This window comes from Babylonia areolata, chromosome 4 (assembly GCF_041734735.1).
Source record: "Babylonia areolata isolate BAREFJ2019XMU chromosome 4, ASM4173473v1, whole genome shotgun sequence".
NCBI classification, from domain to species: Eukaryota; Metazoa; Mollusca; class Gastropoda; order Neogastropoda; family Buccinidae; genus Babylonia; species Babylonia areolata.
The window spans coordinates 31,484,259-31,628,437 of record NC_134879.1 but is presented as its reverse complement, the minus strand read 5'-3'; the positions used below and the strand labels follow the sequence as shown (position 1 = coordinate 31,628,437).

Genomic DNA, 144,179 nt, shown 5'->3' with positions numbered 1-144,179 from the left:
ACATTGGTTGGGGAAGGTTATATAAATGGCTGTAGGAGCCCTTCCTATGCAGAGTCCTAGGCACAGTGGATAAGAATTCATCAACCCAGTGGCCATAAAAGGCTGTGATTGTATGAGACTTTTTAAAGTCTTTTTTTAAGTAGTGATATAGATGATGGACTGTGGGAAACAAGGAATCACAATACTTATAATAATGTGTAATAGGTAGATGCTGACAGTTTGTGCAGCCTTCATACTATTTCACAGTAGGCAGTAGAAGGAAACAGAGAAATTATCAGTTTCAGTTTGTTAAAGCATCCTTTGCTTTTGTTTGTGTTCTTAAAACCTTCAGCATACTGCAGGTGCATCAGTGCATTGTGCCAATAATCACATATGCCATTGCAGGCACATAGGCATCTGCTTGGCAGATGTGGTGTAGCGTATATGGATTTGACCGAACGCAGTGACGCCTCCTTGAGCTACTGATATTGATACTATTGTTCCATACCTAGGGTGCTTACTTGCACTCTGCCAGTGATTAGCTGCTCAGGGAAATAAATGAATGACCTTCAACTTGATTCAGAATGAAGCAAGCTTTGCCCTTCCATTCACCATTTGCAATTCTGAGCTTCACAACAATTCTTTTTATAGCATTGATTTGATTTTCAGCACTTACCTTGAGCCAGTATGGCTGACGGTTTTGGCGGAGCATTGTTACAAGATACATTCTTTACTTCTGACTCAAATGAGGACTTTTTAGGTTCCATCCAGCCAACATTGAAGATGAACTGATTGAAGGAGGGGTGGGTGATGGATACAAACTTCGATGATGATAGCAAAAGTGACATTTCAGGCATTGACACAGATTTGGTGACTGGTTGAAGAAGATTGTTGAAGCTTACAGGTTGTTCTAGTTCATATTTCAGAGGAGGGGTTTGTTCAGGCTCTTCATCACTTTTGTGCAGTGTAGTGTTTTCAGATGACTTGAAGTGCTTTACAGGAACACGTCAGTCAGACACAAAGCACACCAGAACACACACACACACACACACACAAACACACACACACGGCACACTTTTTTTTTATACTCATTTTTACTTGCTGAAGGGAGAGGAGGCCCCTCGATGTATTCTCTGTGATGAGCCTCTCACCATGAAACATGTGCTCCTTGACTGTTGGGATCTGCATGACGTTAGACACAGACATTACATGGCAGATTCACTGAAGACTTCGTTTCGTGATGTCCCTCCGTGGACGCTGATGGACTTATTGAAAGAAGTGAACATTTTTTATCAGATTTGAAGGTTTTAAAACTCAGGAAGGTTTTTAAACTTTGAGTGGAAAGCTTGATGTGGTGACTAGTTTTCATTGTTTTGGTTTTTTTACCCTTGACTTGAAGCAGGTGCTAACGTGGTGATAGCCTTGAGATGGCCTTAGTGGTCGGCGAGGCTCTAAGCACCATGATTTGACTTGATAATTTGATTTTACTCTTGACTTGAAGTAGATGCTAACGTGGCGATAGCCTTGAGATGGCCTTAGTGGTCAGTGAGGCTATCAGCACCATGATTTGATTTGATTTGATGTCTCACACACACACACACACACACACACACACACACACACACACACACACACACACACACACACACACACACACACACACACACACACACACACACACACACGCATGCATGCACACACACACACATTGTTACTACAACAATACAGACCTCTTCGACTTTATATTCAGAGCCAGCAGCAGTGTAGCACTAGTGCTGCCTTGCCAGCGTTGAAAACCATCAGCCTGTGGTGTGGTGTATGTTGCAGATGACCCGCATATTCTGCTACACGCCGCTGTTCCGCGCAGTGTGCTCCAAGAACAAGGAGGTGGTGTCACTGCTGCTGGGACAGGAGGACGTGGATGTGAACCTGAGGTCCAAGGCGGAGCAGCACACACCGCTCCTGGAAGCCATCTTCAACCGCCACTACCCCATCATCAACCTGCTGCTGGCCGCATCCACCACCAACCTCAACGTCCGCAACTTCCGCAATGAGACACCCATCATTGCTGCTGCAAGGTGGGTAGCTTCCGTTGTTTCCTTTTTTGTGTGTGTTGGCTGTTTGGTTTCTTATCCAAAGTCCTATGTTGGGTGTTTGTTTGGTCATTTGATTTATTTGTACTAAAAGTGAATATATCTTGCAAAGTTCAAGGTTAACAAAGCGGAGACTTGACGCTGACAGCCATTTTGATAAAAGCGTAGGTTGTCTGTCTGCTACTTGTTGGCATTTTGGTTTTTTGTGTTTCTTTTTTTGGAATCAAGGGTCCATGGCTTGGAGTCATATGTGAACCAGGATTTTTTTTACTCCCCTTTCACAAGACCTGGAGTGGTGGTCTAGGGTGCTTGTCTTTTGGATGAGATGATATACCAAGGTTGCATGTAAAAGAACCCACAGCAACAAATGGGTTGTCTCTGGTGAAATACTGTATGAAAAAAAAATCCACTTTGATGGTGAAAAAAACACAAGTCACAGGCAGAAAAAAATGGAGAAAAAAGGGGAGAGCAGCCCAAATTTCATACAGAGAAATCTATTATGGCAGAAAGTATTTGTATCTCTTTTTTTGTCACAACAGATTTCTCTGTGTGAAATTCAGGCTGCTCTCCCCAGAGAGAGCGCATTGCTACACTGAGAGCGCCACCCATTTTTTTTTGTATTATTTTACAATTGAATGCGGACAAAACTGAAGCAATGATCATAGGAACTAAACAAAAACTCTCTTCCATCACAACTGGCACAATCAAACTTGGCAGTACATCCATCCCTCTTTCCAGTTCAGTCAGGAACCTCGGCGTTTTCCTTGACAACACACTGTCCATGCAAACATTTATCAGTCAGACATGTCAATCCTGCTACTGACAATTGTGGCACATCAGTTCCATCTGGAAATATCTGTCCACTGACACAACATCTAGACTTGTCGTTTCTCTCATTCTCTCTCGCCTTGACTACTGTAACTCTCTATTGTCTGGTTTGCCTGCTTCATCCATTCAGTCCCTTCAGCGCATACAAAACTCTACTGCCCGACTCGTCCTCAGAAAGAAAAGATCTGAGCACATCACTCCTCTTTTGCAACATCTCCACTGGCTCCCTGCCTCACACAGAATAAAGTACAAGATCAGCACTCTATGTTATAAATGTATTCACAAATCTGCCCCTTCCTATCTCTGTGGCTGCCTTCACCTCTACACTCCATCTCGCTCTCTGCAATCAGCTTCGGATCCACTCTGTTTACGCGTACCCAAATTCAAACACTCGACCTTTGGCTGCCATTCTTTCTCTGTCTCTGGACCTTGCAATTGGAATGAACTTCCTTTTTCGCTTCGTCAGGTCTCCGCACTCAGCTCTTTCAAGTCTGGCCTTAAAACCCACCTCTTCCCAAAATAGCCTCTCTTCCCTGCCTCTTCCTTGTTTTCAGTTTCTTCACTTTTAGAGTTATGCATGCATGTGAACGACTGGTGCGAAAGTGCTTTGATTTGTCTCTGCACAAGATTCAGCACTTTATAAATATCATTATTATTATCATTTATTATTATTTTTTCCTGTGTGCAGTTATATTTGTTTTTCCTATCGAAGTGGATTTTTCAATTGAATTTTGTCTGGGACAACCCTTCTGTTGCCATGGGTTCTTTTACGTGCGCTAAGTGCATGCTGCACACGGGACCTCAGTTTATCATCTGAGCCGAATGACTAGCATCCAGACCACCACTCAAGGTCTAGTGGAGGGGAAGAAAATATTTGCGACTGAGCTGTGATTTGAACCAGCGTGCTTAGATTCTCTTGCTTCCTAGGTGGATGCGTTACTGCTAGGCAGTACAGTACAATACAATATAATACAATAGATAACTGTGTGGCTATGTTTGAACCCAGAATTGGAGAGCAGGTGGTGCTGAATACAGTACATAACTGTGTGGCGATGTTTGAACCCAGAATAGAGCTGGTGGTGCTGGATCAGCACAGCACAACACAACACAACACAATGTAAAACAATGTAATAGAACACAACTTGATATATAAGAACAAAATGCAATGCACCAGAACACAATGCAATACAGTGCAATAGAATATCATACAAGTTATACAACACAGTACTATACAATACATTACAGTACAATACAATACAACCCAAATGGATTACAACACAGTACAACACATTGTCAAGTGTGCTGATGTCTGATTATCAGAATGGGAGAGATTATTGTGCTGGATCAATACAATAAAATATAAAACAATACACCTAAATACAATACTGTACAACATAACAGATATCATAGCAGTTAGTATAGTAGAATACAATACTGTACAATGCAATACAAAACAGTACAGTATTAAGTGATGTGATGCTGTGCAATGCAATACAATGCAATACCATTTTTTATATTTGATACTCTACTATGCATCATTATAAAGTGTATGGTGATGTTTGAACCAAGGATGGGAGAGTTGGTCATGTTCGAGCAATACAGCACAATATCGTACAGCACAGTACAGTACTATACAACACAACAAAACGCCATGCAACACAATGCAAAACATCATTATGAAGTGTGTGGTGATGTTTGAGCCCAGAATGGGAGAACGGGTCATGTACGATCAGTACAGCACAACACAATACAATGCCAGTTACTATACAGTGTAGATACAGTACTATATGACACAATGAAACAAAACAAATCACAACACAAAGCATCACTATGAAGTGTATGATGATGTTTGAACCCATGATGGGAGAGCAGGTCATGTACAAGCAATACAACACAATACGATGCTGATTACCGTATACTGTTGATACAGTACTAAACAACACAACACAACACTACAAAACAAATCACAACACAAAGCATCACTTAGAAGTGTGCGATGATGTTTGAGCTCAGGATGGGAGAGCTGGTCGTTTAGGAGCAATTCAACACAACACAATGCAATATTAATCGCTGCAGAGTATAGACACAGTGCTGTTCAGCACAGCACCAACAAGACAACAAAAAACCCACACAACACAGCACAAAACATCACAATAAAGCGTGCGGGTGGATGTTTGAACCCAGGATGGGAGAGCTGGCGGTGCTGGAGCAGCTGCTGAAGATGGGTGCGGACCCTGACTCGCGGGATCACCGAGGCATGACGGCCCTCATGTTTTCTGTGATGTACGGCATGAAGAAGGTGACCCGCCTGCTGCTGAGCTACGGCGCCAACCTCAACCTGCGCAGCACCATGGGGGAAACACCCCTCCTCATGGCCATCAGCAGTGGTACGTACTGCAGTCGTTGTGCTGTTGGTTTCAAGCTGGGGGGGGGCGGGGGGGACTTTGTTTCTTTTCTTTTTCGTTTGTTTGTTTGCTTTCCCCTATCTCAGATGGTTATATTTCCTTGTTGAAAGGAAACATGCACATTTAATTTTTGCACCATCTTCTTTCTTTGCTTTTTCCCACCTCTCAGATGGTTAAATTTCCTTGAAAGGAAGCATACACACATTTGATTTTTACACAGTTGAATTTTTGGGTGGGTTGGTTGGTTGGTTTTGTTTTTCCATATTTCAGTTATATTTCTTTTAAAGTTAAACAAATTTGATTTATAGAAAGTTGAAACATGTGTAAAGCAGACAACATGAGACATAACTGCTACTACTTATTAAGCCCAAGCACAATAGCGATAACATAAATATTAATACTAATACCACATTTATACTAAATACTACTACTTCTGCTACTACTTATAGTGGTAACAATATTATTAGAAGAAAAAGAGGAGCAAAATAAAATTTTCTTTCACCACACAATGACAGCATTGAAGTATTGGAGTTTGGGGGTGTATTGCTTGTTTAGATTGTTTGGGGTGTACTTTTTTCATTCAAGCATTAGAGTTGTCAGGCACAAACATTTGACAACTAGTTCTGTGAAGATCTTGTTCTGGGACTCTCCCCAGCCCCCTTCTCTACCCCACTTCCCTGGGATACTCATTTTCAGTTCCTGAAGGAAATCAAGTGGAGTGATGGCCTAGAGATAACGCGTCCGCATAGGAAGCGAGAGAATCTGAGTGTGCTGGTTCGAATCACGGCTCAGCTGCCGATATTTTCTCCCCATCCACCAGACCTTGAGTGGTGGTCTGGACACTAGTCATTCAGATGAGATGATAAACCGAGGTCCCGTGTGCAGCGTGCTCTTAGCGCATGTAAAAGAACCCATGGCAACATAAGGGTTGTTCCTGGCAAAATTCTGTAGAAAGATCCACTTTGATAGGAAAAACAAATAAAACTGCACGCAGGAAAAAATACAAAAAAATGGGTGGCGCTGTAGTGTAGTGATGCACTCTCACTGGGGAGAGCAGCCCGAATTTCACACAGAGAAATCTGTTGTGATAAAAAGAAATACAAATACAAATATTTGAATTTTACATGAACTGAAACAAGATGTGGGGGAACTGGCCTTTTTATGTTGTTTTCCATGTTTTAAACTTCATTAAAATTTTATGTGGACTGAGAGAGTCATGGATGAATGTGTCTATTTTAACGTGGTTTTAATTGACCGCTTAACATTGTTTGGGTTCTTTTCATCTGGTTTTAAAAACTGACAGGTGTTCACCCCTCTGCAGTTGGCTGGGCTTTAAGCGACATGATTTGATTTCAAATTGAAGTGAATTGGAGTTTGGGGCAAGGCATTAAACCTGCATGTGTGACATCATGATATTATCTCAGAAAGATATCGTTGACACATTTGCTGATAAAAAGGCAACCTATGATTAAAGAAATAAAAAAGAAAACAAGGTCACTTCATCCACAGAATCTGATACATTTATTGCCCAGTGATCCAATTTGAACAACTTTTTTTTGGTTTGTTTTTTAAATGTATTATGTGCTGAAATGAAGGATTGAAGAAATGTCTGAACCACAGAGCAGTCAATAGACAATAATCCAATGAGAAGAATGGACAGCTTCTATAGAGAAGATCGCTGTACTTCTTGTTGTACAGTATGAAGTGGACAACATCTGGGCCCCACAGAAGATCACTGTATTTTCTGTTGTTCTACAGAAGTTGGTCCCCAGAGAAGATCACTGTATTTTCTGTTGTTCTCCAGACAGAAACAGAAGTCGACAATATCTGGTCCCCAGAGAAGATCACTGTATTTTCTGTTGTTCTGCAGACAGAAATGACAACATGTGGTCCCCAGAGGAGATCACTGTACTTCCTGTTGTTCTACAGAAGTGACAATATGTGGTCCCCAGAGATCACTGTACTTCCTGTTGTTCTACAGAAGTGACAATATGTGGTCCCCAGAGATCACTGTACTTCCTGTTGTTCTACAGAAGTGACAATATGTGGTCCCCAGAGATCACTGTACTTCCTGTTGTTCTACAGAAGTGACAATATGTGGTCCCCAGAGATCACTGTACTTCCTGTTGTTCTACAGAAGTGGACAACATGTGGTCCCCAGAGAAGATCACTGTATTTTCTGTTGTTCTGCAGACAGCCTAGAGGTGGCCAAAATCCTGCTGGAGGCAGGAGCCAACGTGAACGACGTGTCTGACGACGGCTACCCGGCCCTGATGGTGGCCGCCTACTCCAACTTCACCAACATCGTGCGCCTGCTGCTCTCCTACGGCGTGGACGTGCACATGTCCAACCCCATGGGCTACCAGGCCATGCACATTGCCGCCTGGAATGGCTATCTCACCATCGTCCACCTACTTCTGGAGGCAGGGGCGGTGCCCGATGTGCGCACTGACGACCTGAACACACCGTTGTCGCTGGCAGCACACGGCAACTTCTCGCAACTGGTGGAGGTGCTGCTGAGCCAGGGCTGCAACGTGAACAATGCGGACAAGGACCTGGACACCCCCCTGCACTACGCCACCTTCAACGGCAACCTGGCCTGCATGGAGAAGCTGCTGGAACATGGGGCCAACCCCCACGCCCGCAACCGCCTGGATGTGACACCCCTGTGGAACTGTGTGTACCGTGGCCACCTGCCCGCCGTCAAGCTGCTGCTGAAGAAGAACGTTGCCCTCAGCGTGGCCTCCAGAGGCATCCAGCAGCACTCGCAGTCTGATGAGGTGGAGATGGTGTTTGACGATCCCCACACGCCCCTGTGGCTGGCCTGCAACCTGGGGCATGTGGACATCACCATGCTGCTCATCTTCGCCGGCTGCGACCTGGTGCGGGAGACGTGGATCGCGCGCAGCGAGTTCCCCGGGAAGTGCGAGGAGAGTGAGGAGTTGAAGGAGGTGTTGCGTTTCTACCACAGCACGCCCCGCGCCCTGCTCAGTCAGTGCCGCATTGTCCTGCGACGCATGGCTGGCTCCGATGTGCGCAGGTTCGTGCGACACCTGCCTGTGCCTCAGAGGCTGAAGAACTTCATCCTGCTTAGTGAGGCCAGTGACTGACAAGGACCCTGTGGGGGGGTGTCAGTGTGTAGTGTGAGCAGATAGTGTGATGTGTGCGCAAACAGACAGCTGGGAGCCATCCCTTCTTTTGTCACTGTGATCAACCGTCGGTGACAGGCCTGCCATTTGACATGCCTATCATCCCCATTTGTTCTGGAAATCCAACAAAAATGTTTCCTCATTTGTAAAATATATGGTTCAGTAGATTTCTTCAGTCACAGTGGCAGCTTAGAACTTCTAGAAGCACATGTGCCAGCATTCTGTCAGAAGCAGAAATGTAGAAATGCCTCAGAATGAATGGGCAGATTAACGTGGTGATGAAGAGGACTGCCTGTGAGAACTACACTGAAAAGAATCAAGCAGTGACAGAAGAGAATGCGTGCAGAACACTGCCTATGGCAAAATTAACACAAGTGTTTGCAGCTTTGTGATGAGCTCAGAGCTTTTTTGGTGGCAGGGTGAGGGGGCGGTCTGTATATGTGCTGTTCAACTTGACTGCGTGCAAATGTTCTGTGGAGTTACTGATCATTTGGTTTGTTCCTGATTTTTTTAGTCTAGCGCAGATCGTCAGATTGTGGGACAGGCATGTCTGGACCCTGCAGTGTGTGTCTGTGTGGTGTTCAAACATGAACACATCACTGTGATCATTCACCACTTTTTGTGTGTGTGTGGTTGATGTTGTTTTCTTGTGCTTTTGTGATTTCAGGACAAGACTGGTGTTCACTGTGTGTGACATTAGTGTTGATATTATTATTATTATTATTATTGTTGTTGTTGTTGTTATCTTTTTATTTCAGGACAAGACTGGTGTTGACTATGTGTGCCATTAGTGTTGATATATTATCATTATTATCTTTTTATTTCAGGACAAGACTGGTGTTCACTATGTGTGACACATTAGTGGTGATATATTATCATTATTATCTATTTATTTTAGGACAATACTGGTGTTCACTATGTGTGACATTAGTGTTGTTTTTTTTTTTTTTTTTTTTTTTTCAGAACAAGACTGGTGTTCACTGTGTGTGACATTAGTGGTGATTTATTATTATTATTATCTTTTTCAGTTAATATAACGTTTCAATGTATCACACAGGTCTGAGAAATGCTGTGTCTTGTTTTTTAAGTAAAGGAAGGCTGAGAGGTTATTACTGATATTAGGGAAAAGGAAGATGCTTGAATTGGATTATCTTCTGTCTATACCAGTAATCTTCACTTCCATTTTTCTCCTTTTTTCTTCTTCTTTTTATCTCAGTAGTAGGTAAGTCATTATTTGCTTCTGGCAACAAAAAGAGGGACTAGCTGGCTCAAAAAATCAATATGATGGTATGGATGTTTAGATACACAATTTGAGTGCTTAAGGGAAAGCAAAATCAGTTGTAAGAGAAAAGAAATTGACTGCTTCATTTGTTTTACTGACATGTGTCTTGAAAGATCACATGTGCTTGCAATGTAACCAATGCTACAGTGTGACACCAACAAATAAGGAATGGCCTGAATTTTGATGAAATGGAAATGATATTGCCATATTATTAGATTGCATTTTGAGAAAGACCAAGGCAAGTATACATTAGCATATTTTACCCAGTCATTGCTGTGTTTGTGTGTTTAGGAACCCCCTGATTCATGTGACTCCATAACACAGTTACATTCTTTCAGAACATTTTCTTGCTAGTGGTTGTGGGATGAAAAATTTATCATTAACACTATCATTAACACCACAAGAGATATGTATAAGATCAAATAGATAAAGCTACTGAACTTCCAAAAACAATCAGTCAGTTACCTATGCTACACATGATACAAATTGGTATTGGTCACAGCTGTCCCGATTTGATTCACTTTCAGTTACCTTTTTTTTAAAATATGGACAAGTCTACAATATTTCATGTTAAGGAAGTAAAGGTTAATGATCAAGAAACTTTTTTTTTTTTATTTTTTTTTTTTACTTATGCTAAGTGCTGATGTTTGCCGTGAACTGATTAAATATGTGGATTTTATGAGAGAGTCAGCATTAGAGGATTTTATGAGAGAGTCAGCATTGGAACTTTGAAGGAAAATCACGTTTTGTTTACACGGGAAGTGTGACACAACATTGTATTTTGAGCTTTCCTTTCCTGTTGGAAATTTCCGCGTGAATCATCAACAGTTTATGCAGTTTGGTAGCTAAATGTTGTCAGTATTCCCCACAGTTGACTTCAGTGAAATAATGTTGATTTTTTTCTTTTCAAATTTGACACCACATTTATGAAACATTTAGCCATTTTTAGACAAATTCGTGCTCTTATGTTCATTATTCTGGTGGACTACATACTTTAATCACACCATCTTGAGCTGATTGAATTTACAAGCCGTGCAGACTATCACTGTCAAGAGTTTTGGGCAAGATTTTGTGACACGACACACCGGAAATGGCTTCGATTTTGTGTCCAACAATAAACATTAAAAAGCTAGATATGATGCACTTGTGCAGGATAATGTTTAAAAATGTTTTCTTCTGGTAAATGATAAGAAATATTGTTTAAACTGAACTCAAGTTTTGTAGCAAGCTGGTGGAGACCACATTTGCCATTCCTGTTTTCAGTCACCTTTTTTTTTTCTTTTTTTTTTTTTAAACTGATTTTTCTCATTTGAGCAGAATTGCTTAAAATCTAGGCGACCATGCATTTCTTTAATGTAATTAGAAATGTTTTACCTTTATTTCTTTTTCAAAAGCCTTCATTTTAAGAGAAAACATATGAAGTGGTGGTACCCCCAACAGTGACCAATAGCAAATAATGACTTGGGTTGAATTTTGTAACATGATGCGTAAAATCTACTGATTTGACTAAGTGTTTGCAGTATAACACTGGTCCTAAGATGTTTATTTTGAAATAAATAGCAAACTTCCATTGGTGCAGCCACTGCATCAGTTTTTGAACAGCCCACATGATGAAGGAACGCTTGATGTTTTCAGTCAGTCATTGTTGATGGTTAAGGTGAAAGTGCACTGCTGTCATAACTTGCATCTGTTGATGGTGATAGTGTCATGAAGAAAATCAGGGTGAAGAAATCAAGGACTGCAACAGGCTTCACACTTGATGTTTTACTTAAAAAAAAATTTTTTAACCTGTCTGCTTGATGTATGTGCATACATTTGGATGCACATTTACACACACATGGATATGCTCAGTCATACACACAACACACACACATACATGCACAAAAGCATGTGCGCGTGCACACACACGCACACACACGCGCGCGCGCGCACACACACACACACACACACACACACACGCATGCATGTGGTAGTGTTTTGAGACCTGTACAAGACCACACAAAACCTACACATCAGTAATATAATGACACACAGTAGTGCAATGAATACTTTAATCATGTACATCAGACAGAGCAAGAGCAAGTTGTAACCTCATCTTATTCAGTGCTCGGACAAAGCAAATGGGGTACCAAATTATGACAAATTTTCAAGCCCCCTTTCGTATGATAAAAGATGAATATCTGGACATTCAAGACCAGCATGTTTCACAAAGGTGAGTTTTTGAACTTTGTCCTTTGATGATTCAGCAGTCTGGTGGAGAGTAACTTGGATCGGGATTATGACCTTGGTTGCAGTGTGTTATTTATATGGTCCAAGAAGATAAGTTGGCAAAATGTAATTTTTTTAGCTGTCAATTTTTTTGCAGACTCAGTGAGTGAACGGGGTGAAAACAAAAAGCCTGCAGCCTGGTTTTAGTCCAATGGAACTTTTCTTGGAGGGGGGGGGGGGGGGGTGATAATCAACTGTGGTGCTCATAGACTCAGTGAGTTAACAAGGTGAAACGCCTCCAGTCTGCTTTTGTCCAGTGGGTCTTTTCCTGTAGAGCTGATTTGTGGTTTTGCTCCCTTCAAAAAGCCATGGAATCAGGGCTTCTTGTTACTCCTTATCCAAAAGTTTGATGATAGTGTAGGGTTTTTCAGGAAGAGAAGAGATGACAAACCTGAGCATGTAAGATGTTTTCTGGTTTTATCTGTTCTGACTGTGCTGTGTTGTCAACAGCTGGTGAACGTTATTTGTGTTTCTGGAGAGCTCTGTTGTGGGAAGTGGATTTTTTTCCTGCCTTTCCCTTGCCTTTATTTTGGAAATTTTTTGTAGTATATTTTAATTGTAAATTTGTATTGTGATGTTGTGGGGTTTTTTTTAAATGCATCCTTATAAGTTACATTGTTGTTGTTTTTTCCTTCTTTTTTTTTCTTTTTTTTTTCCTACAATATAGATTTTTATGGTATCAGTAAGTTGTCTCTTTTTTGCTTATGTCGATGCAGATTTTTTTTATTGTATCCTTATTTTGTATTCAGACTTTTTGATGGTATCCCCAATGTATCTGTTCTTTCCTGAAACAGTTGCAGATTTTTATTTTTATCTTTATGTTGTTTTATATTTTTCATGATATATTATGTTCAAATACAGCATTATTTGTGGTATCCTTCCCCATGTGGGGATGCTGGGGGTCTTTCAGTGTCAATAGAATCTCCACCTTCTGGAAATTCTGTGCTAGAAATTTCCTCTTTTCTGTTGCTCTCTTTATTTCTGCCTTTTTCCCCCCTTCACTGTTGTATGCCTTCCCAGTATATTCCCCTTTCTTTTTTCAGGCAAGCCATGACCCTTTTTTCTCTTGTCCTCAGTCTGTGATGTTCTGTCTGTGCTGTTTTACTCTTGCTATTACAGTATTAGGTTGTGAAATTGTAAACACTTGGATGGGCACTAATTGTCCATTCTGCAGTGTTATTTGCCTATATGGTCTTTTTTATGTTGTTTTTTTTGTTTTTTTGTTGTTATTGTTGTTTTGTTTGCTTTGAAGAATTGTTTTTTCCCCCCTTTTTTTTTAATTTTTAATTTTATTTTTTTTTATTTTTTTTTTTTTTACGATTTTACAGTTTCTCTGTTGAGCATTAGTTTGGTTTTGTAATGGATTTTTTTTTTTTTTTCAGCATGAATATGTGGGCCTGTGATATATTCACCTGGCATTCCATTCGAACCACAAAGTAAAACACGTGAATTTCAATTTTTGTAGAACAAAACCCTCACTTTTGCTGCTTATATTGACTGATGATATTCCCACACAATCTATCTATACTTCATGATGTTAATAAACTCATAATCAAAGTTCGAAAAGGAATCACTCAGTCTTAAAAAAGAAATGTTCGTTTGTTTGTTTTTTTGCAAACTATTTCAAAAAAAAGAATATATTCAGAACACTCAAAATAACCAATAAGAAACTTTGCAAAGAACCAGCACACACTATGATGAAGGCTGCTCACATCCTTGGAGCTGGCACCCCACCAACAGTCAACAAACACAGGGCACCATACCAGTGGGTGGTCTGCCCTTTAATTCAGTCTTGGGCATGGCTGAACGAGTTCTGTTCAGTGTTCTTTGTTTGATGAGCTATGTTGTAGGCCAGTTCTAAGTTCCTTGTTCTCTGTCTGACATTGTCACTGACTTACCATTCCTGAAAACAGATTACCCAGATGTACATAATTTACAGTGTTGAAGACAAGTACTTTGGTAATTTTCTTCCTGCCACCTTGTAGTAGGTAGGGCAACCTGCACTCTACACATGGCACAGTCAGTGTGGAGACTGTCCCAGTTTTGACCTATCTTTCTCACTCACTTACCAAAACCTATCTGCAAACTTGAACAGTAAAACAGATGAAAAGAAATTTCAGTTTATAGATCGGCCCGATTTTGACTGACTTTTCTTTCTCACTCACAAGAACCTGTATGCAAACTGAACAGTATTAACTATTATTTACTGTATTCCAAAAGAAAGTTTATTGTCTAGATTGACGGTGTTTTGACCTATTTTTCTCACTCACCCAGAACTGCCTGCAAAGTGAACAGTAAACAGTATATATAATATGAAATAGAAAGATCAAACTGTTCTCTGATGTGTGGACTGACTGGAGTTCCCAGGCTCAAGTCACAGGGCAGCAAGGCAGCTGTCACCATGATCCACCCTAGATTGTTGAAATCATCAAATGTTCAAACTCCGTTTTTTGTGTGTCTTTTTTTTTCTTTTCTTTTTTTCTCAGGAAAATGCATATATGGTGATTTTGCTTCAATTTATAAAAGCTGGAAAAGCATGATGGAGAGCAGTAAAGTTTGAAACTTCAATAGACCTATATTATGATCGTAAAAACAGTGAAATGTTGCATTAACTGTATGGAAGTTTGGATTTTAGCACACTACTTTCAGTTTGACAAACTCTAGTTTCAGATGATAAGCATAAATATGATTTGGATCGATACGCCTTTGATTTGTTATTAAGTACTGATACGCCCCTCCCCTCTTCCCCTCATCACTTGCGTTTTAGGTTTTGGTTCTGGTAGTTTTTAAATCAGCAGGGATTACACAGGAGCTATGAAGGCTTCCCCTCATATTATAACTTTAGTAGAATCTTTTCAAGGATGTATTGTTATTTTTCTGAGTTTGAGTCATGTGACTACTTACTTTCAAACTAAGATTTAACACTGTAATTTCCCAGCTGTGTTTGTTTCATTTCTATTAAAATCTGAAAAAAGTAGTGATTAGGTTGTTCAGTTGACTCAGTAGATGTATTAATACAGGTCACTTATAACTTTGTTTTGCTTTGTGAAGCATTGATACGCTGAACACATCAGCAGTTAACAAGTGCATGAACCGTCAAACAGCACATTGCTGTTATCAGTTAGGAAAAGAGAACCATGTTGTGGGGTTGTGTAACAACTTCCAGTGGCCTTACAAAAACAATTCTCCTAGGAACTATTGAGGGAAGGAGACAGGGGGAAAGATGATGGACTGTCAACATTGCAGAATGGACAAGAAAACCTATTTGTAGAGACTTTGGCTTTGACACACAACCGACTGACCTGAAAGAATCTGCTGAACGGTTCTGTGTGGCACCCCAGTGACTCTTCTTCACAGACCAAAGGGAGAAGAAGAAGAAAAAAGCATTAAATTCAAAATGGGTCATCCTTTACTATAACTTTAGGAAACATTTGGTGGTCTTAAGTGTGTATTATTGTGTATAAGCTCTCTATGTTACAACATGGAATATGATTAGAAACATTTGTATAATTTGAATTGTGCTCATGGAGGTTGTGTAGGGTTATATTTACACATACGAGTTTTACAACTGACCATGTCAACATGATGAAAGTTTGCGAATTCAGATTTAATATATTGTATTACAGAACCTATCTCAAATGACTTGATTTTAGTCAAGAAAATGATAATTATTCTATCATGTTCGTAAAGAAAATGATACTCATGTTCTAATACTACACCACTTGTTGTGCATAATCATATGCATTATCAATACCTGTATATAAGTGCTTCTATGGAGATTATGTGCATTTGCATGAAGTTTGCACATACAGATGCTTGGCATTGTGTTCCAATGACAAGCTCAAGTCTATTATTCTGCAGCAATAAATTGTTGAATGCTAGCTTAGCACTTTGTACCCCATCAGTGCAGCTGCACTACAGTTTCTGTAGACCAGCCCTACAACTGAGTGCACTGTTGAAGCCACACTTCATGCACAAAATGCACACATCATAGAAAATATGCTCAGTCCCTTTGCAAATACTGGTGAACAATGTGGAGGATAAAGTCAACAACTGAACAAACTAAAACTGTAAAAGCACAGAGTGAGAATACTGCTGATTGAAAAGGTGAAACTGAATGCACCTGCTTCAGTTCAGAAACACCTGTACTTAGTCCAAGGGAAACAACCATGTGTTGAGGATTACTGATTAAATCAATTCATGGGGTACAAAGTGTTAAGATTTATTTTGTTCATTTTTGTGTTTTCTTCACACATGTTTGTAGTGTCTGTACTGACACTGATGTTTTCGTGCAGACTTGAATCTGTCAGCATATAGTGGACAGTGGCTTAGCTGTGGATACATGATCATAACCAAGTGAGGAAAGAATGTGATTAATGTGATAATGGCACTGTTGTTTGTTTTGTTTTTCACTTATGTCATTATAATACTGTTATAAAAATAAAATAAAAAAGTTGTCATCTGATGCAATTACCTGTACCTTAAATGAGATAATTTTGCAGATTATTTTATGCTTGCAGGGTATCAGCCTAATTCACCTGGTATTGGGAAGGTTCATTGCTTTACAGTGCACACACAGGTGTCTTTTACAAAATCAGGCCTTGTCTTATTTGTCTGAAGGAGCTTAATGGTTAAGGTAATATGCCATGAACTGTGTTGTTTTTCATACTTTTTGTTGTTGTTTTTTTTAGGGGAGTTGGGGCAGATCCCCCCCCCCCCCCCCCACCCCCCCCCCCCCCCCCCGGATGTGACAGGGTTTGTGGTCGGGCAGTCCTGATAAGAGCCTGTGTGGTAAGTTAGTAAAGTCAGCAACAACATGAAATGTCACATTACAAAATCCATGTCAGTGTCTGAAGATATTGATGAGATAATGTCATTGTGAACCATTTTTCCAAAAGGCAATCAAGTAAATTAGGAGTTCAGTGTTGTCAGTCTTTTTGTTTTACGGTACAGGGAAAGCACGACTCCGCTTAGTGTGGCAAATATAGAAGTTACGAAAAAGTCAGACATTTTCAGGGTGTGTGTGAAAGAAAGGGATATTTCAATTCTGCATGTTCAGTTGTCTACATACTAGGTTCTTGCTTTCTTTCAGTGATCATAGGCTGTGACTCCCATGTTCACTTCTTTATCTATGAGTGTGTTTTTTTGTGGGTTTTTTAGTGTAGTCTCCTCATGCATTTATTTTAGCCTGCCACATAAACAGCCATACTCTGTTTTTAGGGGTGTGCAAGCTGGGTATTTTCCTGTTTTCATAACCCACCAAACACTGACATGGATTATGTGGATCTTAAACATGCATGGCAGTATTTTGTATGTGTGTACACATGAGGGGATTAAACTAAAGGCTCAAACAGGTATGTACATACGTTGGCTTCGGGAAAATCTCTGTTCTTAATCCTCCTGGTGCTGAAAGCAGGATTGATCCCGAGACCCTCAGATTGAAAGTCCAGCACCTTAACTACTAGGCTACTGCGCCTGCCTGCCTACGTGTTTTTCTTTCTTTTCTTTTTTGTTTGTTTGTTGTTGTTTGTTTTTGTTAATATAAGATTTTATGATAATGATGTTCCTGAAGTTTGATGTATGTATGCAACATATCTGAATCATATTTGTAAAGAAACATGAATACCCCTTTGTCTTTTTCATATTTTGTGCAGAAATCATTCTTGAACATAAATATATGACTTCAGTTTTGTGTGGAAATTTGTGTTTGTGTGGTTGTGTGTGTTTCTTCTTTTTTCTCCTTTTAAAATTTTTGTTGTTGTTAATTTTTAAGAAAGTGTGTGTCATTGTGTGTGTGTTTGTGTGTGTGTGTGTCACTGTCTGTGTGCAAAACTTTCATGCTACTATTTTGATCCCATTCTCTGTTTACAAAGACAACTTTTATTTTCATGACTTGGTTAACAATGCATTTAAACCCTAAATCCAGGACATCTTTATCATTCTGTTCCATGACAACCCACAACTCCACTTTTTTCTTACAACTTTTTTTTATTCTGTGTTTGTGTGTCTTTTTCTTTCTTTCTTTCTTTCTGATTTTTTTTTTTTTTTTTTTTTGTTGTTGTTGTTTTAGGGAGGAGGGGGTGTGGGGGGAGTGCATATGACATGTATTGGCATCCTTGATTTTGAAGACATTTATTACACAGTTTTTCCAGGTCTGTTTCCATCTTTGTCATACTTTACTAGATTTTGTCTTTTTTAAAATCTTTTTTTAAGATTTTCATCTGCAGTTCTCAGTCATTCTTGAAACTAACTTTGCACACACGCACGCATGCACACACACACACACGTTTTTGTATACAACATGTGCATAATTTGCTATGCACACGTGTGCACATGCACACACATTTTCACAAGTGCACGCACGCGACACACGCATGCACACCTGTTGATCAGAGTTTCAGATTCAAGGAGGCAGCAAAGCATGCAGACTGATCCATGTTGTTATATGTTACACCACATCTGCAAGCAGCTGACTGACCCACACACAGACCCACTGCAGTGTTCAGGCCTTACTTCAGCTCCTTGGTGTGAGCTGCCTGAAAACACTCTGAGATGGGAGTTCCAGTTTTTAGGTGATGTCAAAGCATGCGGACTGAGCCATATATACAATTCATTTGTGTTTAAGAAAAAAACAAAAAAAAAACCAGACTCCTGACCTACACAAAAGCCCGGCGCACTGGTCAGGCCTCAAGAGCCTCCTATAGGTTTGTGAAAAACATTAACCCCTTCAACGCTGGGGAGTTCACACCTTCTGCAGGCTTCCCTGACATATTGATTTGGTAAAACACAGAAGATATTCTGAAATTGACTGTTTTACATCTCCACTTGACACGTGTGGACACAGCCGGAAATACATACTTGTTGCTTGGGGTTGAAGCATATATGTTGGCACATGGAAACTGTTTTAATGTAATGAATTTCCACACCCTAGCAATGCTTGGGCACAGGGTTCAATGAGTTAACAGAAATTAGTCAGATATTTAGGTAAAGTAAAAGATAAGTAAATAACATTAACATAATCATGTTAAAATGAAAGAGATTCAGAAGGCAGATGATGGAAATAGAACAAGAATAAAAATTGGCCATGTTTAGCAAACTTGTTCATTTGACTTTTTACATTCATTATTGATTGTTTCTTTTGTTTAAACTGACTTCTTTTTTGTGAAGCCTGTTAAGTAATTTTCTTTGATTGTTCCCATGTTTATTTCAAATACTCATTTTTGACTCCACCCTCCATCTGTGCTCTTTCCCCGAACTCACCATAGAACTCTCCTCCTCGCCTATTTATTATTAAAAAAAATATAATTTTCAATGACAGCATTCAGTTGTGCAAAATGATACTTTAACTACATGTCTACAATCACCTGTATGTGTGGTGGGACATTTGACGAAATTCGTCCATGGTTATTCACCAAGCTAAGAAGATAACGGCCCTGTATGCTAGGGTACTAGTATGGGATTCAGAAACAGACAGCTGTAAGTATGTGGATGCGAGTTCCATTAGTGGCCTAGATGTCTGTGCACTTTTCTTGGAACCACAAAAGGTGGTGTTCAGAGTGTCAGCAAGTTGTGGATTCAGTTGAGGAATGTGGGTCCAAGAAGCCAACAAGGTTCATAGGGTCCTTTCAAGTCCTGACTTTTTGAAATTCCCAAGTACAGCCTTACAAGTGCTTACATTTACATCAAGGTCCTTACATGTCACAAGTGCTTACATTTACACCAAGGTCCTTACAAGTCCCGATCTTTTGAAATTCCCAAGTTCAGCGCAAGTGCTTACATTTACACCAAGGTCCTTACAAGTCCTGATATTTTGAAATTCCCATGTACAGCCTTACAAGTGCTTACATTTGCACCAAGGTCCTTACAAGTCTTTACACCAGCAAAAAAAAAAAAAAAGAAAGATAATTAATGGTGAAACTCTATTAAAAAAAAATCACAGAAACAGTGTTCAGCCCATCTTCCTCACCATTCCCAAACTTCAGCTTGGAAATATTTCTTTTTCTTAAAATAATGTGGTTACTGTGACCACCATTGCTAGTGCTTGTTCAAGTCAGCTCATGTCATTCGAAATGCAGGCAAGTGTGGGTTTAGGATGTTAGGCTTGAGAGGGGAAATATAGGGACTTGCTGATCAAAAGGTTCAAATGTTATGGATTAGTTATGCACAAATTGCAGTTTGTGAGATGTCACTCCAATTGTCTTTGATGGGCAAAGGTCCTTACAAAATAAGGATATGGTCCTTGTAAGTCTTTACAAGGTGGCATAACCTGAAGTCTCTGGGAACCTGGCCAGGTTCTGCTGATTCCAATGTTTGTTTGAGAGTGACGCTTAACATTATCAAACCAACATTGTCAGTAGTAGACAGTTTCCTTACTCAGAACCAAAAGTTTGAATTTACTTATACATTTTTGTGGTTTCACACCACCTTCCACAGAAATAGGATGACCTAGTGTGAAACCATTGAAATACACATGTAAGTTCAAACTTTTGATTCTGAGGGAGGAAACCTTCATCTGTATATATTCAGATCCAGAGGGCCAAAACAAACAGAACTGTCAGCCACCATTGTGTGTGTGTGTGAGTTAAACATGTAGGCCCAGTTGATGCCAAGATACGTTCAACAGAGAAAATATGAAGTACAGTTTCAACATGCTATATCCAAATGAATGAATCTGCACAGGAGCACAACCATCATTCTAATATTCATGGACCCTCACGGCGGCTGGGCTTTAAACAACATGATTTTGTTTGATTCCGTTTCCATCTATAGCCATATGTTTCAGGGGGAAAACAGGGATTCTACGGGCCATGTTCAGCTCTCATAGTGTTCTGTTCACTTAACCTTGTCATAACAGATTTCTCTGTGTGAAATTCTGATTGCTGTCCCCAGAGAGAGTGCATTGCTACAGTGCAGTCAACACCTTTTTTCTTCTTCTTTCATTCTTTCTCTTTTCCTGTCAGCAAGTATATTTTTGTTATCGAAGTGGGTTTTTCCTCAGAATTTTGTTTGGGACTTTCCTTTTTTGTTGCTCATGTTTGTTTGTTTTTTTGTTTTTGTTTTTTCATGCATTAAGTGTATGCTGTACTCAGGACCTTCATCTATCATCTCTTCCAAATGACTAGCATCTAGACCAATACTCAAGGTCCAGAGTTGAAACGATATACACACACTTCCTGGTTGGGTGCATCACCACTTGGCCACAGACGTCCTTTCTGTGTCTGTATTCTTGGTGAGTGGCCACACATCCTGCTGTTGGTCTATGCTTGGTTGCTGAACTGAAGTGCAGCGAACACTCAGGAAAGTCATGAAAGTGTCTGTGGCTGAGAGAGGGTGGGATGGGGACTGTCGTTGAAGAGATGAAACAATTTCCTCTTCTGCTGTAAGCTCACCTTGGCTTCTTGACTGAACGGTTAATGGTGTCAGCAACCCCCAGACTGCTGATGAGTGTGCTCTTCAGTGAAGGGATGGTGTCTAATGGAGGTAAGACAGTTACAGGTCAGGTTGACAGTCACCATTTCTTTATTTGGACCTGCTCTTGGGACTGTTTCACTTTTGTCTGTTGGAACCAATCAGTCCACTGTAAAGTACACAAGAAGTGGTTCTTGCACTTCACGCTGGTTTTATTTAACCGGGGTTCAGCAGCCAAGGAATTATTCCTGGAAATGTTAAATCAGAACAAACACCAAAGTGACTCAGCATCATTTGCAGGGTCTCTTCTGGTGGTTGGCCCGATGGCAGCCTGACAATGACGGCTCCATATGGACTGTAGGAACTTGACTGTGAACAGGTGTGGGTGTGGCTTTGACTTGGGAAGGATGTAATAGAGTGTAGCACAGGACCAGTGCAAGTTAGAGATGACGAAATGTTGAAAGAGGATGGAAGAGTTGTTACTGCTGGTCCTTCTTAGAGGTATTGATGTTGACCTGTTGATGAAATGTCCTCAGGATGTCAGTGTGAAGAAGATAGAAGCCACCTCTACTAAGTGTTGCATTATTGTGTGGATACAGTGCCAGTACTTAGTAGAGGTGAAAAACGTAAGCTGCTTTCTAGAGAAAATGTTTGAACAAAAGCACATCTTTCATGCAGAAAGAGAAAAAAAGCTATTCTCGATTTCATTTTTCTTAATGAAATCGTTTTACTTGTTTTGAACGAAAACCCATTTGCATTCAGAGAAAGATGAGAAATTTTTTCCAGTTCCATTATTCTTGGTGGAAAGCTTTTACTTGAAAATACGTGAAAGGGCAAGCATGAAAGGACAAATGTTAATGAAAAACATCATAGCTCCAGTTGTACTATTCTGTTGGGAAAATGCCACACACAATGCTTACGATAATGAAATAGTGCTTGGTTATAATCGAAGTTCTGGATATCGTTTTTGTTTTAAAGTGTCTTTGATTCAATGGAATCATCCAGAATTGCATGAGGCCTTTTTATTTGAAGTGGAAATGTAACCAAAACTTAACTGTAAAGATCAAGCAAGTTTTGTAATGAAAAAATTCACAGAAGATAGCTGTGAATAACTGGCAGTAAAATTCAGATAAAAAAATATAATAATAAAATCAGTTACCTGGGCAGCTGATCTTTATTGACTTCGAGGAAGCTCTTGATTCTATCATCAACTGTACTTGCATGATTTTCGTCTTTCACACCTTTGGGTTTCAGAGAGGTTTGCAAAGATCGGTATCCTCTGAAATACATAGGCAAAGTATTTTACTTATGTAACGGTGAATGGGAAAGTATATCGATGCATTTATGTATAGGTAGAGGATGTCCGCATATTCGATTCCTTCATTCGTAGAAACATTACTAAGCAAAGTGCTCTGGAGACCTGAGATGGACGTATTGATCATGTTGCTTTTTGCACAAACTGAACACAGGACCATCTCAAGGCACAGAGATCAAGTGCCCTAAATCTTCAAGATGGCGCTGGTCTACAGAGAAACGTAACTAATCATCTGTAGCTCGGCGTGAACCCATCAGATATCCACAATTTTTTTTCCATTCATTCATACCCGAACCCCACCCCACACCCAGCCCCATACTTCATGCTGAAACCTTACACGGTTTTAAGACGTCTGTATGATCTGTAAACACGTTTACTTTTTACGTATTTCACAGATACAGTGTTTGTTTGTTTTTGTCTTGTTTTGTCTTTTTCGTCTGTTTTCTTTTTTTCCGCGTTGCACATCACTCATGGTTACAAATGTTAAAGGTCCCATGGCCATTTATGGCCCTACGGGCAGAGTGAAAATGAATATTCACTGTGTCCAGCGCTCGGCACAGGAAGGAAGGGCCCAGTCCTCTCCTTCCGCTATCATCTTCACACCCAGGATCTGAGTCCATTGTCAAGCTCTCTCCACTGACCCCCTTCCCTGTGGGCTTCCCTTTTCTGAAACCAACCAAGTTTCCTCCTGTTTGTTTTGTTGCTGACCTGAACAGAATCTCTATGGGGTTCGGCCCCTCTGTCCAGATGAATCGAGATCAGATTTGACATACAAGCTGAACTGCATTCATCGTGTTCTTCCCTTCAGTCACTTAATTGCCATGGTGGTCACCGCTTCGGGGCAGACGCTCATGCTGTGTAGATCCGCGACAACATGAGCATTGTCTTCAGCAGGGCTTAATTAGCCTATATAACAAGTGCTGTCCTGCGTAAGACAGATCTACCCCCACCCCCATATACTGCCGCACCCGGGCACTGTCTGTCACAGTCCGAACATCGGCAGTCTACAGGAGCTGTCACTGATCGGTCGCCATGAAGCCACTGACAAGAGGAGACCCTGTCCTGTTCTGCTGCTGAGTCACTTCGGTGGTGTTCAGCAGCGCTTGTTCTGATCCATTTTATGCAGGACACCACCTGAGGTGCTCAGAGCTCAGAAGTATGGAACTGCAAGATGCATACCAGGTTGTTGGGTCTCTCCTTCTTTATTAAAAAAAAAAAATATATATATATATATAAATTAAATTTCGCCGTGTTTGGGAACGGGAGTGTAAGCGTCAAACGCTACGACTGGAAGGTTACTGACCTTCCGCCCCCCCCCCCCCCCCCCCCCCCTTTTTTTTTTTTTTTTTTTTTTTTTTAATTCTGTTTGACAAATTACCGAGAACTCATCACGGCACATTAAACGAAGATTTTTTTTTTAATATACTTTTTGGGGAGGAGCGGAGGGAGGGGGGGGGGGGGGGGCAGTAATTTTGCTTTCAACTTTGTTAACATGGGTTCCATTTATCACATATTTTGTCAGTTGAAGATCTCTGTGAAGATTCTTTAATATGGCATACTCAGTGTTGCATTGGAAATCAAATGTTACATTCAAACACATTAATGTGAAACAAACAGATTTGTATGAAAATCTCTGTCTCTCCCTCCCTCCCCGCCCCCTCTCTCGGTCTGTCTGTCTCTCTCTTTAGGATATCTCCGATATCCAGTACGGGCTGTGCAGCAAAGTTTACACTAAAGCACAACTTTCCCAGTTCGCAAAAGTTTCCCAGGAAAGTAAACGAGTTCCATATGATATAGTAATACGCCTTCACAATTTAACTCAAGTCGGATCACTAACTCATAGGGAACCTATTGCGGCTGCTGCCACGGCAGGAAAAGATAGAGAGGAGGGGGGGGGGAGAGAAAGAGAGAGAGAGAGACGTGACAAAAACAAAAATATTGGCCATGTGTTATTTACTGTGATTTCCACAAAGTAGCAGTATTTTTTCTTGGTAACTTTCATGTATGTTGGTTTTTACTCATGATCATCATAAAACAGTATTTTCACTTATTTTTCCAGTTATACAAGCGCGTTTTTATCCCGATTTTAATGTGAACCCATATCATTCTTAAATCAAATGTCGCGTCTTTGGTTTATACTTTGTCAACACTGAATTTGGTTTACAGACTTAACAAATTAAGTTATTTCCATGCACTGGCACACACACACACACACACACACACACACACACACACACACACACACACACACACATGAGCAGATGCAATCGCCATACCGTACTTTGTATTGGCATGAACGTTGAGCACAAGTTAGATTACTCAGTAATTACATATACCAGTCTAAACAAACCTGAGGACGCTGAGTTATTACACACCAGCTGTACGAGTGAGGTGGTAGATACGGGCAAAGACCCTACATATAGCCTACATGTTTTAAGTGGTACGGATGAGGGTGGTTTACATGTTGCGTGTAACCCTCAGTTATACGCAGTGTGCTTGCACGTGCACGCTGGAACAAAACTGACGCGCGCCCGTATACGGGGACACATATGCGTATATGATTGCTCGCGCGCGCTCGCACACACACACACACACACACACACACACACATGTATGGCGTACGCACACACACACACACACACACATACAGAGACACATACACATACACACATGCCTGAGTACGTCAAAGTAATTTTGTCAAAGAGAGAGAGAGAGGAAGAATACTGTATGGAGTCACTGCAGGCAACTTTTTAAGGATCTAATTACATCGGTTTTCGATCCCCCCATAAATTCATTTGTATTAATAACTGGGATTTGTTTTCAAGATGCGGAAATGTTTTTCGTGCACGAGTAATGATTTATGTGTTGGTGTAAGATTTACGATCCTGGCTGAAACTCCTCGGAGTGCATCATCGTGTGTGTGTGTGTGTGCCTGCATGCGTGTGTGTGTGTGCTTGTGTGTACTCTGTTCGTGCGAGTGAACGTGACGTGCATTTTCATGCGCCCGTGTATGTGTTCTTGCGTACGCTCGGTCTCTTTGCTGAGTGTGTTTATGCATTCGTGTCCTGAATCGCCTATATATGTTGTATTTTGACCATTTCCCCGATGTTTGTGCGTTAGCGAATGCGTGTATGTGGGCATATTTCTGTCTCTGTGTTATCATGTGCTGGCACTGAGATGCACTGAGATGTAACTGGGTCTGTCTGATGAAGAAAGTTTTGAATCTATCGCTATAGACAAAACTGGCACACTGCATGGTATGGATTGAAATAATAAATAAACATTGTGACCGGTTCTTGTTATTTTAGAGTGTATTGTATATTATGAAATATATGATAATTGTCACACATATAAATGGCATAAATACACCTTAGATTCGGAACTGGAACCCTTGCGTGTGTTTGTGTGTGTGTGTGTGTGTGTGAAGATGCAACTAAAACTCTCCTCTGTGTCTTTGTGCTGTCCCGCCTGGATTATTGTAATTCCATACTTGTCAGTTCACCCAGCTACCTCATTGCTAGGCTTCAGAAAGTTTAGAACCATGCTGCTCATCTTGTCTTTCGTTCCTCTAAATTTGATCACGTCTCTCCTCTCCTTCAGGCTTTACACTGGCTTCCAGTACAAGAAGGAATTATTTACAAAGTCGTATCTCTGGGTTTCAAGTCCATTGAGGCTACTGGTTCACAGTATCTTTCTGATCTCATTCATCCTTACGTACCCTCACGCCAATTCCGCTCTTCTGACACCCGCATGCTTAGGATCCACACTGCTCGAACCAAAACGTATGGCCAACGCAGTTTTTAATACCAAATCTTCTTTGGAATCAACTTCCTCAGCATCTCCGTCACTCATCTTCGATGCAATCTTTCAAATCCAGGCTGAAGACCCACCTTTTCGCCTCCTGAATAATTCTCAACAGCTCATCCCTTTCCAGTGTGAACTAAAATGACTATTAGTGAGTGAGTGAGTTTGATAGTTTCAGAATTTGTTGGTTGTATCTTTTATTGTGTATTATTTATGATTGTGTGCTAAGAATTAATTGTGTGTGTGTGTGTGCGCGTGTGCTGTGGATGTATATGTGTAGGGGGTGAGGGGGGAATATTTTTAACTAATGTTTGGTATCTTGTGTTCAATATTTCCTCTTTGATGTTTACGTGTGTATTCTATTTATAAACGTCCAGGGTTTATTTTCTAGATTAGGCGTAAATGCTCATTATAATAATGATGATAAAAGCTTGTTTGAGTAACCAACGATAAACGAGCTACGAACGATAAACGAGCAACCACCGATAAACGATGTTCGAAGTATGTAGGGACAACAGATTTGATAACAATACATCCCCCCCCTCCTCCCCCCCACCCCCCCACCCCCCCGGCCCCCCGTCGTCTGCATCGGTTTCAGTGGCATTATTCCCTGACGCCTAGCTCCCGGCGTTGTCAGTCCACAGGGAACCATCGATGTCCGGTCGCCAGGAGGCCAATCACCAGGGGAGACCCGGCAGTGCTGCCGAGTCACTTATGTGGTGTTCAGTAGTGTCTGTTCTGATTTAACGTCGTTAGGATAGCACCTACTAATTTAGCCCCCTACTGACGACAGCGATTGCTTGGTCACGGATCCAGACGACACATTTTGTTTTTGATTGTCCAACATATGCGGACATTCGCAGAGGATACAAACTGTTTAGTGAACCAGCTGCCCAAAGACTGAAGAGATCTCAAAACAATGTCAACTGAACATGATGAAATATGTCTGTTGTCTTTCGTTAAAATTACCGAAGCAGGCGATTTTTTTAAAAAAGAATACCAGTATTTACTTTTTCTATTGGAAAACCAGTGTTTTTGTTGTTGTTGTTGTTGTTTGTTTGTTTGGGTTTTTGTTTGTTTGTTTGTTTGTTTGTTTATTGTTGTTGTTTTTAAGAAGTTATTTTTGTTCGTTGCTTGATGATCACCCGAAAAGTTTCAATTAACTGAGCTATATGAATTTTTTTACTCTGTTGGTTTCCGCTTGGGATGTCGGTTCGAATATGTTTCGTCCATCTCCTAATTTCTCTGATGAAGAAGATGTAGATGTTCCTATTTATTACGTCATGTCATATCGATTACGTCATGTCATTAGTGAATACGTCATTATCTAATGCCCGCCGCCCACAACTGGCATATAACTGTCACGGATGATGGCTGAAAGTTGTTGATTTGGGGGGTCGGGGGAGGGGGAAGGGTTGAACTCTTTCGTCCGCGCTTTCCTTTTCCTAAGTTTGGCAAAGGCAGGATGGTCGCTGATTTTTGGAGGTGGGGTGCATGGGTTTCTACTAATCTTAGTCGCTTTTCGTCGTGCATCTCCTTCTTGATGCTCAGGGTCAAAATGTTGACCGTTGTCAGCATTAGCGGTGGCCGCGGCCGATTGAAAATAAAATGTGGGGGTAATGGGATAGGTGGGTCTGTTAGGGGGCAGTGGGTCAGCAAAATGACACCTTCTGATCGAATGTCAATGGTTGGGGCATCAACAGTTTCCTGGGCAGGACATTACAGTCGCGTATTGTCCGTGGGAAGAAGGCGTTCAGCCTGATGTCCGCCCGACAGGGGATCATGTCGAAGGTTTGCGTGTGGGCTCCTCTTCTTGGCTCTAGCACGTTGTTGTTGGTGGTGGAGGTGTGGACACCTTACTTTTGCAGGTCACCTGCCGATCTGAAGAAAGAAAAAAACATGGACAATTTGGCCCTCACCTTACGGCGTTCCACGCTTTCCAGCTGCAGTGTTTGCTTGCAGTAGCTCTATTGCGTTGGTTGTCATCTGATATTTATGGACGACAAATCGCGCTACTCTCCGTTGGACTGCTTCTATCTTCTCCACTTCTTTCTTTGTGGTGGGGCCCCATGCAGTGCTCGCGTACTCGAGGATAGGGCGTATAAAGGACTTGTAGCCAAGTGTCTTGATTTTAACTGTTGCCTTCCTCACTGAGGTTTCTCAGAAGGAAGCCAAGCGTCCAGTTTGTTTTAGTCACTATACTGTCGATATGTTTGGTCTAGCGAAGATTTGACTTAAGTGTGACTTAAAGGTATTTGGCGGACGTCACAGATTCCAGCAGATGACATGCATGTGGTACTGATGAGTGGTGATGTTTTTTCCTCGTGGTGCACATCAGGACACTGCACTTTTCCCGGCCTCGAGTCCCTTGAGGTCAGTTTGCAGGGTGTCATGGTCGCTGAGGGCAGTGAAGGGTATCTAAAAGACCGTGTTTTTTGCAGAGGCGGGCAGGAGATGTCATCCGAGATGCTAGGTCACAGATGTAGACCAGGAGCAGGCACGGGCCTAGTACTGAACTCTGTGGTACCCCTGATCTGGCTTGTGTGTACCTAGACCTCTTTCTGTCGATGACCATGGACTGCCTTCTAGTTCTACCGTCGAGGAAGCTCTCAGTCCATGCATTGGTGGCATTTCTGATGCCATAGTGATGGAGCTTGTCCAGTAGGAGGAAGTGGTTCACCTTGTCAACCGCTTTGGCGAAGTCCGTCAGTTTGGCATCTCCCCTCTTCATGGTGGTTGAGCATTGAGGCATGGACAGAAGTCTTGTATTATGTATCTTCCTTTTTTTAGATTGATTTTATTGATGTTTTGTTTATTGATTTCTGTTCTGTCGATGTTTTCTTGGACAGCCTTCATACCTTCATTGAAAAGCAAGCAGGGCCAGGGGTTTGTATCCTGTGTTCAGCTGCAAGGTGCTGGGGTCTGCTGCCAGTCAGGCTTCGACCGTGCATCTTTCAAGGTAGGCGCTAGTTATTGACTTTGTCTTGTGTTTTATTTGTCGGGTGTCGTGATTTGTTAGTGGGTTGGTATTGTCTGTCATATGTTTAGATGCGTTTATTATTGTTGTACCGTAGTAATTTCGTCAGTACGCTTTGTTGTGTGTATGTTTGAGAAAATAATGAGCGTTGGCATGGAAGAAGCAATTTTTGTTCTCCTGTTTTATTCTGCACTTTCGAAGATTTCAGGAGCTAGTTTTACTGACTGATGAAACGTGTATTTGTGTGGGCTTGTGAGTGTTTGTGTGTGAGTGCGTGTGAATATTGGTGTGCCTTGGTTTATAGTTTAGCTCTTGGAGAAGTTTCAGTTTCAGCCAATTTTGGCCCATGTGTATCCCCTTGCCAAAACGGTATGTTTGCAAATGGCAATGAAATTTCTTTTTCTCTGTCTCCCACTGTGTCTCTGTATTTTTGTCTGTCTATCTGTCTCTGTCTCTCTGTCTTTCTCTCTCTCCCTGCATGTAAGTGAATATGTGTGTGTGTATACACGCGCACATATTGTGTGTGTGCGTGTGTGTGTGTGTGTGTGATCTTTGACTCTTTATATCCCAGCTCGTTGGCTGTTGCCGAACGCTATTGATCAGATGGACGTCACAACCGTCATGTTACATCGAAGTACAGTAAGTAATGAAGTGCTAGAATGTAGTCAATGTTCGTCCTTCGGATTTGAAAATGACCATGACTTCAAGAGTCAGATGGAAGATCATGGCTGTGGGTTCGGAGGTGACTGGTGAGGCCAGTTCGGGCCCTGAAGGCTCGCCCACACGTGGGATACAAGTGAGTGGGTGCTGTCGTGGCAGTGAATGCTGTTCGGGGTTTGCGCACTGCACGCTTTCGTTTCGCATTGGTGATGCACCTCGCTTCAGCTGCACGGGCTCCTGTGGTGATCTTGCTGCGCCAAGCTGGACAGTCCAGAGCAAGCGTCTCCCACGTGTTGATGTCAACGCCCAGATCTTTGAGGGACGCTTTGAGGCAGTCTTTCTCGAGTTTCTTCTGCCCTCCAACTGAATACATGCCTTGATATATTTTTTCCGTACAGCAGCTGCTTAGGCAGTCGGCTGTCAGGCATTCTGACCATAATCATGTCCAGCCCACCTGGCTTGGGCTTTCTGCAGGAGGGTGTAGATGCTGCAGAGGCCAGCTCGTTCCAGGACTTCCGTGACGGGGATTTTGTCCTGCCACCTGATATTGGGGAGTCTGTGGAGACCACTCAGGTGGAAGCAGTTGAGCTTTTTGGCGTGTCTGCTGTAGACAGTCCATGTCTCGCTGGCGCAAGGAGGGAGGTAAGGACCACCACAGTAGACCTTCAGCTTCGTGGTAGAGCTGAGTCGTCTCCGCTCCCAGACGTTTTCATGGAGTCTCCCAAAGGCGGCGATGGCTTTGGCGATCCTGTTGTTGACCTCAGCGTCTATGTTCACTGCAGGAGAGAGCGTGCTGCTCTGGTAGGTGAAGTTGTCGACTGTCAAGAGGTTCTGCCCCTTCACGTGATGCGCGTCTCCTGGTATGGCTTTCTTTGGGCAAGCAGATATATAAATTCGGTCTTTGGGGGGCTGGTGGTGAGACCGAATTTGTTGCAGGCTTGCAAGAAGCAGTCCTTTTCACACTGTATCTTCTGCTCTGTGCTGGCGTTTAGTGCACGATCAGCAAACAACAAGTCTCTGATGATAGTCTCCTTCACCCTTGTAACAGCCTGCTAGCACCTTAGGTTGGACAATCAGCCGTCAGTCGACTAGTCCTGTACCTGACGGTCACGGAAGTCACGGAAGGCAACTGTCAGCATGGCAGAGAATACCATACTGAACAGAGTCAGGGGCGATAACACAGCCTTGTTTGACGCCGTTTGTCACTGAGAAGGCCTCTGACTCGTCTCCGTCATCCAGAACTTTCGCCATCAGAGAGAGAGGCTGAATAGGCGAAACTGGAGCTGTGGCGGGTAATCAAAACATGACAAAGAGTCAAACTCTCAAGAGGCCATTGACTTAGGTGGTGGCATGATCAAGGAATATGTGAAAAGAATAGGCGAATTGGAACTGTTCCCCTGCACTGGGTTGCATGAACGATCTTTGCAGCTCTAAGTTTGCTTAGCGTTAAGAACGTTCCTAGCTCAATGCTAATTCCATAGAGAATCTTAACGTCAAACTTTGCAGTGCAAAGATCGCTCATACAACCCAAACCTTGTCCCCTCTGTCCTACAGTGTTGTCTGTTCATCCTTGGTAAACAGTACTGAACACTAACACCAACTTTCCAGGCCTGGCTCCGTCAGAACACTGTCCATGACGCCGGACTGAGAGATACACAATGCTGTGTTCACTTGTATCCCGCCGCCTCTTGACAGCCATGATTCTCCTTCACAACATGAACACAGCAAGTTTGGACCCCCGTTTCCAGACTGGCTCATCAACTGACAATCAGTTGGAACAAACTGCGAACAACAGAGACAACGCAGTGACTCCAGGGAGCCAAGGAGAAACACAAGAGGAGGTGTTTCTGACCACAAGTCCTGATCCCAACACAACGTTCCGCACACATGTTGTGATGGAACCCCACTCCATGCACCGGTGTTTCAACGATGGGGAGACAGTTCAGTACGAGGCTCTGCACGTGGAGCTCATCGTACACTATGACTCAAAATGGGACCTGGTTCCTGCAGCGGGGATGATCCGCCGTCATTGTTATGTTGACCTGATCGTTCCTGAAGACATGGTGGTCAAGGTGCAGGTGGTCAACTTCACCTCCAAGTGTGACGGCAAGAGAAAACTGCACGTGGCAGAGAGTCAGAGTCTGATCAGCGTGGTGGATGTGTGTGAGTCGACAACGATAGCCGGAGAGTTCAGCCTGACCAACCGGGTGTCGGTCAAGGTCAGTGTGGACACCCCTGACTTGAACTCGGTGTTTAGCCTGTTCTTTCTGCACCTTAATCTGACGGCCGTGCCGCCAGGCAGTGAGCTGGAGGTGCACTACCTTACTGACCTGAAAGGTAAGTGCCACTTAAAAAAAAAAAAAAGAAAAAAAAAAGGTGAAAGTCCCATAGCCTTTTAAGTCCATCAGGGCAGTAAATTCTTCTCCACTGTGTGCTGGGCTCGGAAAAGGAAGTTGGAGACAAATCTTCTCCCTCTGCCGTTTTTACCTTTCTTAATTGGTCAGCTCACAGCCAGCTGGAGTTAGAAAATTAAGAGTAAAGTGTCTATCCCAAGGATACAACACCATCCCTAAACTGGACCTCGAACCCTGATCACTGGTAAAGACTGGATCAGAAGTCCATGCCTACATGATTCGGTCATGGCTCCTTCGATAAGTGACACTTGTAGAAAAAGATGTTAATATCATACGAAGCAGCAACTCGCTGAACACAGATTCTGGATGTTATTATCTCATAGTGGGTGGTTCTTTTGAACCTGCTCAGCTTTGTGTGTGTGTGTGTGTGTGTGTGTGTGGTTTTTTGTTGTTGTTGTTGCTTTCTCTCTAAAACTCATAATTTCCCTGACTTATACCAACATATCTACCTTTTATATCCCTACTGACACTAACAGAATTATGTGTTCGGCAAAGCTAGTCAAGTGACGAAACTGTATGAATCTGTTGAACTAAAAATGTGTAGTTCGACCTGCAACACTGTATTGCCACTGAAACATGGTTCAACAGAAGTGATTTAAATATACAGAAATTCTCTCACACAAAATCATATTTTTTCGTTGTGTTTTCAATTGTTTGATAAATCACTGTAATTACTGTTTACTGGGGTGCACATACTAGCCAGTACTGAACAAGGAGAAGCACGCCTCCTCACACACACACACACACACACACACACACACACACACACACACACACATACCTATTATTTGTCACCTCAAACGAACGTTCCCGAAGGTTTTTTATGCATATATACCTAGACTTAGATGCCCCCGTGTCGTTGGACGCATGAGACAGTCAAGGCTGCAGTTTGCTGGTTTCACCCCATGGTCTGTCGACATGTTTCACGTCTCTCTCCACTCTTTGCTGTCGGTTTGTCTCTAACCGTTCCCTCTTTCTCCGACATACAGGTGTCCAAATCACGGATTGGCATGCAATTCTTGCCCACTGTATAGTTTGATGATAAAGTCTTTCTTCGTGGGTTATTCCTGTGTAACAGAGTGACAGTATCCTGTGTGGATGTTTGGTGTGTGTTGTGTGCAGGGTTTGTACAGACCCCCAGATGGGACGGACAGGTGAACTACCCACGGAACATGAACAGTGAGATTTCCGTTCGTGTCCCGGACTTCCATGATATAATGTTCAGCTCCTACAACGTGCAGTTAGGACCTTATACGGAATGTGTGGATGATCGACTAAGAGTCTCCTTCACGACTGCTACGCATGTATGCAAGAATGTTCGCGCACGCGTTCGCTAGCACACACACGCACGCACATACACACACACACGCGTACGAGCATGGACGCACACACACACACTGAAAATCATGCCCATACACACACAAACAGTTGAGCACAAACACACACACACAAACACACAACAGATAAATACATGTATAAATGAATAAATAAATTAATAAAAGATTCAGAAAAACGTTTCCGTTCTTTAATCCTCACAGCTGATTGATCTACTGTTGCACTCTTGGAATCTTTACCATAGTCACTGTTCCATCTCAAAAGCATTTGTTTGCTTTCTGAACTGAATCTTTTTGACAATCCATCCACTTTCCATTTTTCTCCTAAGATTTCACTTTTTTCACAGTCATTGCTTGAAAAAAAAATCCACATCTTTCTTTTTGGCACACGTGTGTGTTCACATGTTCTGATGAGTGTGTGTTTAACAAATTAATTTTCTCAGGAAATGCTTAGTCTGTTGACATCAAATTTGTCTTAAGAACAGGGGGAAATATGTTATTTCGCCATATTCTAATCATAGTGACACTTTAGGAAGGGCACCAAAGATTTTTTTAAAAGCCAAAATATTTCAACGGTCAGTTAACTGTTTTGTTTTCTTTTGAATAGCATGGAAGTTACATTGACGCACACATCTCCAAAGAGCAACGAAATTCTACTTACTAATGGGGCGTTAACCTCGCCAGTAAATGTATTATGGGATTTTTTTTTCTTAGAGCGGATCCTACCCATTTCAGACATAAAAATTTAAAAAAATTATATGACACTAAACATAGAAAGGATTTTTTGTTATACACTTAGTATGGTGGTGTTAAACTAGCTACATTTACCCAAGTGGTCATTTTTCGGAATAGACTTTAGCGCTGACCTATTTATGAATATTCATTCGTAGGCATGTGTAATTGTTCACGATAACATTTTATCGAAAAAGCCGCTAAATTTTATTCAAAGAACTCTGCATAGGCGTCATAAATTACTCCATAATGTCCACCAATAACTGTCAAACTCATCGGATGTTCTTGCATTTAGCCTCTTCGTTGCTTGCATGGGGGAGACGGTTACACTCAGCTCGTACTTCGCATGTGCATTTGGAAAGCTTTTTCCAGTGTCAGTTTCCGTTTGGGAAAAACTGCAATCATTTGTGTTTTCCAACAATGAGTTATTCATTCATTTATCTGTTCGTTCATTCATCTATTTATTTATTTATTCATTTACTCTTGGAGAGATTCGAACAGACGTTATACAGATACCACAGTCAGTGACTCCAGCATGGTACACACCTGACTTCACCCAAACTTGAGACGTGAACATTATTTGTTGAAAGAAAAGGACTTCCCCACAGTTATCATGTTTATTACGCCCGAAGATGCGCTTGGCGATTTATATATATATATATATATATATATAAATTTTAACGAAAAGTCTAAGTCATAATATCATTATGTAGACGGGGAACATTTTGAACTTTTACAGATTCTGTTATAAATAAATGAAATTCCGGTCAATGTCGGTTGCTTTTATAAAACGGAATTAGTGTTTCCATCAAGTTTTAGTTCAATAATCATTCGTTTCTGCTGGTGTACTCTAGCGTTAACCTGAATTTTTGTTGTTATGCAGAAACCATATATAAGCCGTGAAGGCTTTACCTCTTGTTATGTTTGTGTGTTTGATTGTTTCTTTGTGAGTGCTTGTTTGTGGAAGTTATTTGTAATTTGTTAATGTACAAACAAAAAAAAAGCACATTCACCTCTCAGATTTTAATATCCAAAGGTTACCAACGACACATTCGCAAAACCTCTATCCACATTGTCACTATGCGGGGGCGACGCTCCTCCACCCCCAAAAGTCTACAGAGCAGTAGCCATCACGGTTTTTTTCACGAGCGGCGGAACAAATCAGCACCCCGGTTTCCGAGCCCTGTTCTCGTTCCACAACGTGTCCTCCACACCCCAGCAGACCGCAGGAGGCCAGTGGAACTGCACGGTGCCTCACTGGCCCCAGTTCAGCCAGCACTTCCCCTGCAACCTGGAGTCCAACTGCATCAACAGTGAGGACGAGGTTGAATGTGATTACATCACCGCTGGCTGCGGCCAGGGAGTGATCACGGCAGGGGATGGGTGCTACGTGTTTTGGAATCTGGGTCAGGACAAACAGACCTACGGGATGAGGAAGGAGTGGTGTGAGGCCCGGGGTGGCTCCTTGGCCAGTCTGAACACTGTGCAGGAATGGGAGGACGTGTATCACGTGCTGCGTCAGGGACAGTGGGAACAGATCATGGTGGGACTGCAGCGTGCTCCTGATGACTGGCATTCTATGTGCGTCTGTGTCTGTGTTTGTTTCTGTGTGCATGTGCACACTTGTGTGGTGTGTGCGTGTTGGACTGTGACATGAGTGAGTGTATTTCTGTACATGTGTGTTTGCATGCTTGTGTGCAACCATCCCTCTCTCACGATTTGTCTCTGTCTGTCTTCCTCTCTCTCTCTTTCTCTCTCTCTCTCCATCTATCCCCATATGTGTTGTTTGAAACATTCCTTTCATTTATTACTTGAGCTTGTTTAGTATATAATTTACATTGTATCGTTCATCACAAACTGCATCATCGTTATTTTCAACGGCATCTTTGCATCAAAGATTATTGATCATGAGAAAAGGACTGTTACAAAACTTTGTACTCTTCCCCGGTTGTTGTTGTTTTCTATGTATAAAAGCATTATTATTCGATAAATATTTACGTCTAAGGCCTGTATTCTCTTTTCCTTACTTGTTTTCTGCAGATAAACGGGTTGTTTTAAGATTCATTAAAACTTGCAAATTTCCGTGGGGCACTTTCAAGTACGTAAAGGGCTCATAGCACTTTTTTAAAAACTTAGACGCAAACGAACTGATGAATATAGTTGTGGTTTGCGATATGTTGGTTTCTGAAATGCTTCATGACTTAACAGAAGTAGTGGGAAGTTAACATCTTGAATTGATATCCTAAAAAATCTCTTGAAATGGAACAAAGAGGTTCATGCTCGACAGACACACTTCTTGTCATAATCGATCTATTCATTTCCTGTGCAGGTACCGTGAGTCCTTTCACTGGGCGGACGGATCCGTCGCTTATTACATCGTTGTGTTCGGCATACGCAAAAGAGACACATGCTTCTTCTTTATGGGTGTGTGTGTCCACTGTAAATACTTTGTCTCCAGAACTCAGTAATAAATGTATTAAATGTAGAATGACTAATTTGAGAAATATTAACATTGCAGACTGAAACATTTTTATGAGTATCTTCAGAACAATAGCTTGGTTTCCCATGAAGAATTGATGATGGGATAGATGAGTGCAAGCATGCAGTGCACATCATCAGTCTCTGTGTGTGTTTCTGTGCATGTGTGTGTGTGTGTGTGTGTGTTTGTTCCTGTTGCAAACTGAAATAGAAAGATTTAAACAAAATTATAAATAAGATTTGTATTTGTCATTTTTAGTACTATACGATATATATTTCCCAAATATACTATCCATTACAAAAAACAAGAAGAGAGGCAAGGCCTTCAAGACTCACTTGTGATGTATTGTCCATTGAATATAGGATTGAACGGGCAGGTCAACAAAACATTAAAAAACACGTCTTTCACCAACAGAAAATTGGCAGACACCAGACTTAGTAGGCAGACTATGCTATGATGATACCAGACCGAATGTCATCTTGTGTGAGCTGGACCCACCACAGACCCCAACCACTGCCTTACCACTCCCACAACTCACAAGACACACAGTCCAAGGGAGACAAGTACGCTGCCCTTTCGGTCACGTGACACACAACTTCTTGTCCTGTGACGTTGATAGTCAGTGCTGGGCTGATCCCACGTCGACTCCCGCTTCCTGCCAGCTCCCTATGGAGTCACTTCCCCCTGTCTTTGCCTGTTCAGACGGGACAGTTGACGTGCCGTACACACTGGTCTGTAACCATCGCCACGACTGTTCTGACGGCAGTGATGAGGTGTTCTGCTTCTTCCCTCCTTGTGCCACTGAGGGGGACTTCCGGTGTGACAATGGACAGGTAAACACTGGCAAGAATTACTGTTGGCACTGTTGCGCTGACAAAAGCATGTCGAAAACGAAGTATCCAGCTAACATCAACTGAATATGCATACATGTTTTTTTGTTCTGAGTGATATAAGTTGTATGTGTCTGAGTCTTGAGTTACTAATAAAAGCATGAAGTAAAAAAAGCAAGTGATTTGCATAGAGGTCTACATACGTCATGAGCTGTCTGTTCTTGTAAAGTAAGTTTGGTGTCTGTGATATGATGCTCAGATTCTGTTTATTATATGCAATGCAGATTACGTTTGTGATTGTTACAGTGCATACCAGCAGAAAGGTTATGTGATGGACAAATCCACTGCTTTGACAAATCACACATACAAAGGTGTGTCATGAAGCACGAGAGATTTAGAGAATCTGAACCTCCTCCACTCATAGTAGACATGGACCAGCATGGTCAGTTACAAGTGACCGAAGTCTCTCCTGCCAGATTGCCAAATGGTTCCATTTCCTGTCCAGAAACCCATTTCCAGTGTGCCATGGACAACTACTACTGTCTGCCAATCTATCTGCGATGCAATGACGTCTATGACTGCCCCAGGCATGAGGATGAAATGAACTGTTTCAATTATACATGTTCTGGGTTTTACAGATGCCGTTCATCTCCAATCTGCGTCCATCCTAGTCATCTCTGTGATCATCTGTACCAGTGCCCACAATACGATGATGAGCTGACCTGTGACATCTACTGTCCTCAGAACTGTACGTGCTATGGTCTCGCTTTCACGTGCACCGCTCTGTTTAATGTTAGCGATGCTCCAGAATTGAGGTTCCTTGATGCCCGAGGCACTCTCATGACATTTTCCCATTTAAAGAACAACATGATGCTGATTTATCTGAGTTTAGCCCAGTGCAGTCTGATCAGTTTTCAACGTGTACCATTTCCAAACTTACATCACTTAGATCTTAGTGATAATCTGATTCGTGTGTTACATAGCAGCCGTCTGGTAGACCTACCACATCTGAAGAAGTTATTTCTTTCTGGCAATCCCCTTTCGCTCATCTTTCGCAGCATCTCTGCCATCTCTTCCTTTAAACTAGAGATTTTGGACTTGTCCTACACTCGTTTACTGTACTTGAATACTTCGAACTTGACATTATTCAGCAAACTTTCCTTCCTCAATTTGTCGGGAAGTGGTGTGGAGCAGGTCAGTGACAAGGGTTTCCAGCCGTTACCCCAGCTTCAGGTGATGGACATACGTGGCTGTTCCCTAACAGAGTTTCCAAGAGGTCTCATGGAGAATATGAAGAAGCTGCGTTTAGTGTTTGCTGACAACTACAAGCTGTGCTGTCCAGCTGTTCTGCCGGCAGGTTTCCCCCAAGCAGATTGCCATGCCCCGTCCGATGAGATTTCTTCCTGTGACACTTTACTGCGTTCAGATTTATTCCGACTGTTTCTCTACGTCTTTGCCGTGTTGGGACTCATTGGTAATGCTGGCAGTTTCCTGTACCGCATGGTCATCAACAAAGCAGAATGTAAGCAAGGCTTTAGTGTTTTTGTGGCACATCTTTGTGCATCCGATTTCTTGATGGGTTTATACTTGACAGCCATTGCCATAGCAGACAAACGGTATCAAGGTTCCTATCTCTGGGAAGACGTGACTTGGAGAAACAGTGTGGTGTGCAAAGCAGCAGGGTTCCTTTCTTTCGTTTCTTGTGAAGTGTCCACCTTCATCATTTGTCTGATCACTGTGGATCGTTTTCTGGTTTTACGTTTCCCATTCAGTCAGTGTCACTTCAGAAAGAATTCAGCACAAACAGCGTGCCTGTTGTCCTGGTTGATAGGAATTGTGCTGGCTCTTCTGCCACTCTTACAAATGACGTCCCACTGGGAGTTCTACAAGCAAAGCAGCATCTGTCTTCCCCTGCCTGTCACCCGTCAGTACTTCAAGGGCCAGGCTTATTCCTTCAGTGTCATGGTCGTCCTAAACTTCATCTTGTTCCTTCTGATCGCTGTGGGCCAGGCCTTCATTTACCATGCCATCAGAACGAACAGCATGTCCATGGTAGACACTTCGAAATCATCGTCCAAGGAACTGACCATCGCCAGACGTCTCATCACCGTGGCCATGTCAGACTTTCTGTGCTGGTTCCCCATTGGTTTCCTGGGCCTGTTGGCCTCTCAGAACATGGCCATCCCCGGAGAGGTGAGGGTGGGTCTGGCCATCTTTGTGCTGCCCCTCAACTCGGCCCTCAACCCGTTCCTCTACACACTGAACGTAATCCGGGAGAAAAGAAAACAGGCCTACTTCAAGAAACTGCAGGGGCTGTTTCAGAGTCAGCAGCAGATCAAAACCACGGACGTGTCTGTCAACAGACACCAGTAGGTTGTTGTCTCCACTGTGTGATACACAATTATGTTTTGACCCACGCGAATTTAACACGATGTTTATCATTTATGTATTGACCAACGCCATTCACATATGTATTGACTGACACCAGTTCATGATAATTTCAGAAGGGAGAAAGCCAAAGACTTTTATTTTTATGTTCATTTCAGCGAAGTTGTCATTAATTCTAGTTCAAAACACTTCATAAAACTGAACCAACATTATGTAACAGCATCCACAGCAGCACTGATCTTGTTCACTCACCACCATCGTCGAAGAATACATGGTTCTCATTGAAATACCGGAATGATATAGTAATTCACCATCATTGTCTCCATGTGCTGTTTTAGGCTGAGTGTAAGACTATTTGGAATGATTTTAGTTTATTCTGTTTTTTCGACCCTTCTTCCCCTTTTTTCCCCAATCGTGCATTCATTTAATGCATTAAAAAAAAAATCTTATCTGCAAGTGATTTTGATTTCTGAGGGTGGGGTTGGTGGTGTAAGGAGGGGGTGGGGTGGCAGTGGTACACTTCTAGGTGGTAAAGTGTTGGACCATCTTTGATTATCGTCTCAGTGGTGTCTTCAACAGCCAAGTTGGAACAACGTCTGTCCCATCCCAGTATATAATCAGTCAGTATGTAATGCCAGATATTGCGCCTCTCTCCCTGCCCTCCCCACCATCCCGCGTCTTTTCATTCTTTCACCAGTTAGGTCCACTGAGATTCTGATTCAGATCTTTAAATATATTCTTTAGCAACTCTTTTATATTGACAAGAGAGATTCCATGTGTGCAGTTGCTGCCTAAATGCAAAACATATCAAAACCCTACACGTAGGGAAAGCTTATCACATGTCAACATAAAATACTTCAAACTCATCTTTTGCTCCCTAGTTGACTTCATATGCTGTGTGCGCCGTTTAGGGAAAAAAGTAAACATATGGCGAGTATAAAGGTGAGTTAAATAGTCCAGAAATTACACGATTATTAATTGTACATTTAAGCTTACTTTATCATGTTGTGTTTACGGTAGTGTGAAGCGCCAAATGTGTTGGTGAAGTGTCTGTGTGCTTATCACCTCTCGCTTACAGCCTTCACCACTGGCTAGCACTGCTGTGTAAATGTAATGTGAAAAGAGAGCCAGGTGTGTAATTCTCTCCTGCCAGTACATAGCCTCGCCACTACAAGCCCTATGTAATGCCTCCACGTGGCAACACATGTCCACTGGATACCTTGTGGCCCCAGGCCAAACTACAGGGGACTTAGAGGAGGTTTGGCCCCTAAACATGCAACGTGCAGGCCCACCAGCAGGTGGACATGCCCTGGAGTTTGTAAACCAAACCCCCAGCTATGGGCAAAAAGAATCCCCTATGTTGGTCAGGCAAGCGGGTACGGGGGTAAACCCAAAGGCAACCTATACCAGCTACTTCCAAGTCCTGTGGCGATGGAGTAGTGACGTGGACAAGTTAAGGATGTTGCCGGAGGTCCCTAGCTACAACTCTGCAGGTAGGCGACTGTAGGCTGAAGGTCGTTCGTCGTTCAGGGTTAGCACTGCTCTCTACACATGGGGAGGGGGAGATAAAAGGATCCCTAAACAAAGCCTTCCCTTCACGGTACCTGAAGGTGACCGTGCCTGCCTGGTCATCCAATAAGTGGTCAAAGGACAAAGAAGAAAATGCATATGCCACAGACATTTGTGGGATGGAATGTCTGAACCTTACTAGACAGAGACAACAGACCAGAGTGTCGCACTGCTCTGATTGCCAAGATGCTAGGCCGTTATCAGACAGATATAGCGGCCCTGAGTGAAACAAGACTTGTGGGCAACACACAGCTTGAAAATTTTTTACTGCATTGGGAAGCCTGAAGATAACCCAAGAACTTCTGGTTTTTGGATTTGCAATTCGCACAAAGCTTGCTCGCAACGTGGACAGTCTGCTGCGTGGCAATAATGATCGCCAAATAATATTGTGGCTTAGGATTACAAAGGACCTCTTTGCCACCATGATCAGCATCTGCGGTTCAACAATGACGAACCCAGATGACATCAAAGAAGCATTCTATAAGGAACTGAACCGTATCATCACTGAGGTCAACCACACGGACAGACTTATCATCCTCAGGGACTTTAACGTTCGTGTGGGAAGGGACCACTCCACTTGGCTCAGCGTTCTTAGACGCCATGGCACTTGAAACTGCAACTCCAGTGGTCATCTGCTGTTGTCACTGTGTCGACAACATGAACTTTCCATCACCAACATCATCTTCCAGCAGGCAGACAAAGTGGATGCACCCCCATTCCAAACAATGGCACATGCTTGACTGTGCTATTGTTCACCATTGTTACGCTGCTGGTCAGGCATCTGCTTGGCAGATGTGGTGTAGCGTATATGTGTCCGAACGCAGTGACGCCTCCTTGAGCTACTGAAACCGAAACTGAAACTCACCAGAGGGACAGATGTGATGTACCCATTACACGCTGCATGAGGGGATCTGACTGCTGGTCCAATCACCGCCTGATCAGGAGCAAGATGAACATCCAGCTTGCCTCAAAGGACAAATCAGCGCTAGAGACAAGCCCCCGAGAAGGCTGAACATTGCTCGCCTATGCACCAATAGAGACATTCTGGAAGAAAGGATCCAGGAATGTCTGTTGAACATCGACCTCATTGGAAAAGACCCTGGCGAGGTATGGAAAGCCTTCAAAGAATCCCTGTCTCAGATGGCTCTGTACAATGCTGCAGCTGACACCCTGGGCTATGTTGAATGCAAACATAGAGACTGGTTTGATGAAAAAGCTCACATACCTGTTCCACAAGACCCACAAAGATCACCTCAGCAACAAGACCTGCGAAAAGAAAGAACAGAAGTACCTGCAAGCCAAGCAGCTCATCCAACAGAAGCTTTGACAGATGAAGAATGATTGGTGGAAAAGAAGTAGAAAGCCTGCAAGCTGCGGCTGACATCAACGACATGAAGACGTTTCACGAAGGCCTTCACACCATCTATGGACCAAAGACAACTGGGTCAACACCAATTCGTGTTTCTGACCAGACCACAATGCTGACAGATAAAACTAGCATCCTTGCTTGCTGGGCTGAGCATTTCAGTGCTGTCTTGAATAGAGACTCGTCAGTATCTGAAGAAGCAATTGCTCCCCCAACTGCCAGTGAAAGAATCTCTGGCAGACCCATCCTCCAGTGCAGAGACTGCCAAGGCTCTGAAGCAGACAACGTTCGGGAAAGCACCAGGAGCAGATGGAATTCCAGCTGACATCTACAAGAATGGAGGCGAGGTACTCCTGGAAAAGCTGACCACCCTCTTCCAGTCCATATGGGACAAGAACCCCAAGACTTCAGAGACGCCTCCATTGTCCACATCTACAAGAGAAAGGGTGATAAAGCGTCCTGTGACAATCATCGTGGGATTTCCCTTTTGTGCATTGCAGGAAAGATTCTTGCAAGGACATTCTTGAACAGACTCATCACCCACACAACAGACTCCATCGTCCAGGAGAAGTGTCGCGAGCAGAATCAGGAGCTCCACATGTTGGTTTTTTTTGTTGTTGTTGTTGTTGTTTTTTAATCTCACCAAGGCCTTCGACACCGTTAATCAGACTGGCTTGTGGAAGAACCTTTACAAGTTTGATTGCTCATCTCAGTGATTGCTACTTGGTTCTGCTACTTGGGCAGCACTGTAAGCAGCAATGGATCTCTGGATGCAGAAGTGACGTTGCGCATCTCAAAGTCCAGCTCTGCCTTTGGTAGACTCCCAAAGAGATTGTGGCAAGGCCATGGCATCAAATTGTGCACAAAGGTCGCCGTGTACAACGCTGTGGTTCTGAACGCTCTCCTCTACTGTTGTGAGACTTGGACCACGTACCACCGACACATCCAACAACTCGAACAATTCCATCAACGATGCTTGCGCAGGATCTGCAGCATCAAATGGCAAGACAGAGTGTCCAACTTACAGCTCATGAAGAAATGTGGCCTACCCACCATTGAGTGTATACTCATCAAAAGCCAGCTCCAACGGACAGGACACATAGTCCGTATGGAGGACAGCAGAATTCCTAGAAAAGGCGCTGCTGTATGGACAACTGAAGGAAGGACAACGTAACCAAGGAAGGCTTCTCGAAACGCTGCTTCCTGGGAAGATGTCACCCTTGTAAGAACACAGTAGAAGCAACGGTGTACCCAACGCACAAAGACATTCGAGCGCAACAAAGAAGCCGCCATCCAGGAAAAGAGGAACAGGAGAAAACGGGGCCCATCCTAGCAGGACTCCATTCCATGCAGTGTCTGTGGACGACATTGTGCCTCAAGAATTGATCTTCATTTCCACATGAGGACACGACGGGAGAATCAAGAACATTTATGTTTTTCTCTCTTCCCTTCTCCACTTCATCCCTCTGCCTCTGTCGCTCCCGACTTCTCCCTAGCTCTCTCTGCCAACGATGCCCATCCCTGTTCCAGTATCCACCGTGGAAAACGGTTATACAAAGTGTATTTTCATAGCCGTGTAGGCAAGCAACCGTCCATCCATTTCAACTCCCCTCACACGCACACAAACGCGCGCGCGCGCGCGCGCGCACACACACACACACACACATTTTTTTATGTCCTAGGTACACATTTACCCTCCACATTTTCTCTTTTCCCCCCTCTTTTTGAAATTGCTTTGACTTCATTGAAAAATAGATATATTGTAACATTGTGTGATTCATATTGGTCAGAACACTCGAGCGCAAACATGAAGAAAAAGAAGAAGAAGAAGAAAACTATACCACTATCTTTCTATAATGGCCTTATTATGTCATCTCCACCAAGGGGCTTTGTGGAATCCAGTTGGTTTTTTGTGGGTTTTTTCTCATATCAGTGTTCTTCTTCTCCTTCTGCGTTCGAGGGCTACAACTCCCACGTTCACTCGTATGTACACGAGTGGGCTTTTACGTGTATGACCGTTTTTACCCGGCCATGTAGGCAGCCATACTCCGTTTTCGGGGGTATATCAGTGTTCAATCTTAAGACTTATATTGACAGCAGATCTGCAGGCCAATTTTTTCCATTTCATATATCTGCTGGAGAGTTTTCATGAATATTGTGATATTTGCGGCTGTGTTTTACATTTTTCTTCCATAAATGTGAAACTCAGCCAATAATGTTAATAAGCCCATTACACTAACTGTTGAGTTTCTTACCGGTGGCATGACGAGCACTTCCGAAAAAGTAAAAGGGAAACGTTCACATTTTCCCAGACGTAATGACGCCAAAACGGCATTCCTGTCAAAGTTCCAAACTTCTCAGCTTCAAAACATGCACAATATACAGATTCCTCCTCATTCATTCGAAAAGAACAAAACGAGCAATCAGAAAGGCGCTTTCAGAGATGTAAAAAATTCTTTCTTGGAACAAGGTTGTGCAAAAATTATGATCCGAAACCACCTAAACTGACAATCCGGCTGGGAAGGATATGAAATGTTTCAGAAATATTTTCCCCCAAGACAGTACAGACATAAAGGTCACACACACACACACACACACACACACACACACACTTTTAAACCGTTGTTTTGTGTTGAACGAAAAACCTCGACGGGAAGATATTTCAAATTGTTAATAATAAGATAAAAAGAAAGAAAGTAATGGTAAAAAAAAAACACCCCTTCCACAATCCATCTGCATATGACTGGTGTTCAGAAACAGCACATGGTGTTTTGTGTGTCATAGTCTTCTTTAGAAAGAACCACACACAGAGATGTTGCAGGTTAGGGCGTATGGGGGTGGGGGGGCATATCACAAAATGTGACATTTTTGTATGTTTCTCACCACCAATGTTGTCCACGTCGTTAATTAAAACTGTGCAGACAGACACTGACGCCAAAATTAGAGCAAATGAAAAAGTTCAAATCAAAATATATGGGTTGATTTTGATTCTGTCGGGAAAGAACGACTTGAAACGAAACTGCACGAACTGTAGCATTGCACGTGACCTAATCGTTCGTGACGTCGGTGCACCGAGGAAGGTGTGAAAGTGTTCACAAAATGCGTTTCAGTTCGTGTGCTTTGAGGGTGGGAGCGACACAAGCAAGACAGTAGCCTGCAGAAGAAGAGATCGTCCGAAGACACCGGAGAAGGGTTGGCCACAAGCCTGCATCCAGTGTCCCAACTGAAGGCAAACCCTCGCCTGGTACCCACAGGGGAAAAGGTAGAGAGGTCGTTTAAGAAATGCATGGTGCCATGACCTGAGGCAGACATGAAGAGGACAGGCTGCACATGGGGACAGCCACAGCGATTGGCACAGGACCAGAAGGTTGGGAGCGCTTGGTGGCCAATATACCAGGTAAACATGTAAGGTGAGGTGCTGAAAACATTAGTTTTGGAAAGTTGTGTTGGTTGGTAAGTTTTATTTTAAACGAAAGGAAAAATAAAACAAAAAAACGATTTTTTCATCAATAGATGAGAGAAAAGCTTGGCACTTGTGAAATTCATTATTTTTTATTTGTATACAAATGCATTGAAGCTACAACTGTTAGAATGCGAAGTACCACCAAGTTCTGCGTTGCCTTCGAAAGAGTCATATGTTGCCACTGTTAGACGTTCAAGAGGACAGCACCAACCATTTACATTTTAGCCGTCTAATTTCAAAACTTAAGCAAGCAAATGTGTTTCCCTTTTGGAAAAAAAAAAATCAACCGCGGAATTCACAAAAGTTAAAAAAGAACCAAAGAACAGGAAAGAAGTCGGAAATGCATTTATCGATATGACACAGTAGGATGCGTTGATTTATAGCCCCCAAACGAGCTAAAGAAAGATGAGTTTTATGAAGTTCATCGCCTGGAAGCAAAAAGTAATACCTGACACAAGCCAATGAAATAAATCAAAGATGCGACTTCCCCATTGAAACCAAGAAGCTGTCACCACTGCAGCCACAAAGAACTCAGTTGTCTTCTTGCTTATCATTGTACATGTTTTGCTTGTGGAAGATCACAGGAATAAATATTTAGCTGTTTTGTCATTTTGTGTTGTGCCTTTTTTTCTTTTTTGAAATTTTTTATACTTTATTGTTGTACACATTACTTAAAACATTCCAGCATAAGTTCCTCTCAGCTACAATGAAATTATAAAGCTTCATCACAAGATCTATTTTTTTTAAACTTTTAATACAGAAAAGTACAGTTGTTTTTTTTAACAGAAATCCCTACCACATGAACATAATTTGTTTTCCATATTTTGCTGGGAATATATTGACATTACAATGTTCCCCTTCACCTGTACAGTGTATCTTTTTTTATTTCTATTTTTTAATATTTCCATCAGTTCCATTCCTGACACAAGTTTTCTTTGTGTGGTCTGCCCTGCCCAGGAACTATGATCCCAGAACAATCTGGCTTTCCATGTGGTCTCCTTTGCCAAAACCCCGAAAAAAGGAAAGTTCTGTTTAACTCTCAGTACGGTCAGTCCTCTCTTCTCCTCTACACAGACCCCTTGGATGTCCAGTGGGTGTCTGAGTGACCCAACCTTTAGCTTCTGTCATGAGAATTGTGGTATTCTTTGTCAACATTCACCTCTTCAGTATAAGAGCCTTCCGCTTGCAATATTTTGATGGTGGTAATTGGGGTGAAACACTGTTAACGTCGTCTCTTTCGCCATTCGCATGGAGAGAGTGCCAGGCACACTGATTATTGTCGACTTGTTCAAGTACTATTTTTTTTTACATCTTAATATCAGATAAATGTTTCAAGACACTTTAAAAGAATTTTTTTTTCCTACCATAATTCGGTCAGTTATAAGAAATAATCAGTAGTTATGATATAACATATATTATTTTGATGAATCGGGCTTAATCTTTGTTCCCTGTGACATGTGAAACTTGTCACCTGAGAACTCCACTGCCTGTTCACCAGCTAGTTCCCCCCCCCCGGTTATTGCCCTTTAGTTCTTTATCAACTGTTATGTGCCATGTCTCCCTTGGTTTTGCATACACTATTTTTCCACCTGGTGTTTTAATGAATCTGTCCAATTTCTGTTGATGGTCTGCAGGATTTGGCTAAGCTATAGATAGGTCTGGCCAATCTGAAGTTCAGAGATTGGCTAGCCAATCTATAGAATGGCTTAATCTGCTGCATCTTTGAACCTTGCTCCACAGATGAGCTGATTTGCAGGATGACAGGCCAGTCTTTGGCACACAGGTTGTGTATTTCACAGGATATAATCCATGACAGCTCTATACACTAGTAAGGATGGCACAACAGACCAGAAAAAAGTTGGCCACCAGTGCATGTAAACAGTCTACTTCAGAAACAAGCACAGAGGATGGAACTCTAAAACACTGAACAAATTCATTTGAAAAGAAAAATGCTATGGAGATCTTGCTTTTGAAAATACACATACAGGTTTCACGAAAAATTGGACCATCTATTAAAGGTGTATTTTTGTAAACTGGTGAAAAATAAAGATATGGTTAAATTATGAAGTCTGCCACAGGCCACTCATTGAATACATGCATCTTTCAGGCACATGCACACCATAAACAGTGTGAAAAATGCATTTTTGAAATTGGTGTTTTAGCCCTCAAAATTATTCACTGGTTTATAAACAATAGCTGTGATTTTTCATTGTAAAAATTGTAAGAAAGTACCCCTGGTTATGAGTGGTGTTCATTACATTGGCTGCATACACCTCCATTTGCAAAAATTCATTATTTTACTATGCCCCAAGAAGAAAACTGCAACAAATTCCCAAGTTGTCCTTGATTTTTTGTGAACCCTGTGTAACAGATTGTGCATGTCAGAATTGAACTGTCATAAAGTACATAATTTAGAACACACAAGCGCGCCCATTGTCCACAAACATGTACACATCCATGCAGACATAATGTGTGTACTGTGCAGAGAATCAGCTGGGGCACGCCCTGTATGATGACAATGACAGACCAACAATTCTTTTACCCTGGAGTTTCCACCTGGGGTATGATTCTGATCCTGCCTGTTACACCACCCAATGCCAGCCTAAGATGTAAGGTGACTCCATTGAAGTAATGTTCGCTCTGAGACCGCATTGTCGCTGGATACTTTCTCAGTTCCTGAAGGAAATTAGTATTATAACTTATTTGAATATTGGTTTTTATATGGACTAAAAAGGATTTGGGTGAATTTCTTTTTCAATATTAATTTGATTCAAAGTTTACATGGACAAAGCAGGATGTGTGTGAATTGGTATAACATTTGACCTTCAAATGATTTGTGTTCTCTCCCACTGGTTCTGAGAACTGACGGAAATGGATCCATTGCAGTCAGCTAGGCAAAAAAAAGCATTTCATTTGCTTTGCTGCTGGAGTGTAGCAATAGATCACTGCTAAGTGTCCCAATCTATTAGTGTACAGTGCTTGTTACCAGGCATCTGTATTAATTGAAAATATTTCATTTTTACATGGGGAATGTTCCTGATGTATACTATATTTATCTGTACACATCTTCCAACCATTTACTTAAGCTTTTCATCTCATTTGAACAGCATTGAAGATGGATTCTGTTGCTCAAGTTATAATTTTGAGCCTATAGATACAGACAACTTCAGTGATAAAGACATATTCAAAAGGTTACTTGGCAAGCATTTGCACACAGTGAACATTTTTAGTTTGTGAAAAGTATGCCAAAGCAATTATCTTTTGCCCATACTGTTGGCGCGAACCAGCTTGTGCTGGATTCAGCGAATCAGAAAGAATAGTGTGATAATGATTCAGGAAACTTTGTCTAGTAATTCTGTCAGAAACTGATGAAGTGACAGAGTGCAATAACTGTTTTTCGCTGATCCACAGAGTGACAAGGTGTTTTGGACCAAGTAGGAGTGGCGTGGCATCAGAACAGTCATTTACTTTGTTCCTTATCTATTTCTGTTAGACAGTATGGATTTTCAGTGACATTCACTTGCAGTTGGGTACATTTCTTGTGTCTTTTTGTTAGTCTTTCAATTCCCTTTGGATTGGCACTCCAGTAAGCAGGTCAGTGACTTGTATAATGTGCTACCTGTTTCTGCATTATGTGTACAAGTTACAATAATTGATGATACTGTGTCATCATCTGTCTTCTTTATGTCGTCTGTTGTGGCCATGTTAAGATTCTTTAATTGCTTGAAGAGTTTTTAAGGGCCATGTCATCAGTGTATTGGTGTTGCTGTTCTGTTTGTTTCTTTTGAGTAACAGTTTGTTTGGCTTGCAGCTGGATGTGTTACGACTGGGGAGCAGTCACTGGCAGAAGATGTTAATGGTTTCTGTTTGCACCTTCCTTTTGATTTCAAATATTGTGATACTGAAGACAGTGAGAAATATAGATACCTCACACTGCACATTTGTTCAGTTTCTGGTCACAGAAATCATGTACCCAAGAACTTACTGCTCATGTTTTGTAGGAGTGAAAATGTTACTGCCACACAAAGCACCTGTTGCCCTGCTCTCCTGCCGGCTCATTCGGCTATGCATGTTATGCTGCAATTGCCACTGCAGAGATGCCAGCTGTTACGATTTCACCATATTTTGTTACCCTCAATCAGTTCTGACGTCACGCCAATGTCAAAATTGTTCTGATGAGTTCATTTTCGACTACATAGCATGGTCACATGCTTTCCTGTTCTAACATTATCCAGATGCTCTAGACCTATCGATCACGAGGCCAGGGCAATTGAAATGTATGTTCGCTGATGTGGCTCAGAGTCTGAGTGTTCCTACAAGTTCAGAATGTTCCTACCAAATTTCCTGATTGTTCCTGCAAACACTTGACAGGGGTTGGCATCTCTGCCACCGTCATGTTCATGCACAGTGAGTTTAAATAGTTGGATAAAATACACACATAAACAACAGCTAAAGTGACTTCCTGAACTGTGAATCCGTTCTGGCTCAGGTGGAAAATACAAAGGCTAAAACATGTCCACGTGTGATGGTGAACGGAAGTTAAGTGAGGTTGGGTCAGGTTTTCATGCCAGCAAACTTGAATTTACTTGGGCTGTTAGGTTTTATCTCCACTGATTCAGTCAGTATAAAACAAGTTAAAATCTTCATGAAAAATAAAGTGACCGTTTTCAAGCAAACATTGCACTGTAAAGTGTTCCTTTGTTGACACATGTTTTATCTCTGATTGTTTTCCATACCTGTATTCTTTGATTATAAAACACTGGTTCTGCAAGAAGTTCAACAAAGTTAAGATTGATTATAAAGAAACATTGGGGTGTGCATTAAATACTTATGTCTAAAATATATTTTGATTTGTAGAACAGTGTTTCTGGCCTGTATATTTCTATATCATTAAGTACAGGAAAATTGGCCATTGCAACAATTTTCTATCTGTTCCATTTTTCCAAATTCAAGTCAATGAAGATGCAAAGGTTCCCAATTCCAGTTGTCCCAGCCCACCTTCCCTGATACTTCCATGTGCTTTTTTTTTTTTTTTTTTTTTTTTTTTTTAGTTAATTTTATTCTTTTTGTTCCACACAAATGATTGATTTTGCGAAGTATGAAAAAAATTGTCAGGTGGGTTAGCAACATCCACAAATGAATCAATTTTGACAAAAGTAGTGATTTCAAAACAGCCACTCTACCAGTGTTCCATGTTATTAATCAGTATAACATATATTTGAACTTAATAGTTTTCACATGTCATTATTGCTAGTATCTCAACACATGAAACAGATATGGTGATAGTGGGTCTGCAGGAGAAGGGGTGGCTCCAAAGGTGGATTTTTGTCTATGGGACTGTTGAGAGGGGCCTCTCATTCTCCCCTCTACCACCTATCCATTTCTTACAGGGATGAAGTGGGTGGGGGTGTTTTCTCCCTGTCTCCTGCACAGACCTGCTGCTGATGCAGTTTCCTTTGCTGGCTGTATTCTCCTAGCTCCCATCTTTCTCCTCCACTGTCCCCAGGTCCTGCTTTTCCTTGGGGTTTGTCCCTGGCCCTGCTGCATTCTGGATTATTCTTTGAAAGCAGTCAAGTTGTGTTGCTGGTTTCCGAGAAGCCACTCGTACCCACCTTAACACAAGCTCAAACTCTCCCATGTGCAACACATACTTTGGCTTCTCCACTCACTGTTCACTTCCTTGCTGTTCACAGCTGCTTAGTGGTGCACTTCTGCTGGTAGCTGCAGTCTCTTAATGATTCATCTTCTCCCTGAACACAGGGTTTTTGTTTGGATTCCTTTTTTTTTTTTTGTATATATATTTTTTTTTATATAATAGACATGACTTGTGTGGAGCATTCATATGGTTTGGCAGTCCTGATATGGCCCTATGCATGCGGCTGGACTACAGGCAACAATAAACAAACTCCACTCTGGAACTTTGTTGGTCAGCCACCAGTCCAGAGTCCTGTGCACTGTTGATGATGGAGGAGGCTTTGGCTGTGTCCTGAGCAGGTGCTGGGATGGGTGATGCTGTTCTCGAACTTTGAGCACTGGAGGTATTAATAATAATAATAATTGTTTATTTATATTGCGCCTTTAATTAAAATACGGTAATGTTCAAGGCACATTACACAAGTAAAATATTACAAAAATAAAAACTCTACACAAAAATTACAATCACATGTCTCCAAAAACCATTCCATGTGAGCAAAACAGTCACCTTGAACAGCCAAAAACTGGACCAGATATCTTCTACGTAATTAAAAACCAAGCATCAAAGCATGCACAGACAATTGCACACACACACACCCTCCCCCCCCCACACACGCATGCACACACAGACGCACACGTGTGCGCACAGACACATCATTACAATATCATGTATGCATGTGTATACACACATGTCCGAATCGAGCACATATGCATGCACACACACACACACACACACACACTCAACACACGCACGCACTCAACACCTTCGCATGCACACACACACTCTCAACACATACGCACGCACACGCGTGTACTCAAATAAGATTCATACTGTAACAGCATGCATGAATTTAAAAGTTTTAGGAGAAAGTAAGGAATAAAAAGCACATAATACATGTTCATCATGCAGGTATTATGCTTTACCTTGTACACTTGCTTCATGTTGTGCAGTGGGATGGGCACCAGTTGGCCATCCTGCAGTGTTTTGTATTACTCTATTGTCACAACTGATTTCTCTTTGTGTTAGTGCTGCTCTCGCCAGGGAGAGCATGTCACCACATTGCAGTGTCACCCATTTTTTCTGCCTGCAAATGTATTTTTCCTGTCAGTGATTTTTTTCCATGAAATTTTGCCGGGGACAAGCCTACTGGAGGCCCTGGGATATTTTACATGCACTAATTGCATGCAGCCCATGGGACTTGGGTTTATTGCCTCATCTGAAGACTTGCATCCAGACAGCCACTCGACCGCCATAAATATTATTACCACTGAGCCACCATACCATATATTTGCCAACAGACCTTTTTGGGGAGGTTTGAAGCTTTTTTTAATCTTTTGTATTAATTTTTTTCATAATTTATTTCCCTTAAAGGGAGCTTATGGTCAAGATTATGCTATCAAACTGTTTTTGCCCGTGGTTAAGATAATGCTATCAGTTGTTTTGCCAGGTTTTTTTCTTCCAGATGTGACAGTTTTGTGTTTGCCACCATTGAATATTTTTATATGGACAGTCCTAATATGGCATTGTACAGTTCGCTGGACTAAATGTGACATGTGCATCATTGAAACATCTGAGGCATCAGGATGCAGAAGTACTTAGCTGAATTGTGGTTCTGAAGGATGCTGGCATACTGTTTTTTACATGCCAGGGCTTTCTGGCCTTTTATGATCTGATACTTTTCTACCTCTATACAAGATAAATTGATGTTGGCATATATTTTTCAGCAGTTGTATCTACAACCACCCATCCCTACACACACACACACACACACACACACACACACACCAGTTGACCCATGTATGAATGCAGGTACACACAAGCACACGCACAAGACCTCAACTGAGTATTGGGCATAATAAAATGTCCAACAGGCAAATGTTTATTTCAGATTTAATTAAAAACTAATACAAGATAATTTTTACACCCAACAAAACAAGGAGCATTATTGCAAAATCCAGTGTAAAAGGAAACAGCATGAAATGCAAAGAGGAAACCAGGATGAACTCTGCTGACTACCAAATAACTTTGAATCTGCACATAAACCTTTTACCTGTACTGAACCTGTGCTATTGCAGGCATCTGGCCAGCATATTCATGCGAGAATGGGACAGTCAAACTCCAGGAAACATTTGAATATTATTTGTATTAAATTCTACATACCACCACACTGATTTTTTTTTTTTTTTTTATCTGTCTAAAGCTTGTTTTTTGCTGCAACTGTTCTTGAAAGCTTTGTCATAACTGCTTTATTTTTCAATCGAAAGTTTGAGTAAATTGACAGGTATTCAGCCCTGAAATGACCTTTTTGCAGTTGGCTGGGTTATAGGCAACTTGAATTGATGTGAAGCTAAGAGTACTTTATTGCAGCTGATCCACAGCGGCTGTCCTTCAGAAAGCTGTTGAACTTTTCACAGAACTCCAGACCTTTCTGAACATGGCCTCCCAAATTATTGATCCAAAGCTCAGTGACGCGACTCGTGACTGCATTCCGCCTTCCAGAAGGAAAGGAAAACAATACGATCAGTTTTCAGTGTTGGTTCGCTTCACAGATGTCATTCTATTCAGCTCACCCTACTTCTGATCTTCACTTCAGTTTTGAACTTGATTGGTTTAAAAATACCATGCAGAAATGTTTTTTTCAGGAATACATGTGACCCTCTACCAAGAGACGAGATCCATGTCACCTCAGTCTCTCACAAATCGAAGTTGAATATGGTCAGTAGGTGTAATTGATCAGATTTAGGGTTGTGGTAGATTCTGGTTATCAGTCCCTGCCCCAGCCTGCTGGCAATCCATGCTCCACTTGCAACCACATTCTGTTCTTTACCCCCGATGGGAGGGTCTCTTTTAGGTCTGGATGGATTTAGAACAGATAGTTGTCGTCTGGGTGTTCCACTCCTCTTGCCAAAGATCCTTAACATAAGTGTTCACCTTCTGCTTCATGTCTGTGTATGGTACGAAGGATCTTGATAATTCTTCCTTTACAGCATTCTTGGCCAGCTTATCTGCCCATTCATTACCATAAATGCCAACATGGCCAGGAACCCAGGCCAACACAACATCGTAACCTTTCTTTGTTATGAGAGTAAAAGCTTCGTAGAATTCCAGCAGTTTGGGGTGAGTCAGATTCCTGCAGGCAATCGCCTCCAGGGCTGACAAGGAGTCAGAAAAGATCATGAATCTATTTTGTTTCAAAGAGAACCATTTTTATCGCCAGAACCAATGCGGTCAGTTCCACAGTGTACACTGAGCTGTCAGATAGGATGTGTTCTGTTGTGGGCTGGTCAGGAAAGGCAGGACAGAATGCAGATGAGCGACTTTGTCCTACGACTTGGAACTGTCAGTTAATATTTTTTTTGGAAAGTGGGAAATTTGTGGCAGAGTTCTGAAAAGTAAGTTCTGAGGCCAGTGAACTGGTGGAGTCTTTACGGTATGAGGCCAGATCGAATCGTACCTCGGGTGTTTTAAAGGTCCACGGTGGGCTGTCGGGGAACTTGGAGAAATCTGAGATGCCACCGACCTCCAGATTGGCATTTTCTATGTGCGGCTAAATGTGGAGTCGAAGAGGGAATTTGGGTTGTCTTTAAATTTCTTGTTGAAGGGGTTGTGAAAGACACCATCGTAAGCAGGGTTTTTGGGTTCAGAAAACAGTTTCCAGTAATGATTTAGGGTCAGCTACAATCTGCGGTTGGAGGGAGCTGTGCACAGGGGTGGTGCGGAACGCACCCAAGCTGAGACGGAGCCCTTGGTGGTGTGTAGGGTCCAGCAGTTTCAGGTAAGACGGTCTGGCCGAGCTGTACACTACACATCCGTAATCCAGTTTGGACCGGACCTGGGCTCTGTAGAGGAGTTCTTATCAGCACCCCAGTCCGTGTGTGCCACAAGTCGGATGATGTTCAGGGCTTTCTGACAGGATGTTTTCAGCTGTTTGATATGGCTTAGGAAGTTCACCTTCTGATCGAAAACTACCCCTAAAAATTTGGCTTCCTTGACCGCCGGGATGGTGGATTTTCCCAGACAGATTTCAGGGTCCAGATAGAATTGGTGAAAGTTATGAAAATGAATACACTGAGTTTTAGAGAACGAAAAGGTGAAACCGTTCTCCTCTGCCCAACACTGAATTTTGTCCACGCAGAGCTGAAGCCGTCGCTGGATGCTGGCATATGTGCTGCCAGTTGCATACAGGGTGAAATCATCCACAAACAGCGAGCTGTCTGATCCCTTCTGAATCAACTGGACGATGTCGTTTATTTTGATGCTGAAGAGAGCTGGCAACAGAATGCTCCCTTGCAGAACACCCAGTTCCTGCGCGTGAATGTTGGACAGGGTGGTGCCAACCCTCACCTGAAATTGTCTGTCTTGCAAGAAGTTATGGATAAAATGGGGCAGGTGTCCTTGGAAGCCGAGCTTGTGCAGGTCTGAGAGGATTCCAAATTTCCAGGTGGTATAAGCTTTCTCAAAATAAAAAATATGGCCACCACATGCTGTTTGTTGACAAAGGTGTTCCTCACTGTGGTTTCCAGACAGACCAGATGGTCAACAGTAGACCAGTGCTTGCGGAAACCGCACTGTTCTTTCGCCAGAAGGCCGTCGGTCTTTAGTTTCCACATCAGACTACCGTTGACCATCTCCATCAGTTTGCAGGTGCAGCTGGTCAGTGCTATTGGGCGGTAGGTGAGGGGTTTGAGGGGTCTTTTCCCAGTTTTGGCACCAGGATTGACGGCTTTCTGCCAAGAGGGTGGAAAAAAGCCTGTGGTCCAGATGTGGTTGTAGACTTTGAGCAGGGTGTCCAGACAGGTTTCAGGAAGATGTTTTAAAATTTATAATTGTAATATTATGCAGAGGGACAAATGGAGTCCAGACAGGGTGCTTCTGTGTAAGCCACGTTTATTCCGCCAAGTTCAGATTAACCGGAGTTATTTCACTTAGCTCGTTTCAATACACAAAGCACTACAAACGCATGCATCATACTGCAATAATGAACCTAGACCATTCCCAGATAGGAATCCGTGCTGGTCTGAAGGGCAGATTTTAACTTGTTCATAGTGAAAAGAAGGTTGTAGCTCTCTGTGTTGCCAGAAGAGAAGTTGCAGGGCGTTTTTTCTGTGAGATTTTTGGTTTTGAGAAACGGAGCAGATTTGTTGGCAGATCTAGAGTTCAGTTCAGTTGTGGAGGATAGTAAATTAGCAACTGCTTTCTTCTGTGATCAGAGCGTCTAGGAGCTTGAGATGGTGAAAAGTTGGGCAGGACGACAGGAAGGTGGTCACTCCCATGCAGATCGTCATGCACTTTCCACACGTAATCCAGGACCAACGATGGATCGCATACCGACAGATCTAAACACGAGAGCCTTTCTTTTAACATTGAAAATGGGAAACGCTGTTCGTCGCAAACACACCATGAATGTCAACATCCGATCGCAAACGCACAAAGATGCTGTTCCGCAAAGCGAGCTGCAGCAGATGACACTTTACATTTCGCATTCAAGCTTGCTTTCTTGGTGTGTCTTTTAATCAACTTTCTTTCTTCTCTGTCAATTTTTGAGTGCTGACTGGGCACACTTGACAGAAAATTTGTGTGCGCTAGCCAACTTTTCGTAGCATTTGCACCCAAGCACCCGCTAAATTCGAACCCAGTGCTGACTGCTGTTTAAGGATGATGGCATACTTGATTTTGCGCACAAGGGCACACTTGATTTTGCGCGCAAGAGCACACTTGATTTTGCACTCCTGGTGTGCCTGGACTTTCTGGTTCATTATGATCTAATGCTTTTTCACCTCCGCTCAAGACATGCCGAATTGTCAGTGTCCATTTTTTGGTAGTTATCCATGGCATTCTCCGAGTCTCTGAAAGCCTTCTCACACTGTTTTTTTTTTTTTTTTTTTTTTTTTTTTTTTTTTTTTTAAATCTGTCTATGGTATTTTGTCACTGTTTTTGGGGTGTATTTTTCCAGATTGAGCTGATTATGGTCAATTGAGTTGCATTACTGGATGTCTAGCTTAAGTTTTCTTGTGCATTAAACATTGTATATTCTTTTCTTTATCTGTTTCTTTCTTTGACTGTTCTTTCTTTGACTCTGTTCCTAATGTCCCAAGGTAAAGATGAATATTCATTTAAATGCTAGATCAGTTTAAATGAAAAAATGGTCACTTCTGTAACCATACTGGATATTAGCTACCTTAATGTTGAGTTTATCAGGGATTAAAAAGAAATCAAGACAGCTTTGTATTTTACAACTTCATTATTTAATTTGTACATCCACCAGTTGTCATCTTTATAACTGTTTCTTGTGCTCCTGTATTCACATACTATATAACAGTCCAGATGAAATGAAATGAAATTATGGTGCTTAGAGCCTCGCCGACCACTAAGGCCATCTCAAGGCTATCGCCGCGTCAATTACTACTACAAGGCTAAAAAAAAACAACCAATTAAAACGAGTCGCCACTTCAAACGTTCCACTCCAAAGTTAAAAAAAAAAACTTCCATAGTTTAAAACCTTCAAATCTGGTTAAAAAGGTTCACTTCTTTTAAGAAGTCCATCAGCGCCCACGGAGGGACATCACGAAACAAAGTCTTCAAAGAAACCGCCGTGTAATGTCTGCGTCTAACGTCATGCAGATCCCAACAGTCAAGGAGCACGTGTTTCACGGTGAGAGGCTCGTCACAGGGAACGCATCGAGGGGCCTCCTCCCCCTTCAACAAGTAAGAATGAGTAAAAAAAAAGTGTGCCCCGTACGCAGTCTGCACAGCACAGATTCCTCCTTTCTGTTCTTCACCCCCGAAGGGAGGGTCTCTTTTAGGTCCAGACGGATCTGGAAGAGCTTGTTGTCCGTCTGGGTGTTCCACTTCTCTTGCCAAAGATCCTTAACGTAAGTATTGACCTTCCGCTTCATGTCTGTATAGGGTACCAAGGATCTGGACAATTCTTTCTTTACAGCGTTCCTGGCCAGCAGGTCCGCCCTTTCGTTACCACGAATGCCAACATGTCCGGGAACCCAGGCCAACACAACCTCGTATCCTTTCTTCGTTGCGAGAGTAAAAGTTTCATAAAATTCCAGCAGTTTGGGATGAGTGATATTCCTGCAGGCGATTGCCTCCAGGGCTGATAAGGAGTCGGAAAAGATCATGAATCTCTTCTGTTTGGAAGAGAGAACCATTTTTAACCCCAGGACCAGTGCGGTCAGTTCAGCGGTGTATACCGAGCTGTCAGACAGGATGTGTTCCGTTGAGGGCCGGTCAGGAAAGGCGGGACAGAACGCAGATGCGGCGACTCCGTCCTCTGACTTGGAACCGTCAGTGAAGATGCCTTGAAAGGTGGGGAATTTGTGGCACAGTTCCGAAAAGTAGGTTCTGTAGGCCAGAGAACTGGTGGTGTCCTTACGGTACGAGGCCAGATCGAATCGCACCTCAGGTGTTGTAAAGGTCCACGGGGGGCTGTCAGGGAACTTAGAGAAATCTGAGATGCCACCGACATCCAGATCGGCATTTTCCAAGTGCGGCTGAATGCGGAGTCCGAGAGGAGGTATGCAGTTTGGGTTGTCTGTAAATTTCTTATCGAAAGGGTTGTTGAATACAGCGTCGTAAGCAGGGTTTGTAGGTTCCGAAAACAGTTTCAAATAATAGTTCAGGGTCAGCTTCAGTCTGCGGTTGGAAAGAGGCGGTTCCCCCGCCTCTGCGTACAGGCTGTGCACAGGGGTGGTGCGGAAAGCACCTAAGCTGAGAGGGAGCCCTTGGTGGTGTACAGGGTCCAACAGTTTCAGGTAGGACGGTCTGGCCGAGCCGTATACAACACTTCCATAATCCAGTTTGGACCGGACCAGGGCTCTGTAGAGGTGCAAGAGTCCTTATCAGCACCCCAGTTCGTGTGTGCCACAACTCGGATGATGTTCAGGGCTTTTAGGCAAGATATTTTCAGCTGTTTAATGTGGCTGAGAAAATTCAGCTTCTGATCGAAGACGACCCCTAGAAATCTGGCTTCCTTGACCGCCGGGATGGTGGATGTTCCCAGACGGATTTCAGGGTCCTGATAGAATTGGCGAAAATTATGAAAATGGATGCATTCAGTTTTGGAGGACGAGAATGTAAAGCCATTCTCCTCTGCCCAACACTGGATTTTGTTGACGCAGAGCTGAAGCCGTCGCTGGATGCTGGCGTACGTGCTGCCGGTTGCATATAAAGCAAAATCATCCACGAACAGCGAGCTGTCCGATCCTTTCTGAACGGATTGAACGATGTCATTAATTTTGATGCTGAACAGAGCCGGCGACAGGATGCTCCCCTGCGGGACACCCAGCTCCTGCTCGTGAATGTCGGACAGGGTGGTGCCAACTCTCACCTGGAATTGTCTGTCTTGTAAAAAATTGTGGATAAACTGAGGCAGGTGTCCTCGGAAGCCGAGCTTGTGCAAGTCGGAAAGAATACCAAATTTCCACGTGGTATCGTAAGCTTTCTCCAGGTCAAAAAATATGGCCACAACATGTTCTTTGTTGACGAAAGCATTTCTTATCGTGGTTTCCAGACGAACCAGATGGTCAACGGTAGAGCGATGCTTGCGGAAACCGCACTGTTCTTTCGCCAGAAGGCCGTCGGTCTCTAGTTTCCACATCAGTCTACCGTTGACCATCTTCTCCATCAGTTTGCAGACGCAGCTGGTCAGTGCAATTGGGCGGTAGTTGGAGGGGTTCGAGGGGTCTTTTCCCGGTTTCGGCAGCGGGATTATGAGGGCTTTCCGCCAGGAGGGTGGAAAGAAGCCTGTAACCCAGATGTGGTTATAAACTTTAAGCAGGGTGTCCAGACAGGTTTGGGGGAGGTGCTTTAGGAGTTTATAATGGACCTCGTCCATTCCTGGACAGGAATCCGTACAGGTCTGAAGGGCAGATTTAAGTTCGTTCATTGTGAAAGGAAGGTTGTAATTCTCTGTGTTGTCGGAAAAGAAGTTACATGGTGTTTTTTCTGACAGGTTTTTGGTTTTAAGAAAGTGAGCAGATTTGTTAGCAGATCTCGAGTTCTGTTCTATTGTGGAGGCAAGCAAATTGGCAACTGCTTTCTTCTCTGTGACCAGAGCGTCTGAAAGTTTAAGATGGTGGAAGGTCGGGCATGCGTTTTTGCCCTTAATTCTTTTTAAAACCCTCCACACTTTCTTCTTGGGTGTGTTGGAGGTTAAGGAAGAGCAGAAATCTCTCCATGACTTCCTCTGGCTCTTTTTAAAAACATACCTGGCTTTCGCCCTCAGCTGTTGATGGGTTCGAACGCTATCGGACTCCGGTCTCCGAAAGACGCGTCGCTGCGCTCTCTTCCGAGACTTGCGGGCCTCCCGACATTCCGCGTTGAACCAGGGCGTTCTAGGGACCTGAGGCTTGGAGGTAGACGATGGGACTGCTGCTTTGGCGCAATCTAAAACGATCCGAGTCAGAGCGTCAGCAGGGTCCTTGCTTTTCAATACTGTTTCTTCCTGCAGCTCCGCTCTTATCTTGGTGGTAAAAAAAACTCCAGTCTGCTTTGTCGTAGTACAGGCGGTCAGGCAGAGAGTCACCTTCTCCATCTGTGGGGCGGAAGACGACAGGAAAGTGGTCACTCCCGTGCAGATCGTCGTGCACTTTCCACTCGTAGTCCAGGACCAACGATGGATCGCAGACCGACAGATCTAAACACGAGAGCTTTCCAGAGGACAGATGCAGGTAAGTGGGAGACTTGTCGTTAAGACAGGATAAGTCCATGTCAGAGAGAAGGTTTTCTAAGAGAAGACCTCGGGCTGATGTCATCTCACTTCCCCAGAGCGGGGAGTATCCGTTGAAGTCGCCCAACAGTAAAAACGGACGTGGGAGCTGGTCGACCAGGTTCATGAGGTCCTGCCTCAGAACACGGACGGAAGGGGGAAGGTAGAGAGAGCAGACAGTGATGGTTTTCTCGAGCGTGACTCTGACTGCCACCGCCTGTAAAGGGGTGCTTAAAAGAACTGTACTGTATAAAAGGGACTTTCGAATAAAAAGAGCGACACCTCCCGTCAACCCCTCTTGCTTCGGTTGAGCGGGTTTAAAAACGGAGTTAAAACCAGAGAGAGATAAAACCTTGCCATCTCTTTGCAGAGTCTCCTGCAGTGCCAGCACTGAAGGTTTCAAAGCACGACAAAGCAGCTGGAGTTCCTGGAAGTTGGCATAGAATCCCCGGATATTCCAGTGGATCACTGCCATTAAAAAGGTTTTTAAAAAAAAATAAAGCAGCAGCCTATTCCATCGCTACCCCCTGCTCCTCCGCTTGCGGTGGCTCAAGGTCCGCCAGGATGGAGTATTTGTTTTTTGACATAAATTTTTCGGATTCCGACCGGGTCGGAATATCCACCACCTCGGCCCCTCCCGATCCCGCCGTGGCCGCAACCCTCCCCTCCTTGAGTTTTGGAGGTAAGGGGGGCTTCCGGCCACTTCCGCCAGCCCGAGGGCCAGGCAGACGAGAGGCGGGGCGAGGGGGGTGGGGTGGGGCGGGAGGCGGACAACGTGCCTCCGCCCGAGGCTTTTCTCTCCCGCCCAGCAGCCCCTGAGGACTGCCGCGCAGGATGGGAAGGGGTGGACACAGCGCCTCCACCCAAGGCCAACGGTTCCGACGAGGCGGTTAAGTCGTCCGTCTGCGTTCCTGTGGACGTCGTCTGGACCGCGACGTCCACCGTCCTGGATCTGACGACAGAGGCATACGACGCCTTAGGCGACGCGGCCTCCACCTGTTTCCTTGCCTCAAAGAAGGAAATTTTCTGTTCTGTCTTGACTTTCTGGATTTTTTTCTTTCTTCCAGGCGGGGCAGTCCTTCGATGAGGACGGGTGGCCACCTCCGCAGTTCGCACACAGGGCTGCACTGACGCAATCGCCCTGGTGCGCCGCCTTCGAACAGGTGCCACACGCCTCTTCCTCCTTACATCGGTCTCTCACGTGTCCGAATTTCTGACACTTAAAGCATCTCAGAGGGGACGGTACATACAGGCTGACATTAACTAGCAGGTATCCGACCCGAATGTCCTTCGGGACATCCGGGCAGCAGAAGGTGAGGAAGAAAGTGTTGGTCGGGACTCTGTCCGACCCCTTCCTCACCGTCACCCTGTACACATCGGTCACTCCCTGAGAGGACAGCTCGCTCTTGATCTCGGCCTCAGACACACCTTTCAACTCCGGGCATCTGATGACTCCCTTTGAGCAGTTGAGACCTTTGTGAGGGGAAATCTTCACTGCCCTATCCACGAAAGTGGTCGCCTTGAGAAGGAGCTGTGTCTGTCTTTTGGATTCTGTCTGCACTAAAAACGCTCCGCTCCTCAGCCTCTTGATGGATCTGAGCGATCCTGCCAGACACTGAAAGCCCTTCTGGACAGCGAAGGGGCTGAGAGCCGACAAGGGCTTGTCGTCATCAGCGCCCTCCATCACTAGCCACGATGGCCAAAAACCAGAGGTCTCAACGACCTCCGACTCAGAGTCTGAGTCGTCCGTTCCCTGTCGTCGTCTTTTTCCGAGTTTGGGGGGGTGTGTTTGTTTAGGATTCATGTTGAAAGAAAAATGTGAATTCATCCCTCCCTTACCCACCCACCATGGGGTCCAACTTAGGGGCCAGGGTCAAGGGAACACCAGCTTGACCCCTTCCAGGTTTCGGGAGGGATATACAACCAGCAGCCCAGCTCCAACGTGCTCCCCCCCGATCATGCCCAGCTCCCGGGGACAGAGAGCCGAGCACTACGGGGGTTACCTTCGTCAGCCACTAAACTGCCAGTCTTGACCCAGCCCCACGAAGGGGTAGCCGATTGACACACACGGGCCAATGTGTGCCGCCTGTCTTAGGAGAGGTCCGAGCCAAAGGGATGTGTTGAGAACAGCGTGCTCTCTCAATCCCCAGGATCTCATTCCCCTCCATCACAGGTCGCGCCGCACGGCAAACACGGCGGGCCTAAAGAAGGCCGCAGAGAAAAAAAGAATGTGGAAAAGAAGGCTTGATGGGGAGCTGAGGACAGAAAAGAGGCGGTAAAAAGAACAACAAAGAATAGCGAAAGGGACAGTGGGTCACGTTTAGTTTGGGCCTCACTCACGACCTGTTCGGCATGGGAAGCCCTATCAGGGGCATCAGTACAAAACCACCACTTATTCAGCCCTAACAGCTACGATGGCTATGTAGGCTGTCAATTAAGACCTGGGACCAAAGCACCAAACCCCAAGAAGCACTGATGCCCCCGCCGACATAGCTCGCTCGATCACTGGTCACTAATCCTCCTGACCACGACAAGGTAGTGACCCTCCTGGGAGTGGGTCAGGAGAACACCAGCCTGACCCCCTCCAGGTTTCGGGAGGAACAGTCCAGATAGGGATTTTGTTATTTGTTTGATAGTCCTGGTATGGCCCTGTGTGGTTGGCTGGACTATAAGCAACAATCAAACAAACAAACCCCGTTCTGCCCATATGTCTCGCCATCTTTTTAGTAAAGTGTATCTTGTAGAAAGTATATTGGATATTGATTTTGTCTTCAGTACTGCAGGATGGACATCTTGAATTAAAAAAAAAAAAAAAATCCCAACACCTAGCAGTTTTAATATATCTTGAGGTTATTCATTGAGAAGTGGTTTTACTGATGACTGCACCTCCTTCCCTTAAAACAGTGTTTTTCACCCATATAATTTCTGTCAAAGAAACGGGCATGAACAAAATGCATATTAACATCCATTAATTAAAGAAATTAAAACAAATAATTATTTTTAAGCAAGGCAAGGCAAGAAGTTTCATTTGCCCCATGGGGGCATTGAAACATTACATATGAACATCTTTTTTTACTCACCATATAAATAAGTGATGTCATAAAATACACTGACAACAACAAGCCAATACGAGCAAATACACAAAAAATCCATTTTTCCTTTGAAACATTATTTTTTTACCTATCAATATACAAGGTTTTACTGGGAAATGAAAAGTTCAAATGAAGGCTAAGTTTTGTTTAGGAAAAATTAAAGAAAAGGTTTCAGATTTGATGATGATAATCATAATGGTGAGCATAACAGCAAACCTGCACATAGCATACATATTTAAAAGGTTGCAGTTTACTTGACCATTAGTATTGATCTCATTGAAGTCTGGAAAAAGAGAAATCTTATACAGCAGACTGTTTTGACATTGGCAAGCAAGTTGGCAAAACATCCCCCCTTCCCTTTTGAAAGTGTACAACATTGGAACAAAGGCTGATGTATGACTTGGTCTATTTTTTTCATTTTCTTTACTACGTTGTTTCAACCTGTTTAGCATTACTTTCGGTTCTCTTCAGCTTGTTTGAAGAACTGATGGGTGATCAGCCCTGAAATGGCCATTATATGGTTGGCTGCGCAGCATGTTTATTTGGGATGAGGTCTGCCTCCCCCCACTCTGGCTTTTCCTATCCAGTGAATGATCTTTATTTTGTTGGCAGACACAGGAAGCTCCAGCTTCTCTGAGACCTTGAGGCACTTCCTGCCTGCAGTCCTTTGTTGTCTCTTGTCCCTGAACCTCATGGACACCACAAACTTTCACACTGAAGACCCTATGTTTCACACTGTATATCTTGTTTTTCAGTATCCTGTGTTGAGTTGGGACCGGTTCAAAGTATACAAACTGATTTGGTATGTGGAAAAAAAAACCCACACACACCCGCACCCCCCCAAATCCCCACCACCCTCCCCCAAAAAATTCCGACAACAAAAAACAAACTTGAGTAAATTAGAGTATGAAAATTGAAATATAATCACACCCACACAGAATGCTGAATTAAGTTATGTGTGAGTTGGCCCTTAGTTCCACGTTCCGTAACTGCTGTTGACTTCAACAGCATGTCTTTTTCAGTTTAAATTTTGAAAATGCTGTCGTCCAGGTACCCTGTTCGGTTTTCTGAGGATATGTTTTAAGAAAAAGCCTCTTTTTTTGTTCAGGTGGTTTGGTTGGTTTCTTTTTATTCAGGTTCTGCGGGACCAATATTTACAATTTTTCAGTGCTGATATGGCTGTGTGTGGTCGACTGGGTAATTACCAACAAAAGAGAAAGGATTTATAGCATTATCATCTTTGACTTTGGCCATTTCATCTTTCAGTCGGCGGATGTTTTCTTTACTTGAAAGTTTTGTCAAGGCAGCTTTCATTTAGAAACCACTCCTTGCCGTAGACCATTTCTTTGTTGTGCTGTCTTGCCTCTGCTTCCTACTGCCCTGATTACTGGTTTTAAGAACAGGTGATCAGCCCTGAAATGGCCCTTTGTGGTTGGCTGGGCTGCAAGCAACATGATTTGATTTGATTTACTGCCTCAATTTTTGTTTGCTCCTGGCTGGTGCAAAGATCACCGGCCGGTGACAATTTCCTTTTCACCCTGCCCTTCCAAAGTACTTAGAAGATGGCCTTAGTGGTCGGCGAGGCTCTAAGCACCAGAATTTGATTTGATTTGACTTAGAAGAGTAAATTTTCCTTCATAAAATTACATTCAGTCTAAGGGGTTTTCTTTGTCCACTTGGAGACAAGTATTTGATACAGAACAGCATAGCAAATAGCTGTCACTTAATGAACTTGTAACTTATGGTACAATATGTGTAATTAAAAGTGCTCGTCTTTGCATGAATCTGTCATTGCTAGAGTTACACAGAAAAGAGATTATTATTGAAATTAAATGTTCATCTTTTGAAGAGCTTAGAGCACAGTGTCCTGCTCACTGTACCACAACATGGCATGCCCTTAGCCCACATAAAAGAACATATGGCAACAAAAATTAATGGTTATCCCTGACAAAAACTCTATAGAAGAATCCACCTTGATGGTAAAGCAGATGCACTTGCAGACAAAAAAAAAACAAAAAAATCTGTTTGAGTAATATAATATTTAGTGCACACTAGCAAAACAGATCTCAGAAAGCAGTTAAATTAAATTAAATTAAAAATATTGCTTAGAGCCCAGCCGACCATGAAGGCCATATCAGGGCTATCCACCATTCAAAGTCTGGTCACCGCAGATGGGCCACCCCAATGTTTTCAGCTTTCTACTGCACTGTGATCACTCCATGATAAAAATTTCACAACTTTTGTACTAAGCATATACTATATTAAATACTATTAAAAATATTTATTTCTTTTAAATATTGCAATATTGTCCACGGAGGGACATCACGGAACAACGTTCTCAATGAATCTGCTGTAAAAAAAACCCCGTCGTGTGTCATAAAAGTCCCAACAATCAATCAGAATATGTTGCACAGTGAGTGGTTCATCACACGGAATACACCAAGGCGCTTCTTCTCCTTTCAGGAGGTAGGAATGTGTGATGTATGTTGTACAGGGCTCTTGCATAACATGTCCAACAAGGACACTGCATGGAAGTCTTTGTTTTTAAATGTAGCTGTGTTAAGCCGAATGGTATATTAAGGAGACTACAAAAGAAATACTGATTACTGAAGTAGAGTGTGAAAGGATAGAAAAGATTCGTGCACAGGCCAGACACATATAGGCCAGTCACAAAAGGGTTTTTCTATTATATTTTTACAATATTCCAGTAATAAAGATGAGAAAAGAAGACAGCAGTAGAATGTTAGGCAGTTGACTGTGTGCGACATGCCGAACGTCAGCTTTGCAAAGCAGCGCCTGGGGAAAAAATGACAAGATGTAGCAGACAACGCTGAACACCAAACAGCTTTCTGTTCAAATTTGAATTTGAAATAGGGTTACGCCACGTAACTTACATCAACAGTCAGTGGTTGAACACCCTCACTGTAATAATGCTGTCATCTGCCTCACAGCGTGTGCTGTGAGTTGAGCTTATGGTTAAGGTAGCCAGCAGAGCGCTTGGCTACATAAAAGATTAATTTTTTTTTTTTTTTAATGGTTTTGATTGCTCGAGCCAGTCGAAAGAATTTGTCATAATGTTTGTTTTTCATCATTGATATAAGTTGTTGGTTCACCCAGCTACCTCATTGCTAGGCTTCAGAAAGTCCAGTACTAGTTATGCTGGCTCATCTTGTTTTTCGTTCTCATAAATTTGATCATGTCTGTCCTCTCCTTCATACTTTACACTGGCTCCCAGTACAAGAAAGAATAGTTTTCAAAGATGGAGGAAGAGGAGGAATTTTGTTAATGTCCCATCATACATATCGGTGTTTGAAGACATTTTGTTAAAGTATTTATAAATACCTTTGAGTATTATCGGTTAGAAGGGGTGGGAGATGTGAATGAATGGAGAGTTGGGAGAAAATGGGCAAATGAGGGTGAAATTTGAAAAAATATCTGAATTACAGGAAATTACTTAAAGGACTTCGTTAAAGTGATGTTTGGTATCTTGTGTTCATTTTTCTTTTTTGATATTTACATATGTATTCTATTAATAAACACCTAGGGCTTATTTTCAAGATTAAGCGTAAATGCTCATAATACTGATAATAATAATAAGTGACAGCGTAAATGCTCATAATACTGATAATAATAATAAGTGACAGCTGCTTGAGCTTAAGATAGCTCACGGGGCTTCTAAGTCGGAATTCTTAAGGTCCCAAGGTCAAAGATTACATTCATAGAATCAACTAATGCTGCACAATATTGCTACACACACACACAAAGGCAGACATACCTTGTCATGATCATCCCGGTTTCTGGGCCAAGAAGTGAAAGGAAAGAACTCTTCAGATGATCCCACCATCAGACTGAAGCTCTTTTACAGGGTTTTCACCCAGTGATTGATCTAGAAATATTTACAAAGTCTCAAGGACCCCATTGACGAACATGCAGTGCATCTTGCCATTTTCATTTGGTTGTGCGTTGTCAGCTCTGGGGTAACATATGGTGACTACATGGCAAGTGAAACTAAAAGTGGAATATAAGTTCTGTCAGGTGAGATGATGGACTGGCAGCTGTGGTAGGGACTGGCATTGTCATTCTTGTTTTTTCCCCAGCAGATGTGTAGAATATATGGATCAATCTACAATCTTTGACACCACATTGAAACTGAAACAAGCACATAAAATTGTTTGCTTCCCATCAATAGCATCTCAGATTTCTCTAAGTTCCCTGACAGCCCCCCGTGGACCTTTACAACACCTGAGGTCCGCTTCGATCTGGCCTCGTACCGTAAGGACACCACCAGTTCTCTGGCCTACAGAACCTACTTTTCGGAACTGTACCACAAATTCCCCACCTTTCAAGGCATCTTCACTGACGGTTCCAAGTCAGAGGACGGAGTCGCCGCATCTGCGTTCTGTCCCGCCTTTCCTGACCGGCCCTCAACGGAACACATCCTGTCTGACAGCTCGGTATACACCGCGGAACTGACTGCACTGGTCCTGGGGTTAAAAATGGTTCTCTCTTCCAAACAGAAGAGATTCATGATCTTTTCCGACTCCTTATCAGCCCTGGAGGCGATCGCCTGCAGGAATATCACTCATCCCAAACTGCTGGAATTTTATGAAACTTTTACTCTCGCAACGAAGAAAGGATACGAGGTTGTGTTGGCCTGGGTTCCCGGACATGTTGGCATTCGTGGTAACGAAAGGGCGGACCTGCTGGCCAGGAACGCTGTAAAGAAAGAATTGTCCAGATCCTTGGTACCCTATACAGACATGAAGCGGAAGGTCAATACTTACGTTAAAGATCTTTGGCAAGAGAAATGGAACACCCAGATAGACAACAAGCTCTTCCAGATCCGTCCGGACCTGGGGGAGACCCTCCCTTCGGGGGTGAAGAACAGAAAGGAGGAATCTGTGCTGTGCAGACTGCGTACGGGGCACACTTTTTTTACTCATTCTTACTTGTTGAAGGGGGAGGAGGCCCCTCGATGCGTTCCCTGTGACGAGCCTCTCACCGTGAAACACGTGCTCCTTGACTGTTGGGATCTGCATGACGTTAGACGCAGACATTACACGGCGGTTTCTTTGAAGACTTTGTTTCGTGATGTCCCTCCGTGGGCGCTGATGGACTTCTTAAAAGAAGTGAACCTTTTTAACCAGATTTGAAGGTTTTAAACTATGGAAGTTTTTTTTTAAACTTTGGAGTGGAAAGTTTGAAGTGGTGACTCATTTTAATTGGTTGTTTTTTTAGCCTTGTAGTAGTAATTGACGCGGCGATAGCCTTGAGATGGCCTTAGTGGTCGGCGAGGCTCTAAGCACCATAATTTCATTTCATTTTTCCCATCAATAGGATCATCAGTTTGAGTGCCCTGGAATGACCCCATTGTTGTCGGATGGGCTATAAGCAACATGATTTGATTTGATATAGGAGTGTACTGTATAAGCCAAAGTAAATAGTTAACATATCAAAATTGATACTTTTTTCCTGTCAGAAAAATTTTGAAACACTTAATTTGTGCATTTTTCATCTCAGAAGGAAGTGCATTCCAAACACGTTCAACTCTTGTTTTCGTTTCCATGGTTTAGTAGAGTGCTATACAAAGATCATAATTCTCAACAACAACAAAAAAAAAAAATTTCATTGGTTAATGGATGGAAAATATTGTTTGGATCAGTTTCATCAAGAACTTACGTCGGGTTGCTTTATGGGCTCAGGACAGGGGAGTAACAATGCAGATGAACAGTTTCTCTCCTATAGTGAACAGTCTGATCAGTTTGTCCATGACTTTACCAGGGCAACAGTACAATTTCTACTTATAAGACGCTCAAAAAAGTATTAATATTGTGTTTTTATTCAACTGCTGAAGGGACAGTAAAGGTTTTCCTATCATAAAATGGTTGAAAATACATGCCTCTTAATCATTCCAAATGGCAATTGTATGTTTAGTAAAAATATGTATGTTTAGATAGCACTATTCCAGTTGTAGTCTTCCCTGCATATTCTTCGTACAGCAAAATGGTAATGGTCCCTTTGTAGTCAGTTTGGCTATAAATGATTTGAAATATGTCGAAATCTGTAACCGCAGGGGAACATGATTGATTGAACACTTCTCTTCAGCCACAACCCTCTACTTTTTTTTCTATCCCTTTTAAGGTAATACTCCAAAATTGTCATTCTGTTAGTGTGTACATGTATATTTAACTTGCTGGCAGATAAATATGGGTGGTACGGCACTGTCGCAACACATTCTCCCCGTGGAGAGTAGCCCAAATACAATGCAAAAAGAAGCCCCATGAGAATTTGTAGCAAAGAATTTCTAGGAAATAGGAATGCTATTCACATTCATTCTCAACATAGGCACAGCACAGGGATTTGTTCTATCCCCACTGTTGTACTCACTATTCACACATGACTGCAACTATGGTCAAGTTTGCCGACAATACTACTCTAGAAGGGCTGATTACGAACAGTGATGAGTCAAAATATAGGGAAGAAGTACTGGATCTTGTCAGCTGGTGTGATAAAAACAACTTAGAACTCAACGTATCAAAAACAAAAGAATTAATTTTAGATTTCAGGAAGACCCAGATCTGACCCCTTACCACTTGTCTTTAAAGACGAGCAAGTAGAGATCATCAGCGAATTTAAATTTCTCGGACTGATCATTTCTAACCGTTTGAAATGCGAGAAAAATACAGAAAACATTCTTAAAGCACAACGGCGCCTGTACTTTTTTCAGCACCTCAAAAAGTTCGGAATTAAATCATGGTTGATTTCTACCGAACAGTCATTGAAAGCATGCTAACCTTTGCTATTACTTTTTGGTACAGAAACATTTCCAGGGCAGAAGTTGCTGCCCTTAAGAGTCGTAAAAACTGCCACCAAGATTATCGGGGCTGATCTACCTTCTCTAGAAGACATATATTATAAGCAGCTACTGAAAAAAGCAAAATCAGCCAGGACAAATCACATCCAGCTTTTGGGATTTTCGAGATGCTCCCCTCTGGTCGATGGTACAGAAGTACAAGGATGAAAACCAATCGCTTCACCAATAGCTTTTACCCCAAAGCAGTCAATGCCCTCTCTCAAACAAATCCAGTATGATAAATAGAATTGTGCAATCAACCATCTACCTGAAGATCTATTCATCGCCCCCATCCACATGTAATATGCGGTTTCTGTTGAGACGTGTGCGGGAGTGTGTGCATGTGTGAGTACGTACAAGTTTTTATTTTGATATGCACTTGTATGTATCCTATTTTCTACTATATCTGTATGATTTTCCATTTATGTTCGTACCTTATTATGTACTATCCCCTCCAGTATTCCTTGTGACCCCAGTGCACTTGGTAATAAAGATATATTCTATTGTACTCCAATCAATTGTGGTACCATGTAGAATTTTTGGATGTCCATTGGACGTATGTTTGGTTTGGGGGGGGGGGGCTGAGGGGGTTGCATGCCTGTTATATGGAACTGTTTAATATACAGTATTCATGTACAGCTTTCGTGCATGAATTGAGTGACTGCACTTACGCCTTTTTCCCTCTTCTGCAGGACTGATAATTAGTTTTTCAGCTCAGAGTTGACTGTATGGTCAGCTGGGCAGTTCAAGATGAAGATCCCTTGTTCCTGGCACTGGCAGAATACCAGTGAACAGAGGTCATTCGTAGCATTGCTTTGGGATAGGAATTATCGTTTCTCCATTGTTGGGGAGTTGTATATGAGAGTGGGATTGCGTGACGTTACGGGTTTGTGGATGATGTGAACTGAATGGCAGGAATGCCCATCATGGATGATGGATAGATTTGTTGTAGATTGAAAATTAACTGTTTGAGGTCAAGACACTTTTCAGTGACTTGACTGCTGAACCTGAGTGAAATGAGATCAGTGTGGCATGCATTTCAGCATTTATTTTGTCATGTGGACTTATGAAGGGTGTTTTTATCTTGTGGCAAAACTGGAGAGAAAATGCGAAATTCTGTGACCTGTATTAAGACATTGTGTACTCAGTTCTCTGGCCTTAATTGTTGGCAAGGCTTTAAGCACAATAATTTGATTTGACTCGGTTCTCGTGCTTGCAAGTACACCTGCATACATTTTGCTTCAGTGTAACGCATGCACACTGACACAACACACAGCGACTGCATGACTTTCATTGGAGTGTGTCATCATGAGGGGTGGATGCATTTTTCTAATTTATCATTTTTATTTCCTTTTTAATAGTATTGGAAAAGCTCACAATATGAAAACTGTCATTTTTGTTTTATGGTGTGTTTTTTGCACTCTCAAAATTTGACGTTTTTATTTCAGTGATTGGGATGAAGACAATGCTGCTATGGGGGTTGACTTAGGCTTGGGACACATTCTAAACTGACCAGAAGATACTCACATAATGTATCATGGCACCAACAAGGCTGAGAGATGCAAACACCTGCAGTACTGGTCCCAAAGAAGCAATGGTGAAGTGGATGACCCTTGTTTGTGAGGTTCCAAGTCTCATTATAGCCCAGTGCCACTCAGCTCTGGGAAGGGCTGGCCCAACCGCTTCTACAGGGGCTCAAACCCACATCCTCCCAATCATCAGACTGTGATGCCAACCACTTCACCATGGCAGCTGGTTATGCTAGGTTTTCTTTCTCCTCACAGAAAACAGAACATACAGCAGAGTGTGGTGCATGCATTGCAAGAAAACCTAGTGTTATGTAACCAGGATTAAAAACCAGATCTGTGAAAATATCAAACTGAAAAGGTTAACAGCTGTTTTTCTCAAATAGTCTACTGCCTAAGTCGACAAAAATATTGGTAGAATTTATTTGAACGATGGAAAACTACTTTCTTTTTTCTTGACAGATACAAAGGTGCTGGGGAGGAGGGGGAGTGGTTAATTTGATAAAAATAATGCAAATCTATGAGACCCCTCCTACACAAACATTAACCATTTACAATTAACACATACATGCATTTGTCCTAACAGTGACACTCGATATGTTCCAGTGCTGAAGATTCCCATCAGTGAGGAGATTATGGATGAATGTGCTGCTTGTCAAGTTAATGGAACAGCAGAAGGTAAGCTTCAGGCAGCAAAACCTTTCCTCTGTACTTAACCAATGGATTGCAGTAAAAATCTTGCTGCTCCCAACACCATTTGTTTTCCATAGTGGCATCGTATTCTTTCATGACAGCATTTAGCGTACAACTGGCTTGATCAGTCTTTTGGAGACTGGAACCTGATAGATGCTCTGAGTTTGAGGTCAGAAGGTTGGTATATGGATCAGTATGCATAATCTGAAGTCACTTTGAAACTGCTCAAAGCCTCATTTCATTAAAATGTGTTCTGTATTATTATAAAGCGTGTTCAGGTGAGAAGAAACGGTCTGACCCAATACACTAATCGTGGCTCCTTAACTGACATTCAAAAATTTAACATTTAAACATGCTTTTGTAAAGGGTGATAAATCAATTGCGGAATTCGCAATGAGCAAGCTGTTTAAATCATTATTCTGGTGTGTCTTGGGCATTCAAAAAATCTTTAAGGGCAATTAAAAATTCTTTTTAAGTCCACAGTAAAGATGTGGCTATTGCCGCAGTGACACTGCAGCATTTAGCCCTTTTCTCTGGATCTAGATAGATGTACAAGTTTAGTTACATCCGCCAGGAATGTATGACACGGTTGATTCAATTTCTATGTTCATTCTAGTTTAAAACTATAAAAGTTTATGTGAAAATTAGTACTTTGTTAAACTAATATCATGTAGAGCCAAGTACTTATAAATGTCTATGAAGTGAAAAGGATTTCATTTTGAGAAAAGTCAAGACGGGAAATTTTTACATTTCATCAAGGGTATTAACTCTTGTGGTTTATTATTTTAAACTGAATTCCGACTGATTTTGTGGATATTTTTATGGCAGTTTGGGACATAATCCAGTAAGTGATGAGGTGTTCACAAATCTTTCTCTGAATAAATATTTAATGGTCTCCTCCAACTTTCCATCACATGTTATAGTGTATTGTCGATTGAATATAGGTTTGAATGGGCCAGTCAACAACTTCAAACAAAATGGCGTTCTGTTCGCGAGGAATATGAGCATGCGCTTTGAATGTGTACGCAATTGATTTTTGCTCATGACCTTCAGGGCTCGGCCAATAGATCTATAAAGATTTTTGTATTTTCTGAAAAAGACCAGACACTGAGAGTAAAACACAAGCTTTTTATGTATTGAGTATTACTTCAAAATGTAATGTTTAAGATGAGAAAGATCAGTTTAAAGCAAATTAACCCCCATAGCATTAATTTCCTTTTTTTAAACTATCTGCAGCAAAATCATGCACCAGAAATAAAGCAAAAGTTCCTGTTTGAACAAATTATAAAAATGACTGCTCTTGTTGTAGTAAATTCAGTTTGCATATAATTTAAGATGGCTGGAAAGAACTGATTTTTTCCCCATTTTTACGCCAAATTTTGTGTCAACTGACAAAGTATTTGCAGAGAAATGTTAAAGTTTACCATGGACACACACACACAGAGACAACCAAACACTGGTTAAAACAGAGTTTGTTTTAACCAGTGAGTTTTTTTGGGTTTTTTTTACACAAGCGAGTCAAAAACTCTTTTGTAGGTATTTATGAAAAAAAAAAAAATCTAATTTTCAAGTGGGTCAGTAATACATAAAAATATTGTTTTGAGGCACAGGATTTGCTGGTGGGAAGGTGAATGAAGAGCAAGTTGATCCAAGGTTGAGGCTCTGTTTGCTGCTGAAGTTGATCAAGAATCATCTGATCAGGTCACCTTTGGCAGTAGGTTTGTCCGGTCTCCCCATGCCAGTCGGAATGTGGCAGGTTCCCCTAAGATTGTTTGCTGAGTAAGGAAATTCAGTTGTCTGACTAGAGGTTAAAGTCTTCACTCCAGAACCTTTTTAGTGTGGAACTTTTCTCCCTTAACATGAACAGCTGGGTACAGAAAAATCCTTTGTGTTACAGACCATCAGATGGACAAGCCTCCCAGTGCTCAAGTTTGAGATTTCACAGGCCATAACTCGTTTCAGGAGAGGGGTTATGGCCAAACCTCCAGTTTGAGATGGGCTGTAAACCCCACAAAAAATGTGATTTTTACTGCAGATAGAACATTTTCTTCAATATAATTAATGCATGAAATAAACATCTATTGATAACCTGTTTTATTTTTGAAAGTCTTTGTGCATCTCATGAATTGGCACACAAATCTGATTTCTTCTAAAGTTTGGTCCTCACTAAAAACTGAGCAGGCACTACATGCAAAGTCAGATGAAGCATGACTACTGTGGTTGTAGGTCAGTAGCTGCGCCCGAAGAGGGTGTAGTACTTGGGAGCCCTGGTGCAGGCCGGATGGATACAGCGGGCACTGGCTGCCAGCTCTTGGGGCTGTTTGAATGGGATGCACAAACCCTTGGCGCCCATGGCTGGGGCTCCTTCTTCCACTACGGCATCCCTGTTTAACATACGGTTGTTACATCCAAATATGACCGTCGGACTATCTGGGATAGAATTGTATTAGTGTCCAACCCTGAACTACACATTCCCCACTCTGTCTGTTGGGATGGTCCCTGTGTACAAGGTTATAAAACACCTCATGGAGTTTACTGATAAGTATAGATTTCTTTGCTTTCAAGTGGCGCACCACATGTCTCCAGTTTGCTGGTGGGACAAGGCCGTATAATGCAAATCAGCACAACACCCAGTTAGTTCAACTGAACTTTAAAGTTCTAATAGACGTAATCTAAGTGTGAATGGTACCATATAACACATCCTATGATCGCCTGTGGTACATGCGTACATACTCCATCCCCCCCCCACTACAACTGGTTGTATAAATGAACAGTATCAAACAATCCACTCCATTGCAATCACTACACAACTCACCCCCTTAAAATCACAAGTGTGAATGGTACCATACAAACCCACCCCTCTATGTGTGAATGGTTCCACACAAACCCTAACCCCCCTAAAATAGATGCTGCTTTACCTGGCGCTGTCCTTCTTGATGGCATCCTCACAGGAGATCTCCCCACAGAACGGGGACTGGATGAGCTTCTTCTGATCAAGCACGTCACAGAACTCGTCCCAGTCATGCACCACCACTAAGTTATCCTGCAGTTCTTTCTCTGCCCTGCAAACCACAGTCACTTTCTCAAAGCGGCATAGATACACGCTGACAAATCCATACATGTTAGGCAAATTGACCAGCCTCGAGTGTATTTGCATAACAATGGATCCGCCCTGCAAACCAGTGGACTGATGTGAAGCTGGTGACAATGTTTTTGGTGGTGATTTAAGTTCCAAAAATTCTAAAAACCTATTTCCACCGAGTTACAATGTATGTTGTTTTCGAAGACGACATGACCTCATGTTCCTTGTTCACAATTAAAAGGAAAGAAACACAAATTCTGAACAGAACACAATGATACTGACTACACCATTGACATGTTTACCGCATACAAATATTCTAAAATGGACAGTGAAATAACTGGAATGAACATAAAGAAAAATTGAATAGATCATTGCTTTCAGCCCATTGTTGACTGGTTTGTGCAGATCTAGAGATCTACAATGTGTTGCGATGTGCTTGAAGGTGATGGCAACGTCTCCTTTACCACCGAAATAAAGAACAATTGAGATATAATAAAACAAAAAAAATGATTATCACATATGTTTGTAGCACAAAGTTTTAAATTTAGTCATTTGACATCAGATGTGCTGCAGCCTTGGGAATTAGTCTACTTGCATCAGAACTGAACATTCAACATGGTGTGGTTCAATACCGCTCGCATGCCTTTTTTTTTTTTTTCTCTCCCAAACTTCTTTGCCTCTTATTACTAATGATACTGTTTCTTTGATTTTTGAGTTGACATTGTACTTGCTCTTTTTGTCATGGTCAAATAGTGTTACAGGGATAAGCAGTCGATGTCAGTATACAGATAGTGTTGTATAAAAGCGACAGTTGGTGTCGATATAAATTTAGTCAAATGTTGGCTTGGAGATATGCATAAAAGTCCTTGCTACAACAAGAACCCTTGGCACAGACAACAACAGTGATACAGAAGCACTGACTTTTTGAAGAGAGAGCTCTGGATGGTGTCGAGGATCTTGGTGATGCTGGTGGACAGGTCCACGTTGGGGCAGGTGGTTTTCTCCCCGGTGTCGCGTCGCACCAGCACCACCTGGTTGGCCTTCAGGTCTCGCGGACCCAGCTCCAGACGGAGAGGGACCCCCTGACACACCATGGTCACAGTGATGGTTAATGTACATGTCACAATGTACATAATACACAATGGTCACAGTGACTGTTAGCGTACAAGTCACACACCATGGTCACAGTGACAATGCACATGTCACACACCATGGTCAGTGACAATGCACATGTCACACATCATTAACATATACCTCATATAATCACACAATTTGTCAAGTTGACATCATCGACATGTACATCTCAACTTGCCTTAAACTGACAACTTGTTTTAGATAGTGTTGTTATACAAGAATGAAATACACTTAAAACACCACCATCCAAAAGATAGTGTCAAGTTGACAGTGTAAGCATATATATCACAGTCAAAAACATACACCCTAACCAAGTTGACAGCAGTTTTCATCTCAGTAGTCAGTCTCGAACAAACTGTCAGAGTGGAGCAGTCCAGGAAAACCTGTAAGTCCTCTCTGAGGTGGAAATATGTAAAAGAAAAAGTACTTGTGCAGATTTTCATGAAGGCAGGAAAACACTTTACAACAGACAATGGCAACAACCGGAAACTAGGTCACTGCTGCTTCCTTACCTTCAGTTCCCAGTGGTTGAACTTCCACCCTGGGGAGTAGTTGTCCCGCACATCAGCCCGAGCACGGATGTTCTGAGCTTTGAGATCGGCAGCAATCTTTTCACAACAGTCGTACAGAGCCTTGGTATCTGCCTCTGACAGGGAGGTGGTCACTCCACAGGGCACCACAACCACCTGCCAGAACATGTTTTCATGCTGCTTTTACCATTTGCCTCACATGCACATTACTTGGATCTCTTGATGGGCTAGTGAGTTTTGGGGTTAAGGAGAGAAGGTGATAAATTTCTGTACAATTTCTTTTGGAGTCATTCATTCATATAATTTCTTTCATATTCGATCATATCCTTCCAAGAGACTGAACATATTACACTTTTGTTTTGCCTACTAACAGAAGCTACTCCACCCCCAACACACACAACCCAAAATAAAAATGCTAAACTGAGGAAAAGAGAGTAATCGTGTGCAAACAAAAATGCTAAACTGAGGAAAAGAGAGTAATCGTGTGCAAAACTCAACAATGTTTTCAAACTGTACTGTCTGTAAAAAAAATTTGAAGCTTCATATCCTGTTTAACAATTTCTTTCACACAGTGACTTCACTTACACTGAATTCAAACAGCTCTCCAAACCCATGGTCACTTTCACAGCTCTGGTCAGACCATACAGATCAGGAGCCAGTTGCATTGCTCGGACGGAAGAACCTAGTACGGCTGTAACCCGCTACTAACTGTGTCTAGTATGGAACTGACCAATGGCGTAGTTCAGTCAACTTAGGCATAGTCACGTGTAACTGTCAAAAAGTTAGAACCAAGCAATGCAACTGGCACCAGGACTTGGTTGCATGAGCAATCTTAAAAGCTTCAAGTTTGCTTTATGTTAAAAATGTTTCCAAGTCTACAGAATCAGTATACTTTGAAAAAATTCTTAAGGCCAAGTAAACTTACCGTTGCTAAGACTGCTCATGCAACCCAACCCAGCCTAGGATTCGAAGACCACATACCTGTACACAGGCGACTCTAGGGGGCAGCACCAGTCCCATGTTGTCTCCATGCACCATCGTCATAACACCGATGGTGCGCGTCGTTATCCCCCAGGAGTTCTGGTACACATACTGCTTCTGCTGAGTGTCAGGGTCCTCGATCACAATGTTGAACATCTTGGAGAAGTTTTGACCCAGGTGGTGAGAGGTAGCTCCCTGAATGGCTCGCCCATTGGCTCCCACATAGGCTTCCACAGTGGTGGTGAAGTCTCCCCCGGCAAACTTCTCTTTCTCTGTCTTGTGTCCTCGAACCACAGGGATGGCCAGCAGGTCCTCATAAATTTGGCCATAGAATTCCAGGATCTCGTACACCTGTCAACAACATGCCCCTATTGTACAACCTGTTCTTTCTTGGTCAACAATGGGTTAAACTTTAAGCCTAAGTCAGTCCATTCCTAAAACTTTCATCCCACGAAATTTGGCAGACTTGTTACTTTCCTCTTCGTCTTTCGTGGGCTGGAACTCCCGTTCATTTGTATACTCCATTTTCAAGGGTACTTGTTACTTTAAATCAATCCATTTGATAGAACATAATTTAAGTTTTGAGGTGGGCATGTTTCATTAAATCAGGATTAGGCATGAATCTCATATTCATTGTTTTTTTAAAAAGATTTTAATGACAGGATGTATCACTGTGACAAACATACAGGACTTCATGGTTGTATTATTCCCCTTCAATGGAAAATCTACTCGGAAACAAAGCACATCCTTGCTTTAGCAATTATAAAATCCAGTGTAATAGTAACTGGCTTTCTTTCCACACAGTTCTGGAATGTTCATATCAACAGAACACTTATATAAAAGCACTCTGATTTCATGTTGCAAATAAATCACGTAACGCGGCTCCAATATTTCTATTTGTTGTGGAGGAAGGAGGTGGGAGACGGTTCGGCAAGCATTTCAGCATTATAATGTTCCCGAGAGCAGTTCGGTGAAAAATACAGAATTATCTCCAAAAACAGAAATTTGTCTCCGTTATGTTACATGAACAATCAGTTCTGTGAAAATACAGAATTTTCTCCAATAACAGAAATTTGTCTCATATGTTACATGAACAATATAGAGAATCAGCCATTCAATACAAACACACAAAGGACATAATAATAATGTGAATTTATATTGTGCCTGTTCTCTAGGCAAAGCTGTAAGCACTTACCATATAGCTTAAAGACTCACACATACACTGTGCAAAGAATGTGAAAAAAGATCTTACCTCTTGCTTAGCCTCCTCTGCAGTGGCCCAGGCTGTGTGACCTTCCTGCCACAGGAACTCGCGGGTTCGTAAGAATGGCTGTGGATGTTTGAACTCCCACCTCTGCAAAACAAAAAGACTTTTTTTCTTTCTTTCTTTTTTTTAAAGCATTTTGAAGCAAATGCAAGCATCAAACAAAATATTATATTGTAGATACATGTTACGTAGGCTACACACACACGAAGCCCAGACAGTTGCTGACGACAGCTGGCCAGAAATTCTGTGCAGGTCATTTTGTGTTTTCCTGTCGATGTCATGGAAACCAGCGATAAGTGTTCATACTGGCCAGCAACAGCCAGCTTTTTGATTTGTCTGGTGTTCACAGATCAGATGGATGATTGATTCAAAGGAGAGATTCTTTAATGATACTAGCAATGTGAATCCCAATAATATTTGTTTACTCTGTCTGGAAGGGACTGTATTGTTTCTAGCTGACAGTAACTGGCTGTGTCTGACTGAAATATGTTGGTGTGTCAAGCTGACAGCAATTGGTTGGGCTTATTGTGGACATGTGCATGATAAAAAAAAATTCAAATACAAAGTGACCAATCACATCTTTAACTGGAAGAATAAAAATTATTCACAAGAATTATCTTCCTATAGTTTGTATATCAGATTACCAGACATAGTCTTTTATTCTAGAAATGCTTCTTTTAGTTAGTTCTTATCATTATTAGTGAGAAATCAACACATACTGACTGAAACAGCAGTGATTTTTTAAAGTACCATTTCATCTTGTTTTCAACTAATGATAAATCAGGAAGCCAAGCTATGTAGTAGGCCTAATTTGGTCCTTTCATGGGCTGCAAATCTATACATATTCATATGAACAAGTGGACTTTAAGGTATATGATCATATTCACCCTACCATGACACCATACTCCATTTTCCAAGGTTACTGTTCTTATGACTTAAAGCTCCAACACCACTCTCTACTGTTTTAAAAACAATTCTCAAGCCAACCATCTGACTGTGTCCCACCTTCCACTAATCATACACATAGAGCCAAAGTGATGTTAATACTAATAATATATTTTGTACAGTGCTTACCCTTTGGCTTTAAGTGCATTTAACAATACATGTGGCAGCAAACAGTTGACACACAAACACAGGGAAGACTGACCACCACGTTGCACCACTGGTTGAGGCGCAGAGGCAGGTCGCGGTGGGACTTGATCCACTTGGCGTAAGCAGGGTACATCACAGTCTCACTGGTGGGACGCACAGCAATTGGTTCTGCTAGATCCGACTGCCCCGATTTTGTCACCCAGGCCACCTGCAATTATACATTTGACAGTGCTGCTTATTGTCAAGCCAACCACAGTGTCATATACCACCCAACTAAAAAACAAAAAAATAACATAAAACTCTGTCACAGCTGGGGGGAAAACAAAACAGTTTATGGCATTATCTTAACCGCTGTGTTCCTTAAGGCAAGTAAGACTGGTCTGTGACTAGGAGATAACCCTTTTGCAATTCATCATCCCCAGATTATTATGTCATGTTTACAACTTTACTGATCCAATCATGGAAATTTAAAACATGTAAAAAAAAAAAATAAAAAAAATGATGTATAACATTTCATGGAAAAACAAAGTTCAGGCTAAGTTATGAGAATTCCCAAAACTAATCCCCCATCACCACATATTTGGTATCCTTACATATTAGCAAAAAAAAACAACCAAACCCAACAGCACAGGTTCATGATTGTCAAGACTGACTGAATAAAAAACGAAAAAACAACAGCATTAAACAGCTGTTAAAAAAAAAAAAGAGAAAAGAACAAAGTTTTCATGAGCAAACACAATTCATGTCACATCTTTCCCTCACTTTCAATCTAAAGATGGTGTCAGAGTGTGTGGACAGATCCATATATGCTACACATCTGCTGTATATATTAATTTTTAAAAACAATTTTTTTAAGGTAAATAAATTATAAAAAATAAAATAAAATTTTAAAAAAAGAACTGAGACACAGTGACCTACCTCTGGAGCGAAGTCTGCAATGTGAGTTTGCTCCCTTTCCAGGGCACTGCGGGACACAAAGATGGGGAAGTAGGAGTTCTCCACCCCTAGCTTCTTGATCTCGGCATCAAAGAATTCCTTGATCTTCTCCCAGATGGAGTAGGACCAGGGACGCAGGATGTAGCAGCCACTGACGTCATAGTACTCAATCAGTTCTGCCTTGGTGATCACCTGCCACACACACAACACGAGTCATCCACTGCTGATCTGAATCATATCATGCTGCTTATAACTCAGGTCCACTTTTTATCCAACTCTTCGTTTTTACACCATTCAACATCTGAACTCCACAAATGCCCAATCAAAAGCCAATTTTTCCCCCTTCAAGTCACAAAAATTTATTTTATCTTATATAAGTTGTCGTTTTTTTGTGTGTGTTTTTTTTAAAGTAAGATCTAGAACCAACAACACAGAAAACGGACTTTTTACCAATTATTGTTAAACCTATGAAAAAGACAAAGGTATTACTTTCTTTACTGATAAAAAACCCAAACAAACAGCTGACTAGGGCTGAAAACTGACAATATCATTTTCAATCTCATAGAAGCTTAAGGATCCTAGGCTGTTGTATTCATAAGTCCACTTTAAAAGCAAACTGATTTCAAATGCACAAACTAGATTCCAAAGGAAGGGAAAATGAGAATAAGAAGGTAACAATGCTGGGATAATTATAACTTAACAACTTTTTCATGCTTATTCCAATTTCATTTCACTGGAGAACACACCCACAACATGGTAGCACTGTTCATACCATCTGAATGGTTGTCCCTGGTGGAAGTTCTGTAGAAAAACCCTCTCCGATAGCAAAACATACATTTGCAGTCAGAAAAAGAAAAAAACAGGAGAGGCAAGGCCTTCAAGACTCACTTGTGATACACTGAAAAAAAAATCCAAGCTTTTTATGTATTGTGTATAATTTCAAAATGTAATGTTTAAGATGAGAAAGATCAGCTTAAGCGAATTAAGTCCCCTAGCATTAATTACAGAGTAATTTCCCTTTTTTACTATCTGCACCAAAAACGTTTGCAAAATAAATAAAACTTCCATGCTTAGCAAAAGAAGTTCCTGTTTGAACAAAAAATGATAATAGTGACTGCTCTTGTTGTTGGGTCAGAATATCAGATCAAAGTGCCAAATTTAGAGAATACAAAAATTATAAATATAACAGTAAATGCAGTTTGCATATAATTAGGTTTCTTTTTTTTAAAATTTTTTTGTGCCCATCCCAGAGGTGCAATATTGTTTTAAACAAGATGACTGGAAAGAAGTGAATTTTTCCTATTTTTATGCCTAATTTGGTGTCAACTGACGAAGTATTTGCAGAGAAAATGTCAATGTTAAAGTTTACCACAGACACACACACACAGACAACCGAACACCAGGTTAAAACATACTCACTTTGTGAGTCAAAAATGGGTGGAGCTGAACTGCAGCAATAAGCTGTCCCTGTGGAGAGCAGCCTGTATTTCATGAAGAGTACTGCTTTATCATATTAACACAAAACAATGAAGCAGCCGTCCTTGCAGCAACACACCTACCTGTGAATACCAGTCAGCCAGGTTTTCTTCCTTCTTTGCCTCCAGACCCAGCCTGCCAATAACAAAAATCTTTATGTTGACATGGGGAATTTTTTTTACTCTGAATTCCTACCGCTGACCTTCCACCTTCCCACTCCACATTAACACCCTCTCCGTCTCTTTCAACAAAATGTTACTGTTAGTGAGATATCCAATGGTCATGTTTCATCCTACTATGGGCGCCAGCAACAAAAAGTGGAAAGACATAATATGCCACAGCCTGAAATCACTTGGTGTACTTCAACACTTATACTAACATGCTATGCATTTATCAACAACACTGCTTCCTCATTTTTACAAAACAAATGACAGAAGCACAAGTGTAGGCAGACGCTTGTAAAATTATAAACATTAAAAGCAAGCCTGCTGTATGGATAAAGTATGGATGTACTGCATCAGATGTTAGTCACCTGGGGTCAAACCTGACTGATCTAGCCTTTTGTGGGCGACAATTTTGGTGTGAAGGATGTGTGTTTGAAGAGCTCCTTTGCATCTGGTGGGCCAGAGCAAACCCTAAGAAATGAAATAAGGTGAGAACAGTGCCCTCCCTGAAAATCCTCCTCCTTGATTATGAAGACATGGGGAGCAAGACCTGGGTGCCTGACTGACTGTTTAGGGGTATGACTAAGGATTTGTCTCCACTCCCCAGCCAGACCTTTTGCTTGAAACCAGCCAGTCGTATGGGCCTTTCCACTACCACTCTCACATTCCAGGAGGAAGAATACAATGTTCCCACGTTTCCATACTTTTTTCTAGACCAGACTGAAAATTTTCCATACAAAACACATAAACCAGACATAATGAAAAATGTGTCTGCTACACTGCCAAAAGACATTGGTGAATAACCTGGTATTGATGTTTTAGTTTCATCACCTATTCTGTTTTTCTTTTTTTTTCTTTTTTTCTTTTTTTTTTCTTTTCTTTTTTTTTATACAAAGAGTAAGCTCTTTGTAGAATGGCACTTGTCAAGAATTTTATTAAAATTCCCAAACTTTTCCAGACCCTGAAGGGTAAAACATTTTTCTAAGACATTCCAGTCCTTGGAAATGCCCCCCTCCCGCCACCCCCACCCCCGAAAAAAAAATCCAAACTTCTGCGACTGTACACATCGAGAAGAATCTATAAACACTACTCATGACAATAGAAAACTTACACCATGGAAAAAGAGAAATGCAAACCACTGAAAAAAGCTATAGGTAAAATAAGTAGCATGTTAACTAAACAATCACTAAACAGAGTGGCCGTTAAATGAAAACAGATGAAGTTTCCTCAGCGTTAAGATATGAGCGGTTTGACAGGGGTATGATGATTGACGCAGAATTTGGTTTTCTGCATAAATCTTGATGCACATATTTAATAGAGGTAATGAATACTATTGGAGATTACAACTGAAACTCAACATGCACCTATTCAACTATGAACCAGTGTGTTGCCAAGCATATCCTATCACCCACCGACTGTAGGGGTAACATACAATGAAAAAATTCAGGGACGTAAGGAAATCTGATGTTACTATGTAAATTTTTTAACTGGCAGTTTCAGGATTTGTTCTTCTGCAGTATCTATCTCCCCATAGTCCAAGCTGAAAGCACTAAGCATAACTGGCTTTAATGCAGTGTACACTTGTACAGGACAAAAAAAACCAACAACAAAAAAACAGCAGTGGTTGTTAAGCTGTTCAGTGCTCCTCTTCATTGACAGGTGGTGGCACTGAAATGGAGAAAGATACTAACCTTGTGACCTTCTTGACCTCTCTGCCAGTGTCAGACTCTTTGGAGGCTTTTTCGGCATCTCCCCCTGCTGCCTTGGCCTTGTCACCTCCCTTGGCCTTGTCACCTCCCTTGGCCTTGTCTGGCTTTCCCCTTTTGTTGCCCCCTGCTATGTCCACCCCTGTCAGATCTTTGTACTTGGCCTTCAGCTCCAGTAATTTCTGCACTGCTGTATCAATTTCCTCCTGTGTTACATAGTAAACGACAACAAAAACGTTTTAATGATTTCATGAAAAAAAAAAAGTAACCTGACAGGCAGTGCTGTAAAACTGACTTACTGTATATATTCCTTAGGTCATCTTTCTTTTTTTCAAATACATTTTTAGTATGTACAGAAAAAAGTGACCGTATTCTGCAAAATTATCATGAGACAATGCATGCTTCAAGTTCAAAATTGACTTTTCTAGTCAAGTCACAGACATCCATCTAAAAACATTCATAAAAAACATCTTAACTAAGATCTTTCAGTTATCCACATAGTACATGCCCATGCTGATCCAAGACAATATATGACTTGTATCTTGCAAGAAAATGCCTGATTAAAACATCAAAGCATATGAACCCTAGTTATCAATATTTTATTCTTGAACACAGAGAGACAGAGGGTGGGGGAGGGATTGTGATTCAGAGTGGGGGGGCAGAAGAATACAGGAAGCAAAGAAGAAATTTTTTTAAAAAGCACCCATCACGAACCTTGGCCCCACCCCCTGACTTCAGCTGCCGCACTTTGTCACCCTGAGCATCGACTTCAGCTTTTGTGGCAACAGCTTCAGCGGAATCTTCCGCCACTTTGCCAGCAACTGGCATGGCTGTGGTCTTCTCTGCTGCTTTGGCTGGGGTGCTGCCTGGTTTGGGAGGGGTCCAGTCTTTGCCTGTGGCCTCTTTGTACTGCTTCTTCAGGGACAGCAGCACCTGTACTGCTGCGTCTATGTCCACCTGAAAAGAACACACACACAACAGATAAACACCTGAACTGCTGTGTCTAAATTCCCCTAAACACACACACTAAGAACACGTGTACTGCCATGTGTATATACCCTCGAACACAACAGACATTCATTCAGTGGACAGAAAAAAATTTAAAGGTGGGAAATAGAAGTAATTAATTTATTTCTCCACCTCTTCCCATCTCTTTCACACACATAAACATGGACAGTGTTTGCACTTCCACATCTACCATCACCTGCAATCCCATCAATTCAAGCTGTTCAACAGTTTGTATTTTCACCAAACTTGCTACACACAAATAAGGCAATACTTACTGTTCGCCTTAACTGCCCTATATCTAATAACTGTGTAATTTACAATACTACAAAGTCATATGCAGGTCTACACCAAAAAAGAGATTGAGAAGCACACAGAAGTCATCATCATCAGATACAACGGACTACCAATAATTTACAATGTATAAATAAATTGACAACAAATTTCACTTCCTGTGAAAAAAATTTTTAATGATAAAAACCACATGGTTCACAATTACCGATTAATATGCTCTGTGGCATAAAAACAAAAATGAAAGTTCCTTCACTTTGCAACAGTTCTCCACAAAATGTTTAGTTTTCTGGACCTGGACAGGTACGTTGCTGAAGCCAAGATTGACAATAATCATAGTTGGTGTGTGTGTGTGTGTGGGGTGGGGGTGGGGGGTTGGTTTGCGCACAGGAGTAGGACTCGTGGCTCTGGGCCATCTGCCTGAAACAAACTAACTTGATGTCATTGTGACTGTCAGATTGTTCCACTCCACTGATGTTCTTATAAAAAGTTCCTATATTATTCAGTGCTAGGTAGTGGCACAACAAAACATATCTGCTTTTGTTTACTGCTGTTTGTGGCAGAGGCGTATTTGTTCAAATATCATTAAAGCTGTGTTCACCCACCACCCCCACCATATATATATAAGCACTTGATAACAAATCAAAATAACAGAAACCTTCATTGATCAAACTTCAGTTATTTCCGACAGTCTTACACATCAGCATAAAATATGTCTGTAATTTTCAGGTAAATGATAAATAGAGTCCAGTGCATATAAAACTGATCTGATTCTAAATCATCTGGCTGTGAATCATACTGTTCAAAGTTTCTCTTGATGTAACATCCACACATTTCCTTGCAAACAACCACTCTCAACACACAAACCCTGCACATGCACGCACACACGCACACATTAATAAACCTTTTTAAGAACCATGTAGAATGTGAAAAATTTGACCACAGTGAATGAGTATGGTTTGACAAGGAATAACCTCCATTTCAACTGGGTGGGTCTCCAGACAACCAGAGACGAAGGCAGCAATTTTGGTGTTTCTCAGGGCAATTTGGAAAGCTATTATCTGAACATAACACTGCATTTATATGCAGCCTACAGGTTGGTGCAACCTGCAGGAAGAGATCACACAGAACCCAGTTGTTCAATAATTGGTCCAAGTTATTCTTATTCTTGTTGCTTATACTGGTTATAGTCCAGCCGACCACACAGGGCCATATCAGGACTGTCAAACCATAAATGCTCAACCACGCCAACACAAAACTGTCACATCTACAAAAAAAAAAAACACTAAGACAAACCCTTAACCCTTTGAGCCCTGAGTTCCTGAGCAATTTTAACCCTTCTGCCTGAGCTCCTGAGCCAAAATTTGCAAATAATTGGTATTAAACCCTTTGAGCCCTGACCACCGCTTTACCGGTGGCAGAGAAAAATGACATAATGCCCAGCCACCGGTTGGGCGGTGCGTAAAACTTGAAGCGTGCAGAGTCTCAACCTGGCCCATCAGGGCAGAAATCAGGGACAAAACGTGCGAGAAAACAACTGTACACAACGCAGCAAGTAACTGATATGCTTGATAATTTATCGGAAGTAGAGTATGACAATGATTACTCTGATAGTGAGGTGGAATTCGAATCGGATGATTCTGCTACAGATAGTGATGTTGAAAATGAATCTGAGCATGCAGAATCAGTTGATCAAAGGAGGCGTGTCAGGTTGAGACTCTGCACGCTTCATGGTAGAAATCGATCTTTTTTATCCAAAGCACATGGACAAAACACTGAAAAGGTGCAGCAATGTTGGTACTACGTTCGCTGACGTCAGAATATTACGGTTTTCCTGATTGGCTCTTCAATATAAGTCAACCAATAGCAAAACACGACAACCGGTGGCCAGGCATTATGCCACCCCTCCCCACCACCGGTAAAGCAGTGGTCAGGGCTCAAACGGTTAAAACAGTTCATGACACAGTATCCCAACCCTTTAGCTCCTTACAACAAATAAGATTAGGCAATACAGAAGACTCAAGCCATTCCGCTTAATTTATCATCCCCAGATTACAAAAAATCGTAAAAAAGGAAAAAAAAAAAACAACAAAACACAATACCTCAAAGCCAAACAAAAAATACATAAAAAAGGCCATATAGGCAAATAACACTGCAGAATGGGCAGCTAGTGCCCATCCCAGTGTTTACACCTCACTACCTAATCGCCAGAGCAAAACGGCACAGATAGTTCAACTTCATCATAGACCGCAGAAAAGAGAAAAAAAAAGTGTCAAGGCTTGCTTGAAAAAAGAAAGGGGAATGGACTAGTAAGGCTGAAAAAGGAAACAACAGTGAAGAAAGAAAAAAGGCAAAAACAAAGAGTGCCAGAAATGAGGAAATTTCTAGCACAGAATTTCCAGAAGGTAGGGATGCTGTTCATACTGAAAGACCCTCAGCATCCCCACGGGGTTGATTGGTCCATGTTTAAAAAATAACTAAATCTTATAAATGAAGAGAAAGATTGCTCTACACTCTGTCACTTCACCCAGTAAGTTATCCACTTGAATTTTGCTTCAGTATGACATCAATGAGACTGGAATTTAAATGTCGACATGATGTAGTTTTCTTCAGCCAGAGCTGATAACTATGTGTGTGCTTCACAAGCACAAATAAACTATAAGCATTTTCAATGACAGCAATTTATTTTGAATCCATCTGAATATTCAATGAAAAGATACAAAGGGGATAAAGACACAAAAGGAACTTTCCATGTTTAACTTTCTCTGCTAGAAATTTCCTCTCTTGCTGCAACTGCAAATAAGTTATTTTGATGTCAGAATCCCTATTTCTGTTCTGACTCAGTGTAATCTAGTGTACAACCTCAGTCTTGTCTTTGTTAGTTTGTGTTCACTTTCACTAGCTATGAAATACAAAACTTTTTCTTAATATATCTGTATCCTCCCACTCCCAATATGAGGCATAGGAAATTAAAAGTAATTCCCCCAACAGCCTGTTTGTATGAGTGTGTGCTGCATATGTGTGTAGACCTGATGTAATGTGTTATCTGTAAGTAAACAATAAAACAATAATTTTCAAAGCTTAAGTAGTAGTAGTCGTAGTATAGGGACTGGCAAGTCATCTGCCGAGACCTCTCGGTTTTTTTTATGTCCCCATCGAATATTCATCTTCACTTCTTCCATTTTTTTTCTTTTGTTTGTTGTTGTTGGGCGGGCTACGCAAGTACACTTCTGCAAGAAACTTTGTTATATTCTTCATTCTTTAAGCTCTAGGCCCGGCCGCTCTAGCCGCAAGTACGCCAAGCAAATCAACCTACCGATCTTGCACAGCCCAAGCTATATCAAGACTGTCAAAAGTCAATGTACTATCGATAAACAACGTGTCAAAAGAATAAAAGAAACAAGCCACCAGCTGAATCTAGTCATCCTGAGCGTTTTCAACTGACAGATGACAAGCCGAAGTGTTATGGATTGCATCATCTCTTTCACTTGAAAACTTCACTCAAGCGAACTACCCGTGGAATGAACTTGTGTCATACACTGAGGCGAGTTCTCACCCAAGCTCAGACGCTCCGGAGTGTTTTGTGTTATCGGCAAACAAAGCAATGTCCACGTGGAAAGCCAAAATCCGAGTCAGCCGCCTGCCACACTCACTTGACCCACTTTCCTTCCGGCACAGAGCCAGTCCGCATTGTTTCGTATCTATGCTCCCTCTTGATTTCATCAAAAGTATCTGTCAGTTTAATATGTGACCACATTTATGAAATATCGTCGACGGGAAACAAGCAATTGGTTCCTTTTCATTCTTCTTTTGTACCAGAGTGGAAAATACAGTTCTGAAAACCAGTCTGTGGAAGTTTGTCGTCTGCTACAAAAAAAAGTGTGGGGGGGGGTTGGGCGTGACCGATTTGCACATTAATTTTTGAAGAGGAAGAGCGCGCGAAAATTAACTGGCCGACACCTGCTGCTCGGTTTTGCGAGGGTGTTGTGTGAGTGGGCAAGGGATAACTTGGAGGCCGAAATTTTCTTGGATGCAGCGGTACTGACAAGTTTGTTCACGTCACTGACCGAAACCTGCCTCTCCGTAATGACGTCATTGCAAAGGTCAAGGCCACCACACTGGCCAACTATGTTTTGGACCACAGCTGATGGAAGGCCATTAAATCACATTTTAATCACCTTTTCAGTAAAGCCCTGCCCATATCCCCTGGTACCGCCCCCACTCAGTATGTATGTTAACTGTTAGAAATATGAAAAGAAGCTAGCACAGGACTGAACTTTTGGTGGCACATGAGCACTGAGTGTGGGATGTCCCCTCCCTACTCCCCCTTCATACATAAAATTATGCATACATGAAGACTGATATGTGTTGCAGATACACATCTTCCGTGTGTGTGTGTGTGTGTGTGTGTGTGTGTGTTAATGCCAATTTGAGCATTCTCATTCTTCATGATTTATGAATATGGTTTGACATGTTCAATTCTAAAATGCGAATATCAGTCGATATTTGGGTTCATCTGTATCTATCTCATCAACCATAGCTGGGTTAATGAAGTGTGCATGGTTTCCAGGCTTTGAAGGAAGGAGACAGGGCTCTGTGTGTACATATGTGTGTGTGTGTGTGTCTGTGTGTGTGTGTGTGTGTGTGAATGTATAAACCTGAGATCTAGTAGATATACAAAAATTCATTCTGTAAAGCAATGCATGAAAATATGCCAAACTGAGTGACCAAGTATGACAAATATGACCATCTGATAAACTGGCTACTTCCTGACATACAATGTTAAAAAAAATAAAAAAATTTTTAGGCTTTCTTGAAACTGAAACTATTCAGATCTCTTCACTTATTTGTTGTGTTTCTGAAAATCCACTTCATCAGAAAACAAATACAGCAGACAAAACCAAAAATTTTAATAATGTTTTAGGTAGTGCTGCGCTCGCCTGAATTTTGCATAGTGAAATATGTTGTGACAAAACATAATACAATACAGTACTTTACATATGCAGAGGGAACCAAATAATCATGTTCGAACTAATATCCTCATTCACATTCAGCCTCTCAATTTCCACAACTTTTGACTTCACCACTACTTACAAGTCAAAGGCCTCTTTTTCAGAGCAACCAATCAATAACCTTCCAGTCACCTGCTGCAGACCCACTCCGAACTGGATCAAAACTAAGACACAGACCAATGTTTCAACGCTGAACTTGATCAGAGCTGCCTAACAGTCCATACAAACCCTGAACATGCCCTTATATAAAGGAGTGTAACAAGCACTCACCACAACCGACCTTGACCTTAAGGTTGTCAGCCAATATTGACTTTTAAAAAAAAAAATATATATATATATTTTTTTTAAGTAGGACGTCCTCGCGTCTCAAACACATTTTGAGTTGTAGTGCAATACAGATGCACCTAATTACAGAGTCAAGTGTAGAGACCAAGGAAGATGATGATTGTTTATCCTATCAGTTACGTGTAATCAGTTGACAGATTGCTGGTTCACCTTTACAGAACTCATTATTACAAGTAACACACCTGATTTTGAGGATTTTGTGATAGGCAACTGTTTCTTCAGTCCATGTTTTCTTTGAGTCAGTCAAGTATATGATGGGCATGTTCTTCGTTCTTGCGCTTCTCTTCTACCTTTCTTGCCAGAACTTTGAAGTTGTAAGCTGTCATTATCATTGTAAGCTGCCGTTATTGTTGTGTCCATGACTGAATCGTAGCTTAATGTTAAGAAGCGAAAGTAAATAGTTGACAATCTCCCTTTGTTATGACGCAATATTCTTCTATCATGACATCATAGCTAAAAAAAACGTCACTTGAAGAGCGAGAGCGAAATGAAGTAAAAGACCTGCCAACCGTCCTCCTGTGTTTTCGGTATTTATTGTTTATTGCTGTGTTCTGCCAACACCACACAAACATTACATCTGACGACGAGGATGCTACGAGATAGCTTTGAACCCATATTGCGACAAGGAAGCTACGAGATAGCTTGAATTCGCATCATGAGCTCCCTATCGTTAAATAGGTGTGCTGAACGGTCCAGTCACGAAGTGGGCGAACCCAAAATATTTTTTTTTAAAACACTCGGTGACTCAGTGACTGGCTGGAGGTTTACCCCCATTTGAAAAATTTGTTGTGCATGGTGAGGAGAACACAGCAGGGACCCGGTGGCAAAAATGGGCAGATAGATTAGATAATCTTCTGACTGCAATGGACATCAACACAGATATCAGAAAGAAGGCAATGCTCCTCCACTATGGCGGTGAGGACATTTATGAAATTTACGACACAATGACTGATGAACAAAAAGGTGTGGGTGCAGTAAATGATCAAGGGCAGGCCAATGAATATGAAACGTTAAAAAAATCACTGAAGACTCATTTCACACCCAAAAAGAACATTTCATTTGAAACTTTTAAGTTCAGACAAGCCACACAGAGACAAGGTGAGACAACTGACTCTTTTCACACAAGACTTCGTAGTCTAGCAGCGAACTGTGAGTTCCACAGTATGGACAATGAGATTTTATCCCAAATTATTCAAGGATGCACATCTTCTCGGGTGAGACGCAAAGCTCTGAAGGATGACCTCAATCTACAACAAATACTCAATGAAGCTCGCAGTCTGGAACTTGCTGAAGTTGAGCTTCTGCTATCGAAAACTCAGTAACTGTCAATGCCAGTGCCAATGCCATCTCCAGTGCCAGTGCACTCCCAGACAAAGAGGCCCATGGTGTTGCTTACTCAGTTAGAGGCAATCGTCCGGGACGTGGCCAACGCTTCAAGGGTCCTGGCCATCAACTTTCAGCTGATACAAGTCACAACTCCAGTCGTGATCATACTGCTCACAGTCGCACTACCTATGGTCGCGGCTCCAGGTCCAGACATGGAAGAGGTCGCCATGCTTCACATCTTGACAGTGATGGTGCTGCTCTGTGCCGTTACTGTGGTGGATCAACAACGCATACACTCTGCCCTGCGAAGGGAAAAGAATGTCGTCGCTGTGGGAAACTGAATCATTTCGCCCGTGTTTGTGAGTCTGGCCAGAAACAGAGGGTTAGGCACATTGACAATCAGTATACACACACACTTCATAATGATGTGCCCAGTGACAGTTCCAGTGAAGAAATATTTAGCATTGGCAAGCGAGCATCAAAGGCACCTTCAGTTAATGTGTACCTGGGTGACACTTTGACCAGCTTCATCATCGACACCGGGGCAACAGTGAACATTGTCACGGTCGATACCTTCAAGAGGCTCACAAATAAAGAGACATTACATGGACCTTGTCCCAAAATCTATGCCTATGGTTCGAAAATTCCCCTTCCAGTCAAAGGCTACATGCAGACAAACATTGCCTACAAAGACAAACAGACACTTGCCAAGTTCTATGTGGTTGACACAGGCAACACTGATAACCTCCTCAGTGCAGATACAGCTCAAGCACTCAACATAATCCAATTTGCCCTGGCCTCCAAGATACCAACCAACGTCATTGACGATTTCCCATCGCTCTTCGACGGAGAACCGGGGAGGATCAAAGGTATGGAAGTCAAGCTGCACATTGATGAATCTGTTCAGCCGGTACATCAACGCCACAGACGTATCCCCTTCCACATACGCAAAGACGTGGAACGAGAGATTGCACGCCTAGAAAAAGACGATATCATCGAGAAAGTGACAGGTCCAACTCCGTGGGTTTCCCCAACTGTGGTAGTCCCCAAGAAAAATGGTGGCGTCCGTCTGTGCATCGACATGAGGGAGGCAAATAAGGCTATTCAGAGAAAGAAGCATCCTATGCCGACAATAGATGAACTGATTGCTGACTTGAACGGATCCACTGTTTTCAGCCAACTAGATCTATCAGGCGCTTATCACCAACTACAGCTGCACCCTGACAGCAAATACATCACGACGTTCTCCACTCACGTCGGTTTGAGGCGTTACAAGAGACTTTTATTTGGCGTAAATGCAGCAGCTGAAATTTTTCAAAACGCCATTGCTGAGATCTTGCAAGACATTCCAGGGGCCAAAAACCTGAGTGATGACATCATTGTACATGGTGTCACGCAAGCTGACTATGATGAAAGTCTTCGGAGAACCCTGAACAGACTGAATGAAGTTGGAGCCAAGCTGAATCGAGACAAGTGTGTCTTTTCAGTGACCGAACTCATTTTCTTTGGCCATGTGTTTGGCCAGAACGGTATATCAGCAGACCCTGAGAAGATTCAGACCATCGAAAACGCCCAGCCCCCCCAGTCCGCAGCTGATGTGAGGTCATTTCTTGGAATGACACAGTATGTCGCTCGGTTTATCCCAGGCTATGCTACCATCACAGAGCCCCTTAGACAGCTTACAAAGAAGGACGTTGCTTGGTCATGGGATACCCCTCAACAAAAGGCTTTTGATGAACTGAAGCGTGCACTGACTAGTGCACACGTCATGGCTTACTTCAGCCCCCACAAGCAAACGGACATCTTGGTAGACGCCAGTCCAGTTGGCCTTGCAGCCATCATGACCCAAAATGGCCGACCAATCTGCTATGCCAGTCGTGCATTGACAGATACGGAAAAAAGATATTCACAAACAGAACGAGAAATGCTGGCGATAGTCTTCGGTGTTGAACACTTTCACCTGTACATCTTTGGATCTCCATTTGTGCTGCACACAGATCACAAGCCTCTCATTGGAATACTGAAGAACCAGAAGCCTGCAACTGCTCGAATTGAACGTCTACGACTTCGACTCCTGCCCTACGAGATGGATCTACAATACCGTCCTGGCAGAAACGAACAAAATCCAGCAGACTTCATCAGCAGACATCCCACGTCTGAACCCAGAAGAGAGAACGCATCAGAGTCATATATCAGATACATCACCCAGAATTGTGTTCCCAAGGCAATGACTCAAACAGAAGTTAGGGAAGCAGTCCAGCAAGACGAAATCCTACAGAAAGTGATCTCAGCAGTACAAACAGGGAAGTGGTACTCTCCTGATTTAAAGCAATTTGTCCTGTTCAAAGACAAACTCTCTGTACACGATGGACTTTTGCTGCGTGGCCATCGACTGGTCATCCCACAGTCACTTCAGCAGAAAGTCATTGGCATCGCTCATCAATCTCATCAAGGGATTGTCAGGACAAAACAACTTATTCGGGAAAAAGTCTGGTTTCCTGGCATCGACGCACTTGTTGAAGAGACAGTGAAGGCTTGCATCCCTTGCCAGTCTTCATATCCAGGTACCACCAACAGAGAACCCATACTTCCCACCCCACTACCCTCCAAACCATGGTCCCGTTTGGCAATGGATTTTGCCGGACCATTCCCTTCAGGTGACTATCTCCTAGTCCTCATTGATGAATACAGTCGCTATCCAGAAGTGGAAGTTATTGGCTCAACCTCCTGCAAGACTGTGATTTCCAAACTAGAAACCATTTTCGCACGCCAAGGACTTCCTGAAGTGATCAAGACAGACAACGGCCCACCGTGTAATGGTGCAGAATTCCGTGTTTTCCTTGAAGAACGGGGAATCCAGCACAAGAAAATCACTCCTTTATGGCCTGAAGCAAATGGTGAAGCAGAGCGTTTTATGAGAACTCTGAACAAAAACATCAAAGCTGCCACTGCAGGGAACGTGAACTGGAAAGCACAGTTACAAGTTTTCCTGATGCAGTATCGTGCGACTCCTCATGCCTCCACGAATATATCCCCTTTTGAGGCTCTGAACTGCAGAAAAATGAACACTGGCTTTCCTGTAGTTGACGTCATCAACACCCCTTCCCCCACACACCCCTACATTGCTCTCCATGATGCAAAGAGCAAGTAGAAGATGGCATCATACGCTGACGCCAAGCGACGCGTCACACCTTCTGACCTTCAAGTTGGAGATCACGTGCTAATCAAACAACCCAAGATCAACAAGCTTACCCCTCCTTTCAACCCAAAGCCATACACCATCATCAAGAAGAAGGGAACCATGCTCACAGCCCAGCGTGGTTCACGGCAAGTTACCACGAACTCGTCGTTCTTCAAACGCATTCTCCCAGACTCCCACAAAGACAGTACAGACAGCGAAGAGGAGGAAGAGGAATGTGAGGTGCCCCCAACACAGGAATATCCATCAACTCCTAAGCGAACAACCTCACAGCCTGCTCATCACCCAACACCTAATCATCGCACTTCAGCTCCTGGTGGTGATGACACTTCAATGCCTGGTCACAACACTCCCATGAACGGTCCACGAACACCTGTCACTGGCCTTCCGACACCTACGACCAGTCACCACACCGTCTCACCTGGTCTTCATTCTGCTATATCTGGTCCTCCAACTCCAGCCCAGCAAATGGTCAGACCAACTCGCAAACGTCGACTGCCTGAACGACTGAAGGACTTTGTGCTTCAGTGACCCAAGACTCTGACCATGTGATTTGAATGTTGCTGCTCCAGGCTAAAGTGTTTTGGTTTTATTTTATTTGTGTTGCGTTTCGCATAAGCCATGAATACTCACTCACAGTCAAACACATGCATACTCACACAGAACTTCAAAGGAAAGTTTTACTTTATCTGTTTTGAAAGTTTATTCTGACGGTTCTAGTGATATAATCTTATGAACTGATTATTCCGCAAGAATTTACTTAATTAAGATAAATAGATACTTTAGAATTAAAAAAAAAAAAATGTTCCTGAATTCTGATATATCAAGAACTCTGATATTCACCAGCAAAGTGACTTGACATTTGCTAATCAGTATGACAGTACATTGATTGCAGAGCTGTGGCGTAAAATTTTAAAAGACAATATTTATAAAAGCACCATATCAATTAATTATAATCATAAGAGTGATTTATAAGTTTAAGATAAAGAGATTAACTGACTTAAGAATATTTCATCCTATTTACTTAAAAAAAAAAAAAAATTAATTGAAGGTAGAGAGGAATGTTGTGTCCATGACTGAATCGTAGCTTAATGTTAAGAAGCGAAAGTAAATAGTTGACAATCTCCCTTTGTTATGACGCAATATTCTTCTATCATGACATCATAGCTAAAAAAAAACGTCACTTGAAGAGCGAGAGCGAAATGAAGTAAAAGACCTGCCAACCGTCCTCCTGTGTTTTCGGTATTTATTGTTTATTGCTGTGTTCTGCCAACACCACGCAAACATTACAGTTATCATCATACTACCATGAAGCCTGTCTGCTCAATCATTTCCTTGACACCTGTATGTCCAGGGCAGCACATCCATGTGTTTGCAGCTGGAGGCTGCACATGCGATGCCATTCTGGACTCCCCATCCTACTTTCAATTTTCTGTGAGAGGTTCATTGATTCAGTCAGAATTATTGCATGTTATATATCAGACAAATTATAATAATATGGATCTCAGATAGTAGACAGAATTACTTTCAGTGTCAGGCTGCATTCACAACAAGATGATGGAAAAGTTATTATGTGTGTGGGTGGATATGCATGTGTCATTCTAAAAGTGTGTGGAAGGTGGAGGCCTGAGTATGTGTGTGGCCGTTCACACATGTGCAGGTGCTGTATGTGTCTATGGTGTGTGTGTGTGTGTGTGTGTATGTGTGTGTGTGTGTGTGTGCACAAATTCACAGAAGAGAACTTTCCTGTGTCTGTGGGATGAACATAACGAACAGGTGTGCCTCTGTGTGTGTGTGTGTGTGTGTGTGCATTTGTGTGTATGTGTGTGCATGTATACCCTTCATAAGCATCCATGGTACACGTGTACCTTTCATAAGCATCTCTGGAGCATTTGCACCCTTCATAAGATGCCACCATGTGGATGTGACATACAAGTTTTAACTGTCCTATACATCAATCCAGGTTGTCATGTCTTTAAAGGAGACAGTAGCAGTGGATGCAACATCTGCCCAAAATTGGATATTGGGCTGACGTTAACTTGTATCCCCTTTTTCTTATTCCTCCTTCTTTTCTTTTTCTTTCGTGTATACAATGTTATCTTACGTCAATCTTGGTGTTTGTATGAATACAATCTTATAAATACAATGTTTGTTTGTTTGTTGTTTTTTCCCTTGCTTGGAAAGTTATATTTCTCAAATGAAAAACATCATCATCATCATTACCAGAATTTTGCACAGTTCATTCAGACCACTTTAGAAGAAATACAGCATGAACACATTAAACTATAGCAGGGTACTACAACAGCAATTCATCTGCAAGGGTATTTCTATTTCATAACATATAAAGAAGATTAAATATATATATATATATATATACATAAAAAAACAACAACAACAACAACAAAAAACAACACAGCAACAACAAGAAAAGAAAAACAAACAAAACAAAAAAAAACACCACCAGACTGACAGTTTACTGCACAGTCAACAATACTGAGAAAGTACAATGCCCAAAGGAAGAAAAAAAAAGACGAATTGACATATCTAAACACCAGTATTCATAATAATATACACACATGTAAAACTTTTTAAAGTATACACACATACACATTTTCAACGACAGCCATGTTTGTAGATTCTTCAGTAGCAGTAATGATTTAAGTGAAAACACCACACACACACACGTACACACGCTTACCTCCTGACGAAGAAAGAGTTCAAAGACATGCTGTCACCCAAGCAGGCAATCAAGAGGATATGCATGTGATAGTGATTGGGGGAGGTGGGGGGGGGGACAGAAGGGGGAAGGTGAGGCCAAAAACAAGTGATCACCATGATTGCATGTCCTGAAAGGGGGAGGGGGTGAGGTGTGAGGTGAGGGGAGGTGGCAGAGAAAAGGGTGAGTTTGGTTACAATGACCCACCACACTATTTACTTAGTGAACTCCATTCTCTCTCTCTCTCCCTCCCTGCCAAACCACCCGCCGTCAGCATGCACACAGCTGCCATTATTACAAACCTTGGGGTAAGATTACACTCAATACCTGTGCAGCCATTGCATTCTACCTGGGTGCTGTGAACCTAACTTGGGTCATCAGCACACACAGTATGAAGGTTGTTCTGACCCAGCCACTACTCTGCTGGTGTGTCTGTGTGTCAAGAACTGCAAGGACTGAGCAATGGGATGCAGCCAAAATGAGTATGTGTATATATATAGGTGTGTGTGTGTGTGTGTGTGTGTGTGTGTATGTGTGTGTGTTCATATGCATGTGTGCATGTTGGACAGGTCCACACCACTGGAGACACAATGCAAAGAGACCTAACAAAGCAACCCATCTTCATCACCATGGGCTGAATCAGAATGAAGAAAAAAAAAGTTCCCTGCTTATCTGTTGTCCCAGGCAAAATTCTGCTGAAAAATCAACTTTGGCAGAAAAACAAATACATCTGCAGGACAAAAAAAGAAAAAGAAAAAAAAGATGGTGCTCTCATTGTAGTGCGCAGAGAAATCTGTTGTGACAATATTAATAGGTTTCAGTTTCTCAAGGAGGCATCACTGCGTTCAGACAAATCTATACACACTACACCACATCTGCTAGGCAGATGCCCAACCAGCAGCATAACCCAACACACTTAGGCGTTGAGTGCATGCACATACATTTGTGTACATATCAGAGTGAATTTCTTCTATAGAATTTCACAAGAGGACAACACATTTGTTACCGTGGGTTATTTTTCAGTGCGCCAAGTGTGCAGCAGCAAATGGGACCTCAGTTTATCATCTCATCTCAATGACAAGCCACCACTCAGTTTGATTTTCCAGTCAAAACTAGGGAGAAAGGGTGAGTGGGATTTGAACCCAGACCCTCACGGACTCTGTATTGGCAGAGGAGCATCTTAACCATTCTGCCACATTCCTCTTTAATACAGTAATATAATACAACAAAATACAATAAAATACCTTCCGAATAAAGAATTTGACTTGAACCTGTTTTCTATCTTCCTGGCTGTCTGTGGTCCATGGGTTGGATTCTTCACCAGTTAGTCTGACAAAATCCAAAGGTGACAGAGCTATCAATGAGACTGCCCAGGAAAGGCCACTGAGGGCATGAATTCCACATCTTCTGCTGTGAGGTACAGCTATGGCAAGAGGAAAACAGTCTTCAAAGACAATAACTTGAAAGTCGTCACACAGAGTGGTTGTGACGAAGAATGCTAGAATGACGAAGACTGCAAAAACACTGGTGATATGACATGACACTGTTGCTTTTTTTCCAGTTGACTGCACACAATCATGTCAGGACTGCCCAGCTCAAGAAAAATTCACTGGTGTTATACACAAAACTCTGTCATATCTTATAAAAAAAAAAATAGTAACACCCCCTCTGCAAAACAACACAGTTCATGAAGTATTATCTCAACCATTAGCTCTTTAACCTGTGAGCAGTACAAGATTAGGTGTAGTTAGGGAGCCTTTATTTTAGATCCAGATCTTTGTCTATGAGATCCATATCTTTGTAAGTTCCATATCTACCAAGGTGATCCAGACATTGAAGCAATGTGTCACAATAAAGTATGTGTAGTTCATTCTATCTCTAGTGAAGTATGTGTGGTTCTTTTTGTTACCAGTGTGTCGCCATAAAGTATGTGTAGTTCTTTCTATGGTGTGTCACCATCAAGTATATGTACTTCTTTCTATGGTGTGTCACTATAAAGTATGTGTAGTTCTACCAATTACCAGTTCTACCTATTATCAGTGTGTCAACATGATGTATGTGTAGTTCTCTCTGGGTTTGTGGGCTACACCTCCCACTTTCACACACTTCTACAAATGGGATTTTACCTGCATGCTTCTTTTTACTGCACTATAGGCAGCCATATTCTGTTTTGGGGTGTATGCATGCAAGGCATGTTCAGGTTTCCACAACCCACCACACCCCTGATATGGATTGCGTGATCTTTAACATGTCTGTTTTGATCTTTTGTATATATACATGACAGAGTTGAAGATACTGGCAGGCTGCACAAATGTCAACCAAGGACAACAAAAATCTCGACCCTAATCAGGTGCCAACATGACGACTGAGCCCAGAATCCTCTAGCTGAAGTCCAAAGCTTTTACAGTTTGGCTAGTGTGCGTGTCAAGTAAGTGTACTAAAGACTGGACTTTTTTTCAGACAGAAAAATAGCACCCATGTGGATATGGATGTGTTTGTATATTGGAGGTGGATAAGTGTATGTGTATGTATATGTGTGTATTGGATGAGGATGTAGAGGAAGGTGGATAAGTGTTATCTTCAGTTTAACGTCTATTCACTATAAGTGTTTTTAGACGGAAAGGAGTCAAGTAGTGGATAAAGGAAAGGGTGTGCATGTGAATATTAGTGTAAAAAAGTGTTCATGTTATGTATCAGAGGGAAGGTAGATTATTATAAGAAAAAGTCTAAAGAGATTGTGGTGTGTATTGGATGAGATGTCATGGTGGGGGGGGGGGGGGGGGGGGAGAGAATATGTATATGCATATCAACAAGTATTAACCTACAACAATGTAAATATAAATAACAACATTAATTAATTGTAATACATCAAAGGAGGATACCAACTGGACTGGAGTTTAAAATTTCCGAAAACATTCTAAGCAATGAATAATCATTCAAAATCTTTTCAGTGGCTAATGAAATATTGGAAGAAAAGTCATCAATTACATCTTTAGGAATTAACTGTCTTATGCTCGGACAATGAACGAGTAGATGGCTTACAGTTATTTGCTTACCGCATATACATTTTATATTTTTATAAGTGTGTGGATAAGTGTGTGTGTGTATATGTGTGTGTGTGTGTGTGTGTGTGTCTGTCTGAGTGTGTGTGTGTGCGTGTGAGTGTTGGATTATGCTGCTGAGGAAGGTGGATAAGCACTTGTGTGTGAGTATGTATACAAGTTTCTGTGTGTGTGTGTGTGTGTCTGTGTACATGCATATGAGTCTCTTTGTGTCTGTGTTTGATTGTGTGGCTGTAAGTCTGTGTGTATGTACATCTGTCTCTGTGTGTGCATGTGTGCATGCATGTGTACACCTGCACTAAAGAGGAACAGCATGCTGGAGAAATAAGGGGAGGGAGAGTGGAGAAGGGGAACGAAAGGTACTGCAGTACCCACCCCACCCGACACCCTCCCACCCCAACACCCAACTCTTCCCTCCCCCTAAAGGCAGACAGACAAATATCACTCCTGACAGACACACAACAATGGCAGCCACTGTCAAAGAGGTGGGCTAATATGGAAGAGGACACAAGGACTTGAAGGAGTGAAAGAACAGAGCAGAAATCTTATCTCAGAATGAGGCAGCGTCTTGTGGAGTGAGAACATACTGACATGTCAACCTGCCATTACCCATGACACTTAAGTCCTTCTATCCCCCCACTTATCAACCCCACATAGACAGCCAATATAAAAAGAAGAGGAGAAAAAACAACCACCAGAAACTGCAACATGATACCGCTTTTCATTTGAATAACAAACACAGACTTCCTGATTGCTAGGTTGGTGACATGACCTTGACCCAAGCATACTGGCTTGTCACCAATATTTTCTGATGCAACAGCTTCAAAAATGGTGCAAAGACTTCTCAGTAAACACTGGGCTAATTCCAGTAATTTCTGGTGCAATAGTTTGCTCAAACACAAATGGAAGTCGAATCATGAGACACTGGCCTATCTCCAGCATTTTCTGATGTCTTCTGATGCAATAATTTGTCAAACACTGCAAGAACCGAGCACTGAGGTATTGTGTGCTGGTGCACATGCACAGATGTTTGAGCGCAAGCATGCAATTCACAAAAGGAAGATAAGAGAATGCGTATGTAAAGTTTTCAACACACTGAAAAAAACTTTTAAATGACCTCTTTACTTGCGGTCTTTTATGCAAATGAGAAACCAAAAGGCTTGCTCTGTTGCCTCGAAAGTATAAACCTATGACTGAAGAGAACATACATTAAAGATATGTAATAATGTATAAACCTTTGTTTGAAGAGAACAAATACCAGAAATTTATCTTTGCAGTCATACTTTGTGCTATGCATGGGAAATTGAGAACTGAAAAGGAAAATAAGGTTTTGGATAGGGTGCTATCCTTAATAAAATCAAACAAAGCACTTCTATTTATTGACACATGTTTTTTGTACTGGTCAGTGAGTATTTTCTTCTCTACCCCCTATCTGGTTTAACTGGCTAGTGACACACAGTCTGTCGCAGAGACTTAGAGGAAAAAGGTCTCACTGTTGGTGCTCCATGGTTCTGGCCTACACAGTTCCGGGGCAGACGTAGAGACAGCCCAGTCCAAGGAGACGTGGTAGCAGCCAAGTCCGGGGGGGGCTGGAGCGGGACAGACCTGGCTGAGGTCTGATGAGGCTCAGGGGCAATACCCTGTGTCTGTTTTGTTTACGGAAGAGTGTGGGAGAATGAGACCAAACTCGCATGTAAATGTTTTTTGCCTTCCTTTAGTCTGTCGCTCACTCTCTTGCATTCATTAGTGAAAGGTTTCATGAAGCAATGAAGGGAATCCTAAGGTAAGTCATTCAACTGAAGCTGTGGCACAGGTATTTACCCTGCTGTCCTCTTTGCGTGTAGCAAGGTCCCTTGTGAGTCTACAGGATTTTCCCCATTTGAACTGTTGTTTGGCAGGAGAGCTCGGGGTCCCATGGATCTGTTGGCTTCTTCATGGTCAGGTCTGGCTGCAGAGGGTGAGGACAGAACTTTGTATCAATATGTCTTTGATTTGAAGAATTTTCTCACTGATGCTTACAGTCTGGTGGAGAAGAATTTGGATATGGCTGAACAGAAAGGAAGAAACACCATGACAAAAAAGCAGTTGACAGAAAGTTCAAGGTGGGTGATTAGATATTGGTATAACTTCCCACAGAAACAAACAAGCTACTGATGATGTGGAAAGGCCCTTTTCCAGTGACCAGCGGGTTTGGTCTATAAGCCGTGACTTTTTATCCCAGCTTCAACCTCTGCAGCTTATACAATGATGCGGCTTATTTGAGGATTTTAACGATCCCAGGAGTGTCATGTTCTCGTCTATTCTTAGCTGCCCTTCAACTCACCAAAATCATGATTTCTGTCAATGAATTTTTGGATATGCCTCAGGTTAGTGTGCTAACTGTTCACGTTTTAAAAATTAAATCCACACACATTAAAGCCTTCAGATCAGCATTCAGTTCTACTCTGCTCAAGCGCACACCCTCATCATGCTGAAAACGCGATGTAATGCCTGTGATGCAGCCTTCAAATTGAAGGTGATTGCCCTAGCAGACGACAGTGCAAGTGACAAACCAGCAGCAACCTCCACCTTGCGTTCATGTTCATCAAGTGAAAAAGAGGCTGAAGTCAGTGACAAGATGGTGGAGGAATCTGTGCTGGTTGTCTTCAACTCGGACACTGAAAACGGAGATTTTAGTGGAGTCAGTGAGCAGGACGATGTTGAATAAATGTGACTCCCTAAATTATGGATCTTATTTTCATTGTGTGTGTTTTTTGTTTTTGTTTTTTTGGTGTTTTTTTGTGGCACTAGCAGTATTTTCACTTGCTTTTCTTTGTGTTGTTTCCGCTTGTGTTTATTTCATAACCTACAGTATTGACAGCTTTTCTGTAGTATCGGTATGTGTTCCAGTACCGGTAATAAGTGCGGCTTATAAGCCAATGTGGCTTATGTATGTATGAAGTTCAACTTTTTTCAAAATTTAGTGGGAGCGGCTTATATACCAGTGCGCTCAACAGACCAAACTTTACGGTATGTTCGTCATCATGAGAACGTTGTTAGTGTTGATTCAGCTGCTAATGCCCAGTCTAGAGAGGATATTTCAGCAGGCAGGTGCAAATGGGCAGACCACAAGTCAGCAATGCAATGGTCTTGACACTTTGGATCCTGCATTTTACACAGACATTCTGAAATCATCACAGGTGACAGCTTTTTTGCCTGTTGAAAAGTCTGACCCACTTCCAGTTCCGACTGTGCCTTCAGGCAGCTCTGAAACGCTGGAAGATGTGAAGCTTGATGAAAGGCTCTCATTGTCCCAAAAGAGCTGAATGAAGTGTTCGAGTCATGTTCATCTATCTTGACAACAGAACCAGGGTCATTTACATGTGATTTTGAACACAAGATCCATCTCCACCAAACTGAGCCTGTTTCCGAAAACAGTACCCCTTGCCCTTTGCCGCAAAAGACACTCTTGAAAAGGAGGTTCGTGTGATATTGGAGTTGAGCATTACAGAGCCTTTGTCTTTTCTGTACCGTGCACCTGTCATACTAGTGAAGAAGAAAGACAGTTCTACCAGAGTCTGCATCAATTTTCGTGCCTTGAATAAAGTAACGATTTTCAATGCTGAACCAACTCCAGATATGGATGAACTTTTTGCAAGATTGTCTTCAGCTGTTTACTTCACCAAAACATACCTAGCAAAAGTCTATTGGAAGATCAAGGTAAAGGAAGACAGGGACAAAACTGCTTTCCAAACACCCTTAGGGTTGTACCAGTGGACCAGAATGCCATTTGGTCTTGTTTCAGGACCTGCAACATTTGCAAGAATGATATGCATGCTGGTTCTTGAAAGATTCAGTGCACTGAATTTCTTTGATGATGTTCTGGTGTACAGTACTTCCTGAACTGACCATCTTATCAATGTCAAGGGGTTTTGAAGACACTACAAGAGTTTGGCCTCCCAGTTCATCCTTCAAAGGTGAACGCAGGATTTCAGGAATTGGAGTTCTTGGGCCACATTGTTGGAAAGGGACGTCTCAGGTCTTAGCAGGTAAAGGTTGAGAAAATCATGAAAGTCTCAACCCCAACAATGAAAAAGCAGGTTCGATCCATGCTTGGATTGCTGGGTTACTACAGACGCTACATTCCAAATTTCGTCCAGTTGACTGTGCCCATCTCAGATTTATTGAGAGAAAAACACGGGAAAACTCATTTGGACATCAGAATGCGCTCAGTCTTTGAGCCAGATCCAGACATTGTTGAAAGCCACACTGGTCCTTCATCTGGCTACTTGTCCAGACCTTTCATTGTGCAGACCGACGCAAGCTCAGTCGGTATTGGGAATGTACTCTTGCAAAAGCACAACGGAACGTTGCACCCTGTCTCTTTTGTGAGTCGAAAACTTCTGCATTGAGAAACCCAGTACAGCACTATCAAGAGGGAATGCCTTGCGGTTGTTTGGACTCTGTTAAAATTGTCTCGATATTGGCTTGGTCGATCATTTCACCTGCAGGTTGATCACACTCCACTGCACTACCTGATGTCTGGTTCACACACAAACAGTAGGGTGATGCGCTGGGCTCTGTCGCTGCAGGAGTATCGTTTCGATATCCACATGGTCCAGGGGAAAAGAACTGATAGGCAGATATCCTCTCGCATTCTGTGGCTGATAGTCCATTCCATGAGCTATTCCTGTGACTCAGCTTCAAAGGGTGTGGAACTGAAAAGGGAATGGTGCTAAGTTGACTTGAAATCACTATTGGTTGTCATAGTGCAAGTGGTCTTGAAAATAAGACTATACACTATCAGAGTGAAAGTATTAGTGGACGTTATTAGCTCTTTGTACTTTTTTGTTTTCAATCACTTTCATAAGGCTTTTGGTTGGTAACACAGTATTGTTTTTGTTGTTTTTCTCAGGCTGGTGTTGAAATTCAGCAAGGTCTGTAGATTTTCCGATTTTTTTAATTTTTTTTCTCATGGTTAAGGCATCTGATTTTTCATCATGTTGTCTGTTATAAGGTCAGCCTGGTAGATCATCCATCCTACGGTTCTCTGGCATAAGGATCATGGAAAAGAAAACTGCATTTTCTTCTAATTTTTTCTTTTACCCTAGGAATGGGGGAATGTTAAGGAGTGCCACAATCTGATTTCCGAAGAATTCAGGCGCTTCTGTTCATTGGCACGTGGTTCTTGTACTGGTCAGTGAGTATTTTTTTGCTACCCAGTTTAACTGGCTAGTGACACACAGTCTGTCGCACTGACTAGAAGGGAAAAGATCTCAATGTTGTTTCTCTGTGGTTCTGGCCAACAGAGTTCCAGGGCAGACATAGATAGCCCAGTCTGAGGAGATCAGATCAACCCACAGTCGGAGGAGACGTGGTAGCGGCCCAGTCCAAGGAGACTGGAGCAGGACAGACCTGAATGAGGTCTGATGAGGCTGGTGCAGCATCGGGTGAACACTTCTCCAAGACTAAGATGACACGTCCGAAAGAACTGCGTAATTTGTGTGTGCGGGCCAATACTACACAAGACCTGAGGTGATATTTCTTTTGACTGTTTTCAGTTCTTGGATCCACAGAAACATTGAGGAACAAGAAGTCAGCATTCCCCAGACTCAGAATCGAATGCGTGCGTGCGTGTGTGTGTGTGCGTGTGTATGTGTGCATATTAGTATATTAGAATATTTTGGCATTCAGCTGTCCACAAAGGCGCCAAATCCTGTGAGTCCAACAGAATCGCTGCAGCACAGCAATGCAGACAGGCCAGGAAAAGCAGTGCCAGTAAGTCCCCAACAGCCGCCACCATCCCCTGTCCACACTGTGTCAGAACCTTCCAGGCGCGGATTGGCCTGACAAGTCATCTGCGCACCCACAGAGCCCAACCCACCCACCCCCAGGATGACTAGATGGTCCTCGTCGATCCCAATGGACGAACCACATTAGTGTATTTATTGGCTTGTAAGCAGCAATGATGTGAATTTTTTTGTTAAATCATATAGACTCAGGGGCAATACCTTGTGTCTGTTTTGTTTACTGAAAAGTGTGGGAGAATGAGACTGAACTCGCATGTGAATGTTGCCTTCCTTTAGTCTGTCTCTCACTCTCTTGCATAACACACAGACTCTCACCTTGGGAGCCTTGTCAGCCTTGAGCTGCCTCACTCTGTCTCCCTGCTCACGGATCTTGGCATCCAGATCCCCACCAGCAGGGGTGGAGGTGGGAGTGGTGGGGGCAGCCCCAGGTTTGGGAGGGGTCCAGTCTTTGCCCGTGGCCTCTTTGTACTGCTTCTTCAGGGACAGCAGCACCTGTACTGCTGCGTCTATGTCCCCCTGAACACACACACACAAAACACCTGTACTGCTGCATCTATGTCACCCTGAACACACACACACAAAACACCTGTACTGCTGCGTCTATGTCACCCTGAACACACGCACACAAAACACCTGTACTGCTGTGTCTATGTCCCCCTGAACACACACAACAGATAAAACACCTGTACTGCTGCATCTATGTCCCCCTGAACACACACACAAAACACCTGTACTGCAGCGTCTATGTCCCCCTGAACACACACAACCGATAAAACACCTGTACTGCTGCGTCTATGTCATCCTGAACACACAAAACAGATAAACACCTGTACTGCTGTATCTATGTCACCCTGAACATACACAGAACAGATAAACACCTGTTCTGCAGCGTCTATATCCTGCTGAAAACACACACACACACACTTTATTTTTGACACATTTACAGCATCCATCGAAGAGAAACATATCATCAAGATGATGTAGGACATGATCCCCGCCCCTCCCCATTTTTCTTCCCTCTCGGTCAGAATGCTCTAATATCAGTGAGATCAGCATCAGCCCTAAAGGTCTAAACAGGGTGATCCTTACCACCAGATATCACTCATCGCTTCCCTGTGGACATATCTCTCTTACACACAATCACACACAGACACACCCAAACATCAGTCCTATCAGCATCAGCCTCTAAGACCTACACAGGGTGATCCAAATGACCAGATAACAGGAATGGCTGTAGACATCTCTCTCTCTCTCTCTCTCTTACTTCACACAGAAACATTTACAAAGTTTTGGGCAATAACCTCATTTTGCGAGATTAATGTGACTTGCAGTAAACTAACTGCAGCGTTATGTAGCAACAGTGTATGTATGCCTTTCAAACACCAGCAGTTCTATGATCAAAGTTATCAAGAATGGGGTTTACAGACTCTGCCCAACAACACTTGAACCCTCCAACCAGGAAAAAAAAATATATATATAAAGAGTGGCAAGTCCTTCATGACGTGTATAAAACCCATTTTATTCCATATAACCTTTCAAAAGGAATTCTTTAACTGCACACTGTTTGTCACCTTGCCCTTCAACCTCTAACCTTGATCTTTGAGACGGTCCATGTTCTGGCCATAATCAATGAATATTTTATCAAAATTGGTTGGAAAAATAAAAGTTGTTACATTATCAGCAACGAAGGACCCAATTCAGAAATCCTCTCAAGGGTAGCAAACACATCAGCTCTGTTCAGACAGCAACCTCTACGGAAGGACAACATTTTCATGAAACACAAGATCAGACTCCTATGTGCACAGGTATATTCCATCTCCCGCATGCATGAGACATGAATCCTCACAGCTGATTTGAAAAGAAGAATCCAAGCCATGAAAATCAGGTGTTTAGACTTAAACTGCTCACATACTCACGAGTTATCAAAAAAGAACCCAGACATGGGGTCTCACCTTGGGAGCCTTGTCAGCCTTGAGCTGCCTCACTCTGTCTCCCTGCTCACGGACCTTGGCGTCCAGATCCCCACCAGCAGGGGTGGGGGTGGGGGTGGTGGGGGCAGCCCCAGGTTTGGGAGGAGTCCAGTCTTTGCCTGTGGCCTCTTTGTACTGCTTCTTCAGGGACAGCAGCACCTGTACTGCTGCGTCTATGTCCCCCTGAACACACACAACAGATAAAACACCCGTACTGCTGCGTCTATGTCCCCCTGAACACACACAACAGATAAAACACCTGTACTGCTGTGTCTATGTCCCCCTGAACACACACAACAGATAAAACACCCGTACTGCTGCGTCTATGTCCCCCTGAACACACACAACAGATAAAACACCTGTACTGCTGTGTCTATGTCCCCCTGAACACACACAACAGATAAACACCTGTACTACTGTATCTATGTCACTCTGAACATACACAGAACAGATAAACACCTGTTCTGCAGCATCCATATCCCACTGAACACACACACACACACACACACACACATTACAAAGTTTTGGGCAATACCCTCATTTTGCAAGATTAATGTGACTTGCAGTAAACTACCTGCAGTGTTATGAAGCAGCACTGTATGTATGCCTTTCAAACACCTGCAGTTCTATGATCAAAGTTATGAAGAATGGGGTTTACAGACTCTGCCCAACAACTCTTGAATCCTCCAACCAGGGAAAAAAAACCCAAACATATATTTCTATTTATATATATTAATATAGTGCACGTAAAAGAACCCACGACAACAAATGGGTTGTTCCTGGCAAAATTCTGAAGAAAATTCCACTTGGACTGGAAAAACAAATGAAACTGCATGCAGGAAAAAATACAAAAATAAAAAAGGGTGGCGCTGTAGTATAGCAACGCGCTCTCCCTAGGGAGAGCAGCCCGAATTTCACACAGAGAAATCTGTTGTGATAAAAAGAAATACAAATACAAATATATATATATATATAAAGAATGGCACGGCCTTCGTGTCATGTATAAAACCCATTTTATTCCATATAACCTTTCAAAAGGAATTTTTTAACTGCACACTGTTGTCACCTTGCCCTTCAACCTCTAACCTTGATCTTTGAGACGGTCCATGTTCTGGCCATAATCAATGAATATTTGATCAAAACTGGACGGAATAAACTGTCACGTTATTAGCAACGAAGGAACCAATTCAGAAATCCTCTCAATGGTAGCAAACACATCAGCTCTGTTCAGACAGCAACCTCTACGGAAGGACAACACTTTCATGAAACACAAGATCAGACTCCTACGTGCACAGGTATATTCCATCTCCCGCATGCATGAGACATGAATCCTCACAGCTGATTTGAAAAGAAGAATCCAAGCCATGAAAATCAGGTGTTTAGACTTAAACTGCTCACATACTCACGAGTTATCAAAAAAGAACCCAGACATGGGGTCTCACCTTGGGAGCCTTGTCAGCCTTGAGCTGCCTCACTCTGTCTCCCTGCTCACGGACCTTGGCGTCCAGATCCCCACCAGCAGGGGTGGGGGTGGGGGTGGTGGGGGCAGCCCCAGGTTTGGGAGGGGTCCAGTCTTTGCCTGTGGCCTCTTTGTACTGCTTCTTCAGGGACAGCAGCACCTGTACTGCTGCGTCTATGTCACCCTGAACACACACACACAAAACACCTGTACTGCTGCATCTATGTCACCCTGAACACACACACACAAAACACCTGTACTGCTGCATCTATGTCACCCTGAACACACACACACACAAAACACCTGTACTGCTGCGTCTATGTCTCCCTGAACACACACAACAGATAAAACACCTGTACTGCTGCGTCTATGTCCCCCTGAACACACACAACAGATAAAACACCTGTACTGCTGTACTGCTGCGTCTATGTCCCCCTGAACACACACAACAGATGAACACCTGTACTGCTGCATCTATGTCTGCCTGAACACACACAGCAGATGAACACCTGTACTGCAACATCTCTGTCCTATTAACACACATACTGCCTGGCGAATATGTTTCTTTTTTATTATGGGTTTTCTTTTCTTGTTTATTTTTTAACTAGCCCCTGTGGCAAAGTGGTTAGCTTGACTGTGAAGACATGGTTCAATCCCCATCACCGGTGGGGGGGTTGGACCGTGGCCAGCTCCTACACAGAGCTCAGTGTGCTATGGGCTCAGACGGGAGGACCACACAGTTGAGGGTCATCCATTTCACTGGTAGATCTTTGGGAGTGTTGCTCAGATTTCCAGTCCAACACTGAAAGTATCTTATCTCTCAGCCAGGCTGACGCCAAGATATATTGAGAGCATTTGTCAAGAAGTCCCAAACCTAAATGGACACTCACAGCAGCGTCTTCATCACCCCCATCATCATCAAAAAATGGAAAACATTTCTGAGGCATAAACAGAAAGTATCAAAAATTATTTAGCTCCTTTAATTTTTTTTTTCATCAATCTAATATAAAAATGTCAAATGGCCAAGTACTAATTTTCTTTGTTCACTTATTCCAACAAAAGTATCAAATGGATCAGCCTCCTGTTCAGTGTACATGCTCTTCAGCAGCCAACAATAGGTTTCAGTCAAAGTTTCAAGGCACGAAGACTCTCCAAATTAGAGTAATCACTGTTCACTGATCAACCAACCAACAGCCATCATTTACTGAAATTGACCCCTACACCCCCTTCTCCCTTCCCCCATGCTTCCTTGTTCTTTTCACAAAAATGTGTCTGTCCATTTCTTGGCCCAGAAACCAAGACGGCTATGACCAGAAAATGTGCTTGTCTTTATATTTGTGTGGCAACGCAGATTTGATTAGAAAGTGCAACGTTAGTGACCCTCTGAAGGAAGCTTCTAACTTCTTTTACTGGTTAAGTATCACTGATGACTCCTCCTCAACCCAGTCCCCTTAAACTCCACTGTCCCCACCCACCCCCCATATCCCATCCCTCATCCACTCTCCACACCCATGGTATAAACATGTATGTGCATACTGAAATGAATGCATGTGTGCATGTCTAAACCACACTGTACTGAACAGACAATAAACCAAAGAGGAGAAGAAGAAAGTGCTCACCTTGGCAGCTTTCTCTGCCTTCAGCTGACGCACTTGATCCCCTTGGGCCCGGATCTTGTTGTCCAGGTCATTGACCGACATGGAACTCGCACTCTGTGGAGGTTGTTCTTCAAGTGGAGACTTCTCTGCTGCCTTGCCTTTCTTGCTCTGAGCTTTCTGTTCACAACACATCATCAACTGTCTGATAATGATAGTCATCATAATGATGTATGTAAGTAGGTGCTCATGACATTAACAGTAAGAAGTTACACATACATAAACATGTGAGAGAGAGAGTGTATGTGTGTGTGTGTGTGTGAGTATGCACAAGTTTTTATATTGATTGATATGCACTTGTATGTATCCTAATTTCTACTGTACCTGTGTTTGTGTATGATTTTTTATTTATGTTTGTACCTTGATATGTACTATCCCCCCCCCCACCCACCCCCAAATATTCCTTGTGACCCTGGTACACTTGGTAATAAAGACATACTCTATTCTGTTCTATTCTATAAACGTGCATGCATCGTTGTGTAAACTTCTCTCACACCCTGCCATTCGTGCTCAGTGGTTTCTGTTCACATCACGTCATCAACTGTCAAATGATTACAATAATGCAGACTGACGCTCAAGACAGCTCCATTCTCTCAACACAAGACAGCTGCTGTCTCTCAACACAAGACATTCTCCCAACACAACACAAAAAGACATTCTCCCAACACAACACAAAAGACAACACAACACAAAAAGACATCCTCCCAACACAACACAACCAACACAATACAAAGACATTCTCCCAACACAACACAAGACATTCTCCCAACACAACACAAGACATTCTCCCAACACAACACAAAAGACATTCTCTCAACACAACACAAGACATTCTCCCAACACAACACAAAAGACATTCTCTCAACACAACACAAGACATTATCCCAACACAACACAAAAGACATTCTCCCAAAACAACACAAGACATTCTCCCAACACAACACAAAAGACATTCTCCCAACACAACACAAGACATTCTCCCAACACAAGACTCCCAACACAACACAAGACATTCTCCCAACACAACACAAAAGACATTCTCCCAACACAACACAAGACATTCTCCCAACAGAAGACTCCCAACACAAGACATTCTCCCAACACAACACAAGACATTCTCCCAACACAACACAAAAGACATTCTCCCAACACATCCCATCCTCTGAACATGACGCTTCACTCAAGGACCGAACCTCTTTGGCGCTGCTGTTTTTCTTGCCCCCTTCCTCCTTGTGCTTGGAGCCGGCAGTGGGCATCTCCTTCTGGTGGCCGTCCGGCACGCTGAACAGCACACAGGGGCTCACCTGGCCAGTGTGGGGGCTGCAAACAGTCACATACCTTAACAGGTAGCACAAGAACAGCAACAAAAGTGTTTAACTATCCATATCTACTTCTACTTTCTCCCCTTCCTTCACAGGTAATACAACAGCAAAAAAAGTGTTTAACTATCCATATCTACTTCTACTTTCTCCCCTTCCTTCACAGGTAATACAACAGCAAAAAAAGTGTTTAACTAGCCATATCTACTTCTGCTTTCTCCCCTTCCTTTACAGGTACGACAACAACAACAACAACAACAAAAAAAGTGTAACTAGCCGCATCTACTTTTGTTTTCTCCCCTTCAGTGGGGAAGCAGTTTGCACAGGAGAGGGAATCAGACCCATGCCAGAGACTGCACCAGTGGGTCACAGTATAGTATGTGTAATTAAATATTAAAAAAATAAATAAAAGACCAACCATGGAACACCTAACCAATTCTATTACACACACACACACACACACACACACACACATACACACACTCACAGTCACACGCACACAAACAAAAGAACTGACAGAAAAACAACAAACAGACAAGAAACGAAAAAAGCCACAAGAAAAGAGCAATGGTTTCACCACATTAAGAACAGGCGGAATTTCCACAGATGACAGAAGCAAGAGTGCAACTGTTGAAAACAATTTTTAAAAAAACTGAATGAAGTCCAGGAAGGAGGTGAGGTGAGTAGTCTTTGTTCCTTTACTTTTCTCTTGCCCTTGGTTATGTATTTTCTTCTTCTTCTGCGTTCCTGGGCTGCAGCTTCCATGTTCACTTGTATCTACACGAGTGGGCTTTTATGCGTATGACCATTTTTATGCCGCCATGTAGGCAGCCATGCTCTGTTTTCGGGGGTGGTTACGTATTCCTTTTTCCTTGCTACACAGCAGACAGTAACTTATTCCAGTGTGACTGACTTCTCAAACCATACTCTTGTGTAAATTTCCATCACTGTCAGTATCATCAAGCCCTTTTGTGTTAATTTCCATCAAACTGTCAGTATCATCAAGCCCTTCTGTGTTAATTTCATCGCTGTCAGTAACATCAAGCCTTTCTGTGTTAATTTCCATCACTGTCAGTATCATCAAGCCCTTCTGTGTTAATTTCATCGCTGTCAGTAACATCAAGCCTTTCTGTGTTAATTTCCACCACTGTCAGTATCATCAAGCCCTTCTGTGTTAATTTCATCGCTGTCAGTAACATCAAGCCTTTCTGTGTTAATTTCCATCACTGTCAGTATCACCAAGCCCTTCTGTGTTAATTTTCATTGCTGTCAGTATCATCTAGCCTTTCTGTGTTAATTTCAATCACTGTCAGTATCATCAAGCCCTTCTGTGTTAATTTTCATTGCTGTCAGTATCATCTAGCCTTTCTGTGTTAATTTCAATCACTGTCAGTATCATCAAGCCTTTCTGTGTTAATTTCAATCACTGTCAGTATCATCAAGCCTTTCTGTGTTAATTTCCATCACTGCCAGTATCATCAAGCCTTTCTGTGTTAATTTCAATCACTGTCAGTATCACCAAGCCCTTCTGTGTTAATTTCCATCACTGTCAGTATCAGCAAGCCTTTCTGTGTTAATTTCAATCACTGTCAGTATCATCAAGCCTTTCTGTGTTAATTTCCATCACTGTCAGTATCATCAAGCCTTTCTGTGTTAATTTCCATCACTGTCAGTATCAGCAAGCCTTTCTGTGTTAATTTTATTGCTGTCAGTATCATCAAGCCATTGCCATTTCCACTTGTCTTTACAATAGAGTTGTCAATTCCACGGAGACTCCTCCCTTCATGAACAGCATGTTGCTTTTTCCTCTCAGCATATAAAGGAGACTGAGAAACACTGTCCACAAATGGTGTGCTGTTTGTTTTAAAATGCCACACAGCAGTTTGCTCCACATTGCACAGGGTTTGCAAAGGCAGCACACTGACAAAGCTGACTTCTATTTCCCGTTCATGAACAATGAGAAGTTCATATTCACTTTTGCTTTCTTTTTTGAAAAGAAGAAACTACTATTTTTTTCAATTTAAAAAAAAAAGATTTCCATCAGAAAGGGAAAGGAGCTGCACCCACGCAGAAATCAGCCAGCACTGGGTACGGACAGACAGACGGATGGAAGGACAGACAGACGGATGGAAGGACAGACAGCAGCACACAGACCTGGCGGGCAGGTAAGGCTGGTCACAGACGAAGAAACCACGGCGCTGCAGCTGAATGATGTCCCCTTTCTTCAGTGAGGCCAGGCTGGGGTCTCCCAGCATTTCCTGCTCCTTCTGCACTCATCATAATGATAACGATGATAATAATAATAGAAATATCATTATTACTATCATCATCATCATTAGTAGTAGTAGTATAACAATAGCAATGATAATAATAGTAACAACAATATTAATGATAACACTGTATTGTATTAATTTTTCTCTGTGTGAAATTCAGGCTACCCTCCCCAGGGAGAGCGCATCGCTACACTGACAGCGCCACCCTTTTTCTTTGTATTTTTTTTCCTGCCTGCAATTCTATTTGTATTCCTATCGAAGTGTATTTTTCTACAGAATTTTGCCAGGGACAACCTTTTTGTTGCCATGGGTTCTTTTACGTACGCTAAATGCAAGCTCCACACAGGACCTCAGTTTATCGTCTCATCCAAATGACAAGTTTCTAGACCACCACTCAAGGTCTAGTGGAGGGGGAGAAAATACTGGCAACTGCTGGTGTGATTCGAACCAGATTCTCTCACTTCCTAGGCGGATGCGTTACCTCCAGATGAACACTCCACACTATATTTTAATGATAATAATAATAATAATAATAATCACCAAGCAGCTCCTGCTCCTTTTGCACACATGATGATAATGTGAAAAAAAAAAAAAAAATGACGATGATGATGAACATTTATTCAGCACTTTTTCTCTACTAGAACTCAAAAGTGCACTGCATGCACATGACTCATTAACAATAAATGATGAAAAGAATAAAGCAAATCATACGAAATAATGAAGCAAATCAGTTTACATACTCACAGCAGTCATCATGACACCAATCATCCAACAACCTCCCCCCCCCTCTTCCCACCCCCCTCTCCCCACACACACATGTGCGCGCATGCATGAACACTCACACACACACACACACCCAGAGCTCAGAAACTTTCACAAAATGCTTGCACAAATGTTAATAAGAGAAACAAACAAAAAATGTCACACATGTTTTGAAGGAAAATGAATGAGGATATATTTTCAAATCAGTGTTTTGGTCCCCATGAGACCTTACAACAGAGAAGATCCTGCATTAGTGCTGAGTCACTTTGTTGGTGTTCAGTGATGTCATTTCAACTGTGTCACTGTAGGGACTTGGTGGTGGTGTCCACTCTGAGGGCGATGCTCACTCAACCTGGATCCATGACTAAGCCATTTTTGTCATCAGTAAAGACTTAGTAGGTGGTGTCCTACGTACGTTAAATCAGAACAGGCTCTAATGGACTCAACCGAAGTGATTCAGCGGAGGTGGAGGGTCTCCTCTGATGTGTGGCCTACTGGCAACCTAACATTGATGGTTCCCTGTAGACTGTCAATGCCAGGACTGCGACAGACGAACCCAGGTGTGGCAGTGTATGGGGGGACTGGAGTTGCAGCGTGGGAGTAATGCCGCTGAAATGGTGCAGATGATGGGGCAGCACCAAAAAAAAAAAAAAAAAAAATCAGTCATTTCTAACTGTTCCAGCCTCACCTTGGACTGGGTGTTGATGTAGGCCTTGAAGTCCTCGTCCTTGTCCAGCACGCCCTTGGTGATGATATGGTCATAGTGCACACACACCGTGGGCACCAGTGCGCCCGCTCTGCTGTCCTCTGCACCCTCCACCGCCGTCAGCCACGTGATCTTCTGAGTCTTCTTGTAGTCCTGTCACAGCATTCACACTGATGACTGCTACTGCATGTGGGTGCAAACACACTCGCACACTCACTCACTCCCTCACTCAAGCACAATTTTCTATACCAGCCTTTCTTCAACTTGATGTGAAGACCAGGAAGAATACACAAGCCTACCCATAAGGAAAAGGACTGAAATGGAGATATAAAGGGGACACAAGTTCCAGTTCAACATGTGCAGACCTGCAAGTCCCTGAACCCCCTTCGTAAGTATTCACATGCGAAAGTTCAAAAATGCACTTTAAAGATCCGGTATTACTTGTCAGTATTTGATGGATTATGGAAACAAGAACACACATGCACACCCTCGAAAACAGAGTATTGCTGCCTACATGGCAGAGTAAAATATAAAAAAACGGTCATACACATAAAAGCCTATTTGTACATATGAGCGAACATGATAGTTGCAGCCAACAAGCAAAGAAGAATAATCAAACAATCAGTTTGTTCCCATCTCTATGAAGCTAAAAGCATTTCATTTCATTACTGATACTAATGTAGCACCCACCTTTGGTCAGATACCAAATGAATCCCTTTCCACAGTAATTTGCACAACAGGCTGCCTACCATGGTAAAGTCAATTTTGTTTCCTGTGTCATTCAGACAGGCTTCAATCACACGCACACATACACATAACACATTCTGTGCACGAGACCTCAGTTCATCATCTCATCCAAATGACTAGCGTCCAGACCACCACACAAGGTCTAGAGGAGGGAGAGAAAATTCTGGTGAGAGTGGGATTCGATCAAGTGCAGTCTGATTCTGTCACTTCCTAGGCAGACATGGAACTCACTGTGTTCTCCAGGTTCAGCTCAGCTGTCATGGAGGTGACCTTCCCTGTCTGGTCCCTGCAACAGTGCAGCATACACAACATGTACAACCATGACAGCAACCTCCTCACACACATGTACAAATGTGACAGCAACCTCCACATGACAGCAACCTCCACACACACAACATGTACAAATGTGACAGCAACCTCCACATGACAGCAACCTCCACACGACAGCAACCTCCACACGACAGCAACCTCCACACACACAACATGTACAAATGTGACAGCAACCTCCACATGACAGCAACCTCCATATGACAGCAACCTCCACACACAGCAACCTCCTCACACACATGTACAAATGTGACAGCAACCTCCACATGACAGCAACCTCCACACGACAGCAACCTCCACACACACAACATGTACAAATGTGACAGCAACCTCTACATGACAGCAACCTCCACATGACAGCAACCTCCACATGACAACAACCTCCACATGACAGCAACCTCCACACACACAACATGTACAAATGTACAGCAACCTCCACATGACAGCAACCTCCACACAACAGCAACCTCCACACACACATGTACAAATGTGACAGCAACCTCCACATGACAGCAACCTCCACACGACAGCAACCTCCACACACACAACATGAACAAACATGACAGCAACCTCCACATGACAGCAACCTCCACACACACAACATGTACAAATGTGACAGCAACCTCCACATGACAGCAACCTCCACATGACAGCAACCTCCACACACACAACATGTACAAATGTGACAGCAACCTCCACATGACAGCAACCTCCACACGACAGCAACCTCCACACACACAACATGAACAAACATGACAGCAACCTCCACATGACAGCAACCTCCACACACACAACATGTACAAATGTGACAGCAACCTCCACATGACAGCAACCTCCACATGACAGCAACCTCCACACACACAACATGTACAAACGTGACAGCAACCTATGCACACAAAACGTGTACAAACATGACAGCAACGTCCACGCACACTACGTGTACAAACATGACAGCAACCTCCACACACACAACGTGTACAAACATGACAACAACCTCCACACAACATGTACAAACGTGACAACAACCTCTACACACACAACATGTACAAACATGACAACAACCTCCACACACACATGTATAAACGTGACAACAAACATGACAGCAAACTCCACACACAACATGTTCAAACAGCAGCCTCCTCATACACACACAAAACATGCTCACAGATGACAACAAGATCCTCACACACACACACACACACACGAAACAAGCTCACAGATGACATCTAGATCCTCACACACACACACACACACACAAAACATGCTCACAGATGACAACAAGATCCTCACACACACACACACACACACACACACGAAACAAGCTCACAGATGACATCTAGATCCTCACATCATCACAGCAAAACAGGAAATATATTTCCTAAAATTAATGCACCATGACAAAATCCAGTGTTCCCCACTATCAGGGCTCCAGGCCCTGTTGACACAGTGTTGTGTCCTTGGGAAAGGCTCTTTACTCTTCAGCCCCCCCTGGTGTTAACGGGTTCCTGACTGCTTGAGCAGGGTTAAAACACTGGAAGGAGAGAATTGGGCCCCATCATGAAAAAAATGTGATGAAAAGAATATGTGATCCACAACAATTTTTCAAAAATATACATCACAGACACACACACTCACCCACCACCCACCCACCACCACCACCATCATCCCCAACAAAGGAATGTCTGGATTAAAATCACCAGCCCATTGTCAAACCTTCTGATCTGAAAATAGGCACATCACCATGCCTACCCACCTGCCCCTCCCCTTCCCATCTGACTGTGTCCTGGGGTAGGCTGCATGAGTGAACTCAGCAGTGCTAAGTTTGCTGATCGTTACGAACGTTCCTACCTGTATGGAATTTACAGTGGAGTTATGAACATTCTTAAAGATAAGCAAACTCAGCGCTGCTAAGACTGCTCATGCAACCCAGCCCCGATTTGGTCTGCACACAATCTGATACCTCCCTCACCCCTTCTACCGCTCACTGGCCGGACAGTCATGTACAACGTTTCTGTTCTCGAATCACTAAATGCTGTCTGCTAGGAAAGTTGAACTCTGTTCTTCTCTCTGGATGAAGAGTAGGTTGGTATTCCTCACCTTCCTCTTCCACAGAATGATGAGACTGCAGTCTGTCTTCATCTTCTTCAAGCTAAATCCTCCGTTATGGTGGTTAGTTCAGTCTGTCTTCATCTTCTTCAAGCTAAATCCTCCGTTATGGTGGTTAGTTCAGTCTGTCTTCATCTTCTTCAAGCTAAATCCTCCGTTATGGTGGTTAGTTTTGCTCACACTCAGCTTGGACAATGCATCACCATTCTGCTTGCCCACATAGATCATGAGTTGCTGACATGGTCAGTCAGCCAATAAACTCCTTTGAAAAAACACATTCCTGGATGATGTAGGCTGTTTCCAAGTCAATATGAGTCCGGGGAACCCTGGCGAAGCTAAAGCCAATATTATAATTTTTTGTATATTAATGTAAAAACTTTCGCAAGATGGAGATATTTTGCCACCATTTGGATACAGCTTTTGTGGCAGTGGCAAGAGAGTGAACCATCCACGGTCTGAAAACCACTCACATGCTTACATAGCAGTTTAAAGATTAGGTTAACCTTTTCTCTTTTTTTTTTAAGTATCAATATGCATATCTGATTTACCTATCTTCTGAAAGCTCTGAAGCTTTGAGAAAATATCAATAACAAGTCAGCATGCTGTTCACTTCACTTTCTTGTTAATTTTCTGGACTCACTAACCTGTTAATTTTCTTGATGACGATGTTGCCCCAGTTGATGAAGGTGACCACCTCCCCTTCCTTCATGCAGGCGGCATCAGCCTCCTCCACGTAAACCTGGGGTCCGTACCATGTCGTCTTCATGCCCACATCCTCATTCTGCACACCAAAACATCACTGTCACCACTGTCCACTTCATGTCTTCACTCTGCACACCAAAACATCACTGTCACCACTGTCCACTTCATGTCTTCACTCTGCACACCAAAACATCACTGTCACCACTGTCCACTTCATGTCTTCACTCTGCACACCAAAACATCACTGTCACCACTGTCCACTTCATGTCTTCACTCTGCACACCAAAACATCACTGTCACCACTGTCCACTTCATGTCTTCACTCAGCACACCAAAACATCACTGTCACCACTGTCCACTTCATGTCTTCACTCAGCACACCAAAACATCACTGTCACCACTGTCCACTTCATGTCTTCACTCTGCACACCAAAACATCACTGTCACCACTGTCCACTTCATGTCTTCACTCTGCACACCAAAACATCACTGTCACCACTGTCCACTTCATGTCTTCACTCTGCACACCAAAACATCACTGTCATGGAGTGCAGAAGAGGTGGCCACAGCTTTGTTCTGCCGCACATTGGTGAAAAAAGCAATGATGAAAATGTGGGAGAAAAAGTGATGCTGAAGCTGATCAATAGGGGATCCTGGGGAGGCTTACCCTACCAATAACATCGACAGGTAGGGGGCATGGATGTGTTGGTTATCTTTCCATGACTGAGTTGTCTCATCTTGTCAACAATGGACATAATATATTCTTAATTCAGTTTGATACAATAATCAAATACTTTTATATATATTTTTAGCATTATTTTAAACACACACACACACACAAATACACACATGCACACACCACCACCACCCCCACTCTTCACACACAACACACCAACCCTCAATACACACACAGAGCCCCCCAACATATACACATAAACATACATACACTCCCCCCACCCATGACCCCACACTCACACAACACACACACTAATACCCCTCCCATGCATCACCACACTACACACACTCACACTTCCCCATCCCCCCACACAAACACTCCCCCCCCCACCCATCACTCCCCCAAACCCACCCACCTTGGGGTGTTTCGCCACTTCCTTGGCCTCCATCTTGGCACCAGCTATGGTCACCAGGACAGCTCCCTCCTTCTCCAGAGCCGTGAACCGCGGCACAATTGGATCAATCACCTGTAACAACACTCAACTTTACCGCACTGTTTCACACTGTACAACAGCCATGAGTTTCATTTTCACTTTCACTTTCTCAAGGAGGCAACACTGCATTCAGACAAATCCATATACGCTACACCAGATGTGCTAGGCAGATGCCTGACCAGCATCATAACCAAACGTACTTGTCAGGCCTTGAGTGCATGCTTATTTATTTGTGTACCTATCAGAGTGGATTTCTTTTTATATAATTTTGCCAGAGGACAACACTTTTGTTGCCATGGGTTCTTTCTCAGTACACAAAGTGCTGCACACAGGAGCTCGGTTTATCATCTCATCCTAAAGACTAGACACTCAGTCTGTTTTTTCCAGTCAAACTTGGGAGAAAGGGCGAGAGCGGGATTCGAACCCACACCCTCACGGACTCTATACTGGCAGCTGAGCGTCTTAACCATTCTGCCACAATAGCCATAAATGACGGCACAATGGGATCAATCAACTGCAACAATGCTCAACCTTACTGCATTGTTTCACAGTGTACAGTAGTTTTAAAAGGTGCTCACAATAGCAGAGATATTTAAATGTCTTTTTATTAGATTTGTACAAAAGCATGCATGTGAGTTCAGACTTGGGAGTGTCTCTTATAAACACACATAAATAATATCACAATACTGTGCATGGGATGTATCCATTCATGTAAGTGGAAAGACGTTAAACTAAAGACTACACATACTAAAAAATCCTTCTGATACACTGTACAAAAAAACACAAAATTTGTGTACACACAAACACAGACAAATGGTCTCAGTATTGATGTACAAACACAAACACTGATAGACACATAACACACATACATACACAAAAGCTTTCACTAAAAATGCACAAAAACAAATCTGTATAAACTTAACACATGCACATTAAAAAATATATATACTTAAATGCTTTAAATACTGGTGCGCAAACGCACACACACACACGCGCGCGCATCTGTAAAAACATGTCTAATAACCATTTAAGCGGAAAAACATTAAATTGAAGACAATACAAACACACAAACGTTTTCACTACTGACAACCCCCACCAGACATACACACACACACACACAAATGCATTCACAACTAACACATAGTCATGCACACATCTGTTTCCACACACACACACACACTTTCACCACTGACCTTCCTGTTCACTGCCCAGATCTTGTCCCATTCCATCATTACCACAGAGCGAGATGAGCCCTGCAAACAAATGTTTACACATTCAACATTCCATTCCTTCTTACTAATAATAATAATAATCAACACTTATTCAATGACTTTTCTCCAATAGAGCTCTAAGTATTTTACATGTACAAAAACACATTAACTGTAATTGAAAAAATAATTAAACAAATCAGGTTACACAAACAGATATGACACAACTCATCCACCTTCCACGCATGCATGCTTGCATGCAATAACTCATACACGCACGCACACGCACACACGCACGCACACGCACACACACACACACTTCAGCAGATGACATCAGGGACAATGAACTGCTTCAGGCCCTCCACACACACACACACACACAAGCATGCACGCGCACACACGAGCATGCACGCACACGCACACATGCACGCACGCACACACACACACACACACACACACGTGCGCGCGCAGCAGCTGACCTGAGTGACAATGAACTGCTTCAGTCCCTCCACAGTCATACCACGACGCAGCACACCACGCACTGTTGGAAAGCGAGCGTCATCCCTGCAACAAAACTCCTCAATGAAAAACTGCCACCGATATGAAAACAAGGTTCCAACTGTTTCTTGGTTACAGCCAATTCTGTGCACATACTACAAGAGCATACTTTATAAGCTGCTGCATGTTGTGTTCAATGTTTTACTGCTGCACTGTACTGACTTTGAATGAATTAAATTTAATTAATTAAAGGTCAATAAAATACAGCAATAAAACACTGAACACAACATGCAGAAGCTTTTAAGTGTACTCTTGCACTGTACTTGAATGAATTAAATGTGTGTATGAACCAATGTTCCAAACAATATCAGGATTATAACGGTGAATGCAAGGTCTGGGGGGTAAAACCTGACATTCTGTTTTAGCATTTCTCAGTTGTCTTCAAATCTTTTTGCTTTTCCAAATTCACAGAAATGGTGGATTGAAGGAGAATTTTTCAGGGAGTGGGATGGTATTTTTTCTTTATATTTTTTTCCATTGCTTTTATTTTTAGCCTACCTTTTAGTTCTTATCTTTATAACATAAAAATTCATAGAGAGAATGTGTGTGCATGGGTGTGTGCATGTGTCTAGATTTTGGATTACTGATCAGAAACAAATACATTACTTAATGATTTATTTTAGGCATTGGACTTCTACGCCAATCTTCAACAGTGATCAGGTTTCAAGACCTGTCTCAGCCTGGCATAGTGTCCTTTGGAAAGGCACTGAACTCCGAATTTCCTCACCTCACCCAACTGTTCACGGGGACCTGACTTTGGATGGGGACGGCTGAAAGGGAAGAAAGGAGAGGGTTGGGTCCCACCTTCCTGTGCTGAGCCCTGGACACAGTGGATCTGAATTCATTGGCCCCGTGGCTATGGGACCTGTAACCTTTAACCTAACCAGTGAACTCTGACCAGCCAACTCACCAGCCATCGACCAGTCCTTCATTGACAAACCAGGTCAGCTTTCGCTTGGACAGCACTGTGTTCTGCAGGTTCAGTCGACTGTACTCGTAGATGTACGGCTTCCTCATGTCTGTAACAGTTACAGAGGACTGATTAGTGTGACAAAAAAGATTCTGGCTGTTCAATTCAATGCGCTGAAACAAAGACCTCCTGTTGTGACAAAAAAGATTCTGACTGTTCCATTCAATGCACTGAAACAAAGACCTCCTGTTAACACATGCTTCCTTGCAACCCTATGCTCTCTCACACATCTGACTTCACGAGAAAGCAATCACACAAAAGCCTGGGATTGTGAGAATGAATGGGCTAACACCCCCTTTTCACTACAAGTCTGAAAATATCAATTTGCACTGAAAACTGAATGGTGTGTGTTTGTGTGAGTGTGTGCGTACGCATGTTTATGTTTGTGTGGGTGTGATAGTGTGTGTGTGAGTGTGATTGTGTCTCTGTATGCCTGTGTCTGCCTGTGTGTAGCGTGTGTGTGCTTCTGTACAAGTCTGTGATGTGTCAGCATTCACAAGAATTCCCATCCTGTCAGTTGCATCCCATCTCCTCCCCTTCTTCAAACTGTCAAGCTGCACCACTGTATAGTTTTCATGCTTCATCTTCATTCTTCTAACGAACAAGTAGAAAAAAGAACATCTTCATTTGGATTCCTACCCCCTAAGTCCCCTGCACCCAATAGCCATCAATTCCTTTTTCCACACCACCAGTCTAGCCACTGAATCAACAGGCAGACACAGGCTGATGCCCTAAGAGCAGCAGCAGATGCAGACAGCCATCTGTCCATCTCTGAAGACTATGGTGTTGTGCTCTGGGTAGTGACATACAGTGACAGGAGTGACAGTCCCTCCCAAACTGTGCACAGGTGAAGTCTGACGCTGGTCGGTTGGTCTGGCTTTGGGCATTTTTCCTCAGTCTCTTTGCCTTGAAACACTGGACAAGCATCTCTTCAAACTTGGAGAGGCCTTTCTGTACTGCCGGTCTCCAAGTTGATCGTTCTGAGGCTGCAGCTTCCCCGGTGTTCTGTTTGATGTTCAAGGCCTTCTGATCTCTCTTGCAAACGTCTTAATAACACAGTTGGGGTGTGCCTGTGGGACGTTTCCCTGTGCCAGTTCTCCTCACAGATTCTTGGGGATCTGGCCGATGACCATTTGCACTCCATGACCGAGCCAACACGTGTGTTTCAGCAGGGTGTACATGCTGGGGATTCCAGCTCTCCCCAGGATGGTGTTGTCTGGAATTTTTCCCTGCCCAAAGTATACACAGACCATACATGGAGAGAGAAGAGATACACTCACTCAAAGCATCCAGAACCCAGTAGTACTGGATGTCACGGTCATGGTACTCAGTGGTCCTCAGAGCGTGAGTCACCTCCTCAATGCTGTCCACAATGGGGCAGGCAAAGTCGTAGGTGGGGTACACCCTGTAACACACACAACACATCATTAAATATATACACCCTGTTACAATTACACACAACACACCAATATATGTACACATTGTAACACCACAGACAACATCATGTGTACACCCTGTAACACCACACAACACATCATTATATGTACACCCTGTAACACCACACACAACATTATATTACACCCTGTAACACCATACACAATAACATTATATGTACACCCTGTAACACCACACACAACATCAGTATATGTACACCCTGGAACACCACACACAACATCATTATATTACACCCTGTAACACCATACACAATAACATTATATGTACACCCTGTAACACCACACACAACATCATTATATGTACACCCTGGAACAACACACATATCATTATATGTACACCCTGGAACAACACACACATCATTATATGTACACCCTATAACACCACACACATCATCATATGTACACCCTGGAACAACACACACAACATCATTATATGTAAACCCTGTAACACCACACACAAAATCATATGTACACCCTGTAACAACACACACAAAATCACTATATGTACACCCTGTAACAACACACACAAAATCACTATATGTACACCCTGTAACAACACACACAAAATCATTATATGTATACCCAGTAACACCACACACAAAATCACTATATGTACACCCTGTAACAACACACACACAAAATCATTATATGTACACCCTGTAACACCACACACAACACATCATTATATGTACACCCTGTAACACCACACACAACACATCATTATATGTATACCCTGTAACACCACACACAACACATCATTATATGTACACCCTGTAACACCACACACAACACATCATTATATGTATACCCTGTAACACCACACACAACACATCATTATATGTATACCCTGTAACACCACACACAAAATCATTATATGTACACCCTGTAACACCACACACAACACACCATTATATGTGCACCCTGTAACACCACACACAACACATCATTATATGTACACCCTGTAACAGCACAAACATACCATTGTGTGTACATCCTGTAACACCACACACACAACACCGTTAGCCACATAACACCCTCAGCCTTGGCAGCTTCAGCTGTTGCCCTGACAAAAACTGCAATGACATGTGGGTAACCTCAATCAGCAACTTGCAGCTGCTCAAGATAGATATGCATGCTTCAGACTTTGGGCTACGAAGCCATATGCATGTCCAACAACAATTCCATCAATGATGGTACAACACTTCATCCTTGGTTCCCAAGAGACAACCATGATGATGATGATACACAACATAATCCATACATGAGACAAACACTAAGTCTGTTAAATATCAAGTCTTTTTTTATGTGTTGAATTTTTTTTTTCATTATTTACATTTGTGACACGTACAAGCATTTTCTCACATCTTAAGTCTGAAGCACTTACAAGGATTCTTTCAACTGATAACACAGAAAGATGGAAAATACAGCTTTAAATAAAAAAATTAAAAAAGCTGGCAATAGAATTTCCAGACTATAGATCTTAAAGTCACCAAAAAAATAAGGCCAAACAAAAGTTGGGCAATTTCTGGACTCGCTTGGAACCTCCAGTAAGTGTCGATTACGTTTCCCCTCTTATATCTCCACAAGAATTAATTCCCTCTCTCACCTCGCTATAGTCTCCCCCCAACCCTCTCCCTTCTGCAGAAAAAAACGAAGTTAAAGGTTTAAAGGTCCCACTGCCTTTTTCTGCCATCAGGGAAGTGAATTTATACCCACTGTGTCTAGGGCTTGACGTTGGATGGCAGGGCCCAGTCCTCTCCTTCCACTATTTCTGACCTTCCCAAACCAAAGTAAGGTACCAGTTTACACTATGGGCGAGGAAATTCAGAGTAAAGTGCTTTTCCCCAATGACATACACAATACCCTGCTGAAACATGAAACACTGGTGAACACTGGATCAACAGCTAATCCACTCTGCCACGGCGCCTAACTGGATGTCTTGAAAACAGACCAGCTTACTTGTATTTGTTTCCAGTGCGGACGTGCGTCTCTGGCTTGCAGCGGAAGAAGGTGGGGTCTCGCATGCAGCCCACGTTGGAGTTCATGTCGATCTTGCCACGCACACAGTACCTCTGTCCCTCCGCTGTGCCCTTCTTCATCTCCTCCCAGATTGACAGGTTTTTCTCCACACCTGGATTCGTCACACACACAGCGCATTGACAGGTATGTGCATGTGTGTGCTTGTGTAAGACATTGAGACTTCAATGTACTGCTCAACATGTCTTGAGTGTGATACACGTGCATGCTTGTGTGACAGATCTTTTTAGAAACGTTTCTCCGTTCTTTTCACTTGAGCTTTGACAGCTCAAGGGGACTATCACCTGTCTAAATTCATTTCCCAGATTGACAGATTTTTCTTCACACCTGCATTAATCACACACACAGCACAATGACAGGTGTGGGTGTGTGTACTTGAGTGAAGGAAGTCTCAAGATCAATCCCACCGCAATTTTCCTCGAGTGTGATGCATACATGTTTTGTGTAACAAAAGTTTTGAGAAGTTCCTCTGTGCTTTTCTATGTTCATGTGAACTTCTCCACTTGTTCTGAGTGTGATATGTGTGTGTATTTGTGTAACACAAATTTTCAAGTATCAAAATAAGTTCTTCTGTGCAATTCTACTTGTCTGAGTTTTTAAGCCTTGTGGTACGATCCTCTGTGCTTGTCCATTTGTCTTAAGTGCTACAGGCATGTACGCTTGAGTAAATAACAGAGGTTTTAAGAAGTTCCCTTGTAATTTTCATTCACCTGTGCGTCAGCCCACAGGGAGTATTAGGTGTCCATGGTGTGAAGCTGAGTGCCACTTACAGTTCAAGAACAAAATATTTTCTCTTTATTTATTGTTCCTTTCTTTTGTCTTTACTTACTGTTACCTTGTCTAGAACACACACACACACGCATGCAAACACACACACACACAAACACAAATGCAAACGAATAAATTCTTATACACAAAACATATTCCATATGTAAACTCATAACTCCCCCTCCCCCTTACCCTCCCTTCCCCCCACCTCTCACACACCAAACCCTCCCACACCAACAAACCCTCCACACCCGCACACATCGCTCTGCACTCCCCTCCCAATCCCACATACTGTTGTTCCTGTTCTTGGATTCTTTGCGTTCCTCCCTCTCTTTCTTCATGGTCTCGGGGTCAGTGTCGTCGCAGTAAAGCTTCCCCTCACGGATCAGCTGCTCACACTTGTCCAGCAGTGTGTCAAAGTGGTCAGACGTGTGGGTCAGCTTGTCATAGCGGACACCCAGCATGGCCACATCTTCCAGAATCACCTGCAGTAACAGTTTCCAATCGTATTAACTCTTTCACTGCCAACTTTGTGTGAAAAACACTCTGCAGCGCGCCAAATATTTTAGATCCTATGCTCTCAGTCACAGGCTTCAGTCCGTGTCATTTCAAACTGGGTCAGGAGACAAAGGTTGGTCATTGTCTTATTGGCAGGAAATTGACTGCAGCCATCAAGCTTTGTTACATTGTGAAAAACAATCCTTTTAACATGACCCCTCGATGTTGACTAAAGTCATTTATGGCAGTGCACTGTCTAGTCGACTAAGGTCACCTATGGGGGTGAAAGAGTTAATAAAGATGCAGTCTACTGTACTGTTTTTCATTGTATTATATTGTATTGCATGCATGCATGCACCCAAACACACACACACACACACACATGCATGAACACACACAGAGGGTGAAAGCTGTGCTGTGGTGTTGTGTCCCATTATTTCTGCACTGATGCAAGGTCTCATGGCACAGTTGTGAAATTTAATGCAGTGTGGTTTTGTGTAGTGTACTGGGCTAAATTTGTGCTGTGCGCTCATGTTCTTCCACAGTGTTTTGTGCTGAAAAGGTAAGCACTGTGTAAACGTTGAGCAGCTTAAGATGTAACCTTGTGTAGTGTACAGCGCTAAAACTGTGCTTTGTTGTAGTGTTGTACTGCAGTGTCTGATACTGAAGTGGTGAGTTTTGCAGGGTTTTTTTTTTTTTCAGTTTTAGAGTAGTTTAGCCTTGTTGAGCATATTGGGAATGGAATGGCATAGTATGGCATGGCATGGCATAATTTTATATGGTAGAGAAAAAACTATATTGTGTAAATGTAGAAACACAATAAACCGAAACTAGACTGAAATAAACTTTCATTATAAATGTATGTGCATGCAAGTGCATGTGAGTTAATGAAATCTGACATTTCCTCTACCTTTTCGAATTCAGCATTCTCCTTGGCGGGGTTGGTATCATCAAAGCGCATGATGAGTGTGCCCTTGAACTCGTCTCGGTAGTATGCATTCAAAAGAGCAGCTTTGGCATGACCAATATGGAGATACCTGCCACAGAAATAAATGTAAAAATAAATCATTCATGCATCATTGTTTTATTGATAAATGCTTTGTAGCAAATGCAAATAAAATGGATACCAAAACCAAAACAGATCACTAAATGAAAGAATGAATGTCAGAGACTGGATGTTTGCATGTATGTGTGTGTGCCCATGTTCAAATAAACGAAGAGCAAAAAACAGCAGATTATCCACATGATTTATAAACACATGGTATCAGGTAGAGATAAATTATTCAGGGTTCACAAAAAGTTAAGGACCATTTGTTTAACTTGCAATTTTCTTCTTGGGGACATGGTGAAATGATGCTGAATTTCTGGCAAACAGTGGTGTGTGCAGCCAATGTATGGAGCACCACTCATAACCAGAGGTGCTTTTTAGTGCATGTACATCTTTTTTCTTTTATACAGCTGTCTTTTACAAACCACTGAATATTTAATGTGCTGTTGTTGTTTTTTGATGAACAATCAATTTTGCAAACATTTTTCAAGCTATTCTTGGTGCATGCATGCCTGAAATAGCTGTCAGTGTATTTAACGGCAGGTCAGCAGTACACCACATGCAACATGCTTAACTCAAACCATAACTTGGTGTTTGAACCTTTCATGGAAACATGCCTGCTTTTATGACATGGTCCATGACATGGTCTGTAACTTTTTGTGAGCCCTGTAAATGTGCAAAAAAAAGTCTTGTCTTACCCGCTGGCCTCAGGAGGAAAGCGTGTGACCACTTTGCCAATCTCTGCTCCTGGCAGCTCCACAAACTTCCCTTCCTCTTTCTTCACCTGACACACAGTTCCAGTTCAGCTTCAGTTTCAAGGTGACTGATCCATATTCTCTATACTACATCTGCTTAAAAAGGAAATTTTAAAAAAAACAAAGAGGAGCTGGAGAAGCAGGTGCCTGAACTACACACCAACCCAACAAACAAATGATGAACTCCTAAAGGAAGCTGTCAGTTGGCTCTACCCAGGTAGGCAACCTGTTGTGCAAATGACTCATGTGTTTGTAAGTACTATGAGCTTGGTCTTTGACCGAGGACATGCGCAATGTACCGTAAAGTTCGGTCTATAAGCCACAACTTTTTCTCCCAGCTTCAACCTCTGCAGCTTATACAATGATGCGCCTTATTTGAGGATTTTAACATGTCGAGTGGGAAACCTGGATGACAAGTGGTGGAAAGTCCTTCACCAAAACTGGCCGTTTATGACAAGCAAGCTTTGCTGATCCTGACACTGGATCCTGACAGCATGGGGAAAAGTAAAGCAGTCCACCATTATCAATGGATTTCGTAAGGCTAGACTGTGTGCTGCAGCAGACGACAGTGCAAGCGATGAAACAGCAGCGACCTCCACCTTACATTCATGTTCATCAAGTGAAAGTGAGGCTGAAGTCAGTGACAAGATGGCGGAGGAAGCTGTGCTGGTTCTCTTCAACTCGGACACTGAAGACAAAGATTTCAGCGGATTCAGTGAGCAGGACAACACTGAATAAATGTAACTATCCCTAAATTATGGATCTTGTTTGTTTGTTTTTTTGTTTGTTTTTTGGGTTTTTTTTTTTTTTTTTTTGGTGGTACTAGCAGTATTTTCGCTTGCTTTACTTTGTGTTGTTTCCGCTTGTGTTTATTTCATAACCTACAATATTGACAGCTTTTCCGTAGTATCGGTATGTGTTCCAGTATCAGTAATAAGTGCGGCTTATGTGTGTATGAAGTTCAATTTTCTTTAAAATTTAGTCAGTGCAGATTATATATTAGTGCGCTCAATAGACCGAACTTTACGGTAAGTGTCTATATCAATTAATCAAACTGGTCAGGCCATGAGAGCCAACCCTAGGATTGTATACCTGTCACAAAAACATCAGGATGGTTCTGTAAACACTTTATCAGCCCCTACATACTGCAACATGAAAATCCTATCAGTGAGAATTTACTGTATAACCCCGACTCATTCTTCTGAAAACTCTTCAGCTGAAAACAAAGTGAGACATGTTTGTGTTGACATAACTCACTGAATGCTTTCATGGGTCTCGGTGAATGATGGCACTTCTGATGCATGGTTTATTGTCTCATTCTAATGACTACATGCTCAGTTTGATTTTCCAGTCAAACTTAGGAGAAAGGGTGAGACCAGGATTTGAAGACCCTCATGGGCACTGAATTGGCAGATACGCACCTTAACCATTCTGCCACCTTCCTGGAGTGAGGAAAATTGGAGTAAAGCACCTTTCCCCCCAAGGACACAACACTTCAGAACAAGACTTCGAACATGATTTCACTGATGAACACCGGATCAGAAGTCCAACGCCCTACCATCCCCCGCCCTCATCCCCCGCCTACCCCACACACTACATGTGACAACACCATGAACTATGCCACAAGGTCAGCAGCTCACCGTAGACTCTCCTCTCTTGGCGTCCTTGACCACCACCTGGGACAGGTGGGGCAGGAGGGTGGAGAAGGGGGGCTGGGTGCACAGGAACCTGTAGTATCGCTCCACGTTCTGAGGGGCGCCGTTCTTCACCGTCCTCTGCCACTGGCTGCTGCCTGCACACATTGTGCATATCATCATTTTATTTCATTTTTATTAAATTTTTATCATAACTGATGTCACTGTGTGAAGTTCAAGTCACTCTCCCCGTGGAGACCGTGTCGCCAAAGTGCAGTGCCACCCTTTGATTTCTGTTGTTGTTTTTATCTGCATGCATTTTTGTTTTACTATTAAAGTTGAATTTTCTACAGAATTTCACCAGGGACAATTTCATAATTTCAATGGTTCGTTTAAGCACGCTAGGTGCATGCTGTACATAGGTCATCAGTGTATTGTCTTATCCAAAAGAGCAGCACCCAGACCACCACTAAAGGTCTAGTGGAGTGGAAGTAAAACTAAGAGTCTGTATAATGGACTCAACCCATGGACACAACCACCATTCTATCATCAGAGGAATTCCACCAAAGCATGAACTGTCCAACACCGGCACCATGTGAACATACCTGTGTGTGAGCTATGATCCAGATCCTGTGAGATGTGGAGTTCTGGCCTAGTGGTAATGCTCCCATGGGTTAGAGTCCATTTCATACAGTGTAATACAGAACTGTACAATATGGTACAATTCAGTACAGCACAGTACAATACAATATGGTACAATACACAACAATAAACTTCACTCCAATATACCACACTCCAATGAAATGCAATGCAATGCTATACAACACAATACAAGACATGACAAGACAAGACAAGGCACATGACACAAGACACCAGACAAGACCAGACAATACAGTGACAATGACTGTGACTCAGTCTTTCTTTAACACTCCACACTGACCATGCAGGGCTTCCCAGACAGCCAGGTCAGCCAGTGTCAAGGCGTGGCCCACCAGGTAAGTGGCAGGCTTCAGCACCTTGTCCAGGTAGTCCAGGGCTGTGCTGAACTCTGATGCACATGACAGCTGACCATAGGCAAAGTTCAGCCAGTGGTCCACCTGGGACAAAAAAGAGACATAACACTGACGTCAGTCGCTGTGCATTTTACCAACAACACTATCATCATTTACTGTTAATCTTTAAAACAACACTGCAATCAGAGTTAATGCATGACATTTTATTGACAATGCTGCCATTTGAGATACTGCATATTTTACTAAGATCGCTACCATCAGAGTTTCTGCACATTTTACTAACATCACTGCCACCAGATACTGCACGACATTTTACAAATGACACTACCATCAGAGTAACTGTGCAATATTTTATAAACAATACTACTATCTGAGTCATTGAGTGACATTTAACGAACAACACTGCCATATGACCTACTGCACTACTTTTTTCAAACACTGCCTTTGAATAACGATAACAATAATGATAACAATAAGGATATCCAAGAAAGGCCATGGCCCCATTTGAAGGGGGTATACATAAATAGGAAAAAAATTTTAGAAAATGATGTGCACAAAAATATTGTACATGTTATTCTTGAATATTGTATATACACATCTTTGAACAATACTGTGTTATCAGCTCATAGTGGTTCTTCTCTGAAACGACTTATACAGAAAAACCGCAAAGTTCTTGATGACAGATTCATTTCTGCAAGACATTAATAATGTTAGTCTGAAAAAGGTTGGTCTGCTGTAATACTTTGAAGGGATGAATCTAAGACCATCCAATGCCGGACAGCAAAAAATGAAATGAACTTCATCCTCTCTCTTGGATCTGCACATCGGACATGTGTACTTTTCTCTTTTTTTGTACCTTTGACTACGCACAGCCATATCAGAAACATCAATTCTAAACTTAGTTAGCATACATCTCATAGACTTATTCATATTCATTACAATATACTGTTCTGTTAAATTATTCATTTTCAGTAGTCTGTACAAAAATCTATCACTATTTTCAATATGACTATTCCATTCTTGCCACCTACAATCTATCAATCGTTGTCTAAAACAAACTAAGAAACTTTCAACACATCCAACCCCTTGATTTAACCAAACAAATGAAAAACCATAGCAACACAGACACTTTCAAATATTTGTTGCCCAAGTGATTTTCCCTCTATTATCTAAATCATACAATATCTTATAAGCTTGAGCAGGGAGTCATATGTTCATACATTTGTACAAGTTTTAATAAATACTTGATACATTTAATATATGAATTAAGATATATCGGGTATCTTCCCAATTCACCATAAACCAGACCTTTTGGGGTTTGTCGATCAACACATAAAAATCATTATTGGCAAACAAATGTTGCTTCTCTATTTTAACTTCATGATTCAAAAGCCCAAATCTCAGCCCTCTTTTGCACTGTAGGCTGGACCTGTGCATCAAACAACTTAAAGAATAATTCTGCTGAGCTATTTTCAAAGTTATTTAATAAACTTAGTATATCAACAACTGCCCATTTTCCTCTATTCCCAAGATCTTGACATGCAAAGGTAAAGCTGAGTTTTGTTGAAAAATAAATACCAAAATATTTATATGCATTTACTACAGAAATTTCAGACCTACCATAAAACCATTTTTCACTTGGTGCTAAGTAACCACCCTTTTGAAAACCAATGATATTTGTTTTATCCATATTTACTTTTAATTCAAATCTTTGTGCCACTGCCTTCAGAGTAACTGAGAGACATTTTATAAACACCACTAAGGGCAGTTTTACATTTTCAAAGGAATGTCCCCCTTCATAATATCCCTTTCCAATCGAGATTACACACTTGTACAAATTTAGAAAAATGCTGCATATGTTCCCAAAAAGAAACACTAAAATTGTTCTACATGTACATCACAAGGACAAATATGTGCATGTGAATGTGTATACACGCCTTGTGCATCTGAGTTTATGTGTGTGTGTCTGTGCACATGCAAGTTTCTTTGGTGGAAAAAATCCTGCATTCTGTGTAAGTTTTAACCCGGAGAGCGCGATGAGCCACGATCATGGCTTTCCCGGTAAAGTGCGATGGGCCACGATCGTGGCTCTGTTTACATAAGGTCCGACATCGTACGGCTATGCTCGGCAGCCTTCGTAAAACTGCCTCGTTCTGGTGTTACTGCCTCCCTGCTTGTGTTTGCACAAACTTTGACCGAGTTTATAAGTCCAGATCTTCGTATTTTTTGTAAACAATGAGTGACACTGAAGTTGACAAAGCTCAGGAAATGAGTGACCTTGTCACTAGTGATGATTCATTTGCTGACAGGGATTCTGGTGAAAACGGCTTTGTTATTTTGACACTTGGGCATGCTGGCTTGCTTGTTGTTCATTCAGTTTTGTGTCTCCAGCCACAAAAACTGGGGGGTGGGGGTGGAGAGGGGTGGTAAAGTGGGTTAGGCATGGGTCTATTGCGATTTCTTGACCAAATCAAGCTAGAAAACTGGAAATTATTTTGATTTAAAGCATTCTTGCTGCTTTTGAAAGCAACATGAGCTAAAAGAAAACATTTATTTCTGTTTTTGCCTGTGACTGCATAAAGTATTGTAGATGTGCGCGTGCGTGGTGTCGGTGGGCGTGTCTCAAACAAATAATACAATGCTTATAATTTCATTGTTTCAGTTATATTCATATCATGATTCTGCAGTCAGAACATTTTCTGCACAGTTTAATGCCAATTTTGAGATTTTGACTCTGTAAAAGATGTGAAAATACCTATAAACATTGTGGTTGACGTTTTTGGAAAACAAGTGTGCAAAATTTGTTGTTTATATCCTGTGGAATATCTCAAACTACTTACAAGGTACAGCCTTTTTCTTACTTTTATCTGATTCTTCATTCACTCTACTTTCCAAAAATGTATAGGTTTACTTATTTATTCTTACTGATAAGCATACAAATGCCCCAAATCAGAGCACAGGTAGCGGAGGCAAACTATCCCTTTGTTTTAAGCATGATTTCTGTATGTATGTTTTTATTATATCCAGCACTTTGAGGGTTAAATATATATGCACTCTCACTGCGTACCTGCTTCAGTAAGGTGAGACACCAGAACAACAATTTTTTTCTTTGTTAATGTTTAACTGATTTCTCAATGATAAATGAATACACAATGAAAAACAGTGCACAGAAAGACAGATGCTGTGTCCTGTAACTCTGACCTTTACTCAAGACAACAACAGTACAAAGCAATGGTGGATACCTCTGTCTTTTCAAGAATGGTTTCCCCCTGAAGCTTGGCTGCTGGGAAAGACCTTGCTAGGTACCGGCTCATGGAGGCAGACGACGAGAAGACTGTATCTCTGAAGACAATAACTGAGCACTTTCAAATAAAAGAAGAAACAGTTTTACAGAATTCCCTTGGATTTTGCAGTGTGTAAATAATTTCAGTACAATAACTGAACTTTTAAGGTAACTAAAAATCTCCAGCCCTAAATATGTTTCATTCAGATGAAAAGATTTCCAAACATTTTCTGTTAAATTCTAACAACCTTCTGCACTGTTTGAAAGCCAAGAAAAATTAAAATACCTCTTAAACATTTTTTTTTAACCAAAAAGCTTCTAAAAGAATTCAAGGAAGAAAAACAACACTTTTGAAAATGACTTTCTCATTACCTATGACTTAATATTTTACTTAATCATACGCCACAGCTCAGTTTCTTCCAACAAAGTGAAACAATGTTAATTTCTTACAGGTGAACACTCCACAAGCCTAACTTTTGGAAAAGTTCTTATTGTGCAGTGTATGCAATTCCTCTGTTAAATTTCATCAGTCATTATGCAATGATGCTGATGCCACTCAATTTTATCAGTCAGCATCCTTAGCTGACATTGATGCACTGGTGTCTTAGGGGAGTGCATTGCATACTTACAAGAAATGGATGATTCTCTCACTAAAATGCAGATAAACAATTATGGTCTTCAACTGTTAGAGGAATAACTTTTCTTCTTTTGATTTTCGCTAAATGCTACCTGGACAGTTACCTGAAACCAAATGAAACAAATTCTATGCCAAAAAATAATAACAAATTAAATAGTCTTAATCTTCCTTTAAACCTATAACAGCATTAATTCACTTTTTTAAACATGAATATACATGCACACATATACATTACATATGTAGTTACACACAGTCACTCAAAATTGTCACAATAACTTTTTAATTTAACTTAACCACCTCAGTAAACTGTAGATAAAACAGTAAGTAAGAATTCTTAACATAATTCTGCTGAGACTTATACACTCTGTGTGTGTGTGTGTGTGTTTGTGTAAATCTGTGTCTGTGTCAGCGTGTGTACATATATATTCACATAACTTAGGAAAAAAAATTGGCATGCAACAACCTAAACTGTGGCATAAACAAGTACAATTTTTCTTCAGATGGGATGGAAAGGTGTGAGATTAGGTAACTTTTCCCATGTACTTGTGACATAACCCACCTGTCCACAGGTAATGCATTGTCTTGCCCAAAGGACCAGGTGACACCATGGCCACTGCATTTCAAAAACTCTGCAGTCAGTGCAGCAGCTGAAAAGAATCATATTGCATTCTAAAAATCAGGTAAGTGTAGATTCACTAATGAATACACACATACTTCTGTTTACAAATATACACATGGGTGGGCATCTATATGTCTCAGTGCATCTCCCTGTCTCTGTGTGTGTGTGTGTGTGAGAGAGAGAGAGAGAGAGAGAGAGAGAGAGAGAGATGGGGAGGGGATGACAGTGTGCATGTGTTTTTGTGAATGTTGTTTGTGTCTGTGGATGTCTTTCAGTCCTTTTCCGGTCTATTTTTATATGGTAAAAAACGACTATGGTGTTATGTAAATAATGTATACTGCAGTATGATGTAGCAATTAACAAAAAATTACCCAGTCCACTTCCACAGACCATACACTATCTCAGTTCTAGTGTCTATGCACAGACTGACAAGATCAAGCAACCAAACTCAACGCAGGAATGAAACTGAAAGTTGCATGGGCGGTAGTAAGGGAGAGGGGAAGAAGAAGCAGGTGCGTTAGCTGTTCTTTACAACTCACACATACAAAAAGTATTTCAAAACATATGTGCTGTAAAATAACACAAACATTGTCTGGGCACAACCACAAGCTTTAATGATATTTTACAATGTATGCAACAGTCAAGACAGGGTTATGCCGAGGATACAGCGACGGATTTCAACAAATCATTTCCGCTCAAAAAATATGTGTGATTCAATGCTCGTGAATCGTCTCTTTTCTCACGTGGGTTCCTCAATCTGTCTGCTGTCGAGCCATTTACGTTTTTTAAGAATATGAATAGTTAATAGAAATTAACATTCGCCAGTTCAAGAATAAAACTAAAAACATTACCGACTGCAGGCTTCTGTTGACTAACAGACACCGAAACGGCCATCCTGTGAAGCGAACACACGTCGAAACTACCAAATCGGGTTCTGTGCCAGACGAGTACCGGCTGGTGATTTGATACAAAACGGAAGTGATGAAACAAAACGAAAATCCAGCCAAGTCCACAGTTGCAAAAAGTTGCAACATTATACGTGACAGACCCATTCCAACAAAACACGATAAATTAATGAATAACACATAGACAAATGAATAGATGAATAAACAGATAGGTAGATAAATAACTAGAAAAATAAGTGGATTCATTAACTAATTGATCAAAATAAATAGCACTCTGGACAGACCAGCCATTCAGTGACATTTTACGTAACTTCATATGACTTGATAAATAAGTGTGTGTGTGTGTGGGGGGGGGGGGGGTTGTTGTTGTTGTTGTTTAATTTCACTTTAGTCACCTATTTGCGAGCTAGACCTCTTCAGTCTGCCAAGTTGCACCCACCTCAGTCATGCATTCATCGGCCATGACTGAACTAAAAGGAGCCAAATATTTTTCTTTTTACTCAGAAAAACGATGTAGACGAAGTGTGCGCTACAGCCACATAACTAGTGAGAACTCAGCGCACAGGCTGGCGGAGGATAAAGAGGAGAAGAGATTCGGTGAGAAAGCGAGACGCGGGGAGAGAGCAGAAAGACGGGGGGAGGGGGGACTGAAGAGAGACAGACAGAGAGACACAGAGAGAGTTAGAGGATATAACAACATAATCTTTCAAAACGAAATATCCCTCTCTCTCAGCTCAATCACATTACTTCACACACACACACACACACACACTGTCGCACATATCACTAGAGTCAACACTATATCTTGTTGTGTCATAGTATCTCCCTCTCTCTCTCTGTGCATGTATTCCGGACAATGTGCAGGTGAAGAGAGACAGACAAACAGATAGACAAAGCTAGTTAGATTCGGACTCTCTTCAAATCATACATACATACAAGGCATACTCTCTCTCTCTCTCTCTCTCACACACACACACACACACACACACGCCCGCGCGCGCGCGCGCGCACACAACACACACTGACACAGAGTCACATTCACAGTCACGCATTCACAGTTACACACTCACATCTTTTTCAATTACACGTAGGCACAAACATCTGACTTCTTTTACTCTGGATTTGACTTCTTTACTCTTCATTGTATTTAATATATAACTACTGATAGATTTCTATGTGTGAAATTCAGGCTGCTCTCCCCATGGAGATCGTGTTGCTACAATGAGAGCACCACCCTCTTTTCTGCTGCAACTTTATTTGTTTTACTATCAAAGTGGGTTTTTCTACAGAACTTTGCCAAGGATAACCCTTGTGTTGTTGTGGATTCTTTTATTAGAGTTAAGTGCTTGCTGCACAAAGGACCTCAGTTTATCATCTCATCTGATTGACTTGCGTCCAGACCACAACTCAATGTTTGATTCAGACATGAGAGAAAGACTGAGATGACTCTTTCAACCCAATGTGTCCACACACATTTTGTGCAGTGACTCTTTTTAATTTACCACAAATTTATCTCGGACAATGAACAGGCCCTTAACAAGGCCTCAACCGTCTGATAGTCAAGTCAAAGAGAGAGATTCTATGGTGAGATGTTTGATTTATGTGTGTGTGTGTGTGTGTGTGTGTGTGTGTGTGAGAGAGAGAGAGAGAGAGAGAGAGAGAGAGAGAGAGATATTCCATGGTGATTTGTGTGTGAGTGTGTATGTATAAATTGTACATGTGTGTCAGTGTAAGTGTAATTATGTGTGTGTCTGTGTGGGGGGGCATGCATGTCCTGTGTATTGATTTGTGTGTGAGTACACATATGTGCAAGTGTGCATGTACATACATGAGTGTGCACATATACAGTCAAGTATATCAGTATGTGTGTTTGCCAGCATAAGTTATGATGGTAGACAACAGGTTTCATTCACTGGAGAAAAAATCCATGGTTAGATTTCATCTTTCTCAACAAATCATACACATCTACACACACAAACACATTTAATGATTTATATACATACATACATCATGTTCACTCAGACATTCAGCAGAATGCATGTACACATGTGGCTAACTAAAGAGAGCAATGTGACTCTCTCAGTTCTGCTGGCCCTTCTACATCTGGCTCATTTTGGATCAAAGAGAGAAATCAGAAAAATTATGCAGTCAAATTCTCCCTCTC

The 144,179-nt window shown here is 42.2% G+C and overlaps 3 protein-coding genes and 1 long non-coding RNA gene across 6 annotated transcripts in view; 3 read left to right on the top strand and 1 right to left on the bottom strand.

Annotated features, from left to right (window-relative positions):
* Positions 1 to 8,415, top strand: part of LOC143281437 (uncharacterized) — a 14,132-nt gene extending 5,717 nt beyond the window's left edge. The window contains exons 4-6 of the mRNA XM_076586649.1: positions 1,807 to 2,057; positions 5,085 to 5,287; positions 7,499 to 8,415. Of these exons, the coding sequence (XP_076442764.1) occupies positions 1,807 to 2,057; positions 5,085 to 5,287; positions 7,499 to 8,415 (1,371 nt within the window). The remainder of the gene's footprint in view (positions 1 to 1,806; positions 2,058 to 5,084; positions 5,288 to 7,498) is intronic.
* Positions 8,416 to 37,511: 29,096 nt separating this feature from the next.
* Positions 37,512 to 75,717, top strand: LOC143281065 (uncharacterized). Of its 2 annotated transcripts, XR_013055089.1 has the most exons (3): positions 37,512 to 37,960; positions 38,596 to 38,705; positions 74,234 to 75,717. It is a non-coding gene; the product is annotated as an uncharacterized LOC143281065 (long non-coding RNA). The 2 variants fall into 2 exon arrangements; XR_013055090.1 differs by lacking the exon at positions 38,596 to 38,705.
* LOC143281355 (relaxin receptor 2-like) lies at positions 39,239 to 40,379 on the top strand. The gene has a single exon (XM_076586559.1). It carries the CDS (start codon positions 39,239 to 39,241, stop codon positions 40,328 to 40,330), a length of 1,092 nt encoding a protein of 363 aa, XP_076442674.1. The 3' UTR covers positions 40,331 to 40,379.
* Positions 75,718 to 76,397: 680 nt separating the features above from the next.
* Positions 76,398 to 142,073, bottom strand: LOC143281064 (bifunctional glutamate/proline--tRNA ligase-like). Of its 2 annotated transcripts, XM_076585984.1 has the most exons (34): positions 141,962 to 142,073; positions 141,051 to 141,138; positions 139,814 to 139,913; positions 136,499 to 136,655; positions 135,565 to 135,716; positions 133,868 to 133,953; positions 133,032 to 133,158; positions 131,916 to 132,108; positions 130,778 to 130,949; positions 128,645 to 128,769; positions 127,305 to 127,413; positions 126,316 to 126,400; positions 125,822 to 125,881; positions 124,551 to 124,661; positions 123,402 to 123,538; positions 120,556 to 120,610; positions 119,560 to 119,730; positions 117,991 to 118,103; positions 115,711 to 115,837; positions 114,482 to 114,637; positions 112,846 to 113,046; positions 111,386 to 111,586; positions 109,749 to 109,949; positions 87,403 to 87,645; positions 86,674 to 86,894; positions 84,902 to 84,953; positions 83,325 to 83,534; positions 82,462 to 82,614; positions 81,300 to 81,401; positions 80,048 to 80,398; positions 79,049 to 79,222; positions 78,324 to 78,484; positions 77,239 to 77,382; positions 76,398 to 76,704 (listed from the first exon to the last, which is right to left on the bottom strand). In XM_076585984.1, exons 1-34 carry the CDS (start codon positions 142,002 to 142,004, stop codon positions 76,548 to 76,550), a joined length of 4,938 nt encoding a protein of 1,645 aa, XP_076442099.1. In that variant the 5' UTR covers positions 142,005 to 142,073; the 3' UTR covers positions 76,398 to 76,547. The 2 variants fall into 2 exon arrangements, with proteins under 2 accessions (XP_076442099.1, XP_076442100.1); XM_076585985.1 differs by lacking the exon at positions 112,846 to 113,046.
* Positions 142,074 to 144,179: the final 2,106 nt, after the last annotated feature.

Bases quoted from the DNA above. Each gene is read 5' to 3' on its own strand.
- LOC143281355 (XM_076586559.1), top strand. From the start codon at position 39,239: ATGGAGAATATGAAGAAGCTGCGTTTAGTGTTTGCTGACAACTACAAG.
- LOC143281064 (XM_076585984.1), bottom strand. From the start codon at position 142,004: ATGGCCGTTTCGGTGTCTGTTAGTCAACAGAAGCCTGCAGTCG. The intron at 115,838-117,990 runs GTCTGTGTGCTG...GACTGTTTGCAG, and splicing joins CAGCCTTACCTGCCCGCCAG to CCCCCACACTGGCCAGGTGA. The intron at 82,615-83,324 runs GTAGGTCACTGT...GTATAATTGCAG, and splicing joins TTGCAGACTTCGCTCCAGAG to GTGGCCTGGGTGACAAAATC.